Source organism: Brachypodium distachyon, chromosome 2, assembly GCF_000005505.3.
Source record: "Brachypodium distachyon strain Bd21 chromosome 2, Brachypodium_distachyon_v3.0, whole genome shotgun sequence".
NCBI lineage: Eukaryota > Viridiplantae > Streptophyta > Magnoliopsida > Poales > Poaceae > Brachypodium > Brachypodium distachyon.
In genome coordinates this window covers 43,144,076-43,280,117 of record NC_016132.3, presented here as the reverse complement: position 1 = coordinate 43,280,117, position 136,042 = coordinate 43,144,076, and the positions used below count along the sequence as shown (strand labels likewise).

Sequence of the window (136,042 nt, the reverse complement as noted above, 5' to 3'; positions counted from 1 at the left end):
GCATCGACCTCATGGACTAAAAGTAGTTTGTTCGTACCTCTGGTTGCAAGTCGCTGACGACTTCCTCAAACACCGACCCGTGATGGATTGGAGCCCCGCCGTAGTCGTCCGAGTCGTCGGAGTATTCCCAGTCGATCAACAGTTGCATAGGGTCGACGACGTCGTCCTTCTCTTGGCGGGTATTCGACCCCGTGACAATCTCGGACGGCGAAGACGTCACCGCACCTGCCGATGCTTTTTCCACCGCGGTCACGCCTTCCTTCTCCTCCGCTGCATCTACCACAACCACGGCCTCCTCCTCCTCCACTGGATCTGTCACGACGACAACTTCCTTCACAACCACGACAACGTCGTCTGCTCCGCGTGTTCGCTTCATCGCCGAAGGTGGTTGTGTGTCCGGGACGTTTTTGTTTCCGCTAGATTAGAAGGAGTCATGGGGCAAGTCGATGCGGATGATGCAGGTTTTATTCCATAACGGGCGTACGCCGTCCGAGTACGTCGACTACGTATACACGACGACACCAACGAATACATCCGCGTACAACCCCTTGTGGCCCGTATGGGCTTTCTATGGCCATACGCTGGGTTCTACATGGCGATAGTTACAAAATTGCCACGGCAGGCGAAGGGGTACGCGTCAATCCCACCCGTCCTTGTGTTTTCGCCTATCCAACGGCGGTCGTATCGAATGAGACGAGCAAACTCAATTGGACGTGTTTGCCTAATCTTCTTTTTTTCGAAAAGATTGCCTAAGAGCAACTCCAGCCGTCCCCCCATTTCGCATCCGGCGCAGTCGTTTTTTAGGCCGTTTGGGGGGGTGGCGCCGGCGGAATTAATTTTTTAGGGTTCCGCCGTGACCCAACCGCGCCCCCAATAAGAACTCCCCCAAAATTTGAAAATAGAAAAAATTTAACTAAACTCGGTGGAATTTAAATGAAGTAGGCGAAATTTAACTAAACTCGACGAAATTTAATTAAACATAAAGTTTTTTACATTATTCTAAAAAAAACCCGGCCGCGCTAGTCGCTGAAGTCGGCGAGGTAGGTGTCGAAGTCGGAGTCGATGGTGATCGGCTCCGCCTTCACCTCCGTCTTCGGCACATCCATCTTCTCCTTTGCCCTTGCCGCCGCCGCCTTCCTCTTGGCCTCCTGCCGGCTCCAGGCCTCGGCTTCGGCGTCCATCATGGCTCGTGTTGGCTGGCGCGCTCCGCCGCCAGTTTCCCCGAAAATTCTTCCGGGTTGCCGTCGAGGCGGAACTCGAGGGCCCGTCGCTCGTCTTCCGCCTTCGGCGTCCAGCCCGGCTGTCGCTCCCGAGAGGAGCCTGGCTCGTCCTTGATGAGGAGGCGAGGTGCCAGGAGGTGGAAGAGGAGGAGCCGGAGCCGGAGGACGCCGTGAGGTAGCGGTGGCGCCCTCCCCCTGGCCCTCTAGCCGCTGGTGGATACTCCGCGATGTGGGCCAGCACGGTGTCAGGGGTGCGGCCCGGCTCCGCCCACCAAAGGCGCCGGCCGACGGTGTTGTGACGGCCCGTCGATGGTGCGGCAGGCTCGCATCGCATCACCTGTTCCGCGTGCCGGCGCTCGAAGAACGCCTGCCACTCCGTGCCGGTGTGCCGGTTCCACCCCAGCAGGAGGCGCTGTGCTGGCGTCAGCTCGTGGAAGAATGCCTCCGTGATGGCGGCCTGCCTCCTCGGCCCTTGATGCACCGGCGGCGTCAGAATGCCGCCGATGCTCAGCTTTCAGTCGCCGGGAAGCCGAGTGCCCGACGGGCACGGGTAGCCGGCACGGGGGAGGGCGTCGGCTTCTGCCACCGTCAGCCAGCAGCGGCGCCACCCGTTCGCGTCGGTGCCGTCCATTCTGCAGGCGAGGGAGGGCGAGAGATGGCGAGGGAGGGAGATGGAGGACGAGAGAAACAATGGCGAGATGGGCGAACGCCGGAGATGCTTTTATAGGCAGGGAAGGCAAACTGGCGAGCGGTGTAAACACGGCGATAGTGCTTCGGGAATGCGCGGGGGCGCAGCCGAGTGGCAACCGGTGGGTCTTTACCCGGCGACCGCCATTAATCGCCTCGGGCGCCGAGAAGAAGCTGGTGGGAAACCGGTGAGGACGATTAATATCCGCTGACAAGGCGGGTCCGCCGCAAGAACGCGATGCGCCGGCACCCCCGCTCGCCTCCCCGTGGGCTGTGTGTGGCCTATGGGCGCCAGCTAACTTTTTGGACCGCACCGGATGAAAAAACAAATTGAAGAGACCGGCTGGGTCGGAATTTTCGCGCCGGCAACCCCAAGCCCGTTTAGGGGGACTTTAGTGGGCCCGGCTAGAGATGCTCTAATCGTCTTGAGCAGCATTTGTCTGTCGTGCGGTTTATGTTGGTCACCTCGTGGAGGCTTGACCTGACCGAGTTGCCTGTGTAGCTGGTAAGACTGATTAGTACCGTGATACTGCCTGCTTTGAGTTGACAAAAAGAACACGTCCGGGGAAAGAAAAAAATGGAGGTGCAGAGCTGAAAAAGAAGGACAACTAGAAATGGCCAACGCGAGCGTATCTCTCGCGGCAGCCACATGTATTGCAAGCAATCTTCACTCCAGTTGGTAAAATCGTGTAAGAAAACCCGGAATAAAATTGTGCAAGAAGTCTCGGACCAACTCAAGAGGGCACGTACAATTGGGTGATATCAACTTTTTTCATAGCGATGTTATTTAGAATAACTAGATGATACCCCGCACGTTGTTGCAGAAATTTTTAGTTAACATACATGAGCTTTGAGAAAAAATTTAGTTAGCATATAGAGTGAAAAGCAGCAAAAAAGAATATACAGTGAAAATGTATAATGGAATTGTATGATAGATTATAAATTCTCCGGTTAGTTGAGATAGCTCGAAGAAAAGTAGCATGCATGCATGTGCAAAAAATATGAGTTTCTTAGTAAATAGGTGTGAACAAATTAATTGTGTGATGATGTGACATGCTTGCATGCCGAGAGAAATCAAGTAGTGTGTTTCTCCTACTTAGATATAGAAGATTGCTGCTTTGGAAGAAAGAGAAATAAGAAAAACATGAGTTTTCTCTTAAATACGAGATTATCTTTTCACAAACATGATAAGTCAAAGATAATGCAAACTTGAAATTATACTACTCCCTCCGACCCATATTACTTGTCAAAATATTACATGTAACTAGATGCTTTTTAAACATAGATACATCCATATTGAGTAAATTTTAGACAAGTAATATGAGTTGGAGGGAGTAGCATTTTCTTAACATTTATTTAATTTATTTTATTTTATCTAAGCATTAATTGTAAAATATGGCTCTAATTTTTTTGTATTTTCTAAATGAGATGAAATATATAATAAAAACACAGTCTCATCAACCATTACACAGGCCCGTGGCTCAGCTCATACCGAAAAATGAGGGAGGTTGATCTAACTTTTTTTAATCTCCATTGTTTGATTACCCAACTTGCAATGATATCCACCCGCCGTCTTCTTCTCACATCTCTTTTAAAAAAGCAAATCCTCACCAGCAAGGTCATGGGTCTTTTCCTCCTCGCTGATGGGAAGGGGTAGGGAGCCCAATTTGCATTGCGTTGAGATAGTTAGGTCTCTTACAGTTATGGTTTGGTTCACCGGTAGCGGTGCTATGGTGGATTTGGGGACGCCATGTGGTAGAAGAATAATGTTTTCTTGACTCCTGATCCACCTCGCCAGCTAAGATCTTGTCGATGGTGTAGATAGGCCTGGCCCTAAGATTTCAGGGCCCGACACGACACTAGAACTTAGTGCTCTTAAGCATGAACATATTGTGAAATTTACTCATAAACTAGCCATTTGCATGCAGGTACTGGTAGGTCATTTTGGGCTTGATCATATAGACATTGGTCAAGCTCCATGATCTCCTAGCTCATGATTATTTTAAGCACCTGACATGCACTTTTTTATTATGTTGATTTAATTTTGCACCGAACTTGGGTACAATAAAATCTTGTGAAACACCTTACTAAGTATTGAGGTTCAGTGACATTTCAATGGTCATTGTCAACACCTTACTTTCGGTAGTACGTCATTTCTATTAAAATGGATATGATATTTGTTAACCTTACGATCAACTAGGAGAATATTGGAATTTGATCTCACCGGTACAATAAATCGACAGAAGAGAAGGATAAGAGCTTAGGATTGGTTTCGGTCCCTGATGCGCAGCGCCACACATAGAAGATACTCTGCCTTTTAAACGTGCTCGTGAGAATTGGACCCCCACATCCCAACAAACCCTACCGATCTAGGAATACGATGAAGCATCGGAAGGCCGCAGCCACCACCGACGAACTGGCGATGTACGGATAGCGCGGGCGCTGACCGGAGGGACGCCACCGTTGCATCGTCCACATGAACATCCTTCCATCTACTAACGAGTAACGGCAGAACTACGGGCATGGCGAGCCAGTTTAACTGCAACTGCGTTAGTTTCTCTAGGACTATAAGAGAAGCATATCTTAGAGAAGTCTTGTGCCAGAAGAGATACAGGGGACGTGAGATACATATATGCAAACAATACGGCAATAAGCAAAAGACAACCTCAACATCTGACCTAGGGCGTTATGCAATATGCAGATACATGCAGACAGACATGACACGGTGATAGCTGTAAAAAAGAACCATGGCACGGTGATAAGCAAGAAACATCTCGACAGTTTTGACCTGCCCGTTCATCTGCAGCCTCAGGCAGCTGAGGCGCTGAAGCATCTATACTTGTGGCATTTCCGGATGCATTTTGGTGAAATTTTCAAGTATGAAAAATCTTGAGAGCTAAAAAGGCTTGTACATCCACAATACAAGGCAAAGCAATGAAAACTTAACCCGTTCATCTGCACCATCGGGCCGCTGAGAACATCCTGAAGCATGCACTCTTGTGGCTGACTCAGATGTATTTTGCCGAAATTCATAAGCATCACTATCCAGATGGTCTGTTCTTCAACTTGCCCTGATGCTGAAGCAATCACTCCTGTAGCAGGCTGAGATGTATTTTCCTGGAATACAATAGTATCATGATCTTGGAGAGAAAGCTAAAAAGGTCTACTGTTCCAGAATACAGAACTTAACAAAATAGAGGCACTGCCACTTACTTCATGCTCTGGTTTAACGCAGGAGTAACAGTACAACATCAATTGCACGACTGCAAAGTGTGATCAAGCTTCCTACCTGTGAAAACAACGAAGTTATAGATGCAACTAATAGAAATAATTTTACTTGTACAGAAAGTTGTTATATACCTTGTAGGGGATATCCACGTGCCAATCCGCTTTGTAAAAAAATAATGAGCTGCCAGCAATTCCACAGATTACACACAAGGAAGAACCTATGCATACAAGAACGGTGGGGCTTCTTCTGACAGCCGCTAAGCGGAACCAATGTGCAAGGAAAGTGAATATGGCTCCAAATACTCCAACAGAGTTCTTAAAATGGCGAAAAACAGCTGCTAGGGCAATGATTGTTACCAGAATACCGAGTCCAATACATGCCCACTTCTTACTCCATATTCCTAGACGTCTCAAGAAGAAAACCATGTATATCAAATGTAACAGGCCAACACTGACTGACGCTACGAAGTTCCACTTCCTATGATCATTTTGTATACCCAGGTAGAATGCAAAAAAGATGTTCGCAACCAGAAATGAGGATGATGAAGCTGCCATTAACCATATAAGATGAGCACGCACACGTAGCAAATCTATAAAAATAACCCTGTAACAGAAAAGAGGAGAAACTGAAATTCAAGCATACTTCATATTTGAACTCGGCCCTCTAAGGTCAAAATGTTCAATGAATTACTAAAAGAGCTAAAACTAGATTAGTACAGTATTATATTATCACTGCTAAAATTATGACATGCTGCTTCTAGTAAAAAAATTATGACATGGAAACTAAATAGTACTGCCGGAAATTGATTGGGAAATTGTAATGATGTGTCCAAACTCAGTGATCAATATTGAAAGATGCCCACAGTGCCTCAAAGATTCGTGGTAAAAATTAAATCATCTAAAAACGACAAGTTCCCATGCAAGAATGAATCTGAAAGACATTAAATAGCCTTGTTTAAATAGGATTCATGCCTCCCTTTTTAATCAGTTTCAAATTGTGAATATTGATTTGGGGCTTAACAATAAGAAATTTCACCAATAGGTGATGACAGACATGATATAAACAGGAGTCTAAGCATGAGAGATGTTTATATGGTCGCGCATTAGTGAGTTTTCTCACCAGGGGCACAAAACATGGTGGGACAGTATCATGGTTTTGCATGACAGCTTAATGGGCTACTGATCGTGAGCAAACAGGGCTAAAAATATAAAAGCATTCAAAATGGGAGGAGAGGGTGGGATGATACTTACGGTGCCAAGCTTGCCAAAATGGACGCAAAGCATTCTACACATGATAGCTTTGTCTTCATTGAACTGAAATAATACACCACATTTGCTTTAATAATACATTTAACAAGTATGATAATTATAGCTCTACAAAGAGAGGCATGCATACCTGGACCTTCTCTTTTTGCATTTGGGTTCATTTGTTGGAGCAGATATTTCGGCCTTCCCAAATGAATGCAATAGAATGTTATTATTATCTTCATTTATCAGACTTTTATAACCTGGCATAGGTCTTTTCCACTGATAAGGATAAGCAGGGCAAGTTTTGGTAACATTAGATCCTAGCCAGTTGACAAAATCAGAGCCATCGAGCAACTGGGCATCAGATTTGAAAACCAACAAAGTGACAAGCAAAAAGATGAGATATCTACCAGTCCCTGCCATAGCCCATCCATTAGAACACTGTGAAGTACAAAGAAAAGGTTCGGTTAAGAAACAAAAAAGGTAGTGCAACTTGTAAAGATTTTTAGCATGATGTGGCAGCGGACACTGTTTGACGTGGTGCTAAATATCTTTTAACTATGCTTGCTTATCTGGATAAAAATATGTGCAAAAAGAATTTTCTACTACCTCTAATAAAGCAAGAACAGAAGAGTGAAAAAAATGTAATGCGGCAAAAGAAAATATGCAAGTGGAAACAACCTGTTTATACATTGGAGTTCCTCCATAGGTTCCTGAAATTTTGGGTCCACTTTCACAAATTAACTTATCAGCTTCCTCAATAACCTAAACCACAAAACCATTCGTAATTAGTCATACCACAAGTAATATATGTGAAAGACAATATATCCAACTCCTAGTGCTTTTCCTTGCAAGCATAAATTCATAAACAAAGCATGTAGCTGTTGCAGAAAAAAGGTGAGGCGTCGGTCGATCCTAGAAACGGCGGCAGCTAGCGAGGAGTTAGCGACCGGACGTCAAAAACTGTGTACTTCACAAGATAATATGGTAGGAGTAATAAAAACATTGAAAAGTCTACTTCCGCTCATAGATCATTATTGCAAAGCAATTTGATTAAATATCCTTCATATGTGATAGTGAGACTAAAATCACATATAATGTACTCCCTCTGTCCCAAAATTTACAAATCCACGTCACTTATTTCGGGATGGAGGGGGTATTTGGTTGGCCATTCAGTAACAAGTACGTCATTGGCTCAAAGAGTCAAGAGAGACTTACAATATCAATGTTCATCTCTTGATTACACAACTAAAACAAGAATGAAAATAATATTTCATACAAAACAGGCAATGCAAGCATTAAAAGGTTCAGGTGTTATTCCTAGAAAAAAGGGTTCAGGTGTTTCATTCTTCAATTCTGCTTCACATGATACATAAAGAGTAAATAAACATATTTGCTTAATTACCTGAATTTCTGATCGGATGGCTACACTGAGAAGCACATTTTCTTTCCTGAATTTTTGTGTGTTATTCAGCATATCACCTATCTGGCTTATCGCAGGCCCAATTTTCATATCTAGCCTCCTGTCAGACTCATCCACTACCGGGTACTTGATTGCCTCAAAAGAACCTCTTGATCTTTCAACCATCTGAATACGATCTTCCATATCACCTATCTCCACAAGGTGCCTCGGTGTAGAAACATGAATATGAGCTCTGTTATCAAAATCATTCGTTTGCTAAAACAGGCAAGCGCAAGAAAAAGAAAAAAATAAGTAAGATGGGCAATTCAAAATGATAGACAGCATAAACATGGAATCAACTAGATTTTGCCCTTTCATGTTCTTGAGGTGGTATGCACCATGTCCCAATACTGCGGTGATGCGGTATGGTCATTCCCATTTAGGGTCGAGTTTGCGCTGGAGTTTTGGGTCGACATTCTTTTTTCACACGAGATCTCCTTGGGAGAAGGCTCGTTCCCGCACTCTTGTGTTGTAGAAGCGTGCAGCGTTTTGCTTGTAGACTGCGTGGCTCATGAGGGCATTGTCACGAACTTCTTCCACAAGATTAATGGTCGTCTTGTGGTGCTCTTCATTTTCGATGAAGGCAATTGGAGTGGCTTCTTGGAGCCTTTCGACCCGAGGTGAGCGGAACTCGACCTCGGCGGGAAGAACTGCTTCGGCTCCATACACCAAAGAGAATGGTGTTCGGCGCCAAACCCGATCTGTCCTCGACTCCTGATTCCCCCACCGATCCCCTCGCTCTTCCTGATATGTTGTTGTTGCTGCTGTTTATGATGTATATTGCATGGATATGAATGTGGACATGGTTTTGCATCCACGGATATTTTTGTGTATGGATACTTGATTTGTCGATGGATATGGATATGGATTTGGTTGACCCGTCCAGACCCGCCCCATTGCCATCCTGACTCAAGCACGGCATCAAAAATGATGGGCCGTGGTCCGGCACGACACAGACAGATCTGGCATGGAACCATTCTAAAAAAAAACAAGGCCCGGCATGAACGAGCCCATCGCGGTCGTGCCCCAAGCCGCGGGAGCTAAAAGAGGAGACAAGGCGAGAGGCTGCCGCGCTCATCCATGCCGCCGACGTATGGATGGAGGCCCGCGTCTGGCAGTGCCACATGACCTCCTCGTCGAGGTTATCGCACGCGTCCCGTCCTTCCTACTCTTTCACCTTCGCTCCATCTCCCGCCGCCGGTGCTCCGTCCTCCGCGACCCGGCCTTCCTCCCGACCCGCCGGGTAAATCACTAGTCAGTAGTTTCATTTTATGCGTCATGAAATTTTGAGAATTGCTTCGTTTTTCGGTGAGAAATGTTTCAAGTTCTGAAATGTTCAGAAATTTCAAATGAATAATCTTAAATGTGTATATGCTCACACGGTATATTCTGAATTCTGAAATGTTCAGAAATCTTCTTTTGCAATGTTCATAATCTGTTTATGTAGAAATCTGCAATGTTCGGAAAAAGAAATTTGCAACGTTTATAATCTGTAACTTTCAGAAATGCAAATCTAAAATGAACAATCTCCGGTTGCATCCGTAATTTTCACTATCCAAAGTACTTTTAGATAAATAGGATTGCATGAACAATCTTCAACACAGTATTTTAAAAGCTTATATAATTAAATATTTTTTCATGTTCTATAAATTGGAATCCATGCGTGCGGGAGAAAATACTGGGCTAACTTTCGGATTTTTAAGTTTGCAAAGAATAAAAAAAGCCCGTCTAAAACTCAAGCCCAAGCTCATTTAGACCCACACAAATAAAACTTTTGGACCTTCCTGTACTAAGGCAGAAACACGAAACAAATCTAAAATAATAATTAAAAACAGGCCTGGCCACACAATCGGTGCAAATATCATAACCACCCAGGAAAAACAATGCCGAGTAAAAATAAAATGGAACACTGGCTGGCTATGGAACTCATCGATTGAGAAATCACATTTTCTCAGACGACTGAGCCCTGGGCATTCCGTTTCTTAAAATTTACACTAGGATTAAAGTACTTGACCATTGATCAACATATATACGGGTTGAAGAAGAAAACAGCCGGTGGTACAACTTAATTTAGCGCCTGAATTTATTTATGTAGTTGGAGAAGTTCGATGAGCGCATATCCTTTTTCCGGCTTCACGGAAACGAACCGGAAGTTATGTCGTGAAGCGCAGCCGCGACACCACCGGGAAAGGTCACGCGTGGACTGCATCATCCGTATCTCCACCTGAAATTCCAGCTCCCCGGAGTTGAGCTCCGACGCCATAGACCTGCGCAGCTCATCGGTAAGCATGACATCCGTGTGCGACATGGCCGCGTTCACCTCCACCCACCCGTGCCTGGCCATACAGAAGTTGGGCACGGATCCCCACCCGAGGATTGCGCTGCCATAAAACACCGTGACCCGGACCATCTTCCAGCAGTCCTGGGGCAAATCATGGACGTCGCTCTCTCCGCGCAAGGTAAGGTTGAAGGAGGGCGGATCACCGGGCTGTGCAATGGGTCCATCTGGCCGTCGACATCTGTCACCTTCACCACGAATTCGGGAGGCCGGGCGTCAGAAATGAAGAGCACAACAGCCACGAATACGGCACAGAACCCGATGCAGAAAAGTGCCGGGATAATATAACTTCGAAGTGTTTTCTGTCGCTCTTCTTCTTCGCCGACACGAACCAAGTCGCCGGTTACGCCGGTAGCAGGCACCATGAGGACGTACGTACAGGTTCTGGATACGTACGTACGATCGAATAGCTAGCGCTGTTGAGCCACCTCTGCGTGTGACCCCCCGGCCTACATATATGTGTGCGCCGGATTACGGGCGGTACGATATCTCTATTAATTACAACTCGTATACAATCACTTGACAGTTGACTCAGATATATACGACTATCTTTTTCTACACTAGTATGTGAATACTCGGTTTAGTTAGAAACGGATTCGATTTACCTAAAAAAAACGGATCCTATTGGTAGATGTTTGCACGTGTTTATGGATTCGGTGTACGTGATCTCCGGAGTTACTACCAGGTATGAATACAATACGAAATTAGTTCCCAGCCCGACTCCACATAGCTGTTCTTCCTAACCTATATATAATTGCAATACAGAGGACTTTGGCCACACGCCACCGATACGACTCATCGAGTTGCCTAGCCATGTACCCGTGGCCATGGATTCTGAACTTGCAGATCAGCAGCTGACTGAACACCGTTTGCGCACGATACTACTCTCAGTCGCCATAGCCGGCGGCGTTGCTGCCACGGTACTCGCGATCATCACCCTCGTTTCGGATCTCCGCTCCGACACCATGAACTTCTCAATGGATCCCATACTGCACCCGGGGATCGACAAAGTTATTGGTGGCCCGGCGACGGCCCCGGCGCCGGTCTTTAACCTGACGTTCCACGCCAAAAACCATCAAAAGCACAGGTACTGTGGCCAAGACACGGTCGGGAGGGTGGCGTACTCGAACGTCGTGATCGGCAAGGCGCCCATGGGCCAGTTCTGCGTGGAGCACAACGAGGAGAAGGTGCTGACGGCAACGGCATCGCCGGGGTGGCTGGCCCTGCCGAGCGCGTTCCAGCAGCAGATGGAGAGCGACCGGCGGGCCGGCGGAGTCGTCGAGATGGAGGTTGACGTGATGTTCCGCAACCAGGCTCAGGGCTCCGTGTGGGTGCACTGCCGTATGCCGTTAGACGCTAAACAAACCTCGCCCTGCAAATTGTACTCTTTAATGAAATTCAACCATTGGTTGGAGTCGGAGGACTAAAGGTGTTTTATTTTACTCCCAACGCACCATGGATCAAGCCACAACCAGAGGCGTACCGTGCGTAACTTAGAGGTGTACGTGCCGATCCTATTAGCTAAATTATGTAGTGTGACTAATTAATACTCACTTCGATCCATACAAGTGTCGTCCACTTAGTACAATATTTGTACTACTAAATTAGTACAAAATGAGCGACACTTTTTATGGATCGAGGAAGTATATTTGGATATTTGTTGTACATTTTGTTGGGTTTTAGAAGTATGCTAGAGGGAGTATGTACAGTCGACCGAGTTTTTTTTGAGTGACAAGACGGTCGATCCTCGTCATTCAATTAGAAGAATAGACATCTTTCGACCAAGTTAACCAGCCTTACGCAGTCAGTTTTTTTTTGTTCTCTTTTCATGAAACTGCCCTCACCTAGGCCTAAGACCTTTTTTTCCCTCAAGACCGTGGTTTTTTTACCGGGCCCATTACCTACCGCAAGGTTAATTTTTAATATGAATCCAAATCTATTATGATATCAAACCGACATTGTTATTTTGAAGGGAGCAGCGTTTTTACTCCCGAGCACTCTGCTCCAGAAATCAGGTCCCTCCGTGAACCAGCCTCAGACCGTTTGATTGTCCCAGCGTTGAGAAGAGGAAACGGAGGAAGACATCCCCGTTAGATTCGTACTGTTTGAATCATTGTTCCTTGTGAAAAGACTGTTGTACTACTAATCTGAGAATTGTTCTAGCCGATGCATCTTATAATTCCAACCAGATCTGAATCTATTCTCTCTCTGTATATATAGAATATGTGTGTATATATATATATATATCCATTCTCTTTCAAGATTATATGTTTTTTCTCTCTATCCTTTCTCTCTATGTATGTATCCGGTCTCTATTAATAATATGTGTTTTATCTCTCTCTCTATATATTTATATGTCCGTTCTCACTCAAAAAATATGTGCTTTTTCTCTTTATTCGATTTTTTTCTCTATATACATACAATTTCTCTTTCAAGAATTTGTAAATATTTTCTTTTATCTATACCAATATATTAAATTGGACTTGGTGGTGATGATACGGTCGTCGCCGTAGGTTAACTTCGTTAAATTACAACCAATATGCTACTGCCCGTTATTTTCTTTTTCTCCAGTTTTTTTCACGATTTCTCCTACTCCATCTTACAACCGATGCCACCACACCCGCATGCCGACCTAGACGGCACCATGAGTTGCCTACACAGAAAATAAAAATAAATAGTTTGTGATTTTGTTGACACGTAGTAACGTGCGGGCACACCTGCTAGTATTTAATAAAATTGCAGTAGATCATTGATCTATTGTTTCCCACAAAAAAACAATCTCGCTCAAGAATATGTGTTTTCTCTCTATATTCGATTTTGTTTTTCTCTATCTCTCTCTATACATACATTCTCTTTTAAAAGTACGTGTTTTCTCTCTCCATATATATACTACTTCCGTCCCGAAATAAGTGAAAGGGAATTTCTCTCCTAAGTAGTTTTGGTGGTGATGACAACGTGTTTTATTATCTTATCTTGTGCTAAGTATTTCAGGTTTTATAAACAACTCAACACAAGATGAATTGTGGACACCTAAAGAGGAAAGAAGCGTAGCAATGTTTAGCGGCATTTTCGGTTGTTTTGAGTCGCAGGACATCCGTACTATTAAGAGGGGATCCACAAGAGAAGGTAACGGGTGAATCAATTTCACGTACACATCTACACCAACTTGCACCCACTAAAAAGCCTACCCAAAAAGGTGTGAGTCAAAAACTGTTTTCAGATGGTGTTTCTGGCATTTCAGGATTCCAGGCGGCGGAAGTTTCGGGTGAACTTCCACCCGAACCTTCGGGTGCTCTTTATTAGTCCCGGAGGAATTTGCGGAACTTCCGGTGAATATCCGGAACACCGAAAGTTCCGGCTATTCAGTGGAAGTTCCGGCCTACCCCGACCTGTGCCTAACGGCTCGATTTTTGGGAACCCACTTATATACCCCTTAGTCCCCTACAAGCCATATAACCAAGCAACCAGCTAAGAACACCCCAACTCATCTCAAGAACACCTCAAGCTTAAATCTTCAAGATCTCCCTTTCTAGCCACTCATAACTCTTAATTCTTTGAGGATTGGAGGAGAAGATCTTGCTTTAGGGTTTCACCAAGTTAAAAAGTTGATTCTTCTTATTTTCTTTGTGGATTTCGTTTCTCTTGGGTTGTTGGGAACCCTAGACGGAAGCGGTCACCTCGAGCTCTCCCTTGGTGTGTGAGGAGCTTGAGGCTTGGATTGGGAGCTTGCTATTGAGTTGTAAAGTTTGTCCCGGTCAAGTTTGTAAGGGTTCGACGTTCGTCCTCAAGGAAGACATTAGTGGAACTCACCTCACCTTTGTGGTGTTGTCAGATTTCATCCCACCTTTGTGGTGTGGTGAGTTGGAGAATAGAGCGAGCCTTCATGGCGTCTCTAACTTTGTGGTAGAGTACTCATCCAAACGGAGACGTACACCGATCCCAATAGGTGAAACTCCGATGAAATCTTCGTCTCCACGTGTGGTATCATTTCCTATTCACCCCCGCTCTAGTCGATCATACCGATCTTTCAATAAGCGACGTGGATTTGTATAGATTCTTATGCAAATCCACTTCACTTATTTCGGACGGAGGGGTATATTCACATAGATCAACAACACATACAGCTCGTCGTGCACCATGAGACACAAACTCAAGATTAACTAGCAGCACGTACTCCACTGCTCGTACACTCCAGCAAGCTAGCATGTACTCACTCCTTCTCATGTTAAGTGACTCAAATTTGTCTAAATATGAATGTATCTATGTCTAAAAAATGTCTAAATACATAAATACATGTAATGAAAAGTCAGTTAATATGGAACGGAGAGAGTACAATGCAATTGTGATCCAGTCCAGCAAACTACAGTACTCAACTGCTAGGTCGTACAGTCCAGCAGTACATGCAAGTTGGGGAGAAACAGTGGCTGCTGTCCCTTCCTTCGTGTGATTTAGAGATCCACGTATCGCCCCGTGCACTTTACGTTTAAACACTGAGCTTCGCCGTTTGTGCGCTGTGAGTTGATCGACGGCTCCAGATTAGTGGAGCAAGACGCTCGGGAGCAGTTGAGACTTTCTCTATTTTGAAATATTATTCTCTTGACATATCAAAATTTTGTTGTTATATCACTGAAATTTCATTATCACATCACTATTTCATTACTATTTCAATCAATAACACTACGGTTGTATGTTGGTAAATTCAAGCTCAGAATTGAGATTTGGAATTGGGGTTCCTGAATTCTGTTGTTTGGATGTCCGTGGAATTCATAGTTGGAATTTGAGTCTTATTCATTGGTATTCAACTACAACCGAAAGAGACCTCTCTCAATACCGAGCCAGACGCAGTGCTCCTGCTAAACGCAGCCATGGTCATGGGAGGCTCCCTGCCGACCACCACCGCTACCCGCAGCCGCCTCGTCGCCGGCCATCTCCGCGGCCTGCAGCCACCGCGCTGCCGGACATCTTCGTGGCCCGTGGCCACTCCGCCACCGGACATCTCCGCGCCCTGCAGACCTCGTTGTCGGCCATCACCGACGCCCGCAACGCCGGCCATCTCCGCCTCCTGCACCCATCCCGTCGCTGGCCACCGCTCCGTTGATTTATTTCCTTTCTTCCCCAACTCCGGCGGGTCCTCTCCCACGGTGCTACCTGCGGCCACCCATGGGAGGTTCCCTGCTGTCGCCCATAGCTAACGCCACCATAGCACCTCTTTTTCCTCAACTCTGGTGACTCCTCCTCCGGCGAGACCTCTTCCATGCGGCGGTGCTACACCGCGGACAAGCGTTGTTGCGTCGATCTATTGGGACAAGGTGAGCAGTTTCAATGGGTGAATTGGTTGCTCTCTTGATTCCATTAGCAATACTTCGCACAACCAAACATCAAAATTGGTATTGGAACCCAATTCAATCTAGAGGCTAGCTGATTGGTATTTAGCTCAATTCAATTTCATGCCTTCCAATACATACATCCAGACGAAGCTTAAGATCTCAATATCACCATTATTTTCGTTCTTTGGTACGGAGTATATACTTCGACAACACCTTAGTTTATTTTTTTTTAGCTGGAGCGCATACGCCGTTACCGTGTCAGGTGTGACGGACGAAATGCCCGCACGAATCGACAGCATGCACGGGTAAGATGACAGCTAGCAACAGCGGGTACACAATCATCACGAGCCATCCGATGGGAGCTTTGCGCCGCCTTTGTGAGCGGACGGACAGGATCGCTCTCCCAAACCCCTCAAATTACGTACGGGGTCACGCCTCGACAAACCGTCGTCCTTCCTCCCTAAACCACCCGCACCACCCCAGAGAGAGAGGGGCACGCGGACATGGGACCCACCGCCCTCCACGTCGTCATCGCCGTCGCGGCCCTCCTCCTCGCCGCCGCCGCCTCCGCCGCGTCGTCCCAGGAGCCTCCGGCGACGCCGTGCGCGGCGGCCATCGTGGCCTTCTCGCCGTGCCTGGCGCACGTCGCGGTGGTGGCGCCGCCCGCCGTGGCCGCGCCCGCGCCCACCGGCGCCTGCTGCGCGGCGTTCCTGCGCGCCGTCTCGGCCGGGGACGGCGAAGGCGGCGGCGGGGAGGGATGCTTCTGCCACCTCGTCCGCGACCCGCTCCTCTTCGGCTTCCCCGTCGACGTCGGGCGCCTCGGCGCGCTCCTCCCCACCTGCGCCTCCGCCAACGCCTCCGCAGCCACCACCGTCGAGGCCGAGGCCCTCTTCGCCGACAAGTGCCGAGGTGACAAAGTCCGTCCTCCCTTCCTGCTGATATGCTCCCCATACATGTTCGTGTGATATGTATGCTTCGATCGATTCTCGTTCTCGCTATATATGCGCGTGTTCTTCGCTCTTGATTACCGCTCCACTTAAAAGTTACTTCACGATCCATCTCCATAGTTCCTGTGCTCGAAATCCTTGTGGAACCACATTTGTAATTAATAGTTGGTGGGAGATGCGGAGTATCGACGAGCTCTAGATGTTATTGGGATGTTATTATTTGTGCATTGAGAAGTTAATCAGTTAGTTTGCTCGTACCAATTCTGTTATTAATATAGTTCTCGTTTATTAGACAAGAATTTCATAAATATTGGGTGATCTTTGATAATTATTTATTTAAGGTGTCATTTCTTGGTGGTCTCTTTTAAGAAGTTCATGGAAGTAAAATGCTAGAAAAATCAGTGGCACAGGTGTTACTATTCTCTAATTCGAATTGCAAATTGAAGCAGAGCTCAAGTCACTGCCTGAGATGCATTTGTCACCTCCATCACCACCTCCTGCGCCAAAACTTTCTCCAGGTAAACATTTTTTCTGCTTGTCTAATGATTCGTTAATCTGTGTCCAGTAATCCCATTCAGAGGCACAAAAAGGAATTGGTACTTCGGCTCATGCGCCGTATGATTTCTCGCAAACTTAATTTGTTAAACTCTGCAATGTTCTATCCATTTCGTGTTGTATGAAGATAACTGCAGAAGTACAGATTCAAACTTAACTGTATCAGTTTAAAAAAAAAACTTAACTCTATGGTAAACCAAATAGTTTGGCTACTAGTTGCTGCATCGAGTCCCTCTGTTATGTTCAGTTGCACTGCTCTGCAACGTTGTAGCTTTCCAGTTTGTCAACCTGAGTAATCGCTGATCGATCATCCATTCAGGTCATTTGAACGCTGCAATGTCTTTTTGGAATCGTCAGTCATGTACTTCGTGTGCACTTGTTAATCTGCTGTGCATGTCTCTGCAGCTGCCGTCCCAGGACCAGCGTCGTCCCCGAAGGTGGAGGCGGCGCAATCGACGACGTCCACGCCACGTGATCGGTCAGGATCGGATGGCTTGTGTGCCTTCCGGGTTTCGCTCATGGCGTTGGTCTTCACAGCAGCAGTCTTGATCATGTTGCAGCTCTGGTAGACGCTTGCCCTCGCTCTCGACACACATACTTGTGCCTGCTCCGTGTTTCTTGATCGGCTCCTAATGTTGGCTATGGTGAAGTGTCATGTGATGCCGCGTGGCAGGCTTATAATCTCTGAAAACTCGTCCTTACTACTGGTGCAGTTTTTCGTATGCGTAGTCTGACAGTACAGGTAACTGCTGATTGGTGACATTCATGTACCGTTGCAAACATGGTAGGAACACGTACAATGCAGTTTTACACCCTATCCTTTCCGAGACACAAAACTGAAATGACCGGGATTTTATTTCACTAGAGTATATAGCTGCGCCATTGCACGGACGAACAAATTCAGCTAGTGATCATAAGAGAGTTGCACACTTGAGATTACTGGTGCATCTTTACATGCCATTCGGTGTCTGATCAATTTGAGTCAACTGGACGAACAAATTGTACGCGCGGCACATGACTACATAATCAGCGACAGACTGACAGTGCCCCTGCCACGATCGAGGAAGCGAGGACCAAAGTGGATACCCCTTGACACCGACTCCGGCGAGCGCTGGACGGGTTGAACGCGCGGTCTTGCGGGTACATCTGCCCGGGGGTGCCCGTTATGCCCATCACCGGCGCCGGCGGCCCGTACGTGTCACCCCACGGGTACTCGTACGGCTCAGCCGGCGGCGGTAGGTAATACTCTGGCTCCGACGGCGGCGGGTAGTAGTAGCCCGGCGTCGGCTCAGGCTCCGACGGCGGTGGGTAGCACCCTGGCGTCGGCTCAGGCTCCGACGGCGGCGGATAGTACTCTGGCGTCGGCTCAGGCTCAGACGGAGGCGGGTAGTACTCGCGTTCCGGCGGCGGCGGGTGGTCAGTCGGCAGAGCTGGTGGAAGCGGGTGCGGATCCACGTCGCAGAGGCACATGAAGCACTTGCACTTGTGGTCTGTTTCGACCCCCAATGACCGGGACACGACCATGCACATGGACACGAGGATTGTTATCTTGAGATGCAACATTTTGCTTGGCTTTCTCATACTGTGTTTTGGTTGCCAAGGATTAGCGGATACACGGATTAGATCTTTCACTAATCTGTAGGCCGATCCAACATTGCGGACGGTGTATATAAAGTGCGCAATCGAGTGGGGTCAGTTGGTGCATATTCTCAATATCCAAATAGGTGTTGGTATGCTGGTGCAACCTCTGCTAGTTTTTCTAGGGTGCGTGTGTTACATGCTCTGCTTCAGCAAGCAACACAGCCAAACCTAATGTGAGTGTTACTGTTTTATCTTCTTATGCTTAATTTAGTTTGTCAGCTATACCTAAGGACCCGTGAAGAGATGATTCTGAGAAAAAAGAAAAGATGAGCAGGTTCTAGAGAGCTTTTTATGCGCAGCAGACACGCGTCGTTGATTGCTTTTGGAGTAGAGACATCAGCAGAGAATGGATTGGGCAGAGCTGGAAAATAGGCTTTATCTTGGGCAAAAAAAGGACAACCTTCACTACAAATTGTCACCAGACGCACGCACAAAAGCTCAAGCTGTACAAATGCAACACCAGTTCGTAATGTCACACGGTCGCACAGAATGAGGATGTTCTCTATGTACACCTATCTAGAAAAAACTCGGAAAAAAAAAGTAGTACCAAAAGCCCCTCTTGTGTTCCTGCTCAACTAGAAACATATCCATCGTTTATTCCCCTCGATCTAACGGGTGTGCTCCGTGCATCGCAAAAGCTCGACATCCCCAACGACCCTTCAAACAATACTGTCCTCACATCGGCGATCATAGTGGTTTCTGAAGCCTGCCTGGGACACCCAGAGTCCCAGATGCATGAATTGCGACGCGTGCAGGAAAACGAGAGTGCTCAGCAGCCAGAGAAAGCCGTGCGGCTGAAGCACGCCGAGCTGCCGAACCCCTGGGGTCGCACGCGGGAGGAGGATCGTCGACGCTTCTGCCCGCTGCTCGGTGCGTTGAACCGCGACGAACCGGCGCCGGTGAAGAAGCTGCTGCTGCTGCTGCTGCTGCTGCTTGGTGGTGCCGCTGCCGCCGCCGCCGGCTGGGGCGAGGCGAAATCCTGCATCATACCGTCGAGCATGGATTGGAGTTCGCCAAGGGAATACACGGGCTCCTGCACCGAGTGAAAGCGGGGTTCGTTAATTGTCGAATCGAATTGACCAGTTTCAGGCATACAGAGCATGTGTTTGTGTTTCTGCGCATTCTTTTTCTATAATACTGTTTTTGCGCATTCGGGATGTTCTAAATTGAGTAGACAAGAAAAGGTGGCGGTGGTATGCCGCACAATGTCTTGAACAAAAATATCAGGATTGTTCCAGGTTATCGACGATTTTCTTCGGCATGGTTCCCGTGAATTATTTCCATACTGTCCCTAGATTTATTTATTTTTTGCGTAGAAAAAGGAACTATTTCCTCTGTTCTGCAGTTGGAACAGACTAGTACTATGTAACTGAAAAGGAAGAAATCTATATGTGCAACGGAAACTTTTGACGAAATAAATGTGCCATGAACATTAGTAAGATACCTCTCTCCCAACGGTGGCCATGAGCGAGAGCATCTCCTGGAGGAAATCGTGGAAACCCTGACCATACAAAAACGCATGTTCCGAGTTAGATGAACGCCCATGTGAGAAAATTCGAGGCCGAGTCATTACGAATTCGGTAATTACCTCGACCTCTTCTTGCCCGTCCTCAAGGGGGTCGTACACCCCGGCGTCGTAGAGCGCCCTCCTCTTCTCGTCCGACAACACTGCAGGGAAGAAGGAACGCTTACTCGTTAGCTAACGCGGGCACATACAAACGCATGCCAAAGAAGTTAAGAAGTTGAAGAGAGAATTGGGCGGCGGCGCTCCTTTACGTACCCTGGTACGCCTCGTGTATCTTCTGGAACCTGCCCTTGGCTTCCTCCGCGAGCGCCGGATCCGCGCGGCCATTGGCGATCTTGTCCGGGTGCCACCTCTGCGCGGCACGACACAAGAAGAGAAATTAACGTCATGCTCTGCTTCTCCCCACGCAAACCGAACCCAATTACGTAAGGAGTGCTCACCATGGCGAGGCGGTGGTAGGCGGCGCGTATCTCGGCGGCAGACGCGCCGGGGTGGACGCCGAGGACGGCGTAGTAGGACTGGTAGTGCGACTCCGCCGACTGCATCCTCCACCTCTTCCTCTGCCTCAATCAGGGACTATCCTTCAAGCTACACTACGCGCTGGCGATCGCGCGATCTGGCGCTGGTTTTAGAGCGTTCGTGCGTGCTACTGGTGCTTCGATGGCGACCTGAGACGGGAAGCAAGGAGGTATCCCAACGGAGGCGGCAGGAGTATATATAGAGAGAGATCAGAGGAGGAGGAGGAGGAGAAGAAGGGAGAAGCGTTGCGAAGGGGGAGGAGTTGAACTAGCCGGCTTGGGCTTGGGCTTGGGCGCGGCGGGAAAGAAAGGCGAGGGGAAAAATATCTCGCGTCGGGAACGTTCCAGGAGCGCCGGCCCTCGCCACATCATGCTTCCTTGCGTGCGTGGTTGTGGGCGGGGCCGAGATATTTTCGGGCTGCGTCCGGTTTCTGTGGCTGCCGGGGCCTGGCGGGCCCACTGGCCGGTGTTCGGCCGGCGAGATTTTGATCCGGTGGGACCCACGTGCAAGCGGGTCTAGCCTTCCGGATCCAAAACTCACGTTTCGTGGACCAGGTGTGCTCTGTTTTGACACGCGGGGTTTTTACTTTTTACCTGGTTTCCGGTGAAATATCTCCAGATCTTAGTGCTTTTGAGGTTCTCCTAGTTCAAAATTCTCAAATGAAATGTGAAGAACCCTAGTCTTTATTCTATTTTAGGTTGTTTGGTTCATGAGATTGGAATCCCCTCTTTTTCTAGTGTACCATAGTACTCCGGAGTATTTCTGCAGTGATTTGATCTGCAAAATGTCAGCGTAGAAGTGCTCTCGGATATCCGGTGTGACAAGTACAAGCGATCTTGTCCGGGAGGAATGCTTGTTAGTACTCCGTACTCAGATTTTGAACGCTCGGCATCCTGGTTTTGAGGTAGGGAAAGTTCATCGATGATGTTACGTATAATCTTGATCGGTCTAGTCGTACTGGGATGAGGGTTATGTTGCTGAACAAGATTCCAGAGCTTGTTTGGGAAAGGCTCAAGAATTTTGTAGTGCTACTGATTCTGTTCGATCAATACATGCCCTTTCAAAGAGATGATTATAGATATTTTTCATCGACTTCAATTTATGTACTGTAGAATAATCTTATGTTTTCTTTTAAGAATTCTTGTGCTATTAATGTGTGTACTTAGCAGTAGACCGTACCTGTATTCAAAACAAATACGAAGTAAAAGATTGAGTAAATTTCACAAAACCACACATCTCCAGTCACTTGTCTCACAGAACCACACTTGTTGCTAATTTGTCCGCTACGCCACAACCATTCGGGTAAAGTGTAACGGCGAGCCCAAAACAAACGAGTTTAGCAATTTTGATGGGATTCCCGACAAGTGGGACCCACCTGACAATCCGACCCGACCCGATAACAACTCTTTCTTCTTCCTCGGCCATCTTCCCAACCAGAAGCTCCCTCGTGCGGCGCCGCCGGCCTGCTGCCTGCGTCCGCCCTCGTGCGCTTCCCCTCCCGCCTGCTGCCTCCGCTCGCGGCCTCGCGCGCCCTGCCGCCTTCCTCCGCCCGCGCACGGTCCCGGCCGCCTGCTGCCCGCCGCCTGCCTTCGCCCGCGCGCGCCTTCGGCCGCCTGCTTCCTCACGCGGCCGCCCGCCTCCTCCGCCCGCGCGCCCCCGGCCGCCTGCCTGCCTCCGCCCGCGCGCGCCCCCGGCCGCCTCCTGCCTCGCGCGGCCCGTGGCCTGCCTGCGCCCGCGCGCGCGTCCTCGGCCGCCCGCCTGCCTCCGCCCGCGTGACACGGGCACCATATTTACAGGCGCCGGCGATGGTGTAGGCACGTCGGATGAAGGAGAGGCGGTGGGCGGCATGGTCGCCATGGCGGGGCTGGGAAGAAGATGATCGGGGGAAGAAAAAAGATAGTTAATGGGTTGGGTTGGATCAAATCGGACCCGAGTTTTCGCCTGACAGGTGGGCCTCACCTGTCGGGAATCTAGTCAAACTGCTAAACTCGTTTGTTTTGGTCTCGCTGTTACATTTTGCCCAAATGATTGTAACGTAACGGACGAATTAGCAACAAGTGTTGTGCTGTGAGACAAGTGATTGGAAAAATGTGGTGTTCTAAAATTTACTCTACAAGATTAAGGTTGGACACCGTGGTTCTCTTCAGTTTAGTGCAACGGTGGAGCGAAAAGGGAATACACAACCTCTCAGTCCTTTTACTACTTTTGGACGGAGTCACATGGACTGCTCAAGGCAACTTCGGTCTAGCCATATTTGGTTAGCTTGAGACGTGCCATATTTGGGTACTTGGGAACGTGCATTTTATTTTATTTTTCTGAAAGAGGTACGTGCCTTTTTTCAGTTGGGCAGGTGGTGAATTTGCGATGAAAGCCGGGGCCGGCAAGGAAAAGCGATACGTGCCTTTTTAATCGTGGTAACACGTGCTTGCTGCCGGCACCTTATGATATTTTTTGTAGTAATCCCGGAGAGCAGGAACGGTCTATTGGATGAACACGATTCCAGTTCCATTTCGTTTTCAAATTCCTTTCTCTGCGATGAGAAGGAGATGGAGACGGCAGTCTGCAGCAACGAATCACCTTTTACGAATCATCTGGGTTCTTCTTCTTAACCCTACCGATGGAGGTGAAGTTGTCCACGTACGACCAACGTATAAATATCATCATGGAGACGCCAAGCACGAAGTTAAGGGCCTACTAAGACGACGACACAACATCGCTGGCTGGATGGATGTTAATGTGCTTCTTCAAGCGGACGTGCCACGCGATGAGGAGATATTTATCTGACTTTCTTACGAAAACAAAGTTGGCGGGGCATTTTTCTTACGGAATCGACACGGTCATTTTGAACGACTCGCGCAGCTGGAGTGGAGTCACGGGGGAACACCCAAATTCGCTTTGCGTTTATCAACTGTCTTTTTTGTCCTTTATTTAGATGGTCGTCATCCGTGTCTAAATACGTGTGCACCAACGAAACGGCTAACAGCCTAGCCATTATTTATCGTGACATCTTTGCGTACTGCTCAGCGTTGATGTCGCATGGCCGGCTGGTTTGGATTATACAGGTGCGCGGATACGTGCCTAGAGGAGTGGCACATAGTACCAGAATGTTGTTGAAAAAAGAAACGCTATGCCATTCTTACATTTTCCTTTTGCTACTGAATCGAGACAACAATACCTCCCTGGCCAAGTCCTAACTCCTCCTACGGCAACAAAGCAATCCGGTTGAATGGCTAGGGATCCGTGGTAGTACAAAGTGCAATCCCTAATCCCTAGAGAAGGGCTAGGGGTCCGTGGAACACATAAGAGAAGGCGTCAAATGTCTCGGTGACTCCCATCCTATCTACCCCACCATGATAACAACCACCTGTCCCACTCTTTTTCTTATTCTTTCCCTCACCGTGATTAGCAGCAGCAATTTTATTTCCTCCTCCTCTCTCTGCAGCAGCACGTTGTCTCTTCCACCCATGCACAACCCCTTCTCTCTCTCTCTCGGTCAGGCATGGGCGCAGGCGCGGCCTGAGCTCGGAGCGCCGGCGCTGGTACATCATCGCGGAGGAGCTCGTGGGCCAGCCTTTGTTTCAGGCGGCAGCTGTTGGGAATATGCCCTAGAGGCAATCATGTATGATGTAATTCCCAATGTATTCATAAATATTATTAAGTTGTCCTTGTTTGAACATCTGATATGTATCATTGAATATGTGATTTGATTGTGAAACTATGTATTCATGTTGTTCATACTAAATTGTCCTTAGTCATTGAGGTTGTGCTGGACACATAACCTAGACTAATGTGAAAGTTGGCTGATGACTCGGTTCCACTTGTCATGGGCATGGTGATGTCATTCCAGCTTACACGGACTCGGCTAAAGAGTTTAGCGAGTCGGACTGACCCATATTGAGATGCAACGAGTAGGTCGTCATTTGCATGTCTCAATCAATGTAATCCTTAGACCTGAGGTTATCGTACAATCCGAGTTGTGGATCACCAACTTAGGTTCTGTCAAACGTTGTTCCGTAACAGGGCAGTTATAAAGGCAGAGTTCGGGTTGACTGAGAATCAAGCTGTGTGATGTGGATAACCAAGATGGGATTTTGCCCCTCCGACTGGAGAGATATTCTCTGGGCCCTCTCGAGTGATATGATTCGGGAAGCATGGCCATGCGCGACTTGGTTAACTGTTAACCGGGTCGATCGACTAAGAGTTAGTCGGATGAATCGTATATCACAGATCGAGAAGAGAGTTGAACTATTAAAGGGATGACGATTAATCGCCTATAGTTCGACAAGGTATATCGTGAGGCAAAAGGGACTAAGACGTATGTCACATTGGAAGGTACGTCGTCATGACTCGATGGTACTTGGGAGTCGGCACGTTCTGCTAGGAGCCGCTACCGATTGATCGATTGTGAGTCGGACTCCAATCGTGTCCAAGTCGCCATGAGCCTGTGGGGTCACACACTTAAGAGCGGGAGCAAGTATTTGGTCGGGTTGGACCCGAACTGGAATTGGGCTGACAATGCGAGTTGGACTCGCAGGGTGGATGGGCCACAAGGCTTGGAGCCCACTTCCACTCGATATATAAGCAGGGGCGTGGGATGCCTAAGGGGCACGGTTTTTTCCACTCTCATGCGTTGAGAACCCTAACCCGATTCAGTTCAACCGTCGCACCGGACCTAGCAGTCCGCCGCTGGAGCTCCTCCTCGCACGTGTGGATACCGGCAGAGGTGCTGTACGTTCAGCACTTCGACGATCACGGGATTGGATCGGCTGGATCGGATCGAGGGACTGCACTGCATCAAGGCGCCGCATCAATAATCCGCAACTGCGCGTCTAGTGGTAATCCTCGTGGCCTTCTACCTCGGCTAGATCTTGGGAGTTCGCGTAGGAAAAGTTTTTGTTTATCTCTACGCGCCCCTTCAGCAGCTTGCTGCAGCCGTGCACGAGCCCAGATGCAAGGATGAGGGGCCATGAAGGAGCTCAAGCGTGGTCTCGGCCTCCTCCGCCGCCGCCTCGGACCGCCGTGAGCTCGGCCTCAGCCCCTCCCCCCCCTCCGCGCGCCCGAGATTCCTTCAACCGTCTCGTGTCCTCCGCCCTCGTCCCCATCACAGATCTGCAGTTTTTTTTTTTTGTTATCTCCATTAATTAGGTAGCTATTGATGAGGCAAGGTGTTATTTTGATTTTGTTTCCTCATCACGGGTCGTGGACAGAGGCATGTTGTTGCTTTGGTTTTGATTCTCGTGGTTTTTATTTGAATCAAGAGTACACACTATGATTGAGGATTAGGATTGATGAGGTACTTAGGTATGTTTTTTCTATCTTTGATCCATCGATTGCTGATCCTTATGATTGAGATATTGAGGTACTTATGTACTTCTATGAGCTCATGTCATGGACACGGTCTTGATATGATGAGATACTTAAAAATTGTTGATTGAGGTACTTAGGTACTACCACGGGTACATGACGACGTACTAATTTTTGATAAATGTTTGTGTTGTGATTTTTTCTTAGTACATGGCGTACAATTATGTACACAGTATTTACACACGATGTACTAAATTTTAATAAATTGATAAATGACGAGGTATTTGTCATATGCCTTAATGTATCTGTCATGTACCTTCATGTATCCCGTCATAATCTGCCACGTACTACAAATTCATAAAATGCTTGTCATGTACCGGAATGTACTCACAAGCGAACCGGTAAAAAATTGGGAAGAATAATGGTAGCACGTCGCATGCAAAAAGATGTCAGCCTGTCACATGCAAAGTCAGAAAGAGAATGAGAAAAAGAAAGACACAAAAGAGAAAGAAACAAAGGGAAAAGCTGTCAAAACCACCTCTCTTTAAGACAATACACATTAAATGAACTCCACCTGTGCAAAATGAGTGGCCAGGATGTAGGGGTAGATTAGATAGCCCTGGTGCTACTGTCTCCGCGTTAAAAAGAAGGCTGCCTTATCAACCATTGTACATGTCCTTAAAAGATCAATGCTGAGCTGAATCTTCGTCGATTCTTTCTTTAAGAGTCTGTCTCTTCACAAAGAGTCATTTATCTTCTCTCCCATATTTCTTTTTACTCCATACAAGCCACGGGCGGAGGACCCAGCCCGCCCTACCTTGATTTTTGCCTCAGTTATGAATTGGGGAAGAATATGAAACGGGGATCTAAAGGGCAGAATCCGTTTGTGTGGTGATGGGAGGAGAAATAGTCGGGAGCTAGAGAATCGAAGGGGAGATCAACCTTGCGGTGGAGGCGCTCGAACGAGGAGGAAGATGAGCTAGAGAGGAGGAGAGGGTGTATAGCTTTTCTTTTTAAGAGAGGAGAGGAGAGGAGGCCCGGCACCGGTCTAAGGTTAAACGGGCCTGGCCCGACGCGACCCGGTGAAGCCCGACTCCTCCAGGCCTAGGCACGGCACTGTATAGCTGGGCCAACTACCCAAGGAGTAAATCAGAATAACATGAGTACTCATAATGTTTAAGAATACATGCACGAAAAAAGGACAAACTCATGTTAGATGTCGTAACTGTTGCATCAAGTTAAGAAATTATTAAATTGTTGTTACATGTACATTTGTTTGGTCCTTTAGAATTTGTATTTGCGTCCCTGTATAAAATAAATCTGCAAAATTTCACTAATTTAACTCTGATCATTAGAGGCAGCGATGGCGATGACTTGCCAATCTATGCATTTGGCCGGGGTCTGAGAAAGATGTTGTAGGAGGCAGTGATGACGGGTCAATTGTCGCCTACATCGGCGGCCAGTCTTCGACGACGACGCCCGTGTGAGGTGGTGTGTGTAGCATTCCAACGTGACTTTGCGCAATCGACGACGATATAGCCTGCAAAGGTTGGTTCTCTGAGAGACGCAACTTCTGCACTCTTAGTTATTTTGGCTATCTACTGTTGATGTCCATGTATGATTGCTCATTGATGTCTTAACTGTCGTACATTTACTCGTATTTCTTGCTTAATGAACGTTGTTAGGGAATTATATTACTTAATGACACTAGATATGATAGCCATGCCCACGTGGTGTACTATTGTTTTATGAGTTCTCATTTTGACAGACTCACATACTATATGTTTCAGGTTGTGTAGTTATTTCTCATAAGATAGCATATCTCTCGAAGTATGGAGAAAAGCATTGCTTATTAGCCAAATATCTAACAGATATTTTTAGATTGGTAAGAACCAAGATATCTTTGGAAACAAAATATAACTATAGTTCTACTCTTATAAAGATTTGAGTTGTTGATCGTCTGCTCAACCCACCGAAGAACTGTTTGCAAATCATTATAATTGTCATATATTCTATGTTATAGATATTTATATTTACGATCTTTAGATAATGGTTGTTTTGACATATAGTATAATGAAAATTAATATTTAACATAAATATCACTAGACGATATATCATAAGATGTACAAACCAAAAAAATTTGCATCCTAAAAAATCTGAAAAAAAAACAATAACCTCAAAACATATTAAATGTGACATATATATTAACTCATAGTGTTAGGATAAGAATTCGCCCTACCTCAAAATTTTTCCATCATCCGCCAATGATTGTTTTATGAGTTTTGATTTTGAGAGACTCACATACTATGTTTCAGATTGTGTAGTTCTTTCTCATAAGATAGCATATCTCTTGAAGTATGGAGATGGGTGTTGTTTATTAGCCAAATATCCACCTGGTATTTTCAGGTCGGTAAGTATGTTATAGATATTTATATTTACGATCCTTAGATAATGGTTGATTTGACATATAGTATGATGAAAATTAATATTTAACATACATATCACTAGGGCTTTGTTTGGATGTAGACATTGAGAGACTTGGCATTGCATTGGTTTCAATGCCAATATCACATGACATTGATATTGATATTGAATGTCAATATTATTGTTTGGATGTTTAGGCATTCGGATTCCAAACTTGATATTGAGATCGAATGCCAAACCGTGTTTGGATGGTCAAAGTGATGAATTGACACCGAAGTTATATGACAAAAGTATAGTTCTAACCATAATCTCAAACAAAATGTAGTAGTATTTCTGCATTTGCGCAATGTGACCTTGTGAGAAAACTAAATAACATCAAACAACTGAAGATTAGAAGCATACTATACAGTCTTACATACTCCAGTACGTAGTACAAAATTTGGAACAGGGGTAGAGGACAATATGCTCACATGCATGACTCTGATCATTGGCATGATGAAGGCTCCCCTGGATCAAGTAGCTCACTGTTGCTTCACTCAAACCGAGTCAAAACACATCGACTCAACCACATGGAATTTATGGACTTCGTTTGAGTTAAAAAACCATACAAAGAAAACAATGGACTGAAGAATCAAGAACCAACACCGGAGACAACATAACCAGAGCAAGATTAGACCATAGTTGGCCCCGATCGAACTCGATCTTCCTTGCCAACCAAAGCAAGATGAGACCAGTAACACAACAAAACGTTCATGTCTCACCATATAAAGAGATGAGTTCATATTTCAGGCTGACGCTTCTGCTGTCCAGGGAAGAGGGCCGCCGCCGCCGCTGTCCATGGAAGAGGGCGCCGTCCCCACTGCCGAACGACGAGTAACACAGCTCAGGGAAGAGGGGGCCCGCTGTTGTCCAGGGTGCAGATGCGCCGCCGCTGCGGAGAGATGGGAGGGGGGAGGGAAGGGATGGAGGGAGGGCGTTGCCGGTGCTCCAGTCGGTGTGCCACCGCCGGGGGCGGTTTGAGGCGAGCAGCCGCACCCGTGCACGCGGCCCTCTTCTTCGGGGAAAGGGGAGGGTGGAGGGATGGCAGCGAGACCGAGCCGGGAGGTCGCCGGCATCGTAGAAACTATTTGGAAGAGGAAGCGGACTCTGCAGCACGGCAACAAGATAGATGAGAAGGGAGGGCGAGGTCGTCAGAAGCGCTGCTGCAGCGGGGCGGGAGAAGACCGCCGGCGCGGAGGAGGAGGAGGAGGGACGGAGGGCGCCGCTATCAGGAGGGAGTACTGAGGAGGGGGAAAAGGAATAATATTTGCTATTGTTGCTTCCACCGAGGGTCGAACGCGGGTGTCCGTCGAACAACTCCGAGACTCCGAATGCCGAGCAATGTCGAGGCTTACCCCTTGGTTTTGGACCATCGCGATTCTCTACTTCTAGACGGAACACTCGATATCGAGCCAGAATGCCTTGAGGGAATACCGTAACCACCCAAACAGTCTGAATTGTGGTATTCGGTTCTTCCCCAATACCAATGTCTAATACCAGGCCTCAATGCATACATCCAAACACAGTGTAGACGATATATCATAAGATGTATCAACCAAAAAAATTTGCATCCTAAAAAATCTGAAAAAAAAACAAATTTATTAAAATATTTTTTGCAAACATAAAAATATTAAATCTGATATCACAGTGTTAGATAGTTAAAAATTTTTTTACCCTCCGCCAATGATACAACCGAATTTTAAATATGAGTTGGTAAGAGTCAGCTATTGCGGCGGCCGGCGGATACTTCTACTGTCGAATTTCGGTCACGTGTGCTCTGGCAGTTCCCTCTTTTTTTCCTGAAGAGCTGGCCAAAGTCGGGCCGGGCGGAATCGAATCTACCGAAGGCCAGAACCCAACCCTTCGCGATGGCCGCCTCCCTCGTAGCTGTCGTGCTCGTCCTCGCCGCAGTTGCGCCACGCCCTTCCTCCGGCAGCCACGTCGTCACCTTCACCCCTGCTCGCGGCGTCTCCCCGTCCTCCCTGGCCTGGGACCCTACGGCTCAGCACTTCGTCGTTGCCGGCGGAGGCGACGCCGTCCTATCAGTCTCCGACGCCGGCGTCACCGAATCAATCGCGTCCTCCGGCGCATCCGCGGTCGCCGTCGACGACCGCCGCCGACGCCTCCTCGTGGCGTCCGCGGGTTCCATCTCCGCCTTCGACCTCCGCTCCCCTCGCCCGCACCGCGTCCTCTTCTCCACCCCGCTCCCAGATCCGGCCGCGCCCGGCGGCGTCACCTTGGACTCGCACACGGGCTTCGCCTTCCTCACCGTGGGCGCCCGAATCTATAAGGTGTCCCCCGACGGCGACCTCGCCGCGCTGCCCGCTTCGCCCGCGTACGGCTCCGTGCCCCTTTCCTCCCTTACCGCGCACGTGAGCCGTGGGTTCCTGCTCGTGGCCCAGCCCAGCACGGGCCACCTCCTCCGCGTGGACATGGAGGACGGCACCGCGAGAACCGTGTCCGGGCCTTTTACGCCCCCCGCGCCGGGTGCCGTGGTCGTCCGGAGCGATGGGACGGTGGCCGTAGGTGGGGCCGCGACTCTGCGCCTTGTCGGAAGCAACGACGGGTGGGTGTCTTGCGCCGAGCACGACGTTGGGGAGCCAGACGACGCCGTTGCGGCTGTTGCTGTGGCTGTGAGGGAACGGAAGCGGGTTTATGCACTGGTGGAGGCGGAGGTGGAGGGGACGAGGCAATGGCGGATCGAGGAGGTGGCCTGGAAGAAGGAGGGGGAAGGGGAGATGGTGGCGGGGTTCATCTTGGTCGGCGCCGCCCTCGCCATCTTCATGTTCTGGAGGTTCCAGATGCGGCAGCTTGCTGGAAACATGAACAAGAAGATCAGATAGAAATACCACAATTCTTAGTCCATTTATGTACAGGTGAATTGCCGAGAAGATTTGCATAGTCTCACTAGTTATCCAGGCTAGCTCATTGAGAAGATTGGGCCATCCCGTATCAAAGAGGGTACCCACTTAAAGGTCAAGCTTTGAAGTACAGTTGTTAAATATTTTGCATGAGACCTTCTGATGAATATGGAAAGCACTTATCCATTTGTTGTGTTCTGGTACTATGCAAGACCCAAGATATTGGTACACGAAATACTTGAATTGTGATTTATTGTTCTATTATAGTTTAATTTTCCCTGCCATTCATGTGGGAGCAATCTGATGTAGACAAAATCAAGGAGAACTCAGCATTGATGTTTTCTGTATTTAACTGCAGCCTTATTGTTATAAGTTGATTTATTACTTTCTTTATATTTGTTTGACCATTCTTTTCTTTCTTTCCTCTGCTTTTAATTGTTGGACTCTTTGAGTTATTCTATGATAGTAGTTTATGCTGGTAACTTACACACAAGTCTAAGGGCTTATCCTTTTAACTGACACCAAGCCCCTTCTGTGTGTAGACCCAAACTTATTGTGATTTTGACATATTCCCTTGCATGGTACCAGTGCTTCTGGTTAGGTTTATCGTATAGTTGATATTTTTATTCTTGCTATCTTCTATCACAAATCCCAACAATTTTTCATCTAGTCGACGTTTTATTCTTGCTATTTCTTTTAGAACCAGTCACAACAATTCTTTTGCACCGTGTGGTTATGGTGCTTCTTTTAATGCACACTCATTTTTTCAGGCAGCTGCCATGAGTTAATTGCACTAAACACGGAGAAGGGTGGACAGCACCCTTCATCGTCTATGTCCATAAAACTTCATAGCCAAATGACTAAAACCATCTGTTTTAACTACTACTGCAATTGTTTGTTTTGAATTTACTAGGAATACGCCTCTATAACTTCGTTGTATTTATTATAAGGGTTTGTTTTAACCTCGACAGGGTTATGGCAGTGCCCATTTGGCTATTTCTCAGCAACCTTACCCTACACATCTAGTGGTGGCAGCAATGCTATGGTTGCACATGGTGAGTTTGCCCTTCAGTTCAGTAAATTTGTTGATTTAGCTATGATCACAATATGTTCCAGTCATATTTATAGATGTGCACCTTAACCATCTTCCTCCAAATGCTTTATGGTATATCTGAAACTGCTGTTCTTGGTGAAAAATCACTTTTGCTGTATTTGCGCAAGTTTCCAACTGTCGTACCTCTTGGGCAATGGTTGTTGGAGGAAACAAGTTTACTTTTGACCTAATTGTTGTGTCCTCAGTGCTTGTGGGTAATATATGTATTGGTCATGCAGAAGAATATAGTACGTAATTTAGAACTAGTGCTAGCTGACTAATGGAGAAAAATAGATATTCTAGTTTCATTCTATCCATGCTCACTTTCCCTGGACGGCCTTTGGTTGCAAGCATCTAAATTATGTTCACCTACTCCCTCCGTCCTGGAATAAGTGACACGAATTTGTATAAGAATCTATACAAATCCACGTCACTTATTTCAGGACGGAGGGAGTATTTGGTATATGTGCATAAAGGCACGAAAACCTGCTATAAAGCTGGAGAACTTAGCGTTTTATTATTTTCCAGAACTGAATATGGATAGAATTTACTAACGCACTTTTAGAGGACAGCTTAGATTTTGGCAAAAGGTGCCAACATCAATTTGGAGTTGCAAACATTATTCTCCTTTTTTTTTCTAGTCGATGTAGTCTAAAGGTGGTCAGGCATACCGATGTGAATGTGCTGCTGGTAGCTACACATACTCAATGGTAAAGCGATGAACCACAATGCAAGTTTTTATCATGTTCCGTACAAATTAGAGAATGTAGTGGTGAAATTGTAGGTCTAGGGATAGTGTCTTACTTAAGAAATGGCTGTGTACCGCCATCGATTGTTGGCTGATGTATAAAACTCACAAGTTTGACAGGCAGTATCTGATTGCTCACATAAATTAGATCGTTACCACGTGCGGTAGATATGCTTGGTGATATCTTGTTTCAAAATTCCACACTGTGCATTTACGCTTGATTTCTTTAGTCAGGGTTTGCCCCCATTTTGTTTGATTGTCAAATATTTTGCATTCCTCGGTCATGCCACTGGTGTTTGGATTGACAGCCTAGAGACCTGGAGATTGGCCGAGGCGGTGGGTGTTCGGGAGGGTTGGTCCGTGCAACTATCCCAAGATAATGACTGCAAATGAGTATATTGGGAGAAAAATCATGTTACATATACTACAAATCTTGATTTAGTACATAAGCAACTTGTAACATTGGAGCCCAGTAGAGGCTAAATTTGGTATGCACGATCAATCAACACAACAAAAACTCATTAGCTTGATACTCTGTTTATAGGATGTACCCGAAGGGTCCTGATACTCTGTTTATGCCATGGAGAAGACAGGATTGAACCACGGAGTAGATGATTTTGCAGGTATAAGTTGTGAGATATGCATCTGGAGAGTAACGTACTCTGCATTTCAATTGGGTTGGTAGTGATACACTTGGATCATGTATCTGTGAAATGTATCACGGAATTTATGAGTATATATAACTAACGGGAGTAAAATTGGCGATTATATATATTGTAACTTTACATCCATCACATTTTATTTTATTTTTGTGAAAAAAGAGCTTCATTCATTCATCAGCAAAAATACAGTCATGCTGAATACAGTTGGAAAAAAACGCCGGCACCTGGGACTCCCAGGCACACACCGGCTGAAGGCTAGAAGCATAATTAGCAGTTTGATGAGCTGCCATATCTGCCAAACGGCTTACATAACGAAATTCAAATGAGATAAAAACTCCACTTAGATCTTCAATTTGGTTCAGAATCGGAAGAACCTGTTCTTCTTCCGGGTCTTCCATAACTCTACACCCATCACATGACACATCCCCATAGTTACAATCAAACCTCTGCAGGGCTTAGCTACAAAGCCTGCGATGAAGCTTAAGGCCGTCAAGAGCAAGGAAATTTCTGTCGACTTAGTGGGAATAAAAAATCGTTTGCTTCAAAACTGTTGCAGAAATAGACTATTGTATCTTCTTCCAGCACACTAAAGCGTGCCAAAGCATCTCAAAGATTTTGTTTTGCAAGCAAGATAGAGGTTTAAGAAACTGAAATGTACGTTATGGGTACAATCAGATTGGTGGGAAGGAACGCCGGGCAGTAAGCTTTATATTGTTTTAATAAACTAGTGTTGTATTTCGGGCTTCGATGCTCAGTGTTACTGGTGGCAATTGATCCCAGTGATTTATAGTTAACCTTGATGTGAAGTGGTTATTTTCTGTGAGAAGTTATCAAAGAAAGCTATATACACCGGCGGCTAATTTGGATGCCCAATCTCTCTCAATTCTGACGCCATAGACCAAGTATGAAGAGTAAATTCAGTGTAACTGAAAGCGAAAGGGTATCCTTTTTTTACGTTTTGGAAAGTAAGATAGTCATATTGGACCAACCGGAAGTATTTCTAGTTGGTACGTATATGCGCGTGGGATTGCGGGTCACGTGATGTGAAACATGCCTTTAGAAAGCATACTAAAATATTGGACCACGCCGACCTCGTTGGTCTTTATGCTGCATACATCCCGTAATAATATGTCGGGCTATAAAAAATTATCAGACTCAGAGAAATACCAGGGTTTGCACAAATAATGGGGGACCTGGCTTTCATTATTGTGTGAGCAAACACTGTATTTTTAATATTATGTGGGGGCAAATGCATTGTATTTTTCTAATTCTTCTTTAATAATTTATACCCATCTGGATACATCCCTGGCAGAAAGGACCTCGAGAAATAACTGACCTTACAAATGCATCAAGAAATCTCATCAATTCAGTTTCTTCCGATCAAAGAAAATGGTGTGATTATTTCCCGGGCGTCTAATTTTTATGCAAAGGGCTTAAAATCTCACTCGACTTGCTACAACCATTGGATTCTGATTTGACGCCATCCAAACTCAACTCGTCCATCGCTCGTTTCAAATCTTCAACCATAAACCAGATCCAATTGTTTAACAATTAATTTATTTCTAACTAAAAATCAAAGAACTACGTATAGAAGAACTGATAAAGAAACAATTTAATTTCTTCTTTCGTGATTGTCGGCAAACGAAATGCTTGCTCTAACGCACTCATATACAATACATGCACTATTTATATGTAGGTGTCCGAAAACACCATTTGACACACGAGTTTCAATGAACACTATATCTCAAACAGGACGAAAATCACATTTCGGGATTTTAGAAAATCATAAAAAAAACTTTGGATGTACTCCCTCCGTTTCATAAAGATTGGCACGGATTTGAATTAGCTCAGTTCAAAACTGTGCCAATCATTGTTGAACGGTGGGAGTACGTAATGAGCGCCTCGATATGTCCGCGCTCCCGTTCCGTTCCGTAGGCATATGCTAGTTCGTATACCTCCCGAAACAACAGAGTCACGCGCAGTCCAGCAGCGTTACGGGCTACGGCAGCGGCCTGCACCGTCGGAGATGGCGAGGAAGGGGGCGACCACCATGGAGGTCCGTGGGGACGGGGTCGCCGTCATCACAATCTCCAACCCGCCCGTCAACGCCCTCTCCTTCGACGGTACTCGGTTCCGATCCCTCCCAACCAATCTCTTTGCGCGCACGCATGTCTCCTTTTTTGTTTCCTTTTTCCTGGCTGCGGCGGCGGATTTGGCCTGGCCAGGCCTGGATCACTGGCGGCCTGGCGCCCAATGAGCTGCTGAAATTTCTTGGGCCAAGCTTACATCATCTGTTGCGGCGCCAGGCGAGCTGTTTTCTAGGCATAATTTGGAGTGCGGTGGTGAATTGTTCGTTTCCTCCCAAGTTTATGGGATTTTCTAAAAATTGATCTCTGAAACGCGTCGCAGTGGTACCCGATTGGCGAATATTTCAGTGGAATGTGATCTAGATCCGCCTCTACTTTAGCTAGCTAGTGGTTCTGCCTGCTGAATATGGAACGGCTCACTACCACATCTCTTCGACTGTAATATGCTGGAGTGATCTCACTGGAGGAACGGCATCTGCCTCCTTTGCTGCGTTTAGTTGAGTAACCCTGTCAACAGCTCAACATACCAGCTTTAGCTGTTGCGACATGTATATTAAGATTGTTCAATTTGTCCTTGCTTCTTAGAGCAATCCAGCACGGTTCCACTTCCGCGTTCGTTGCTATGTTTAACCCACAAACCGATGATTCAGTCACTGTTTAAAAGTGTTGGTAGGTTGATCATGAATGAGCGGGTATAATAGGTCTTCTCTTCTTCTGTTCTGCAGTCTTAGCTAGCTTTCAGAGGAACTATCAAGAAGCTCTAAGGAGGAATGACGTCAAGGCAATTGTTCTCACTGGTATATATTACAACAACAAAACTCATCAATCATTCTATGCTAGTGCTGTGTTTAATGCTTTACACGATGTGCAGGAGCCGAAGGGAGGTTTTGTGGCGGTTTTGATATAAATGCTTTCGGAAATAAGCCAAGTAAGAACTAGGCAGTCGCTGATTATGCTCTTGCTTTTCTCTCTAACAGTGCTAAGTTTTGCGTGCCACCAGAAAACGAGAAGCCTGGCTCCCTTTCTATTGATTTTCTGACTGACATAGTTGAAGGTAACTTCTGACATTCTGGCTCTAAAACCACGTTTGTCTTCAACCAAACAATGTTCATCATGAAGTCCTTGTTGCTACCAGATGCTCACAAACCATCAGTGGCTGCTATAGATGGCATTGCTCTAGGTGGTGGCTTAGAGGTTGCAATGGTATGTCTAGGTTGTATTAGTCATATTATCTTTAAACCTTGTGGCCCTTTTTCTTCTAATATGTGGCAGTTCATTCAACATCGTAACATCTCTTGTGCAGGTGTGCCATGCCCGCATATCTACACCCTCAGCTCAATTAGGACTACCTGAACTTCAGCTTGGTATCATTCCTGGAATGGGAGGTACTTAACCTGATCTTTCATGTTATCCTATGTTTGTTTATGCTCTCCTATGTGTACTTCTTTGCCTTTTAGCCTAAACATGAGTACATTTTGATCTTCTGTTCCCCGACCTCTCTCTTGTAATTACAATCTTGGTAACCCTTTCGTTTTATACAAAATCATCAGGTAGGGGCCTCCCCTTCCGTTTTGCTAAAGAAAGGGTAATTGACCCATTGTGGATAAAGTATAACTTTAGCAGTGTAACCTTTTAAAATTAGCAGCTTCAGCTAGGCCTGACTCTCAACATATTATAGTCAATGGATACAATCTGCAGACTGCAGTATCAATAAAATGGCACCTGATTTGCTATCACAAGTTTGGAAATCTTTTGAAAACTCCTGTTCTCGCTATTTCTCTTGCAGCTAATTGTAGATTGGTTTTAAAGTAAAATGAAAATAAAAAGCAGCAAATTTTCCCCACAATTATTATAGATTGTTTGAATTTAAAATTCTGAAACAGAGAAAATATTTTCTGATTTTTCTGAAAAAATAAGTTATGTCAAATGGCATCCTCTGTCATGTGTGTTTCTCTGCGTATAGCGCATGCAGCTATATTTTATTTCCTTTTTTTTGTGTATGTTGATTCAAAATTATTTACTTGCTGCAGGAACTCAACGGTTGCCTCGCCTTGTTGGCATGTCAAAAGCACTTGAGATGATGTTGGTATGGATGACTTGCACACCACAAGTTGGAGTGGACACACAGTTTCTATTCTCTTTGTTATGCGAGAAAATATGAGAGGGTTCTGACCATGATTTGCAATTGATGTCTTTTGTTAATAGATGTCAAAGTCCATAAAAGGAGTGGAGGCACATAAACTCGGTTTAGTCGATGCCATTGTTTCAGCTAATGAGTTAGTCAACACGGCCTGTTCTTGGGCTCTGGAAATCGCTGAACACAAAAGGCCATGGTTCAAGAGTCTCCATAGAACTGATAAGCTTCCGGATCTTCAGGAAGCAAAGGAAATTCTTAAAATTTCCCGAGTTAAGGCCCAAAAGCAGGCTGCTAATCTTCAACATCCCTTAGTTTGCATCGATGTTATTGAAGCGGGAGTACTTTCTGGCCCTCGTGCTGGCCTCATGAAGGTAAATATCTAGTTAGCTAACCTTTGGAGCATACTCCATAATCTATATCACATGCACAAGTTATTCTCAAGTGCTTTACCATTTTTGACAATTGGCAGGAAGTGGTTTCTGGAAAAATGCTTGAGCAGTCTCAAACAAGCAAAAGCTTAAGACATGTCTTTTTCGCTCAACGTGCCACTTCAAAGGTTTGTATAACTAGGATGTTGTGAAAGTATTGGCTCGCATACTTGTTTTTCTATTTTATCTCAGAAGTAGGTGTTTGTGCTGTATTTCCATAATTACTCAAGTAAGCTCATTTGGATCCCTTGATTATAATGTGCAAAAGCTTTTCCAGATGTAGGACTATAAATGGAACCTAGGATTTTCTTGTAAGCAATAGGTTTAGTCATCTGCATTCAATTATCTGACCATCTCAAGCTCTAGCAGATTCCAGAGGTTACCAACTTGGGTTTGACACCAAGGAGAATTCTAAAGGCAGCAATTGTTGGGGGAGGTCTAATGGGATCTGGAATCGCAACTGCATTAGTATTGAACAACATGTTTGTAATCTTGAAAGAAGTAAATGAGAAGTTCTTAGATGCTGGTATCAACAGAGTTAAAGGTGGAATTTTCTTTTGGCTTGTATCAGCAGATTGAGGTTGTCTTTGATATTTGTCATAATTCTTTTCCTCTTCAGCCAATTTGCAGAGTTTTGTCAAAAGGGGGCGAATGACTAAAGATGATTATGAAAAGAAGCTGTCGCTGCTCTCTGGTGTCCTTGACTATGAACAATTTAGAGATGCAGATGTGGTCATTGAGGTAGATCCAATATTTACATGGACTTCTTGCTCTTACTTATATAATAGGGAATATATCACTGAAAACTAATCAACTGCTCATTCATATTGCTCCCCAGTAATAAGCTACAGAGACAAACAACCAATGCGACTCAAGGCAGCTCGTTCACTTTAGGAGCTAAGAAAATCCCAGATAATCATCAAAAAGGAAAAAAAAACTACGAAGTCATCATAAATTGGGAGAAAAAGAGAAGGATTGACATCGCTTATTTGTGGTCGAGCCAGATTACAGCACTTCAGATTATTCATAGATAATGTAGATGTATAATAAATGCTGAAGGATTTCCCAATGATAGGCATTAGCATTAGACTTCTTTTATAACTATTTAATTGTATTATGATATTGAGGCACACAACCATGTGGATCAACTAGTTTGAGATCACCTCTGTAGTTACAAAGTTGGCTTCGGAATAATCTCTTAAAATGGTCCTCCCAGCATCAGAATATTCAATTAAGAACATTTTTCCTCTGATACAAAATGTTTTTCTTAGCTTAGGGCCAAAGAGGCAATGATTTTAAAAGTAGCTTGACAAAACTCTTGATGATATATTGTTGAAGTTAGATATATCTTTTTACGATCTTCAAAGTACAGATATATCTTCTTATGATCTTCAAAGTACTGCATTCTCATTGAGTATTGGCTTAGGGACAATCACTTATAATTTTCATTACAGTTTTTGAATCAAGCAGTTTAACTTGAACTAAAGTATGTCCTTCAATGAAGGAGAACACGTCATGCTCTTAACACTTGTTGATTAAATGTTGCAGGCAGTTATTGAGGATATATTGCTGAAGCAGAAAATATTTTCTGACCTTGAAAGGTACTGTCATTCTAATTGCATTATTGCCACGAATACGTCAACAATAGACTTGCAGTTGATTGGCCAAAAGACATCCTGTCAGGACCGAATTATTGGTGCGCACTTCTTCAGGTAATATCTTGTGCACTTGATGTTTAATTTTCATTAATCAACATAAGTATCTAACTGCTATATATTCCAGTCCAGCTCATGTCATGCCACTACTGGAAATAGTTCGTACCCAGCACACTTCCTCTCAAGTTATCGTGGACTTGCTAGATCTGGCAAAGAAGATACGCAAAACACCGATTGTTGTTGGGAACTGCACTGGCTTTGCTGTCAATAGGATGTTCTTTCCTTATGGCCAGGTGGCTGGTTTGCTTGTTGATTATGGTTTGGATGTGTATCGCATAGATCATGTCATAACACAGTTCGGAATGCCAATGGGACCTTTTCGGTACGGATAAAACTGATATTGTGAGCTTCACTGAATGAGTCATAGTTCCTCTACTCACTTGAGCAGCAGGCTTTGGCTTGTGGTGACTTTTCCTGATGCCATAGGGACCTATGGACCTTAGCAGGAGTATATTCTCATTAACTTTTTATTTTTCCTGTACAGATTAGCTGACCTTGTTGGTTTTGGTGTTGCCGTTGCCACTAGAAAGCAATATTACCAAAGTTTTCCTGAGCGATGTTATAAATCAATGCTTACTGATATTATGCTCAAGGACAAGAGGACAGGTTCTTTCATATCGAAAATACATTCACTTTAATTTTCTTCATGCTAAGTGAATACTCCCTCCGTCCCATATTAAGTGACTCAAATTTGTCTAAATATGGACGTATCTCTATACTAAAATACGTCTGGATACATGTAATATTTCGGCACTTAATATGGGACGGAGGGAGTATGATTTTTTTTAGTTTGGTCCCGAAAGCTGCATTTCATGGTTACATATACTTTGTGGAATGCTGGACAGGTGAATCTTCTGGTAGGGGCTATTATCTATACGATGATAAGCGAAAGGCTTCTCCAGATCCTGATATCCAGAAGTACGTTGAGAAATCAAGAAACATGGCAGGTGTTGCGAAAGATCCTAAGGTCATACTGTCTATCTATTACAACTGTCTACTTCTGCTTCTGAGAAGGATATGGGACTAAATTATTCATGTTTTCTATATGCCCCTCATTTATCCAGTTTCATAGATGTATCTGGGTTCTGAGAGCACCTTTTTATTTCTCTAGCATGTGTGTTACCTTCTTTTCTGCATGTTCTGCAAACATATCGTTTGATTTTGTTGTATCTTTTCTCTGCCATTTTACATGCATAATAGTACTTATTACATTGACATGCTCTGACAGATGTTCTCTTTGTACTCAGGTGATGAAACTAACAGACAGTGACATCGTAGAAATGGTCTTCTTTCCTGTGGTGAATGAGGCCTGCCGTGTGCTTGATGAGGGAATTGCTCTAAAAGCGTCTGATCTTGATGTAGCATCCATCATGGGAATGGGCTTCCCTTCTTACAGGTTCAACATCTTATCATGATTCTGTATCATTCCTATTATCTTCTTTGAACTCTTAACATTATTCTTAGCTGGGCAATCTTCTGTACAACCACTCTTCTACACCAGGGGTGGTGTGATGTTTTGGGCCGACTCGCTTGGCGCAGAATACGTGTTCAAAAGACTGGAGGCCTGGTCAAAGGATTATGGAGAGTTCTTCAGACCGTGCGAATATTTAGCTGCAAGAGCTCGTCAGGGAGCATCTTTGGTAATATCTCTAGAGCATGATGACGACCTCTTTCAACTTGTTGATACAGCTTCTGTGTTATCAGATGGCACATTTCCTTGTACTACTAATTTTACGCTGATGGCATCACCTGATTGTGCATTCCCTGAAACTGCTGCAGATTGCCACTGCTGATGGTGCAAAATCACGGCTGTAGGTCTGTTAGCTCTTCATTTATGAAACCATTTCTTGGTGACGAGTTCTGCCTTTTGAGTTCTCGCTAATCTGAGATGAAAGACCTGGTAGGACTTGATTGTCGTTACAAATACAATTCTGAAGATGTACAACTGCACATCAAATAAGGCGGAGGTGCATGGGACCTCGTCAGGAGTTTCTCTATGGAAGGTGTCGTGTCAGTCATGTTGAAAATTCGGACTAGATATTTGGTGTTATAATGTAACAGCAACATGTACAAGTCTGAAAATGGTGGATAATAATATGCTTCATTATCCTTGCCTATTTTGAAAATAAGTTCAAACACTTGTACTTCACTGAATTCTGAAAAGCTGGCTTTGGCTTTGTTCCAGTTGAAAGAAGTCGTCCCAAGGCGTTATTCACACTAGTCAGGGTCTCAGGGCTAATAAAGTAATAAGATGGAGAAAACCGACAGATGTGTAACAATGCAAACCTGAAGCTCATGGTCACCTTGAGCTCACGTTAGCAGTAAAAACCGCCGCCGCCGTCCCGGATCAATTTACAGCCGCCGCTGCTGCCCTGAAACAGTTCCAGCGGCTGCAATATGGGCATGTCGTGTACTACATGAGTAGACCTCTCTCAGGTGTTCAAACTGATGTGTTCAGAGACCCAGTTTAAGTAAGTATTTGTTCTTATTTTCCTTTCCAATTGGGAAACAAATTATGGTGTCTATGTTTCGTTGTTCTGTGACATCGCATGAGCTTCTTGCTATGCCAGTAACGCCCCTGTGGTAGCATGGATGTGATCTGCACCTAACGTCCTAGTCGCGGGATGGAACATTGAGATGTATCCCAATTAATTAGCTTGTATCAGAGGAGTGATTGATAGCGTTCTTGATAGTCAATGAATTTTAGAGGGCAACTGGTGTACTTAGGGTGCGTTTGGTTCACCTCAATTCATGACCTATCAATTCTTGATCATTTTTTTTACCCGAAATTCTTGATCATTTGTATACATTCGAAATGAAATTGACATTGTTAAGGTGTCAACAAATGTCTTGTGATCAAAGGAGCATTCGAAAGTGTGTCCAATGTTTGGTTCTTAGCTAAGCTTTGCCAAACCTTAGGAAAAATAAGTTGGCAAGTGTTTGGTTGCAACCTCAGCCGCAACATGCCATTTTTGGTTCTAGAACCTAGGTGACTAGGTATCATCAATTATCATTTAACATTTTTGGTACTCTACATGTGGTGTCATGATCTTTCTCTTTGCATTGCAGGCTGACACAGAGGCGATCCCAAGCTCTGTAGTTCCAAGCGTCACAATGTTGGCAGTGAGGGTGAATTTGGGTGTCCTCGAGCGAGTCCCAAGTGTTGTTCAACTTCCTCAGATGCTTTCCTATTTAGTGATGGTGAAGTTGCACGCTCAGGAATCCATCTACGGTGGAAAACTAGAAAATCATTTCTGCATTGAATACATTGTGATTCGTCGATTCGGAACTTCCAAGTGCGGTTCATATATAAGACTTTACTACGACGCGTCCTTCTCAAGTAACATAGAGATAGTTATCCTCTCGTGCCCGCAACTAGTCCCTTCCTTTTGCCCCTTGCTTCTCTTAATTCACACCTTCTCCCACCCACCATGTTTACCATCCATCATCTCCTTTCTTCCGCTTCTCCTTAGATCTGCCGCCGCCACTGGGTATGTCGTGGCGCTACCTAACCCTTGTGAGGCGCGTTTCTAAACCCTACAAGGTGCCCAATACCCGTTTGGTCGACCCGCGGAAGCTTGCCGCCACCGGTCACCTTGCCAATCAGCGACTCCCCTCCCCGCCACTTCGATCCTTACTCCCTGCAGAGGTTTTCTTTCTCTCCTTTCTCCTTCTCCCCCACCTATCTGTTGTAAGTCCATCCCACAAACTTCTGATCAAGAGTTTATTTTTAAAAGAGGGCAAGAATAATGCATGCCACTTCACAACATGGCAATTGTGGGAGGGAATGTCACTCAAAAGAGAAAATTTGAGAAAGCACCGCTAGACACACCACGTTGCCATGTGTTTAAGGCGGCGCGTGTCAAGTTTTGCTCAAAAAGAGCGTGAAGACCAAACAGGATCGAGTGATTTGTTTCGTTGACTAGCTACATCGCCACCAATTGACCAAACATCTAGTAGCAAAAAGCTCTTTAATTTTTATGCTTGGGCTCTTACATTAGTTGGTTCTTGTTGGTAAATTAATGCGTATAAACACTAGACTAGATAAGCATCAACTTATTACGAATCAGTGCGTGGCGAAGTGTACAAGATAAGCACCTTATCTATCCTACATATGTAAGGAAGTATATAAGGGTGACCGAGAGGAAATTCAATTCTATTTCCTGTATTCTTATTTTATAGTAGTAGTTCCAAATTGTATTTCGTCATGGATAGAAAGAATAGACCAGATAGGAGTGCATATCTTTATAGCCAACCTAAAATGATAATCCAGCATTAAATATCGACGATTTATAGCACCATAAATTCGTGCATCCTTTACATGAAAAGATATACTCGAGTTGCGTTCGATTACGCCACTAATAAATAAGACCCCCCCAAGAACTACGTTTACTCGCACCCTCCAAAGTCCAATCTCGTTCACCCCCGTGTACGTACGTGCCATGGCTAACCTGTTGAGCAAAGTTTCAGGTGCCATGGCCGCCTGCGCCCGGCGCGTCTCGCGCGCCACGCGGCGGCTCCTGCGCTCACGGAGCATCCGCAAGGGCAAGAAGGAAGTCAAGACGAGCGGCGCCGACGGTGAAGCCGTGTGGCACCGGTCGATACTGCTGGGGCAGCGCTGCGAGCCGCTCAACTTCTCCGGCGCCATCCACTACGATGCCCAAGGGCGTCGGCTCTCGCAGCCCCGCGGCGGCACGGCGAGCGCGAAGCAGCAGCTGCAGGCGGCCACGATGCTCATCTGCCTGTCGGCGGACGTCGTGGACGAGGCCATCACGGATGGAGAGAGGAACTGAAGAAGATGAAGACGGGTGCTGTGCTGTGGATGACTAGAGCGCGAATTTCGCGCCCTAGTCACGCCTTACAAATAACCCCACTTATATACTCGAGTCTGCAGTGAATCATTTCCTTTCATCATCGTACTATCAATTAATCCCAGCGAGCGATCTTCGCGACCTGGCCATGCTGCCACTAGATTTAGATTCGCCTAGTGAGCAGGCCAACCTTAATGCTATTCACATTCGAAATTAACAATTTTTCAGATCGTTAATCTCCATCTTTTGCTTTTGCACCTCGTACGTTTCTGCACGATGATTTTGCTGGGTTTTCTTAGCCAGGTTTTACAAGTTTCAGCAGCCAAACAACTGCATTTCATGTTCATGGAACCTATATAGATGCCATTTCTCCGGTTAGAGACCAAGGGGACACAAACTACAGGTGTAGCCGTGCAGGATATGAGGTCCTGGACCTTTGCTGGTGCAACGGCATATTCAGAAGAAGAGCACACAAACAGTGAAACAGAGATGCTATAAAACACTGATACCCTAAGTTCACATTCAGCAACCAAAAAGGACACCGGCAATGGCTCTACAACGCGCCATCATTATGGTACTCCCTCCGTCCCAGTATAGTATTGCTCTGATCCTAAATTCTTAGACTCAAATTTGCCCAAATATGAATGTATCTATTCTTAAAAGTGTCTAGATACATGTAATATTTCGACAACAATTTAGGATCGGAGGGAGTAGTAGGCTTTATATTTGAGTCCCGCTGTCCATGTTTAGCAGGCATGTAACTTGTTTTGACCCTTGAGTGCCTAAACTATCCTCATTTTTCTATTCCAATCGTTGCCATCCCATCCCACATGCATCTTTAATTAAATAACCGTTCCCGAGGCGTGGAGGCTGCATGGAGGTGCTCCGTCTAGGACATCTGTCAATGGTATTTTCGTCCGAAACTCAGATGTCCAGTGCTGCCTTGGTACGGGCGAAAAATCTAACACGCCTGGAATAACAGGACAGGGAGGGAGTAATACACTGCCAACAGGCACCTAAACTTTTGGATCTTCAAGATCTCCTTGCACTGATTGAAAGTATCCATCTTCGAAAGTATCCTTGTCCTGGTTTCTTCGATGTGTTGCTTCTGGAGCTAGTTTCAAGATGGCACCACACCTATCTTATTGTTTCCATTGTGTTTTTCAAACTCTATTGAAGGAGTATTTTCAAGGACTCGTGTAAAACTCCTTGTTTTTACTGATAAATGTGTGCGGTGTTACTGCTTAAATTGTGCTATGTCTGCTATCGATCCTTGTGGCAGATAGCTAGACTGTGTGTTGAACTAGACCCGACGGTTAGGCACTCACGTTACCCAAGTACAACAAGTGTCTATGGAGTCATAGTTTTGAGTAATAAACTCTTCTTTTCAGTATTAGGTCAATGTTTCCTTGTTAGTGATGTCTTGACTGTGGAGGCTTCATTGCATGACATAAGTCTCGTGGCTTTATCTTGGCCCTGGTGATTGAGAAGGTATGTGGCATGCAATACTGATGGGAAGCTATGCGAGTTAGACACCCAACTTCTCGGCAGCACCCACTACAACAGCCATGACATCTACTCATGCAGCCTCAGGACAAGATGAAGCATGCTGCCCAGATCCTATGTCAGTAGTCATCATACGTCCTCGATGAGACAATCACAACGTCCAAGAGAATGAAGGTTTGTGATGCTTCGAAGTTAGTTAATGCTTCTGAATTGTGGTCCGTCATCCAGAATTGTTATTCCTTGAAAAATATGAGTTTGGTTGGAAGGCGGGTTCAACCGTTAAATGCAATGTTTTCAAATGAAATGTGGACACTGCTATTTCCAAAGTGATAAAACTTCGTTTTGAGACATAGCGCATGAACAACACGGCGCTATTAATAGAGTTGGCACGCGAGAGGGGAGAGGAACGTGGGATTTTCCCATACAAGACGGTATCTAATTGATGTCCTAGGTCAAGAATCCTAGGATGGAGGAGAAATAAGTGATAGAGTGAAGCTGCGGAGATGGACCCTCGCGAAAGAGGATGGAGGTGGTGAGGTTGAAAGCAAAGGAAGACAAGACAAGAAGAGTGAGGGAGGAGCATTGTGATAGACAACTACACATGTGAACGTCAAGCACTTTTGAAAAAAGCCAGTTTAGAGCCTGCAATATATCATTTCCTATTCCGTACTTGATCAAATTCCCTACGATCTTCGAGATCCCAACTTATCTGATGTTGCCACTTGATATTTTTTATTTTGCAAAAAACATATTGATATTAATAATAAAGGAGAAAAGTAGAAATCAATCGGATATAAATAGAATAGGAATAAGATTGTTGCTATCTCCATCTTTGGCAAAAACTATGCACAAGCCTAAATTGCCTCGAAGGGGGTTTAAACATTGCATAGAAACTCACTTGCAGTGTCGAGACAAAGGGTTCACCATTCACAAATCAGCCAAGGATGCCCCCTAAACTTGGGTGCATGGCATGCAATCTTGAGTTGGCGATCAATCACATTGGACACATAGACTTAGATCAAAGCCTGCCTCAGGTGGAGACGAAAAAGGTTCGACCCGTCCGTCGACGTGGCATCTCATGGGTGAGTCCCACTTGTTGGAAATACTGTCAAACACTCCTAATTACCGAATTTGGGTTATCATGGCTACTGAAGATACCCACTTATCAGAGAGAACTGGTCACCAGAAGAAAATAGGTCTCAGCCGGTGGCACCCAGAAGAGGTAATGCCAACTGGTTATGGTACACGAATTAACGGGAGACAATTGTATTTTACCCATTTTCCCTGGTGTACGGTTCATGCTCTTGGGTCTGAATATCACATGTCAGGAACCTGAGGAACTCCTGAACATGCACCGAAAACGTAGGGGGGTCAACTGAAGTTGAGGAGCGAATTAGCTGCCATTCATGCACCCACACATGCGACTGCTCCTGTTATACTAACTCCAGGTGCAGGACTGTGGTCCCTTGCCAAACCTGCAGGTGCCGCTAACGCGATCTACACCCATCACCATTACCAACCACGTGTCCACTGCTTTGCTTAATCCTCCTGCCAACCAGAATTAATCCCTCTACCATCCATCCATGTTTCAACTTTTTTATCTCCCATCCTTCTCTCTCCCTCCCTCCCTCCCCACCCCCCCTAAATCTTCTCAGGGTACTTTAATTGATGAGGTACTAAGATTGAGAAGGTACTTCGTACTTTTGATTGTACTCGTAGTGTAGATAAGTATTGACAAGGTACTTAAATTCATAAGATACATAAAATTGATCATATATTGCCGTCTACTCTAATGTACTCGACATGTATCCAGATGTATTTACTATGTACTGGGATGTACAACCAAACGAGGTAATATGTATTGAGACGATGTACTACTTTCATTATCATGGATCATGGTGTACTCAATTTGATGTGACTTCGTGTACATTTCACATATCCTGTACTATCTATGTAGATAACAAATATGTTTATGTACCATCGTTTGGTGTACATGTACATGGCGTACTACAATATGTACAAACGAATAAAATCAGTACAAAAGAAACAAGCTGCCCTCTATAATTTATGTACAAAAGAAATAAAAATATATTATAAAAAAGTGTGAGAAAAAATGAGTGGAAAGAAACAAGTGAGAAAGGAAAGCAAAGGAGAGGGAAGTTGTCAGGTGTCACATCCAAAAAATGACTGACAGAAGTAATACTTTCACTGTTAGTTATCTCTCCAATATAAAACAAAGCAACTAATGCAGTGTCTGACTTAAAATGTGTGGCTACAATCATGCGGATAGCCTCAGCTTTAGTGGTCCCTTGACCTTTGCTGGGTTCACACCAAATACAGTCAAGAGCTCACAAATTAATGCCATAAACACTGGCATCCAAAGAGTTTACAATCAGCACAGAAAAGACACCAACAATGCGGCAGCAAGGTAGTATCATGATTCTTGCCTTCTTGGAAAAACTCCGCACAGTTTTTGTTCTAACAATAAGCTGATATTGCAGTGGTTCTTGACTCCATAGCCTAATATTCAGGATGTATATTCATGATCTAAACCCTGTCCTCCATATTAATGGGCAATCATAACTCAGGATTTCAGAAAGAGGACCTCTTTTTACGAGAATCAGTACAGTGCAACGATTGACAGACTAGTGAAGTTTCACGAGTCAACTAAATACATCTGCAGTTAACCACTTCCATCGAGTTGGCCATGCGATAGGAGGTGTGCCATGTATTGCTGGAAAAAAAAAGAGGTAAAAGGTGATACAAAACTTACGAAACTAAGCTGGGAAAATAATCCAAGACAAGGAGCATGGTTGTTTTCTGATGCATATTTGCAAGTATTAAGAAACTTACAGCATGGTAAGCATATGGTGGTTTGCCTTGCCGGTCAAAGTGCTTTGCCATGACCGAGAATTCTATTGGACCCCAGTCGTCTATTTCAAAACAATTACCTAATGCAGCCTTGTAAAGCTGCAAACCACCAAAAGAAATCAGATATCACTTCCTAAAGCGAGGAGTTGACATGGTAAACAAAATGACACTGTATTCACATCAGCTTACTGCTAGGATTAAACAAAAGATGCCATAGATTAAGTGATTAACCAAAAAATATCTTTGCAGTGTCCATACCTTCGCAGTGTCAGTTAGTAGTTCAGTACCAGAAGGATAGGAGGCATAGTACTGATCAGCCCTCGAAATGCCAGCCCTTGTCCTGCAATAAGCTCGGAGAGACGCAAATATTGGCAGCCCAGAACAAGAAGTGACAAGATTTTGAATTTTGAAGTATGTAAAGAAGAGTAATTCAGCATTGACATACGTATTGCTTGTGTAAGCATAGGTCACGAGGGTAGTGAATGAATAGAATGCAGCATAAGACACCAGGCGCCTGAATTTCTGGATCTTTAAGATCTCCTTGCACTGATAGAAAATATCCATCTCACAGCAGCTTGACCTAATGTTAGGAAAAAGATAAGTCAGATGGAAACAATCAGCACTGATGCAGCCATCAGCAAAAAGTTTAACCATCTTCCATTTGCTTGTTACACATTACAAATTTCTACTCACTCCGATCCATAATAAGTGTCGGGGACTTAGTACAAAGTTGGTAGGTGATTGCTGATGCCAATAACACAGCCAGCTATCACAGAAGCGAACTAGAAAATCCAAGAACATTTGCGTCCACATAGGCTAGACAGATGAAACAAGGAAAGAACAATGCAAGTTTAGCTAGATTCTTCGAGATTGCAGTAACATACTGCAGCCGCATGACAAAATAATACATATCAACCATGCAACAAAGGGAGATCATCTGTGATTGCCAATAAACAGAAGTACCACATGCAGAGAGCTTGTACAGTACTGTAGTGGTGGAAACAGTTATTTTTCCTAATTTCCATATTTCTACCAATAACAGAGGGGCAAAATATAGCGCCTGATCTGACCATTATGCCATCTCGTCTGCTCTTACTTGGTCCGGCTCAGCCCAATATTTTCTTTTTGTTCATTTCTCATAAGACTGACACCTAAACATGGCAAGTGTTGGAACTATCCCACAACAGCTAAGACCTTCCCACCTTTACCCTAAAACTTGGAACTTTGGAAGAAATCTTAACTAATAAAAAGGCCGTGTTTGGTTGCTAGGGAACCAATGACCTAGAGGAATCAATCCACCAAGGGATTGGGTCGATCCCCTCTCATAGCCCAATTCCAAGGAGCTTGAATCCCTTCCTAACGCTCAATCCCCTCTATTAAAAAGTTTGTTTGGATTAAACCAGGATTGTTTGGATTGGAAATGATTCACGTAATAAATGTGACATCATGGATGATTGGATGCGTTTCTTTTTACAGCAGAATCATTTCAAATAATGAGTTACACTATGCAGCAGATTTCTCTATTTAAATTAGGCATACTTGTAAACATTTTTCTATTTTCATACAAGCAGTTATTTCTTTAAAATAAACATTTCTTACAAAAAGTGAATTTCCTGTAGAAGCAGTTCAGTGCAGAAATGGGCATACATAAAAAAGTGTTCTTCCTACTTTTGTAATTGTCAGAGAAGTTGCTTCTCCATCCCAAGTTCACTCAAAATAGAAGTGATTATTTAAAGCCGGAAATTTCCCCATCCCAGCCCAAACTAAACATGCAAAACAGACATTCCCAGAACCTCCCCAGCCAGGCTGATCCATGTGGATTGGGCTGCGAACCTAGCTGGGATTGGGTAACCAAACAAGGCATTAGGGTGGAAGGCTGGACGCTGGAGAGTCAGACAAGTTCAAGCTAATCAAAATAACTGCAGACATATAGCCATATAGGATTGTGGATCCTCATTCCACCACTAACCTACAGCTCAAAATCATCAAATTCTTACAGAAAGCCCAAGACTACAAAATAGCAGAGGCTAGGGTTCTTGAGTTCTCCTCGCTAATTTTGGAAGCCAAATCGGCTCAGTCAAGACTCAAGAACTAAAAAGAACCAATAGTGGACTTCCTAATCTGCAGCCTGCCACTGAGATAAACATGGATGTTTTTGTTGCATATGATTGGGAAACCCAGAAACGTAGTACTAAATCAAACAATTAACAAACTGAAACTTGCAAGTCAAAATTTAAACCTCTCAACTGAAAATTTCAAAGATTAAATTGCAATCCCCAATCAAACAAGGAGCACTTTCAAATAAGAAGTGTTATTGTCATTGCACTGTCGAGGTGGCGACGATCAGTAGTTCACACCAAGTTGCGCAAGGCAAAGAGCAGAAGCTGTCACAACCAATTTCAGGGGTGAATCCAGGTGTGTAGGTGTGGACTATGTTGCGTGGATAGACGATTGGGTGGGGGCGGGGGCGTGGATACAATGGTACCATAAGATCTACTATAGTACTACAATCTAACATAGTAGATGTTTTCGGCCACAATGGTATAAGAAGTTCGATTGGTTGGAATATAGTGTGGACAAGGATAGGGCTAATTGTTTCTATTGTTATCTTTCTAAACATGACTGGATGGTAAATTTGGTATGTTCTGTTGCTTCTAGACGGTATTAAAGATTTTTTATCGGCATGTTTCAAAGTTCTGCTTCTATTTAAATATGTTCTATTTAGATTGTAGAAACGATTATGTTTAGGCTAATATAAATTATTAATGTGTATAGAACTATGGAAGAAAGGTGCTCTTCTAAGCCTAAGCATTTTTATACATATCGTGTCATTCTTCCATATCTTATTATCTAGATACTCTATTCTCATCCTATCCCTCTCAACCATTGGCCCATATGTAATAGGTTCTCTCCTTTTCCTTTTCCTAGAGTCAACAACCACAGCCATCATCGAGATAAGCATATGCGATGCAGCCGCATAAATCAACATCTTTGTCCTGTTATCCATCTACAATTCAAGGTTCACAAAATAATCTCAACTTGACATGCACTTCAGGAAACAATACAAGCAATTCTACCATGAAAATTTATTAAAGAGAGATTTATCAATACCACAAACCTCAGCTTTGCAAACTCAGAAATCCCCTTCCTTTGTGTCCTGCATGGAGATACATAGAGTGAGATTGACAGAAATAAAATCGCAGCAATTGACATGAACACAGAGGGAAAGAGAGAGCCAGAGGGAGAGGGAAATCGGCAGAGGGAGAGAGAGAGAGAGAGAGATGGGCACGGGGGGAGGGAGATGGTGGCGGGCCGGGAGAGGGAGATGGGCGCCGGGGGAGGGACACGGTGGAGGCCGGAAGGGAGAGGGAGATGGGGGCGGCCGGAAGGGAGAGGGAGATGGACGCGAGGGAGGAGATGGGGGCGGCCGGATCTGAGAGGGGGATGGGCGCGAGGGAGAAGGAGGTGGGGTGGCGGACGGATTTGAGAAAGAAGGACAGGGAGACGCCGATAGTACCTGAGGATCGCGAGCTCGCCTCCTGCCGCCGCCGCCGTCGCCAGCTCGCCGCCAGAGGGTGGAGTGGAGGTCGCGAGAGAAATGAATCGGGTGAGGAGGTGAAAAGAGAGCGAAAAAGAGGGGGAAAACGTTTCGGCCGCGCGCTCACCGGCGCCTGGCTCGCCTCATCCGGCCAATGTTGCCAACAGTTGTACTAATGTTCAGTTTACACCAACAACAATAATGGTTGCTACTTGTGCTTCCATCGATTGCAAATCTACTAATGGAATTAGCACTGTCTATTTGTGCGTAGGTATATACACAATGGAAATTCTTCTCATGCTGCAAGCAAAGAGAAAGGGGATAGTAAGAAAGGAAAACATGGGACTGTGCTCTCATACCTGATTGTCACCAAGAGTTGGTAGCCTTGAGAAGGAGAAATAGGATGGAATCACAGCAGGGTAAAAAAAGCTGAGATCAACTAGCTTCAACAAAACACGAACAAGACATTGAATCTGCAAAATTTCAATAGATCAAGTATCAAATCAAGTAGCCAACCACTGGATCTGCAGGCCGTAGTAGTTAACCACCAGTATTCATCCCATCCGGAGATCGATTTCTGTTTTTTCTCCTCCATAGGAAACCCTAGGCACGAGGAAAATGGGGGGAATGAGAAAAGAAGAGGGAAACGGGAGAGGAGTCGCGGGAGAGTGAAAAGAAGAGGGGGAGAAGCGAGGGAGACGGTGATTTCACACTCCGGCACGCGGGTCTGGAGCGGAGAGATTCTCGGGCCTCCGATTTTCTAGACCACTCAGGCAGGTTTATCAGGCTTAAAAATCTCAGGCTAGCAACCAAACAAACCTCAAGCCAGTCACAGACAGGTGGTCAGGCCAGGCATTTTGGGTCAGGGTAGCAACCTAACAGGCCCTAGGTTCTGTGGCGCGCCTTCCTGGATCTTGGTTAACCGTGAGATAGGTGTGAACAGTAGTGGGTTTGGCTATGTTTTGCGACTAAAATGCACACGCATCCCTTGACTTGAGGATCACGTGATCTTTGGTCCTCGAACTTAAATTTTGGGCGTGTTTTCAGGAAGAGTGAAATGCATCTATGGCCCTCTAACTTGGTGGCAGAGCCGGATTTAGTCCTTGAAGTTGCAAAATGCCCGTTTAGGTCCTTATACTTGCATATAGGGTTCATATACGGTCCTTTGTACGGTTCCATACCGTACCTGACACTTCGGGCCTACATGTCAGCACAGCACCAGGGGATGAGTAGGCGGACCGTTCTTTTTTGCAAAAAAAAACCCATATTTCCATCTTTTATTCCTCCCATGGTCCATTCCTTTTCCAGCTGGCCCCAATGCGGGAGCCCACGGAGGACAAGTGGACAACCTCACCATCGTGCAGCGTCGGCACCGACGTGCTACTCCACCCCGTCAAGTCATTGCGCACGTGCAAAGCAAAAGGAGGACCACGTACGAGAGGCATAAAAGATGGAAACAAGGAGCAGGGGAAGGAAGGCAAGCGGAAAAATTACAGACGCGAGGTTGTTTTCCGCAAAAATCAGCACTGCGCCAAGTCACTCAGGCATCCTAACATGCGGGCCTGAAGTATCAAATACGGTACGCACCGTACAAAGGACCGTATATGAACCATATATGCAAGTATAAGGATCTAAACGGGCATTTAACAACTTCAAGGACTAAATCGGGCTGCGCCACCAAGTTAGAGGACTGCGGATGCATTTCACTCTTTCAGGAACTAAAGTACCACTAATACTAGCAGAGTGTCCGTGCGTTGTTATGGAATAATTTTTCTCGTGCGGGAGATCCGTTTCATGTGGAACTCAGGAGGATGGGATCTTACACTCATGTCGTGCGAGAGATCGAGAGGAGAGGGCTTGCGTTGAGGATGGACGAAGACGGATGGCTTTAGGACCTGGGGTATTGGGGGCATATTGGACGTAATTTCGATGAGATGACGTATCGACGCCCGTACCATCACCACCAACTCCAATTAAATATATTGGTATATATACGGTCCTTTTATACCTCTACACGCGCACGAAGAGGTATCTTCTAATCTGGACCGTCAATTAACCCACGGCTTAGATCTGCCTGCGTTTTTCTTTCTCTGACACCTAGGTCCCGCCTATCTTGTCGTCTTCCTCCTTTAGAAAGCGAGGCCAATCTTCCACATGCCCGTGCCGCCGCCAACCCGCGTCCCTGGCCGCTCGCTGCCGCCCGCGGCCAACCTCGCGCCCGCGCTCCCTCTGGCCCTAGCTCGAGCTCGTCGGACTCCATGGCGGCCGCCCACCTGCGCCACTGGCCTCCCGCGCCTTTGGCCGCACCTAGCTTCTTAGCTGGTTGCCCATATCCATGCTATCCATCCAACCAAATGAGAGCTATCCAAGGAAAAGAGGGATATCCCTATCCTATCCACCCATATCCAGTCAACCAAACGCATCCTAAGAGGGGGATTGCAGAGGCGGGCGGCGCCACAGCGGCCGTCTCCTTCTCCTGCTCCTGCACCATCGGCGCGGACCATAGCACTCAAAGCCTCAAATCGTAGAGGAGGCGGTGTGCGGCGGCTGCAACACGAGGCGAGGGATCCGACTAGCCAAGGTAAGGGCAGACGGAGGCTGGCCGATGACGGCCTCCAAGATTTTTTTCTTTTGAACTAACCATATATACACATATGATCCCGACATAAGACAAACATGTTTGTCAAGCAACCTTGCACAAATTGCCCGCAAGAAGTAAAATTGCAATTCCATCCTTAGAGAAACTTGTGCCTCGCCAAACCGTCATCCACCCACGTCCTCTGCTGCCATCGCAGCAGAAAAAGGGATGAACAGCCGCCATACCCAGATCTGGGAGAGCACCTTCGCGTACAAGAATGCTTTCCGAGCTGATGAATCGGACCGCCGCAAGCAACGAGAGCGACACTTTGTGGCATGTCGGCCAGGGATCTTCCCCGTGATCACCAGAACTCGAAGATGTTAGCTTCATCCAACGCAGTCGAAGAAGAGGAATGCCATCACCTGCCATCATCCACGCGCCTAAGTGCGAGACATCAAACACAACTACAACAGCCGACAAGACCGCCACCCGCGAGAGTGCCGACCGCAGACCACCAGACACGAATCTCACCGGATGGAGAGATCGGCGAGACGATTGGGCCACATGCCCCTCGACGCCACCGGTTGAAGCGACGTCGAGATGGAGGAAGAGCAGAGGCAAATTATTCCTACGCGGCGTCGTCTCCTCCATAGAAGCAACGTACCAAGAAACACTAGGCCAACCCTATACAGGCCGGAGACGAAGCACCGGGGGTCCCGCCCCCTACCGTCGCTTGAGCGGCAGACGGAGGAGGCAGGGACCGGCGGCTTGGCCGGTGTAATTGGGGGCAGATGAAATTGCCGCCGGATCCCTTTCTCTCGCTGAGAGAAGTTCCTGGAAGCGAAGCCGTAAAAGATTAGAAAGGCCGTTGAGTTCGATCTGTTAGGAACTTAAGTGGGCCAAGAAAATGGCGCACTAGAAGCCGCAAGGAACTGTCGGGTGGCCTGAGTATTTTGCTGGCCTCCCCTCAATTATTTTTTGTTGGCTTCTTACAAGATGCAACATTAATATCAGGAATTTGCAACTTACCCTGGTTCCACATTCCTAACGTGAGAATTGCACATTCATTTCTTTGCCCAACCATGATCTTCGAAATGTTGAGCTAGTCTATAAAGAAGACACATATCAAAAATGAGAATAAAATGATTTGATGCTACAAATATGTCGCACCAATGGCACCCGGGGTACCACCGCTGCATGACGCGTGGGCCATCTCGCTTGCTCCCCGGAAGGATCGCACCCCGGGCAGCGCGGAGCTGCCCGGCAAGTCACTAGCCCGACTGCGGGGGTTGCCTTGTAGGGCAGCAAGAGAAATCCCGCCTGAGCGCTTTCCGGGAAGTTTACTTGCCGGGAAGGGTGTTTCCGGGTGCAGGTGTCCGTTACAAGAGCAGGAGCGAGCGGGAGCCACAGCGGCGCCACGTGGCCGCTCGGTGGGCACGCTGTGCGCAGGGTTCGTCAGGACAAGGAGTGAAGCACACGCCAGCATTAAATGCTCCGACTGAAAGGGGATTCCCCGTCCATTCAGCCTACAGTGACTGGGCTGGGGTAAATTCTAGGCGCCTAGGCCCCTAGTTGCAGGGCTACTCGACCTGCATGCAAGCCAGCGCACCGAGAAGGAACTGCCCTAGCTCTTTACTCGCCATTTGTCACCCATGCACCATGGCACCTGTGGTATCCCCTTCGGTATAAATGGAGGACCCCGCCAACGGTCAAAGGGTTCGCTTCGGTTCGGTTCGTTCGGTTCCTGACTAGTTTTAGTCAGAAATAGCGAGTAGCCCTTAGTAGAAAAGGAGAGAACGCCCGGGAACTCCCCCGGCAACCTGTAAACCATTGTTCATCGGCTAATAAAAGCACATAAGCAGAACGTAGAGTTTTACACCACAGGGTGGCCCAAACCTGGGTAAAAAAGTGTTCTTGTGTTCATTTTGCCCTTACGCCTCGCATTGGCCTTGCCGGCGATCTCCGGAGCGATCTTCGTCACCCACTGCCGAACCAAAAAAGGGGGTGCCAGCGCATCTCCGGTGTCTGAGCCCTGTGCTATGACAAAATATTATGTTGGGAGTTCCCTTACAAAAATTCTGGCATGAACCATAGACGAATCTGAACAACACCAATGAAAAAACATGAAAGCAAAAGACAAAAAAACTATGTGCAAACTTAATCCTATGAAATGTGTAAATTACTCTTAGTTTTGCACTTTCTTTTTTTTGCATCTGCGATTTTCACAACGTTCAAATCCATACAAATATTGAGAAATGAAAAAAGTGAAACACCATGTGTTGCCGCAATTGTTTTTGGGACTCTTTAGCTTCGGAAAAGCTCATGTTACGCATCAGGAGCCACCAATGAAAATAGTGCAGGGAAGGAAAAGATAGAAAAACGTATTTTATTTTTTTAATATTAAAAAATGTGCGAGTTACCTCAAATTACGAACACTACACTTACACATTACTGTATGTGCAATCGTGGTTATTACCGCATATAATATTTGTGGCACCCAAATTTTCAGGTTTACATTTTTTGAACTAGTTCTGTGTAATTTTAGAAGGGGAGCCTTGGTGCAGCGGTACAGCTGTTGCCTTGTGACCATGAGGTCACGGGTTCGAGTCCTGGAAACAGCCTCTTGCAGAAATGCAGGGAAAGGCTGCGTACAAAAGACCCAAAGTGGTCGGACCCTTTCCCGGACCCTGCGCAAGCGGGAGCTACATGCACCGGGCTGCCCTTTTAACTCCGCCTATGTTGCCTCAACATAGCCGGTCCCAAGCCCGAGTAAAGGAGGAGGGTTGTGATAGGCTTGGCGAGCCAACGTAAAAAACCCAGCCACTCTTATGGAGATGAAACCCAAAAGAATTTCGTTGGGGCGTAACCCTCTTAGCGACGCGCCATACCGGAACCCGGGTGTGGTGTCAAATGGGCAAGGGCCGGGCCGTCACCCCCTAGGTGGCGCGCCGTATCTTGATCTGGATACGGTGACAAGTGAGCAAGGATCGGGTCGTCGCATCCTTAGTGGCGCGCTACATCGACGCCCGGATGTAGTGGAAAATGAGCAAGGGTCTTCGCATTTGACTCGACGAGTGCGAAGGGTAAGGAAGCTAGCCGAGCCTAGGAGGATCCGCTTAGGTAGCTGGAACGTAGGGTCCTTGACAGGTAAGCTTCGGGAGCTAGTTGATGCAGCGGTGAGGAGAGGTGTGGATATCCTTTGCGTCCAAGAAACCAAATGGAGGGGACAGAAGGCGAAGGAGGTGGAGGATACTGGCTTCAAGCTATGGTACACGGGGACGGCTACAAACAAAAATGGGGTAGGCATCTTGATCAACAAGAGCCTCAAGTCTGGAGTGGTAAACGTCAAGAGGTGTGGGGACCGGATTATCCTGGTTAAGCTGGTATTTGGGGACTTAGTTCTCAATGTTATCAGTGCATATGCCCCGCAAGTAGGCCACAATGAGAACACCAAGAGGGAGTTCCGGGAACGCCTCGAGGACTTGGTTAGGAGTGTACCGAGTGGCGAGAAGCTCTTCATAGGAGGAGACCTCAATGGCCACGTGGGTACATCTAACACAGGTTTTGAGGGGGTGCATGGCGGCTTTGGCTATGGCATTAGGAACCAAGAAGGAGAAGATGTCTTAAGCTTTGCTCTAGCCTACGACATGATCGTAGCTAACACCCTCTTTAAAAAGAGAGAATCACATCTAGTGACTTTTAGTAGTGGTCAACACTGTAGCCAGATTGATTTCATCCTCTCGAGAAGAGAAGACAGAGGTGCGTGCCTAGATTGCAAGGTGATACCTGGGGAGAGTGTTGTCCATCAGCATAAGCTTGTGGTGGCTGATTTCCGCTTTCGGATTCGTGTCCAGCGGGATAAGCGTGCCAAAGTCGCTAGAACAAAGTGGTGGAAGCTCAATGGGGAGGTTGCTCAGGCGTTTAAGGAGAGGGTTATTAAGGAGGGCCCTTGGGAGGAAGAGGGTGATGCGGACAGTATGTGGATGAAGATGGCGACTTGCATTCGTAAGGTGGCCTCAGAGGAGTTTGGAGTGTCAAGGGGAAGTAGAAGAGAAGTTAAAGACACCTGGTGGTGGAATGATGATGTCCAAAAGGCTATTAAAGAGAAGAAGGATTGTTTCCGACGCCTATACTTGAATAGGAGTGCAGACAACATAGAGAAGTACAGGATGGCGAAGAAGGCCGCAAAGCGAGCTGTGAGTGAAGCACGGGGTCGGGCGTATGAGGACCTCTACCAACGTTTAGACACGAAGGAAGGCGAAAGGGACATCTATAAGATGGCCAAGATTCGAGAGAGGAAGACGAGGGATGTTGACCAAGTCAAATGCATCAAGGACGGAGCCGGCCAACTCCTGGTGAAGGACGAGGCGATCAAGCATAGATGGCGGGAGTACTTCGACAAGCTATTCAATGGGGAGACAGAGAGCTCTACCATTGAACTCGACGACTCCTTTGATGATACCAGTAGGCGTTTTGTGCGGCGAATACAAGAGTCTGAGGTCAAGGAAGCTTTAAAAAGGATGAAAGGAGGAAAGGCAATGGGCCCTGATTGCATCCCCATTGAGGTGTGGAGAGACCTCGGAGACATAGCGATAGTATGGCTAACTAAGCTTTTCAACCTCATTTTTCGGGCAAACAAGATGCCAGAAGAATGGAGACGGAGTATATTAGTACCAATCTTCAAGAACAAGGGGGATGTTCAAAGTTGTACTAATTACCGTGGAATTAAGCTGATGAGCCATACAATGAAGCTATGGGAGAGAGTCATTGAGCACCGCTTAAGACGAATGACAAGCGTGACCAAAAATCAGTTTGGTTTCATGCCTGGGAGGTCGACCGTGGAAGCCATTTTCTTGGTACGACAGCTTATGGAGAGATACAAGGAGCAAAAGAAGGACCTGCATATGGTGTTCATTGACTTGGAGAAGGCCTACGATAAGATACCGCGAAATGTCATGTGGTGGGCCTTAGAGAAACACAAAGTCCCAGCAAAGTACATTACCCTCATCAAGGACATGTACGATAATGTTGTGACAAGTGTTCGAACAAGTGATGGCGACACTGATGACTTCCCGATTAAAATAGGACTGCACCAGGGGTCAGCTTTGAGCCCTTATCTTTTTGATTTGGTGATGGATGAGGTCACAAGGGATATACAAGGAGATATCCCATGGTGTATGCTCTTTGCGGATGATGTGGTGCTAGTCGATGATAGTCGGACGGGGGTCAATAGGAAGTTAGAGCTTTGGAGACAAACCTTGGAATCCAAAGGTTTTAGACTTAGTAGAACTAAAACCGAGTACATGAAGTGCGGTTTCAGTACTACTACGCCCGAGGAGGAGGAGGAGGAGGTTAGCCTTGATGGGCAGGTAGTGCCTCAGAAGGACACCTTTCGATATTTGGGGTCGATGCTGCAAAAGGATGGGGACATCGATGAAGATGTGAACCATCGAATCAAAGCCGGATGGATGAAGTGGCGCCAAGCTTCTGGCATTCTTTGTGACAAAAGAGTGCCACAAAAGCTAAAAGGCAAGTTCTATAGGACGGCGATTCGACCCGCAATATTGTATGGCGCTGAGTGTTGGCCGACTAAAAGGCGACATGTTCAACAGTTAGGTGTGGCGGAGATGCGCATGTTGAGGTGGATGTGTGGCCACACAAGGAGGGACCGCGTCCGGAATGATGATATTCGAGACAGAGTTGGGGTAGCACCGATTGCAGAGAAGCTTGTTCAGCATCGTTTAAGATGGTTTGGGCATATCCAGCGCAGGCCTCTAGATGCTCCAGTGCATAGCGGACGGCTAAAGCGTACTGGAAATGTCAAGAGAGGTCGGGGTAGACCAAACTTGACATGGGAGGAGTCCGTAAAGAGAGATCTGAAGGGCTGGAATATCACCAAAGAACTAGCTATGAACAGGGCTGCATGGAAGTTTGCTATCCATGTGCCAGAACCATGAGTTGGTTGCGAGTTTTTATGGGTTTCACCTCTAGCCTACCCCAACTTGTTTGGGACTAAAGGCTTTGTTGTTGTTGTTGTTGTTGTTCTGTGTAATTTTAGAAAACCGAATAACTCGGCCCTCGGGTATCGTTTTCTCCATAGCTCCAAAAATTTATTATTCCTTTTTCCAGGCCCGTGTTTCTTTTTTTTGGAAGGGGGGCCCGTTTTTTTTCTTAATTGACCAGCTGAACATTACAGAGCCCCTGCAACGGCCGAGCAAATTTAAAAAAAGAAGAACACTAGCAGCCTGCTTTTCTTTAGAATCATCTGTAATTTTATTCAAATTCAACATCCTTACAGTTACAATGATTTGGATAAAAACCCAAAAAATTAAAAAGTAACTCTTATAACTAAGAATTACATTGAAGTCTTTCAAATAAATCTTCTTCATGGTATCAATCATCGCCACACGAAGTACTGTCAAGGCTTCGGTAAAGATACTGCAATCAGACTGGAACAACGACATCGCTACTCGAACACCTGCACCAACTTAACTATCTTTGAAGGTTTGAGAAAGCCCCTGAGTCGCTCATCAAAAAAGATGAGAAGCCATGAGCATTGAACGTATTTGGGCCGGGGATGACCCCCTAAAGGGTACAGGTCATCGAACCACACAATCTTCATCAGAACACCAAAGAAGAACTCCAAAGCCACAAAAAATAATGCCAATAAAAGCACTACGACACGCTAACAAAAACTTATCAGATTTGTGTGAACAGATCTGCAAGTACACGAACCCAAATCTCACAAGATCGGACATACCAAACATGCGGACGGGCAAACTCTTCGGTTCCGTGGCATCACTCGCAAAGGTGCCACTGCAGAAGAGGAAGAACCAGATTACCTTTATTCTCAACGACGCCGCATTCTCCACCATAGCTTCGCCTGTGAGGAACACATAATTTATAAAACTGAAGTCTTCTTGAAACATATAGAAAAATCTGATGTTCCCAGAACCTAGCAGCGCCGAGACAGCGTCAGAGACGAGGGAAACAGCAAATTCTCACGAAAGCCAACACAGACCCCCCAGGCGACAGCCCATGAAGCTCCCTAGCTCCCCGGCCCTTTCAGGACAAGATTATTATTCTATAAAAAAAAGTAGTACAGAACAAGATTTGACCACACAAAAAACGTCAAATCCCCTCATAATCATAGTCTCGGATTATAGCATGTGGACGATGTAAGCAACCACGATGGTTGTTCCTCAAAAAAAAATAGTGAAGCACGGATATGGGGCAGAGGCGGAAATAGGAGTGAATGGTGATGGTGAGATGACTTTTTTTTTGCTTCACCAGATTAGAAATCCCCCTAATCTTTGTATATTTAACTGACGCCGGCGCGGCCATCCTGCTGAGGAGGCTCGACATCAGCATCAAGAAGCGCGGCAGAACCTCGGAGCAACAAACCAGAAGTTTATGTGTCTCCTTTTCGCCCACACAATGCAGAAAGTTGCACACTAATGTACCCAAAGCAGATAAGGTAGCCATGCCCACCGAAACAGACAAATTGAAGACGGTGTATAATTAACAGAGCCATGCATCATCATATCTCACCACGTACGCCAAGAATGGACAGAGTATCAACGTGACATGGTGTCCTTATCTGGGATAACTCAACTGCATATATGGACTAGTACCAGTTCTTAATTTGCACTACCACTACTACGGAGACGACCTTCAGGAAACTATATGTAAAAAAGACTCTACTCAAAAATCTTCAGGGCTGAAATCTCGATCGCCGGCCGATTTATCTCTCGACGGTAACGGAGACGTTGCCGCCGGCGACGGTGTTGTTGTTGACGACGGTGGGCAGCTCGACGTTCTTCTCCTTCTTGGGGGTGGACTTGTAGTAGCACCCGTACAGGATCAACTGGACCAGGCCGAAGATAGCACCGAGGCCATTGGGTATCTGCACGTATTGTATGTAAAGTTAGATCTGTGCATGCAGTTGTTCTAAGGGTAAACTGGAAGTTAATTTGAGATGCGCGTGTCGTGTGTATATATATACTGACCGTGACGTAGAGGTCGAACTTGATGAGCGCATAGGCCGTCCAGCAGCACCCGTTGAGGAAATTAACCACCGACAGGGGTAAGGGCATGTACTCCACGCTCTTGGTCTTGATCACTTTTCCCTGCACACCAACACGCATACACAATCAGTTAATTCTTTCATTCTTCGTCAAGAACGACAACAATTAATATTGCGAAAGCATAGACAAGCAATTAACATGTTGGTTGTCGTACGTGATAGAGTTGGCGAAATCACAAAATGCAAAGCACTAGACCTAACTAGGCAACGCACATACGTTTGTGATGAAGCTGCTGGATCACAGGCCTTTTCCGTTCCGGACCCGTCACTCAACAGCCAGGAGCACGAGAGTTTGGCCGGAGCAACAGAAAGTTGGGTTTCGCTAACCCATTGCGCAACAACTACCAACAATGCGGAAATGCAACTACGACAGGTAGGGATGCATGTAGCAATATGATCTATTGGGTGTAGAAGAAATTTTTTGACCCGAACATATACAAAAGGGCGGGCAACATGTTAAATCTAAAAGGTTGCATTTGAACAATTTTACAATTTGGTCGAATCTATTACAGATGGATTTTGTTCCAATTAACGGTGGCTTCCACATCCATTCTCGATCTCTTCAAGATGAAGCAACAGTAAAAGCATACTCGAAATTTAATCCAGACCAACTATTAACCGCAGATATATGGAAGGAACACGTCAGTCACAGTCACAGGTGGTTCCACCAAATCTTTGCAGAACCCAGCTGTAAACTTTGGACATGTGGGCCAGATCCACGCAGATTAACTAGGCAAATAATTACCATGCAGTCCTGATCCGACCAAACGCCGGCGAGATACTAACAGCTAGCGCCGCCAAGAGAGCCGGATCGAGTAAAAGCGGATCAAGGACGGGTATATATACGTACCATGACGGTGAGCGGGGAGGCGTACATAATGGCACCGAAGATGACGCAGAGGATGCCGACGATCATGGAGCGCTTCTCGTGGGTGTGGGCACCCAGGAGCACGCCACAAATGACGGCCGCCATGAACACCGCCTCAACGCCGAGCATGGCCATCAGCCTCAACTGCACACGCGCGCATATAGTTAGGCAGCAGATCTAAATTAAACTCGAGAACGTACGCGTATGGATGGATCATATCGGGTAGAAATGAACTTAACGTACGCGCTTCTTGTTGGAGGAGTACATGAAGTAGATGACGAGGTAGGTGCCCTCGATGACGAGCCCGATCCCGTTGATGGTGACGACGAGGATGCTGTTGGGGTGCACGATGGGGATGCCATAGAACACCCACAGCATGCAGTTGAGCAGCGTCGCCACGTACGGATCCACCTTGAACTCCTCCACATCCTTTGCCTTGATGATCCGCCAAAACGTCGGCCTGCAGAGAAACGAAAACCAATTAAGCCACTAGTCAGTCAGTCAGATCCAAACCCTAATTAGCTAAACCACCTTCCGTGAATATATAGAGACCACAGGGCGGCGGCGGCTTACAGAGGGGAGAGAAAGAGCCCGAAGGAGATGATATTGCCGATGATGCCGACGACATTGCGGGCGAAGTCGGCGGAAACCATATTGGAACAGAGCTCGGGGGATCGGAACGAGAGTGCTTGGGAATTAGTCGGAGATTGGTTATGATTTGGGCGATCGGAACGGGGGAGAGAGACCCGTGCTTATATAGGCGTGTGGGGACTTCGACTTGCCCAAGTAATCCGGTTTCGTTAAGGGGTTAAACGGTTGGATTCAGAGAGCTGGTCTTCCTATGGAGTGATCTTATCCAAATCCTTCTATATCTGGGTCGCCTCATCATCTCATCACCAGTAAATAAAAAAGGCATTTGAGTTTGCGATATGTACGTGTGTTTTACGGTCACTTTTGCTTGGAGAAAAATTAATCGAGGATAATCGTAATTCCTGTCCATCTTTGTGCAAGAAATCAACTGTTCTAGCTCAAAGCATATAAACTGGATGAAGATACCCGAGTTCAATTTCTTTCTTTAATTAGAAAAATTAACTCACCCACCTGGTTAATAAAAAAAATTAAGTAGGCTTTGATGGTTTGGATCCAAATCTTTTCTCATTTTCTTTTGCACATATATAGGATCCCAATCTTTTCCAAACAGCCCTATTTTTCAAGACGGCGCGTTCTAGGCGTCTCGATAGGATCCGCCGGCCTTCCAACCATCCGATCCATTTTTCTGGGCTATCCAATTCTTGTAGCAAAACCATTTCACACGCAGCATTTTGTTTGTATATTTGCAACATCGACAATTCATAACTAATTCCAACGAGGTGCAGCAGGTGTGTGGCACCGGCAACGGTTCGTCGAGCTACCTGCAGAAGCACGTAGCCGCGGAATGATGTTGCGAGCGGCAGGGTGGTCAAAATCGTAACCATAAAAAAAATTACTTCTGTACAAAAATACAACGATATATTTTCACCTAAATTGTATTTTAGTAAAATAATTATTGAGTCAAATAAAATGAAATAGACCTGTATAGTGAGACGGAGGGAGTACATCACAAACAAAGATAAAGTAAACATGCATGCTCTAGCTTAGACTCCTTTTTGAAGTTTTAGAAGACGAATGACTTGTCAGATCTCATAGTCACCTCTACATCAAACTTGCTAAGAAACTTCTATTTCCACTAGTTTTCTGCCGGACGTCATTCCTTTTTAGTCTTCGCAAGAAAAAAATTCCGCCTTTGCATTTTCATTCCATACAATATGGCCATCCTTGTGTTCCTAATTTTCTCTAAGTTCCTTTTTTCAACTAAAATGGACGGGAAAGGTCCCACCCTGTTTTCATATAGCTAATTTATACAAATTTCCTACTCAGGCTCCGTTTGGCATTGCGGTGGATTATCATAATCCTGTTTTTTATTACCTCTTTTTCACTATTTTCGTGTTTGGATAACCAATTTTTTCCTATTTTTGTGCGTATTTTTCCACAACAGATTATAAAATAAGTTCAGTGTAGCACAATTCAGCAATGCCAAACTAAGTCCCAACATGCTCATGTGTGTAAATATGAGGACCGAGACTGTGTGTAAATGTAAGGAGCGGGAGTTGAACACTCAGTGATATACTAGTCTCATTAAATAAAATGCATTATTATTATTATTGAGCTTGCGATATGTACTTGTGTTTTCCGGTCACTTTTGCTTGAAGAACAATTAATCACCGATGATTGTAATTCCTGTTCATCTTTGTTTCCTTTGTGCAACAGCACGCTCAGGCGCTCACGCCATAACCAGGGCCCAGGGGACGTAGTCAGTCCAAAAAATGGACTGTCCGTAGCTTTTTTTTTTTGCTTTTTCTCTACTCTTGTTTTTATAGAATTTTGAAAAAAAAAATGGACCAAGTCTTAGTTTGGCATTGCCTAACTGTGCTGCGTTGTACTTATTTTATAACCTGCTGCTGAAAAATATACACGAAAGCAGGAAAAAATTGGTTAGCCAAACACGAAATAGCCAAAAGCCAGCTGGATATGCTGGATTATCTTAATCTCCATCTCAATGCCGAACGCAACCTAAATCAAGAATCTTGGGGGGGGGGGGGGAGGGGGGGTTAATAGGTGGCGGCGTCAAGACCAGCGTGCCCATCAGCAGTAACACGTCGACTTCTCCCTCGACGTGCGGTGGTGGCGATGAGATCCCTGCTGGCCATCCCTCTTGGTGGCGTCCGGGAAGCAACTGGAGCTCATCCATGCAGCAGAGGTAACAAGGGTCCTACGGTAGGTTCCCTGCACGCGGATTATTGAAGGAGAAGCGTGATAGAGATGAGAAAGGGGAGAGCTCAGTTGGGGGAAGGTTGAGAAAGTAGAGATAAAGCTCTTGGTCGATCCCACGAAGTAAATGGCTGGAGGAAAAGAATCGGGAAGGAGAACCGTTGACAAGTTACACTGCAATCGAGTGGTCCACGCGGGGTGGACAATCACTGAGGAGGTTTCCCGTTGTGCACGTAAAAGCATACAAACTGGATGAAAATAGCTGCCTAGTTCGACTTTTGTCTTTTAAGTGCAAACTCACCCACCCACAAAATAAAAATTGTTTAAGTGTGCTTTCACGGTTTGTGTCTGAATTAAACTATTTTTGAACACCCATAATTTTAACGGATTTGCTAGGGAATAGTCGCCTAAGAAATTTGTTTTCTCAGTCGATGTCAGAAAATAATCTTGCTAAGCACGTGAATGACCGAATTAAATCCGCAACACGTAGCTGGTTTGTGGCCAGTCGGTCTGTTCCACAGGTTGATGGTTCGAGCCTCCTCCTGGCCGTTTTTTTGTTTCTTTTTTCTTTTTCTATTTTGGTTTCTCCTCCTGGCCGTTTTTTTGTTGTTTTTTGTTTCTTTTTTTCCTTTTCTATTTTGGTTTCTATTTATAACTCGTTTTGTTTTGTTTTAATTTTTATTTCTCTTATTTTTTGTTTTCAACTTTATATATGTGCACAACGTAAAATAACATTATAGGATAATTTGTACATTTATTTTATTCGAATGTGCAATTGTATATTGCACATTCGGATGGCTAATTGCACGTGAAATTTTGTGTGCAAATTTGGATTTTGAAATTTACAATTGGATATTGCACCTTCGGATAGCTAAAATCGCACACATGTTTTTTGTGTACAAATTTGGATTTTGAAATGTACAATTGGATATTGCACCTTCGGACGGCTAAATTTGCATGTGAAATTTTGTGTGCAAATTTGGATTTTGAAATGTGAAATTTGATATTGCACCTTCAGACAGCTAAACTTGCACATGTTTGGATTTTAAAAATTGCACGTGAAATATTAGGTGCAATTTTAAAAATTGCAAGTGAAATTTTATGGGCAACTAAAAATTGCACGTGAAATTTTATATGCAAATTTCTATTTTATATGCAAATTTAACTCTCTCTCTCTCTCTCTCACACACACACACACAAACACAGACACATGCAGCCATGAGCCATCGATTTCTCAGTCGACTTAGACGTAGGCACTCCCTAATTTTAATACTCTCTCCGACCCATATTACTTGTCGAAATACTACATGTATCTTGACGTTTTTTAAACATAGATACCTCCATATTTGGGCAATTTTGGGACAAGTACTATGTGTCGAGGAGTATGTTCTTTCAGAAAGTTACAAACAAAGAAAGATGAAGTAAACATGCATGCCTTAGACTCCTTTCGGAAGCCTTATAAGACGAATGAAAGACCTGTGGGAGCTCATAGTCGCCTCACCTCTACATCAAACTTGGTGAGAAAAATTCCATTTCCGCTAGTGTTCTGTCATACGCCATTTTATTTCCTTTTCCGCCTTCTGGATGCCCCGATCCATGAACGCGGGGGTGGTCTTCGCCTTTCTTTCGTAGTAAGAAAGCAAAAGGGTATCACCAATGTGGTGTGGTTGATTGGGGGTTCGATTTATGAGGTTGTATATATGCGTGTGAATGCGCACAGCTTGCATGGTGCATGGGGAGCTAGCAGCGGTCGAACAGGAACGCAACTACGCGAGGCTGTTTGAGGGCCGATCTTGTTCTCTTCTGTTTGCGCTAATGCTAGAACAGAAGAGCGTGTGATCTATGGGGAGGAGCTTTCTCCAGGCTAAGGAGAGTACATTTCCTTTCTCATCCTTGCTAAGTTTCATCCTCTAATGATTTGATTTGAAATCGAGGTATGGTAAGATTGGGTCAGAATTGTTGTTGTTAGACACTCTGCCTAGATGGCAATTTTCTTTGCACGAACTGGTTGTTGTCCTTTTCTCCGATCAATTTCTTTTCGACCAGTTGGTTGTTTTTCCTTTTCTCCGTGTCCATGATAAGTTGATTGATTGGTACTCCCTCTGTTCCTAATTAATTGGCGCCAGCTGTTTTGCAAAAAAAAAACCTGTAAATTTTTGAAATAAACATGCAGTCCACATCTTCAATTAAACGTGGATTGCACGTTGATTTCGAAAAACAATAGGGGTTTTTCGCAAAAAGTTCCGATAAAACGTGAACTGCAGGTTTATTTCGGAAATTTACAGGGGTTTCTATGCAAAACAGCCGGCGCCAATTAATTAAGAACGGAGGGAGTATATTTTTTTTGGAAATAGGTGTTAGAGCAATCAGGTGGTAAGGATATTTCTCCATGTATTCATGAGTTATTTTTATTGTCCTTGAACCATATGTATCAACAAGTACGTTAACTTGTTCATATAGACTATGTATTGAGTATTGTACGCCGATGCTTGCTCTAATGGTCCCTAGTCGATAATGTTATATATGGGGACACATATCGGTTGATGTCTATATATGTTTTAGAAGTCATGAGAAATGAGAAGTTAACCCAACAGTATGAACTTTCAGAATTCAAGGACTAAATTGAACCGTCATCACAATTAAATGACTAATGGTACATCTTACTCAAAGAAAACAAAACCATGCCGAGAGAGTAAAGGGGTACATGCAAACTTAAATTCTCTGGAGGGAAGGAAAATTATCTTATGAAATTACTTTGATGCAATCATATCATCGAAAGACTTATTACATAAAGGAATCATAATGTACTCCCTCTAAGTGCAGAAATATTACATATATCTAGACGTTTTGGGTACATATACATTCATATTTGGACAAATTTGAGTCACTTTCAGATTCTAATAAACCGAAGTGCTCCAAAATTATTCAAAAAGTTTAAGATCACAACACGTTACTTAGAGCGGAGAGCCGTTCTCTCTGCTGCTCTACGAGCTGATTTCTCAACTTACATCACGAACTTGCGGTTCTAGCGATATAATTCCCTGTGGACGAAGGACATGTCTAATGATCAGTTGTGAGTAAACACAAGCTATCATCCAATGCAATCGGCATTGTTGTGAATGCCGTTACATAAAGCGCATACAACTTGCATGAAGAGTCCATGCCGCAGACATTTGTTTTCTTGAACAGGAAGGCAATAAAAAAAAATCGCATTCTAATTTTCAGCTAGTATTAGGATACTCAGATGTTTCAGTTCCAGGAAATGACAACATTGCTAAGCTACAAAATTCTGGACAACATAGGCATGTGAAACAAACAGGGTCGAGGAGATGAATATTGTCCTGAACAGTTCTCCAAATCACAATTCTCCTGTTTTCCTTGTTCCTGTCCCATCATTTTGTACAGTGCCTAAAAGTTTTTGGAATATATGTTTCCTCAATCTGGTAGTCTTGCTGCATCTCTTGACATAGCTACACAGGCCTGACCCAAATTTTCAAACAAGCCATTACAATTTTCAGCTCTTCTCTGCCTGATGTGTCCTTGGCTTCTTGGAAGGCGGTGTCATGAAAAGCTTTCTAACAGATGTAACGGGATCATCCTCCTGAAATTTTAGAAACAAACTGTGAGGACACGATTCAAAAGAAACAAAACATGATTCAACAAAAGAACGCTACCTCATTGAGAAGGCTGATCTGAGCCTCTACTTGCGTATCTCCATCAGTTTTTTTGTCCCGAGCAAGTAACCCCAAAAGAGTCAGCCTCCATCCAGGCAAGGCTTTACCGTCATCAGGGGATATCCAAGGGCAGAATGTCCGGTGCTGCTTGATAGGATCAAACTCATTCATTTCGTCATACAAGCCTTGCTTTCCTGTTATGGATAAATGAGGACAGTGACTAAGAAACATCATGAGTATGCAGTCTTGAAGCTAAATTCTTATAAAATAGCAATAAATAAATAATTTAACCTCCGCAAGAGGGGCCAAAAACTAGACACTTGCCTTAGATCAGTATGTGTTAACTGTCAAGCAGCTATTCCTGCAAAAGCAGTCAATATGCTAATTGTTGTTAGAAGTTCCCTACTCTAGCAACAAGGTAGTCCTACCTGTTTCCCCTACACTTTTCGTTCCCTTCAACTTTCTAGTTAAGTACTACCTTGTTCCTAAATATAAGACATTTTGGTACGCTATTTTGACCTACCAAAGCGTCCATATTTACAACACTGGTGCGACATGTAGGCTCGATTAGCCGAGCAGGCTGCATTTGGACCTAACTGGACACTCAAGCCAAGATTACCGACTAGTCCGTTGCATTTTGCAAGTTCATGGGATAAATTGTTCCCCAGCGGCAAGTTTATGTATGTCCGGTGCAATTAACTCTTTTCTATTCCCCTAACTTCCTTAAGTCGTACTACCTTCGTTCCTAATATAAGATGTTCTAGCTTTGCTTTAAATTTGACCAGATTTATAGAAAAATGTACTACTCCTATTTACAATATCAAATAACAGAATAAGTATATTATGAAGATATATCATTACAGATTTAACAGAAGTACAAAACTAATTTGGAGTAGTACATATTGGTAGATTTTTCTATAAACTCGGTCAAACTTTAAGATGTTTGACTCAGGAGAAAGCTAGAACATCTTATATTTAGGAACAGAGGGACTAACAGCAAAACAAAATACTTAGCAGCCAGACTATCATTACTTATGTTAAAGTTCAAGCAAAAGAAACATAAATGAATTCCTTACCTGATGGATGTACACCTTTTCCCATGTTGATAGACGATTTTGTCATTGCTGCAACCTGAACTGGCTTGGAATTGTTTGTATGTGTCTGTACCGAGTTCTGGTCATTAGAAGGTTCTTCTCTTGTATCCTGAACAGATGAAAACGTATATGATCTGTGTTGATCAAGATTTGAGTTTGTGCTTGTTAGACTTCTGCTTGTGGCAACACCTCTTTCTGGTTCTTTGTTGAGAATTTCTTCCATATTTGTATCCTTACTTGTATCTGAATATGAACAACCTTGTTTGTGCTCAGTGCTCACTCCCATGTTTGCAATGTCCTTTTCAGTACTGTCACCTTCGTGATCATGCTGTGCCCCTTCAGCGGATGTATCAACATCGCTGGAGGTTGTGTTGATGCCCTCCAACACATGAGGCTCATCCATGCTTCTTTTGCGTTTCATGGCCGCTGAAGCAACAGGAACCATGTGGCTGTCACTTCCAGATAAAAATGATTTTCCACAGGAGTTCAAGTCAGCCTTCAAGTGTCGACTGACAACAGGAAATGAAACTCTTGGTCGAAAACTCTGTCTAGTCGGCGGAGGACCACCAGCAATGGTGAAATTAAAACCAACATTTGCAGACTTTGAAGGTTCTACTCCACTGATTAGGTTGGCATGCCCATTATTTTGCTCATTTTGTGTATTAGAATCTGATACAAGCTTAAAAAGTTGAAGAGGCCGCTCTATAAGCGAAAAACGCCACAAGGCAACACAGGCTCCACAAAATTGACAATCTAAAACAACCGATGATGGATCATAATGTTGATCTCCCTGATTAGCATCTGCAATTGCTGGAGAACCATCAACTTCCTTACGTGAGTAAATTACAATCCGATCTTCCAGTGTGTTATTTATTTGCTCTGGTTGGGCCAGTATGGAGGTAGAGTTTGCATCTGAGTGAAATTTGGTTCCACAATCAACAGCATAGTGAAGTAGACGTGGTTCCCATCCACATAAACTTATTATCTTCAGTGCCTGCTAGCCAGTTATGCATTAAGTTCAGCCGCAGATATTTAATGATTAATATGCACAGCAAAAATGTGAACTGAAAAGATGAAATCTTTAACAGCAATCCAACTGTGCAAGAAATCAAAGCAAATCAATTTGAACCACCTAGCTAAGCTCAGGGATATAGTGCCAACAGAGACCAGGCAAATCAGATTGTAACAAGAAAAAATTAAGTTACTAAACCATGTATGCAGTTGGAACCTAAATGTTTGTTGCAGTTGATTTTATCAAGTCTACGTAAAGGGTTTCTAATATTACATGACAATACTTCTCGCTATAGACTTTCATCAACAAATGTATATCAAGTTTGGATAACAGCATGAGTACTACTTTACATGTTACAAAAAGATCCAGAAAATAGGAGGGACATGGATCATTTTTTTAGAAAGATATGGATATTTTTTCAGTGCATTGTGCAACTAGAGACTACTCCCTCCGTTCCATATTTATTTTCTCAAATTTGCCACAAAATGGAGGTATCTATTCCTAAAGTGTGTCTAGATACATGTAATATTTCGAAGAATTATGGAACAGAGGGAGTATCTATGAACCGTTGATTATGCTACCCAGTGAAGGCAATAAAGGTGTAGCCTAAGCAGAATGTATTTGGTAACATAGATGTCACCTAGACTAGATATAAGACATTAATCACGTAAGAAAAGAATCACAAACAAGGAAATTGCTGAAGAACAATCAGTCGAAGAAATGGACATGGCAAAGATAAATACAAGAGCAAAGCAAACACCAGAAAGGGATTAGCAGGAATAATTATGCATAGCCTGACCTGATAATATATCTCAGCATCTTGAAAAGTGCCATCTAGATCCTTAATGGTATAATCTTCAGTAAGCGTAAATCCCCCTTTAAGGACAACAGATGAAGAGAACGGTTCCAATAGAAATTGCTCTAGCTGTGGATTTTTCTTCTTCATGCTATCAAGAGAAGAGCAAGAAATTCTTGGAAGTGCTGAAAGCCGTAGCAGAGAGGAGAAGGACTCATAGTAATTCTCCACTAAAACAGGAGGAGGTGTGGGTGGGAATAAGGCCAGTGATTCATCACATATGTTGTCAATCCATGGGCAGAGTAGTTTATGTCCAGTGTCCAGCTTCAAGCTGAAAACAGCAGCAGCCTTTTCAACTGCAGGAATGAAACATTGCAATGTAAAAAAGAGAGCATAAATAGGGCTTTCAAATCAAGGAAGTCAGCAATGCCTGTAAGCAATCTCTAGCAGGCAGAAATGTAACTCAAACTATATTCATGCAATAAACCAACATTGCTTGAATCTTAAAGTATTAAATTGCTAGCATTAAGTCCACATAGAAGTGTATGTGTACATTTAATTTAATTGTTTCTAATGAGAGAAGAAAGAGAGAATGGCCTTATACAGTCATAGCTTGAGATGAAGTCCACAGGTAAAACAAAATAATAATGCATGCACCTTGCTGTGGTGTCCATGAGGAAGGAGAGGAGAACAGGAGCCGTGCCCCACATGCCTCGCATGTTATAATGTCCGGCTCAACATTAGTCCACCCTCTCCTAGCGCAGTTAACAGGGCTAACAACCTGAAAAGGTAACTCGCTATCAGCCATCAACGGAAAAGTAAGAGATGCTTCAGCTGAAGCTCAGCCAACAACAAAGAGTACCCTTTGGTTCTCAAACCAAATGAAGGCAAAACCATTAGTGAACTGAGTGCTTCCATAAATTGGCAGACAACAGTAGCGTAGGCACCCCAAAAAGTCAATTTATAAAAGTGTAAAACATAATAAAACCTTCAGTCACATTTCTAACTGGTCTATCAAAAGGAATCACAGCAAACATCCATTTCTTCTAAAAGTTTCCACTCGTTAACTATCCTTAGATTGGATACTAAACCATCCATCTCTTCTAATCACGAGCAAGAAATTTCCTAAAGCAGTGGCCAGCTACAATTCTCATGTCACCAATCGACCAACCAATACAGATAATGTAACGGCGAGCGACATGAAGGGTGAAATTGGGTGTACCTTGGGCTTTGCGAACCACGTCATGGCCTTAAATGACGCGAGCCTCCGTATAAGGTCGCGTCGGTCCCACGGGCGGCACGGTGGCGGCGGAGACATCGCCGACATGGCCGTCATCTGCGGCGGGATTCGTGACCCTCGCGCCACCCCAAACCTCCCCCCGGCATCCGCCGCCCTCCACGAGCTGCCATACCGGATCAGATCAAACCCGCTTCAGAAGCATACAAGGAGGCACATGCGAGAGAAGAGGCCGGGAACCTGGAGCTAACCTGGGGCTCGGAGTGGACGAGGAGGAGGGTTTGGAGCTCGCGCTGGGGTTAGGCTTGGGCTTGGGGAAGTGGTAGAGCTTGTCCATGGCCTTCTTGAGGCGCCGCTCGGAGTCGGCGCCGATGTCCCCTCCGCCGTCGCTGCCGCCACCAGCGGCCATCAGGGTGGCGCGAGGAGAGGGATCGGTGGAGATGGCGACGGCGATGCGTGCGCGGCTGGAGGCCGCCGCAGCTGGGGCTACTCCGGGGCGTCGAGACTTTTTTATTTTCTTGGGCTCGTCCACCTCGCCAGGCTGCTGGGCCTAAATGGTTTCGTTGGACAAAAACCCGACGTTACCGGGCTGGCATACTATCATTCAGCGTACAAGCCTTGACAGAATCACAGAAGGGAAGGACCGAGAAGAAACCCTAGCAGCAGCCGGAAAGAGTCGCCTTCGTCACGGATAGTCTATTTGTATTTTTCGCTCTACAAGGTTTTTTGTGTCTTTAATTTAATGGCCTAGTCCACCCTCTCCTTTCGGCTCCATCCAGTTTTCGTGTGACTATTGTTGTCTACTCTATTAAATTTGTAAATCGTTCTGCTTGTAATTTCATAATTTTGTCCTTTCTCCTCATCGATTATACGATGATTCGATGGTTCCACAGCTGTATTGCCATGGGCATTTTTCCGTCAATGATATTTCAACAAATAATATTCATTATCATTGAAGCTTTTCCAATGATTTGCACTATGTTCATTGAATAAATAAAGCACATGAGTGTTCAAAAAACAAGACACAAGGGAGTGTCTTTCTAGAAGAAAAAAACAGAAGGTAGGGTTTCCATGAAAAGACAGAAGATAGTTTGCTAAAGATAGGAGAAATGGTTTGCTGAGAAAACAAAAGAAGGGTTCTTAGAAAAACAGAACTGAGTGACTTGGAACAATTTGCAAGCGATCTTCTATAAAATAAAGTATACATCTTTATAGAAAATATCTATTTCTTGAAGATGTTCATGTGGTTCTCGGCAATGCCCCCATTGTTATGGACTTGTGTTTTGAGAGAAAATGTATGTGTTGGTGATTGCGTCGGCTAACAAGGACGCGGGGGCACAATTTACCCAGGTTCGGAGTCCTCGTGGAGGTAATACCCCTACTCCTGCTCGTACAAGTTTGCCATGGAGGCTATGGTGCGCAGATTAGATCTGGCATGTGTGTATGAGAACTGTCTTCATTGATCCTCCCCGGTGCCCCTCCTAGTCCTTTATATAGGAGGCTAGGTGCGCAGAGTCCGGGTAGGTTATAAGTTGGAACGAACTGTAAGTCGGTTTCCTTTTCTTGCGCCGCAGTCCAAGGTACTTGGGCTTCATCGATCGTAGTGGATCATCGAGTGGGCTCCCAGTCGGGCCGCACCAGGTATGCCAACTGTGGGGACCCGATAGGTCATACCCACGTCAGTTCACTTTTTCAAATAAAATGTATAATATTTACAAAAAAAATGTCACCTTTATGGATAAAAATTGTCCATCATGAAAACTATACTAAATTTAATAAAAATGCAACAAAGAGGAAGAAAACAACAAGTAAATTAGAAAAATCAGAGAAAAACTAAAACTTACACTATTGGCTTGGCCCATGTGCAGTGACCTAACATATAGACGGAATTTCCCGATCCCTATAAATGAAAAGGATGATGCCTTCTTCCTACACATTACCAAGGAATAGATGCATGAGTTTACTATCCCAAGTGACCCCAAAAATTAGGCCATTCCTTTTACCGTGGCGATAAACCAGCCTATGTGATCGGAAATCCCGTCGATTAGGACCTGTGAGATAAGTCATTGGACAACCAAGGAAAGTAAATTCCTTATCCCACCTCATTGAAGATGCATTACTCACGTGAACCGCATGGTATGCTGTTTAACTTAATGGATGTTTGTATAACATAGATGTTGTCCTACGGAGTATTCTCGAAAGAACACACATATATGCGCCCTGACTGTTTGTCGTGGTTTATGAGATTGGGTGGTCTCTAAAAAGTTTATAACAGAATAGTCTCACCTTAATAGTTGAGAGACTTGAATGCCAACATATAAAGGGTGCTGGCTCCCTATCCATTAGCAAGAAACTAAGGATAACCCCATGCGCGCTCCTCCACCGCCACCCGCTCGCGCGTTGTGAATTGAGTTCAATCTAGTCGGTGCAGCTCAGGTGCGGGTCCGGACTCATTATTATCTTTTTGCCGGTTGAAATTTGTTACGGGCGCGTAAAAGATGCGATATTTGTGGAGTCGGTTTTGGATTAAATTGAATCGACTCAACCCGTGTGGCTATATAATGAGATTACTCTGTCCTGCAAAACAACTCGCCAGAAGAGTAGGCATCCGGAACCTCGAAATTCGAGATCCTTCCTGGGAGACGGTCGATAGGGTTTTTGGGAAGCGGTCCTACGTGACTGCTCGTTTTGCTTTGTCCTTGCTCTGCCGTCTTCTTCGTCATCGATGGCTGACAACTAGAACGTTGATCCTCCGGTGCAAACCACCGCTAACGCTAAGGCACGGGCTCCTACTACAACGCAAATAGTTGCGCAAGGCTTATTTCTGACATCAACAACAGTAGGTCATCCACGAACTTCAACAATACGTGTTAGTTACTGCCAAGGCATAGGTTGACACCAGCACTGCTGCTCATGCCTTTGTTGTGGCTGTTGCCGCAGTTGGTGTCAACATTGACATTGCTGGTCTTATCATCGATTACAACAACCATACTGCCAACGAAGGAGAACTCGCGGTATTACGAATGTCATAGATTAAGAAAAACTTTAGAGGGTCATATTATATATAAATGAATTTGTCGTAACTATTCAACTCAACGCCATTGGACATGTATTTAGACATGTTGCTTCACAAAGGTCCAACATTAGGGTTTAAAGGGGTTTTATTAAAAAATATGTTTTGATTCGTAGTCATTTTCATAATAAATGATTAATGTAATAACGAACTTAATAATGCTTAACTACATATTAATAAACCTAGGTCCTTCAAGAGTTGCTCCTTTTCCTGATTCTGAACGTCATCTTGTTGAGCTTGCTGAAAGGACAACGGCAATGATGACTGGCTCATTCCAGGCATTCGTGACCACTTGGTTAAAACCGATCATCATCTTAATCCAGAATTTTCAAAATTGAAACAGCTAGGTTTCAACAAAGCAGAGACAGCATTGATCCCAATCCATGTTCAAAAGAAGCTCTCGAATTTGCTCAGAGCGAGACCGAGTAAGATTTTGGTCTTGGAGGTGGATCTCTTTTGGCTCGGAGTCATGCAGGGTACTACTACTGAACCAATTGATTCTTCTTCTATTGACGTTTCATTTGTTTGTCTCGTGTACGGTAAAATCGAAATCCCGTGTGACTAGGCGTCTGTCATCCTGTTACTTTATGTCCGTGTTGTTGATTTCTTACCATGGCCATATAAGTTCAGTGCACATTGAGAAAAGTTTTGACATTTGGATGGATTCATTGTCGCAGCTGAGCTGTCGTGCAACATAATGCGCTCTTAAACCAAGATTTTCGCTTGGCGATCGCTTGGGAATCATGTCATTAATCAGGTGGCCGCAGGCCGCTCATGATGCCCAAATCCATGCATCGCCCATCAAAATTCAATTGATTGAGTCCCAAATAACTGTGGATTCATGCCCCCCGTAATAATCGCTCCTGCTCGTCCTGACGTGACGATCGACCCCAGCACATTTTCACCTCCCAGACTGGTCTGGCAGCCCCACCTGTCATAATCGCCTCCCGACCGTTGCGGCCGACGTTCACACCCGACCGTTGCAGCCCGGTGATCCCCTTCCCCTCCCTCGCCGAGATTTCAAACCCACGGCCGCGCATCCGCCGTCCATCTCCGGACGCCCCGATCCGACGGCCACCCCGTCCCCCGCATCTCGTTGCCCCCAGCTCCCTCACCACTGTTTTGCGACTTTACAAGAAACTGAAACTGATGAACGCCTCTCTCCGCCTCTTCCCAAATCCAGAAACCACAAACCCCGTCCAGCCCAAAATCCCGGGAAATTTCGAGATCTTGTTCCGATTCGCCGGCGTTAGTGCATCTGTGTTCGGCGATTTCGTCGATCTAGTGCGCTGACCCGAGGAATTTTGGAGAAACTGTGCGATTATCCTGCGTTCTTTGGGTTCTTTGAGGGGGATCAGAGTTGATGCTGGAGCTGAGCTTGTGATCACATCCCCCCTGAGAAAATGCCGGTCTCCACGCGGTCTCAGGCCAGCGCGATCCGCGGCGGCGATGGTGGCGCTCGGCCGTCGGCGGCGCGGGTGCCGGCGTCGGCCCCAGGTCACGACGGCCCGGCGCGGCGGGGGCACCTCGCGAACCCGCACCACGGGCTCAAGGAGAAGATGCACGCGCTCACGCTCTTCTACGAGCAGCACAAGCAGCAGCTCGCCTCGTCGCAGGGCGCCGCCGCCGTCCGCCGCAGCCGCAGCATCCAGCATGCCATCGTCGAGGGGGGCAAGGACGAGAACGGCAGGGATGCCGGCGAGGAGGAGGAGGCTGCCAAGCGCTACGGCGACGCCTTTGCTCCGGTCCCCGAGGCGGCGGTGCTGAGGGAAAACATGGCGCCTCCGGAGGCGCGAGCACCTTCTTCCAGGAACGACAACGTCGTCGTCTTCTCGCGGCCAGCGGAGCACAAGGAGAAGGAGAACGTGGCCCACCCAGTCAACGCCATGTCCTGCCCCGTCAAGAAGTTGGAGCCGGCGCTCCCGCCGTCGTCGGCGAGGAAGCTCTCACTGGGAGGTGGCATGGGCGGCAAGCTGAAGGCTGTAGGAGAAATCGGGCCCGGCAATGCCGACGCCACGGGGAGCCGTATCCTGGTGTTCGTCCGGCTGCGGCCGATGTCGAGAAAGGAAAAGGAGGCCGGGTCCAAGAGCTGCGTCAAGATCCTGAACAAGAAGGACGTGGATCTCACGGACTTGGCCTCCGAGAACGACTACCTCCGCCTGAAGCGGGGGCGCGGCCACCACCATTTCTGCTTTGATGCATCCTTCCCCGACTCCACGACGCAGGCCGAAGTCTACAGCACCTCGTAAGATGAGCAGTACCATTCATGGCTATACACAGGCGTTGTACTCAAATTTTTTTTATAAGCACATATTTCAGACAATCATTTAATTATATTGACATGGAAAAAATGGAAAGTGTAGAGCTTTGAGCTTTTCAACTTGGAAGTGATAAACCTGCTGAGAACTGTGCAAGTTGATATGACTAAATTAGACAATAGCAACTGCATTTCATGACAAGTTTGCCAAATTGGTTATAGTGGTGGTAGTATTGTGAAATGTTAGGGAGAAGTAATCGTAGGTCTGTGAAATTGGTTATATCAAGTAACAACTTCTTGACTCCCTCCTTTTCGAAAAAAAATAGGACAAATTAGTGGTAGTATATGAAAATTCATCATAATGGTATTTCCCGATTGCAATTTAGCTTCCCTGGCATTTAGTTATATTGATGAGAAAAAAAACGGTAAATGTAGAGCTTTGAGCTTTTCCACTTGGAAGTGATAAACCTGCTGAGAACTACACAAGTTGATATGGCTAAATTAGACAATAGCACCTCATTTCATGACAAGTTTGTCAAATTGGTTATAGAGGTGGTAGTATTGTGAAATGTTAGGGAAAAATAATGGTAGGTCTGTGAAATTGGTTATATCAAGTAACAACTTCTTGACAATTAGGGCAAATTAGTGGTAGTCATATGAAAATTCATCATAATGGTAATTTCCGATTGCAATTTAGCTTCCCTGGCATTTAACATGAGCAAAATCCTTCATCATGGTACTGCAGGACAGCAGATCTCGTTGAAGGTGTTCTGCAAGGTAGGAACGGGACAGTGTTCTGCTATGGAGCAACAGGGGCTGGGAAAACTTATACAATGCTCGGGACGATGGAAAACCCAGGTGTAATGGTGCTCGCAATCAAGGATTTGTTCTCTAAGGTGAGGCAGAGGAGCTATGACGGCAGCCACTCAATTCAGCTGTCGTACCTCGAGGTCTACAATGAGACGGTGAGGGATTTACTGTCTCCTGGAAGACCCCTCCTCCTAAGAGAGGATAAGCAGGTATTTGAGCTTCACTATGTTTCAACTATTGAAGCAAGTTTTGTTGGGAAAAATACTTTTCGCTTTGTGACATCAAGTTAAAATTTGTTTCATAATACAGTATATTATGTTCCTAAATGACTCTATTCTGAATATTCTGAATCTATGTGTTATGTACACACGCCATAATATATGTTATGTACGCACTTAGTAATATATGTACAATTTATAGGCCTTCTTTGTTGTGAGTATTCTAACAGAAGAATGCATTACTCATTCCAGGGAATTGTTGCCGCTGGTCTTACACAATATAGGGCATACTCCACAGATGAAGTAATAAGCTCTTCTGAGGCACTATACTTTTTTTACTTCTTAATCAAAATGATACATTCTTAACGAATATATTTGTTTATAACAGGTTATGAAATTACTTCAACAAGGTAACCAGAATAGGACAACTGAACCAACTCGAATGAATGAGACCTCATCACGCTCTCATGCAATACTACAGGTTAATATGCAACATACGCTTTCACCCTCCAAACAACACAACTCTATACACTGGATATATATGAACCATTGAAAATTTTGCAGGTTGTTGTTGAATATAGATACCTGGATGGAGCTAATATTGTAGCACGAGTCGGAAAGCTCTCGCTCATTGATCTTGCTGGATCAGAGAGAGCTCTAGCAACCGATCAACGCACGCAGAGGTCGCTGGAAGGAGCAAACATAAATCGCTCTCTCCTTGCACTCAGCAGTTGCATCAATGCTCTTGTGGAGGGGAAGAGGCACATACCATACCGCAATTCCAAGCTGACACAGCTCCTGAAGGATTCACTCGGGGGGGCATGCAACACTGTCATGATTGCAAACATCAGCCCCTCTAATCTTTCCTTTGGTGAGACACAGAACACTCTTCACTGGGCTGACCGTGCCAAGGAGATAAAAACCAAGGTCTGGAAATATGGTTTTCTAAACCTTAATCTTGCAACATGTATATATTCTACTGAGTAGAACTGATGGTAAAAAGTGAAATAACCTTATGATGTTTTAGGCAATGACCGCTGGGAATGAGGAGAGCTATAAGGCACCAGATGCGGATGCTGACCAGTCTAAGCTAGTACTGGAGCTCCAGAAGGAGAATAGCGAGCTGAGGCAGCAGGTGGCGAAGCAGCAACAGAAGCTACTGACCGTGCAGGCTCAGTCCCTTGCTTCCAACGCCTCACCGCAACAATCTGTTGCCCCCTCGCCTCCCATTACCATGCCATGCTCAACCCAAAGGAAGGCAAAGCGATCTATATTGGATGGGAGCTGTTTCAGCACACCAAATCACAAAAGGCCAGTTGACAATGCACAGGTTCGAGATCTGCAGAGGAAAGTGAAGTCCCTGGAGGCTGAGATTGAGAAGATGAAGAAAGAACACTTTCTGCAGCTCAAGCAGAAGGACGAGTTCATCCGTGGTTTGATCAACAGAAAGAATTCAAATGACCCTGAAGCAGCAACAACTGAAAGAAGAGTTATCATGAGGACCTCCCTACGAAAGGTGCAGAAAGATACAGCAGCTGCAGGCGAGCTGAAGAGCCCAAGCCACCGGTTCAAATCACCTACTCCAACTGCTAAGAAGCGTACCTTCTGGGACTTCGGAGGTGAGAGCCCTTCAGTTCTTGCTGTCAATGGAAGGAAAACTCGGAGCCATGTGGCTGCTGATACACCACCGAGGGCCCCTTCGATGCTACTTCAGGTACAGTCCTTTAGTTCATATCACTGTTGCATATGAGACGAATGGTGCAGGCCATCATATAAATTTTGATTCTGCTCCTTTTGGGGCCTGACCCTGCATCCCACTTTTTATTTCAGCCGGGATTCACACGTCAAAGAGCCTAAAACGGAGACTTAGGACGCTCAGGAGTTGACAGCTACACCCGATAGAGATGTTCATATCTTGCTTTTGTCAGCTATGGCAATGGGAGTTTTTGTTGAAATCCCTGTATTCTGTTGATTGAATTCAGTTTAACATATATAGTTTTCTTGGTGTTAATTTACAATATTAGAACTTTAAAATATTTTTTTCAGGACAGAGGACATGAGCTGATTTTTTTTATAGTAAAGACACAAGCTTTCCTTACTGTTATTTCTATTACTGAAGCAAAAACAGTGGCAGTTCTATGCATATTTTTGTAAAAGTTGAAAGTCTCATAAGGGGAACTTGAGCAATCTTGTAAAAGTTGAAAGTCTCGTAAGTGCATATTCTGTTCACATACATCGATTTTGTCTCATGTGCATTTCAGTGTAAACTTTCTAGAAATGGAACATAACATTAGGAAATAACATCCTAGATTTTTAAGAACAGAAGTACCATCCATAATCAAGCCAGCTAAATTTCCATGCATATCTGACTTGTTGAGTTACATCAGTTTGCTGAAGACAGAGTTCGACATTTTTCATGCATCTCTGATTTGTTGAGTTACGTCAGTTCGTTGAAGACAGAGTTCGCCTCCTCTTCAGCCACATTCTCTTGGTTGGTGCACTACCTTGATGCATGGTCTCCATCAGAAATTCCTGCCTCCGCGACAGTGATTCGCCACTGCTTTCTCCTTGCACATACAGTGGATTTGTAAACACCCGATACGAAGGTTCGGCATCTGCAGGGCATTTGCCTTGGGCTCCCACTGCAACATCTGCAGTGTTGGAAGGTCCAGCCTCTCCTGCTGAATTAAACCTTGTGTCAGATTCCATATCTTCGCAGCTACTTCCACTGCAGCTCCCACTGCCACTAGAGTAGCTGCTGGTTGTTCTATCCTCCGAAGAAGAGGTGTTGCTGAGTGTATTAAAGATTGTAATGCTTTCTCTCTGTGCGCCGTGAAATGAATGACTCTTGTGTTTTCCGTTGTAAAGTGGCAAAATGGAAGAGCGTTGCCTCAAGCCCAGGACATCTCTGCCAAGGCTGTAAGATGTGTATAGCTTCCTCTCAACACCTTCCTTGGCTTTCACCATTTCACCCAGCTGTTCCAGAATTTCGTTTGAAGAGGCATCTTCGACCGCCTTCTGCTCTAGCTCTGAGATAATCTTGCCTAAGATTCTTCTCTTGCTGTGTAGAGAACGCTGCAGTTCAGAAGGTAGAGAGGTCAGAGAAGATTTCAGTGGAGAAGTCACCCTAAACAATGCACCAATGCACATACCCTCTTTTCCAGGAACTTCTGCAACCCATTATGTTGAAGCTTTTTCTTCCTCCAGAAGATGCAGCAAAACCGAACAATTACCGATTGTATCACTATGACAATGAGTTGGAAGAAGAACAACAAAAGGGCATGGTTGTGGTCACCTAATGGAAATAGACTATTCAGTCAGTAATCATGCATTTTTAGTCAAACATTAGTGACAGAAGAAGAAAAATGACAACTTGAATTTCACCTGGATCACCATGGACAAACTTGGGTTTTGATTTTCTGCAGGTCCAGGCAATCTTTTGCCCTTGCAAAACAAAGATGTGAAGTGAAGCCCTCAGCAAGATATTACAGCTTTAGGACGGGCAACCAATTAGTACTCAAGAAAAGAAACATACTTTTCGTGTAGCATTGGATGGTGCTGCCAATTCCTGTGCCAAGAGATTTAAGGGCTTCAAATCTTAGTTCATGTCAGGAATAATTTTTAGCAGTTTCCTTTTTATTGTTTCTTTATTCTGTGGGATTGAAGCATATTAACTTTTTAATTGAGGACTCAGGAGCTAAAAAAGACGTACTTCCAGCAGATAGAGCAGTGAGAAGAATAGTCTCATCAAGTGTAAAATAGTTCAGGTCACTGCTGGACAGCAAATCTGCTAATTCTCCTAACAAGGAAATGAACACCATATAATAATTAACTTAAAATGCTACTTTGGAGGGGGAAAATGACACACTCATGTAAACAAAGAAGCAAACCAGGATACTTTTCAGTCCAATAGGTTGTCCCTGTTGCTGGAGCTAACAAAGTAAACAAGATGCTTGATGGCTTCATTGCCGATACATAGGTATAATCACCAATTGTTTGGCTTGATTTTGCCTCCATTATGGTCTGGCTGATGTACACTGAAAACCCTGAGCAGTCAAGTACTGGGCTTGCATGGATCACTGAGTTTGGTGATGTTCTTTGAAGAAACTTTCTGATGTCACCATCCGGAGAGACTGAATACAAGGTCCCATCTAGCGATCCAATTGATATCCAACCTGTTACAACATTTGAACAAAGCAGCATGACGACGATATATTACAAATTATCACGCAAATAGGTGTTCGATAAAAAATATGAATGCTCAAGAGAATGCAGGTAAACAATACAGCTACTGGCCCATCAAAATTAAGCAGCTGTAAATTTGAAGTAATTATTGAAGGAACAAACATGTTCCAATTCCAAATTAATGATGTTGGAAATAACTTTTTTCCTTTACCATTGGAATCAACGGCTGGCAAGACTTTCTCGTTACTAAGTGGACCAACACTCTGCTGCCATGAAATGTGTCCTGTGAGGACATCAAAACCCATCACAATTGACTTTCTTGGAAGGACAACGTATAGGCGCCCATTATTTCCTGGTGCAATTGTCATCACTTTGTCAATCGAGCTCAAGTCTTGGATCCATCTGTACTTACGGCTATGAATGTACATTGAATAGAGCTGGCCTTCGTTATTTGATATCTGTTTAGTCATGCAGTTAAAATGGTACGGTAAAAAGAAAAGGTGAAAACATTGTGAATGCAGTGAAGTGAGGCCTTACATAAAGAGTCCCCTCACACTGATCAACAACCGGGGCTGAATTGAAGTAGCAGCCTGAGATGTTTCCCTTGCAGCCTATACGGTAACCGAAGCGATCGAGCACAGGCCCGGCGCTCCATAGTAGCTGCCCATTACGCAACGAGAAGGAGAAAAGGCCACGGTTCATAATGGTGAGGAAAAGAGATGAATAGCTGCTGGCAGTCGATAAACCGATGAGCTCCTCGGACCTCCCCGGTGTTGAAGTGTAACTGAAAAATACTTCTGTTGCTGGGTCACCAGTGCGTAAATTTCGCGGAGTTATCTTTATGACCTTATCTTCTGCCACCAAATATATCTGCACAATTGATACCACCTCACTAACTCTGAATCTCTGATAATTAAGGCACGCCGGTGTACAAGAATGTAACGGCAATGTATTTCATATAGTTAAGCATGGATTTTATACAGATTACAAATAGATCACCATAAAAAATATGTAGCCAGCTAGGGTTGCAAGTTGCGACAACCCGAGAGAAATCAAACTCCTGAATTGTTGAAATCCCCCCCAAAAAAATTTAAAAGAGCTGTAAATAAAGAGAGTGTCTGTATTTTGGGACGGAGGGAGTAGAATATTTGGCACAGCTTAAAAAGCACTACCTTCTCCCTCTCGGTAATCGGAGCGACGTCTTGTTTACAATTGTATCCGAGGGGAACGATCCACGCGATGGATCCGTTTGGCTCGAACGCGAGGAGGTTCTTCCCGGAGCAAGCGACGATGCGGCCGCCGTGTCCGATGAGCGGAGGCGAGAGGGCACGACCAACTCCCGGTGGCATCTGAGCTGCTCACAAACAAAGCCGTTCATGGTTCATATCCAGTCAGGCAGGCAGGCACAGCCGTGGACAAATTTCTCGTAGCAGGACATGCAGAGTTGCAGACAGAGGGGGCAAGGAACCAAGCAATAGGGAATCAGAAGGACGCTGATGGCTTGGTCGTGCGTACCATTTTCAGCAGCGATTGCCTTGAGCCTCTGCAACGCCGGCGGCGCCGCAGAGCGCGCGGCGCCGATGAGGGAACAGAGTAGCAGGCACAGGCATCGAAGCGGCGTCGCCATCGCCCGTGGCTGCGCTCGCGGTTCCAGGAGAGAAGAGTTTTGAGTAACCGCCTGCGTCAGTGATGGGAAGAATTTGGGGGTGATCATCAATCCATCAGCATGCTCCCGAACCGTGCGATGAGTTTGACGTGAACCCTGCGATGAGAGCAAATACACCGCGGTTTAGGACTCCTCGTCTCCTCTAGTTAACGGTCCATAGGAGTAACTGCTTCCGAATCCGACCACGTCCTCCTCCTATCTTGCGCAGGAAAAAATGGTTACATTTCCGCGAACTAATATTCTTGAGGTAAAAGATTCATGAATTGAAGGCGGATTTGACGTTTTTTTATTGTTCATACGAAGCAAGACAAAGCAGCAAAGCGAATGAAGCCAACATTCAGTGTAGTCTAAGCTTTCAGAGACAATGTGGGAAACAGGCCACAGGTTTTTTGTTTGTTTGTTTTATACTCACTCCGATCCTAAATTGTTGTCGAAATATTACATGTATCTAGACGCTTTTTAAGAATAGATACATCCATATTTGGACAAATTTGAGTCAATAATTTAGCATCAGAGGAGGAAACATGCCATGATGGTTGATTGTAGGAAGCATTAGGAAGTAAGAGAACAGGCACTGTACTTATGGTTGATCGATTTAATTTAAGTGAAATGCCTGCTTGTAGTTGTAGCCTTGTAGATCGAGGCGAAACTGTGGCAAGCAGAGATCATAGGAAGCAAATCTAACTGCCTATACAGTATACTAGCAGGGTAAGACATATACTTCTGTCCCAAAGTAAGTGTCGCAATTTTTTTTTCCAAAATGAGCGGATCTACACAATGAAACGTGTTTAGACAAAATTGTGACACTTATTTGGAATGGAGGGAGTAGAAAGCAAATGGAGTACGGAGTACATCTGAGTTCTTACACTTTGCTTCTAATCAGAATAGATGCTACCTACAACAGTCTCTAAGTCCCCTCAAATCATCCATAGGGAAACACAAAAAACTAACGCGCATGATCTACCCAAAAACAGCAAGAGAACTTACATAAGGGACATCTTCATCTTCGGAGGGGTTTACATGGCGGCATCTGGAGTCAAATTTATTATTTATCTATTGGAATTAGCTTCGAAGCTTTCCAGACAGGGACGAACCGTCTCCTCATAAACGATAACCTTGACCTTGAAGGTACCTTTTCACGTTCATCTACGCTGTCTCGCTATCTGAAACAACATCCTCCACTGGTAAGGGATTTTGTTTGATGTACCAATTGCTTTGGCTGACACTTTTGTGTGAATGAACAAGGCCTAGGCCCATGATTTCGCATTCGTCTGCACTATCTGCACTGTGTGAAACGACATTTTTCATAGATGTTGCATTTTGCTTGATAGGACAATGACTTCTGCTGATACTTCTCTGTGAATCAACAAAGCCCAGACCCATGGTTTGCCTCACGGGGACTGGAGCTGATAATGGCAGTTCATTGGGTTTCCTCTCATCATGAGAACAATTCGGTCGCTTATAGTTATATCCCTTGTCACTGGTCCTTTCAATCTCAGCCAACTCAGATTTCAATGACAGCCTCTTAGTGAACTTGGCTTCTTTCGACCTTGATTGCATTCTTTATTTGGTACTGAGTGGGTATTTGGAAGTACAGTTTCGGTACGAAAATTTTGCTGAATCACATTAGTATCTCCAATACAACTTTTACTCAAAACAACATCTGAGGACCTTTTCTGCATATTGTTTTAACCTGACAGTGAAGGAAGATAATCTGTTGCCATATTTTCCCTCTGATCACTGCTCTTGTTTTCAAGCTTTACCAATTTGAGAGGCATCTTCTGACACAGTGACCTTATGTTCGCTATATTTCCTTCTTATGACTTGTACACACTATATAATGATCCATCAATACTCTTTGTCATACTCTTAGCTAAAATATCATCAGAAGATTGTGTGACATGATCTTTAGTATAGGATATTGATACTGGAAGATGATTAGGTAACTTATCTTCCACAATGCCGCTGCTCCTTTGCTTAGGATCCTCTGATGTAACAGGAAGTCCATGCCCATGTAACTGCAAGTTCTTTCTATTTGCATGGTATCCTTCCTTTGAAATCAATCCATTATCTGCACCGACAGACATGTTTTCAGCAGTAACATTCTGTTTGACAGGAAAATCAGACAAGCATATAGTAGGAACAGTGGATCTTGCAGTTGATGGTAAGAGGCCTGCCACCGCATCCTGCTTACGAGTAGTAGGGTTCGCTTCAGATCCTCCACATTTTAGTGATAATTTTTTACCCAATAACCGCATCTTCTTTCGACTCCCTTCACAATCTTTATTAGAAGCTTCTGGCAAAGATTATACGTTCTGTATTTCTTCCTTTGCTTGTTCTGTGCCTAAAAAGATCATGATGCACGGTAACTCAAGTAAGCATCTAAAGAAAAATCTTATACTGTCAACAAAAACACATCAAAAATGAAGATCAGAATTTTCAATGCTTGTTTACCACAACTGAAACATCTAAAGAGTTCCAACTACTTGTGTCAACTGCCGCGGGATTAGCATACTTCTCAGTCCATGATCGAGCGTTTATGTAAAAAACTTGTCTGTTGTATTTGTACTCTTGACTCTATCGCAGAAAACAATGACATGGTTGAATTATGAAGTAAAAGTTTGTGCCTATTATTTTACCTGCCTGCTATTGCCATACAAATGTACTTCTATTCCCTTCCAAAAAGAAATACTGTGCTTACTATTTCAGTCATCAGCCCATCGTCAGGGTTTGGTTCACTTAGCAGCAAACCAATGCTTGTCAAAACAGTGGAAATGTTGAGTGACGGTTGCCAGGCACCCTGCAAAGTGGTACTCCCTCCGTCCCATATTAACTGTCTCAAATTTGTTCAATTATGGATGTATCTACACCTAAAAAACGTTTAGATACATGTAATATTTCGACACTTAATATGGGACGGAGGGAGTATTCATTATCCAGAGAAAAAATTGTATTTTAGGACTATCTTTATGTGCAAGATAATTCATCTAGTCATAAAATATTTCATATAAATTACCTTTGGAGGTAAATTTAGAATATCAAGGCAAATGCGTCCTCCATTGTCGATATTGGGATGATATATTGGAGTAACAAAAGTGACATTAGGCGGTTGAAAAGGATATCAGTATCTCAGCAAAAGCATGACTGTCAGAACATGTAAACTATAAAGGGAAGGGAGTTGGTTTCCATATTAATCAAAACAAACCTTTCAGGAATTTGAATCTTCAGAATGAAAACTCCTTTTGAATAAACTGTTCCCTCTGTCCCCTCAATTCCTTCATTTAGTGAGTAGGGAAGCCGCATCAAATTGAGGGGAACTAATTTGGTATGGCAAATCTAGCTATGGAGTAAATAGTAAGAATGATGAGAACATACTGGTGTCAATGCTCGATAAAGATGACATGGCACTTTCATGTTCAGACAGATTAAGAGAGACCCCAGCAGGTGGATCGCTAAGCAGAAGTTCAATCTCCTTCTGCATCCTTAGATTCAGCCTTGCAGCTTGAGCCGTCAAATTATTTGTTGCAACTCTAGCATGGACAAAAGGCACATGACCTTCAAATACCAGCATACCTTTGGCACAGCCCAAGCACATCAAGAGAAAAACAAAAGTGCAGATTATTTTGCACAATACTTGTAATTCATACTACCATAAAATGTAATCTCACCTATTATTTAGTTGAACTAGGATAGCATGGTATAAATTTGCACAGAGTAGTGAACAGTAATAGTGGCTTATTAATTTTGTTCCGGAAAAGTTATGAACCTGTTATTCTTGCACTTCTCGTGTCAGGTGAGATCAAGACATCGTAGGTAACAAATAACAATTTTGCAGGATTTCTGGAGAGGATGCAGAAGAGCTGCATCCTATTCATTACGGCTTTGTTTGGTTGCTAACTTACTACTCTCTCTGATCCATATTAATTGTCTCAAATTTGTCCAAATATGGATGTAATATTTCAACAATTAATATGGATCGGAGGGAGTAAGAAAAAAACGGGGCACCAAAATCCCCTGCCGAGGATTTTCAGGAACACATGGGATCCCGTTCCACCATGGGGGAGATCTCCCGAACCAAGAAATATTCTTGCCACTAATTTCAAAACAAGGGAGAGGGGAAGAAATCCAGGGCACGAAAATTATCAGGAAAAATCAGAAAAAAAATCATATCAGAAAATGGATATCCATCACAAGTAGTTTGGAAAATCATACATATATAGCAGGTATCGATCCAATCCCAGCCTAGCTCTAAAAGGGGAAAAATATCAGGAAAAGTTGAAACAAATCATATCAGATTACCGTTGCAGATAATTGAAACCATCAGTCAGGTGACATAAGAAGACCCACACTGTTTTACTCCGTATTGGCAAAACCACCAAACGACGTATCAATACTAGCTGACTATTTTACCGATTGAGGAGAAAGAGAGCAGTATATGGCATGATCATCAAAAGTTTGAGAAACAGTTATTTTAGAGAATAGTTCATATATCAGTCCAAAACACATGCAAATAACTGAATATACGGCAGTGACTTTCTGGTTAGAAAAGAAAACTATGTAAAACTGTGATAAGATGATGGTTGCTAAGAGCATTATAAATCTAGATAATTCACACAGTAGTCATTTCACTTGTACCAACACATAAATAAATAAGTACTCGATTTTAGCAATGGAAACACCATCTTATTGTTGTTTTATCCTGTAGTACCATTTTAAAAGTTATGCTCCTCCATAACTTATTTTAATTTGTTTTCAGTTGATCTATTACCGATGCACACATAATTTAGCCTCTAATACATCTACTGCATACCTGTTGAGTTTGATATCAAGGACGCTGCATAGGAAATTTCTGGTGCCAGATCTGGTGAAGCAAAAGAGGAACATAAATGGAAATTTATGACACGACACAATCAACGGAAGCAAAAGAAAAAAACATAAACCTAATTCTCGAACACACAGGGATTAGGGATAATATAAGTAAAGAGAGGATGGCCTGACTATGTAGAGCAAATAGTTTATGCGAGGAAAATGATGCTACTCGTGTACGAAATTAAAACAATGTGAGGTCTTCAAACAAGTGCACTGCTTGCCTCTATGCCTTCCACAAAAAAATATACATCAATAATTTGCCGTTTAGCTCAAGCCCCAAATGTTTATATCTAAAATTCTACATACATGAATTAGCATCTGGGGAGCGGATGGCAGGGAAGGGAGGAGGAGAATGGAGGCCTCTGAGAGTTGCCGAACGGGCACGCCGAGGAACTGGCAGAAGGAATGCAGGAGACACTAAGGTCACGAGGCGAAGAAGAATGAGGTCACAAGGATCCCCAACTCCCATATTCACAAGTCAAAATCAACCTAGCCTTCACAGTCACCAGCGCATCGAAAGGAGCAACAATGACACAACATGATGGTGACCAGTAGACATCATCAAACCGTGGAGTGCAGGCCGCCGCCTCTTAGAGCATCACCAACAGACTATTCAAATGACCCCCAATAGTTATATTTGGGGGTTTTCAGCAAAAATGCAGAACACCCATCCAACTCCTACCCGGTCCCCAAATCCCCATCGGGAGCCCCCAGGTTCGTCCGTCGGATTGGGAGTCCCTATCGCTGCTGCGCCAACGGAATCGGTCCTCTTCCCGCTCCTCCCGCCAAGGTACGTTCCTCCCTTCTCTTTCCCTTCTCCCTGCACGACGAGTGAAGAGGCGAGCGGCAGGTGCGGTGGCGCTGTCGATCCACGCGAGGCAGAGGGCGGGCGGGGGCAGGGGGATGTGTGCCAGCGCGGCCGGGGGCGGGCGGGATGGGCGGCGGATGCCCTTCCTTCTCCTTGACGGCAGGTGCGGGATTACATCTAACAGATGGTGGCCCGGCAAGATGAGCTCCAGCGGCTGGTAGATCACGGTGGCGGCGCCTCCTGGATCCTCTTCTCTTTCCTCCTCGTTGCTTTGCGCGTGACAGCGGGTTCCCGCTCTTCTTCTTCTTGTTCTGACAGCGGGTTCCCGCTCTTTCTCTCTCTTTTTTTACAGCGGGCCGGGCTCCAGCAGATACTGGCCTTTTCCAGTGGACAAAAACCACCGTGGAAACAATCCTCCCCCAGCGAAAAGGAAAGGAGGAGGGAGCGAAATTGTTGGAGCGGGGCGGAGGCCGGAGGGGAAGGAGTCCCGCCGCACGGCCGCAGCCTCCCGAGTACGTCTCGCGGCTCGCGGCACCACCTCCTCGGCTCCTCCAGTAGCAGCGGTCGACTTCTCTTCCCCGAGCCAAGTTGCGTCGAGAACTTCCCTTGTGCGCTGCTGCCACCTCCACCGACCCCGACTCCTCCTCCTCTAACGACGAGCGAGGGGATTCTCTCCGGTCAGTTCCCGCCCCTTTCTCCTCGCCCTCCTCCGACAGGATTCTCTCCAGTCAGCCCCTGGCCCTGCCTCCTCCCCCTGCATTAGCCGGATCCAGTGTGTCAATGCATTAAAAACGAGCCCTACATAGTCTCAGGCAGCGGCGACTCCTCGTTATCTCTCTCCCCGACGGCCCGACTTAGCCCCCTGCTCTCTGGCTCTCTCTATTGCATCCAATCTCCTCCCTCCCCCGGCCTCCCCTCTAGCTCCCTCTCTATCTTTCTCCCGCGTGTAGGCGAACGGAGGCGGCGCAGAGGCAGCGGGGCTGTGGCCAGCAGTGGCGGCGCCCGTGCAGCAGCGCGCGTGTGCAGAGATGGCGGCTCGCTCGTCGGGACGCCCCGTTGGCGTGTGCGGCGGCGGCGGATGGAGTTGTACTTCTGATACCCTGTGGGTGTTCGAAGGAATGCCTCGCCGGGGTGCATTTCTGAGAACTTTGTGCCACCGGCCCGCAGGTTCGCTTCGCTCCCTCTTTCGGTCTTTCCAGTCCCGTATCTCCTCCTCTTATCACAAAAAAGAAAAGGAAATAGAAAATCTCCTCTCCCCCGTGCACTCTGCAGCCCCGCACCCGCGCGAACAGGGGAGAATGGCTGCTCCACGCGCTGCCGCCGGCTGGACCTCCCCGCGGACCCCGCCGTCTACTCCTCCGCCATCCTACTGCTAGCTCCCGATCTCCTTCCGCGATCCCGTCCCTGTACGGCTGTACCTCCTCCTCCAGCGACCCAGCCGCCGGACCTCCTCCCGTGACCACGCCGCTGACGACAACCCGACTCCACCGCGGAGCAGTAGCCGCCGCCGTCCCCCGATTTCTCCCGGAAAGCACATCCGTCTCCATACACGCGCCTCCCCCCTACCCTTTGCCCCAGGACGCTGCAGCCCGCAGGCAAGGTGAGTTTCCTCTCCCACCCTCTATATCTCAATTTTCTTCCAATCCACCCCTGTTAGAACCGCATTTTTTCGGATGACAGAGGTTTGAATCACAAGTATGTCTGCTCAAATTAGGAATGTTTTTAGCACAAGCACTGAATTTTTTCACAATTTCAGTCTTTAGGTATGGGTAGCTGGAAATATATATGGTTGGAGTCATATATGCTTACTGCTACAAATTGCCTTCTTCTTGTATGCTTTCTTATTAGAAACTTTTGGCGTAGAAATTGCTTGATGCAGAACAAAAGCTCGAGTTCAGGTAGGCGGCGCTACTTATTGAATTTCGTGTTCTAAATTCTGAATCATTGATTTCTCAATTCAGTCAACAAATTATTGCCTGATTCTGTTGATAAATTGAATTATTGATTGATTGACATATTGGTATTGCATTATTGCCCTGTGGTAGTGTGGTGATAGATAAATTGATTCCTTAGTGTGTAAATATGTAGGATTGTTGAGACCGTGAAAATGATATAAAAAATGATGATATGACTTATGAGATCTTATTAGCAATTTGGGTTTTTTCTTTTGGCAAATTTTTATATGCAGTGTTAATTTTTTTATTGTGCGTTCAAATCTGGCTCCAAATTGGTCAAATCCTGGGTCTGCCACCCTGGACCTCCTCCTTTGCCTTGACTGCTCCTTCGGGCACGATTTTTCTAGGGTTTTGATATTGCTTTGATCCTGTTCTCCAATCCAAACTACTGAACAAGCATTGGTATTGATTGGAACAAATTGTTAGAAAAGCATGATTGAGGAAACTTGGGATCCAGAAGCAACTTTTCGGACATTAGAAAAGCAGAACAACACTTCTTTATGTATGTCCATTTCAGCACCGAACTGCTCCTAGCAGAAAATAGCCGTTTGTTAGAAATAATTATTTAAAGAAATAACTGCTTGTATGAAAATAGAAAAATCTTTACAAGTATGCTTAATTCAAATAGAGAAATCTGCTAAATAATGTTATTCATATTTTAAATGATTCTGCTGTAAAAAACACATTCATGAATCATGACGTCACATCTACTGCCTGAATCATTTCCAATCCATAGAACCCTGATTTTATCCAAACAAACTTTCTAGTAGAGGAGTGTAGAAAGGGATTCAACCTCCTTGGGGATGGGTGATGAGAGGGCGATCAACCCAATCCCTTGATGAATTGATTCTACTAAGGATTGGTTCCCTAGCAATCAAACAATGCCTAAGTGTGCTTTTTTTTTTACCAAGTGCCTAAGTGTGCTTAGAGAATGGCCCAGCCCCATGCTTGTTGCCTGTCAATCTCATTCCTCCCGACATGAGAAAAGTGTCTGCTAAAAAAAGACACGAGACGAGAGAAGCAGGGAACCAGAGACGCGGCAAGCCTAACCCTAAACGCGGCATGAAAGCCCAGGCGCCTGGCCTCCTCGGCCCCTCCTCTGATCCCATCCCTGCACAGCTCTGGGCTCTCCGCGGTGCTGCCGGTCCCTGCATCTTCTCCGGCACCACTCCGCTCACCGGTGCTCGCTGCCTAAGCGCTTGCTCTCTCTCTCTCTCACCGTCTCCTGTCAGATTGTTCTAATAAGTAATCAGTACTAAACTTGTAGCTATGCTTTTGCGTACATGTCATGAAGTCACGGAGGTCACACTCTATTATTATTTTGGTTGTAGGCTTGTCTCTATGCTTGTGTGTGTCCTGCTATCCTATTTAGATCACTGAAATGTAAAAACTGGCTATGCTGTTATGGGTAATTTCTATTGCTCTACTCATGCTTGCTTATCGATGTGAGTATTATTTCTTATAAAATCAATAATATGTTCAAATATGCTTGATGATCAATCTCAAGATATTAAGTCATCAGATATGTAAACGAAGCTAAAATACTGTCACCTCATTGTTTCTAATTCGTGTCAACTTTGGTTTTTACCAAAACAGTGTTATATACGAAAACTGAACTGTATTTTGATTCCATGTGTGTCCTGCTATCCTATTTAGATCACTGAAAAGTAAAAACTGGCTATGCTGTTATGTGTAATTTCTATTGCTCTACTCATGCTTGCTTATCGATGTGAGTATTATTTCTTAAAATCAATAAGATGTTAAAATATGCTTGATGATCAATCTCAAGATATTAAGTATCAGACATGCACACAAAGCTAAAATGTTGTCACCTCATTGTTTCTAATTCGTGTCAACTTTGGTTTTTACCGAAACAGTGTTAGATACCAAAACTGAACTGTATTTTGATTCCATGCCGTATTTGCTGAAATTTAACCAAATGCGCAGGCTTACTTTCAGCGATTCTGCCAGCCAAGAGCACACAAGCCTGAGGAGGAACCAGAGAGAAGCGGACTGAATCCAATAGCCGCTGTCCAATGACAACGACGCTTGTGGCCTACGGCTGCTTGACGGCACTGCCGTTCTCAGTCAGTCACTGCGTCCGTGTTGTGCCTCCTTCACGTGTCTCCCTCACTTCCTCAAAGCCCAGGGCATTGGCAACAGGGTAAGCTCCATACTAGCCTCTTCTCGTGTCAGATTCAGCTCAGGGATGACTAAGCTAATAAGCTTGTGTGCTCTCTCTGCAGGCTGAGGGTTTCATACCATCGTAGGCGACTACATGTTTCTGCATGCTCCAGTGAGGTTGATGCGGATGCCACGGAGTTGCCAGCAGTGAGCTCCCTCCCTCTCTGTTTTTATCTTTTCATACTGTTGGGGATATACTACTTTGGATTTTGCCTGCCTTTTGTGCTTATGGACTCGTGGTGGTTAGTGAAAATTAGATTTTATTTTAGTAGTAGTAGCAATAAGGGATTTTGCAAATATGGATTCGATTTTTCAACCAACAACAATTTGACCTAGCTACTGCCTAAAATATATTATAATTGCTTAAGATTTGGGACTTTAAATACAAATTGCTGATATATTTGCTTGATAACATAGATATAAATGTGTATCTGCTGTCGATTCACAAGTGTATAATACTACCTTGGGAAGCCACTACTTTGATGGACGATGTTGCTAGATTCAATTACCAGAATATTGTGTGGTTTGCCTGCATTTTTTATTTAGTTCAATCTCTTTTTCCAAGAAAGATCACTGGTTGAATATAGTTGTGCAATCGTATTCCAGTTCATATCGAAATAGTAAACATGTCATACATGTTGTCCCCTTTCTCATTCTCTCAGCCTGTATTTTAAAGCATTTTAAAGGACTGATTATGCAAGCTCCCACATAACACTGAAACAGCTATGTGGACTTCAAAACTAACACAAACCATAGCTTATGAATTGGTAGACTTAAGGCTTAATGATATAAATTATCATTTTTCTTAAATGTAATATAAGCCATTATAGGACTGTATGGAAACACACACACGCACACTTATGAGAATAACTGAGCAGAAATAACTCAGTTTTTGTTATCTATGGTGGTTATGTCATTTTGAAATGGTGATAATCTGGACATAATATTATTTTAGTATTTTAACGCCATTCACATATCATTAGAATTCAAGCATCGTACTGCAGATCAATTGGTAGGCTACAATTCTTTAACTGCAGTTCCTATGTAAAATTGCAGGAAGCCACTTTTGATTTAAAGCTTCCTAGAAGAAGCTTGCTTGTTCAGTTTACATGTAATAAATGTGATGCAAGGACCAATCGTTTGATAAACCGGGTAGCCTATGAAAGAGGAACAGTTTTTCTTCAGGTAAGTTGTTTAGTGTATTTATTTATTTGCAGCATTCAGTCAGCAGCTTTGCTCATATTATTGTATTGCATTCTCTTTTTGAATATGACACAAGACCATAGTGCTATGCTCATTTATTTTCTGAGATATGCTGTACATTATTTTCTAACATGCACTGTACTGCACAACAGTGCGCAGGATGCCAGGTGTATCACAAGTTTGTTGACAATCTTGGTCTAATTGTTGAGTATGACCTACGAGAAGAAAATGGGATGAACACTTGTACTGAGGACTGATGTGTAATTAGAAGCAATCTAGGTATGGCTAGTTTCCGCTAGAAATATTTGGTTTTGAGTCTTGACAGCATTGATTATTTGGATATTGTGGGCTGCTTATACTGAAAAGTATTTGTACATTGAAATCGCAACTGTTACTTTTCATAACTGAACTTGTATGCACTCATGAAGTATCACAATTCACAACACCAGACTAGCTTATTGTTCCAAAAATGATCTCTTATTATAGCAAAACGATACATTTTTGTTGGAGGCACTAATCTTTCGATATCACACTGTGTATACACATCATTCTTTGCTTTCATCTTGCTGATTTTGATTGTCTGGGACATCACTTTTCGTCAATTTCTCTTCCTCTTGTTCTTCCTCCTTGGCCACCTGGCCAGCATTTTCTGCTTTGCCGTCCTTGGTACCATCCCTCTTTCTCTTGAGAAACTGGATAAGACCTTCAAGTGCGATGTCAGTCTCCTCATTCCTCATGAGCACTTCTGCAACCTCTGCTGGAGTCACCATGACCTCCTTGATCAACTCTTCTATCTCTGGGTACGTGGCGTGGTGATCTATGGAGTGGTAATTGGAGGCGAGGATTCTAAATGACTCCGGGCAGCAGTACCCCATGTGGATGTGCATGTCCATCCGGCCAGGGCGCAGAAGCGCAGGGTCGAGCCTCTCCTTGTAGTTTGTCGTGAAGATGATTATTCTCTCCTCCCCACTTGTTGACCAAAGCCCGTCGACAAAGTTGAGTAGCCCAGATAGTGTCACCTGTTGGACATGGTGGTATCCAGATACACATCAGAATGGAAAGAAAGCAGAGGAACTAAGAAATGCAGGGGATGATGATACATTCCAAATGTCTTTCTAACCTTGTCCTCTGAAGGGTTGGATTTGGTGCCCTCCTGACCTTCCTCCCGTTGTTGCAGCTCGACAGTGCAGTCGATGTCCTCAATGACAAGGATTGACCGGTTGGTCATCCCGATGAGCAACCTCCTCAGGGTGGAGTTCCAGTTGACCTCAGTCAGCTCGAGATCATACACATCAAACTTGAGGTAATTGGCCATTGCTGCAATCATGCTGGACTTGCCGGTCCCAGGCGGGCCGTACAGCAGGTACCCTCGTTTCCATGCCTTGCCGATCTTCTTGTAGTACTCTTTCCTCTTGACAAACCGCTCGAGATCATCCATGACCGACTGCTTCATCTTGTGATCCATGGCAAGCGTGCTGAAGGTGGACGGGTGGTGGAGATCGATGGCGAACCATGACTCGCCTTCGTTCATGTAGATCTTGAGCGTCCTGTCCTGCTCCTTGATCTTCTTGGCCATGGCCAGGATGTGAGGAAGGTAGGAGTTGAGGGCTTTCTCCTTGTGCTTCCTGTGGAAGCTCATCTCGAAGGACCGGACCTCGAGCTTGAAATTGCCGCTGCGGCCATTGCCGTTGCCGTTGCTGCTGCTGGCGCTGGAGTTGTCCCGGCAGACGAGGCGCCACTTGAACTCGGTGCCCTCGTGGACGTCCGCCATCTCCTCGCCTTCCTCCATGCTGAACATCATGCTCTTGGTCTCGTCGACGCGGCTGACCCGGAGGCGCTGCATGTCGGTGTTGATCCGCGTTGCCAGGTACGCCCGTGCGGCGTCGTAGAGCTGGTTGTTGGCCCAGCCCTCTGTCTCCTCTATGATGATGGTGTGCTGGGAGGACATGTGGGAGCGGAGGTAGCCCATGCCGGAGAAGAGCAGGTTGCGCACCTCGTAGGGTACCAGCTCGTTGACGACGCCCCGCACCAGCATCGCTGACGCCGCCAGGGACGCCGCCGTGGTGATGGCCTTCTTGTACGACTCCATGGCCTTGTCGTAGGACGCCATGGCCGCCAGTTGCCGGCGGCTGTACTGTAAGGCAAAGCTTCTCCCGCCTGGCTCACCGCACCCCCTCTGCTTTCTTTTCTTTTTTGGTCTCTCGCTTTAATTTGCTTCACCACCAAGTGTTGAGAGATTTCAACTTCCAAGTGAATTGTCCTGGTCGGTGTTGAATGGGCGTTTAGCTGGCGCATGGTTATATAGGCGGCCAGCTGGGTTGTCGTGCAAGTGGTTGGTGATTGATGAGTCAGTCAAGCTGAAAAAATATTGGGTCAGATTGGTGCGTTGTCCAGAAAGGAAGAGTTGGCCAAAGTAGAAAAATGGCATCACGCTACTCGGTGGGGTTTTTGTAAAGGTACGGGCCATGTTCCTTTGGTGGCCGTGCAAAACAAACGCCGGAAATGGCTCTAGCTAGTTGGGTTTGAAAGCTCGACGCACAACCGACTTACGGGAGTCTGGCTGGAAACCCACTCTGGGAACTTCTTTATAATGTTCTTTATGCATATTGATTTTTCTTTGAAAGACGCCTGATTAATTTCTTTTTCTTTTGACGGAAATGATTAATCCTTTTTGTTATGTTAGAACTCCTGATTTATGTTAAACTGCGATATAATGACCATCTTTTTGATGTCTGTTTTTTCATATTGTAAAGTAGCTTGCCAAGTTTTTTCAGAGACTTGACGGCCAAGCTGGTCTGTCGTGATGGAGAATTAGCCACTTGTTAGAGAGTTGTCGGCAGTTGGCTGCATAGGAAATTGCAGCTCTCCCAAACCGTCTATGAGTTTCCTTTGGGTCTTCTTTGTCTCTGTCACGTTTCCACAGTCTGCGTTCTCCTACGTACGTACTACGTGATTCCATCTGCTGACGAAGAATGGTTGACGTCCGAGTAGGATATTGGTTGTCGTGCGGAAGAAGGAAGGGAATTTCGATAATATAGTTCAAAGATTTCCATCGTAAGTTCAATTATTGATTCGATTCCGGACACGAATTATTAATGTACTCGAATCGATATGTTTAGTGCAAGCATTAGGTCATGAAGCTAAGCTAGCAGACGTTTGTTGGTCAGAGTAATTAAAAGCACTAGGAAGTTTGATCGCGTGGTTCTTTTCTTTTCTTTAAACCGTAGGGGGAGGCAACATGCATGGATGCCACTTTTGGCGCGAATCGCACGATCCAAGCGGCGGGCAGCGTGGTGACTCGATGATGACTTGACGTGTCACCGGTGGTGTGGTCTAGCTGGTGAGAGAGAAGAAAGCGAGAGACGACGAGTTCAATCAGCTTGGCTCGACGATGGACGGTCGATTGGACGGGAATTGAATTGGCACTTTCCACTGAATTGCCACAGAAATGGCATCTGACGGGTCATTCTGTACGGGAGTAATAGCTAGTGTGCGCTGCCTAGCAAGCACCGTGCAAAGAGAGCTTTGCCCAAACAGGATGTTGCATGCGAATGCGATCGATATACCACCGAAGTCTGAAAGTGAAAGCCCTCATATGGACCTTGTGCTCTCCACGTCCATCGGGCCGAAGCCGTTCTTTACTACGGAGTACTTTATTTTCTTCGGTTTCTTGGTAGTACAGTAGAAAAGGCCTCCACTTCACGGTGTAAAAAACAGAGAGAAGAGGGTTCCCTAAAAAAACAGAGAGGAGAGCATCTAGCCACATTTTTTTTCCAGAACAACGGTCTTCGCATTATTGATCTACGAAGGAAAAAATATAATAATCAGTGGAATGAAAATGAACAAAAAAAAAAATCCTCGACAAAGCTAGAGACTTTGGATGTGATATGGACCGCAAACGGGCGTACATACATGCATGTGTGGCCGTACGTGATGCGTCGCTTTTGTTTGCACATGTTTTCTTTATTTCTTGTCGTGCCAAAAGGTTGGGATCGAGAGCATGTGCCGAAAGAGTTTGTAGAAAGGATGCAATCAGGTACATGGCTCGTGGGCGGCTCAAACCTAGCCGGCCGCGCGCCTACCTGTTCTGTTTCTTTTTTATCATCAATTTGCTGCTACTACTTGAGTTTAGTCTGCATACAGTTTGCCTGAATATGCACTCTCTCCGTGCCATATTAGTCTTTTTCTTTTCTAGTACAGTGTCCGTGCGTTACCACTCTCTCTGAGTTCTTTTCATTTTCACATTATACATTAAAAACAGTCCAGTCGTTTATTGTTGCGGATGGGTGCCGTCAAGGAGTACGACCCATGCCGGTGGTGTGCTCTATGATGCCGGTCGCGTCCGGCGACGTGAGATGGGGAGCACATCCACGTGTGCATCTCGTCTGGCGCTCCAGCGGGTACGTGGAATCCAGCAGGCGAGGGGAGAGTAGACGCGAGGACCCAAAAAAACGCTTTGGGTCTGCACTCTGCAGCAGGCGAGGGGCGGGTAGATGCCAAGGAAAAAAAACGCTTCGATGGACGACGTATTCGGACTGCGGGTTGATTCTTAAAGAACATAAGGGGTAAACTGCAAATATGTCCGACGGACGACGACCAAGTAAACGTTCCTCCCTTTATTAGAGCTACCGCCGCTCGCGCGCCTCGCTTCCCGTGCGCGCCGTTGCCGCTCTCCCCTGATCTGCCCTTGACAGCACGTGCCGCTGCTGCTCCCGCCCACGCGCGCCGTCGCCGTTCCTCCTGTGCACGCCCGCGCATCACCGCCGTGTCCGCGTGGGAGCCCGTGGGGTCTGGGCAGATCGCCGCTGGCCTCGATTCTGATGAGAATGGAGTCAACGAGGGACCTGGTGGGGCGGGATAGTCGCGGGAGGAAGTCGCCCATGGCGGACGGCTACCGTCAGCGCCGAAACAGAGGCGAGAAGAACCGGGGGACCGGGGGACTTGGAACTGTGGCGGCGGTCTGCAGGCGGTAGTAGGGAAAGAGGAGCCTGTTGCACATTGAGCGGAGGAGGAGATTTGGCAGCGACAGAGGGAAGCAGGGGTGGAGTGGCGGGCAGAGAGGAAGGCAGGAGGAGGGTGAGGGGATACAAGAGAGAGCCGGCGGCCACGGTAGGAGGAGGAGGAGTGGAGGCAGGGCAAAATCCATTCGTAATGTGGACTGCAAGTTGATTCTTGATAAACAACGACGAAGGAAGCACTCTTTTTTTATTATTAGGTGTAGATTTTTTTCTTATAAAAGACTCATTTGGTGACGGTGGTCCGTCACACGTTTAGGTTCATCGCTTTTTGTTGATTTGGCACAAATGAGAACATATATGGATTATAAGATCTAAAATAATAGTACAACATTCTCTTTAATCATGTAGTGCACATATTTTTTTAATCCGTAGCAATGCACAAACGTTGCGCTAGTTTTTGTTAAAGCCGTTTGATAATTGCGACGAATGGTCGTACATACATGCTTCATGTCATGCGAGCCTTTTGTACAGAATTAATGAAACGTGACGTGTCAAAACTAAGCTGGCTTGGACGGATCGGAAAGTTCGTACGAGTCTTTCTCTGTCGTCTTTTTTTTTTATGATAGCGAGAGGAGCCTCGGAAGCAATTTTTGCATGCCAGCCATCTTGGACCATGGCGCGTACCACACGGGTGACACGGCGTAGCACTACTGCACTAGCTAGCTTTTCTCCGTCGTCCACGATTTCCTTATTCTCTAAGGCAATTAGGTACGCAGTACTAGGCCCTAAGGTTCTGCTGCTACTTTTATGCGTCTAAATGACTGAATGGAAGTACTTTGCGTAACATACCCAAATTACAGACAACCAGTGAATTGAATGCATGGAACGGTCGATTCGCACAAAAGTTGGAATGTTAGAAAAATGATACTCGAGCAGCTTGAGCTATTGGTGTTGGCTCCTCTTCGCCACTCACGGAACAGGCAAAGGAACACAACATAGCAGGGGGACATGGAAAACCGCGTCCTAAAACCCCGGTCCGGGGGCAACCCAGTCTCACGATCCGTTATAAGCCCAATTAATCTGTCCGACTGCTGAAGAAAGGAAGAAGTTGCCAAACAGTAATTGGGCTTATCCCAAGGGCGGTTGTAGATAGCACTTGGGCTGGCCCGGACAGAACGGAGGGTCGACGGGCGAGCGATTGCTTGTCCCGGCGCCGGCAGCAGCGAGCGAGCCGCGCCCCAGAGAAAACCGAGTTCGAACTGACGTCGTACTCCGAAACCCGGACGGAGTGACGGACATGCCGTTTCCTGTGCTTCGCTCGCACGCTACGTCCTGCCCTCCGCAAGCCGATATAAAGCGAGTAATGGCAGCGCGTATCTCACATCTAGTTCTTTGATCCCCACAACCTCGTTCCCCGGCCGTCGAGCTCCTCCGATCCCTGCAAGTTTCTTCCTTCGCTTCCTCCTTTCACCGTCCGGCGATCTCTTTGCAGGACAGATCGAGGAAGAGAGATCATGCTGATCGTGCGGCTGAGGCTGCGGCGCGGGTGGACGGCGGAGGAGGACGCGCGGCTGGAGAAGCTGGCCACGGAGAACCGGTTCCGGCACTGGCACCGGGTGGCGCGTCAGATGCCCGGCCGCTCCCACAAGCTCTGCCGCGACAGGTGGCGCGACCACCTCGCCCGCGACCTCTACAGCCGCGCCTTCACCGCCGCCGACGACGCCGAGCTCGCCCGCCAGCACCGCCGCCACGGAGGCCGCTGGAAGGACATCAGCCGCCATGTCCACGCGCGAACGACGCGCGTCCTCAAGCGCCGCTGGAAGGAGCTGCTCCGCAAGAAGAACGGCGCCGAGAAGATGGAGGCCTCTACTTCCCCGACTTTGCAGCACCCGCTCGCCGACGTTCTTGCTGCGGGTTTGAGTTCCTGCAGCCTGGGCGGCGGCCCGGCCGGGGATCCCAGGCTCGGTAGCCTCGCGTTGGGGTTCGCGTGCATGGCCGTCTGATCACCGATCAGGAGATTAGTTAAGCATATGGTGGATACTACCTAGCTGATTTAGTAGATGTTCCAGTAATTTCTGATCATATGTAGGAGTAGTTTATGTCATTATGTGTAGGCTGTAGTAGCAACATTGATTGTTAGATCTTGATTTCAAATTCTCTTGTAATCATATGTCAACTGAATCAAGAACGTAGTTGGATTATTTTGATTATCTTGTGACGTCTTTTCCCATGAATGAAATGTGTTGTCGCATCTTTGCTGTTCGATCTCCAATGTTTAGCGTGAGTTATTTGCGTGATTGTCTTCAAATTCAGCAAGATATTTTTTTTTGACAGCAATTCAGCAAGATGTTTTTTGCGGAAGGTGATTTTGCGAAGTGTACCGATCATATTTTAGGCCAGCAGCGTTTCGCTTCGCTCTTGTTGCTCTGGAATATTCTCGGATCCCAACTGCCAACAACTTCCATGTCCCACCGTGCAAGGCTGAAAAGAAAAACCGAAAGAAAAGAATAGTCTTCTTCTCTGCGCCTTTGGTCGCACCAACAGAATTTTTTTTTGCAGTCATCTCTCACCTTCGGTTCATCTCGAATCGCGATCCCGAGTCCCGAACCCGAACCCAAAACCCCCCGCAGAGGCCGGAGGATCCCGCGCCGTGATGGGGGAGGCGGACGCGAGCACCGGCGGCGGCGGCGGCGGCGGAGATCCGCAGAGGCTGAAGCGGATCGCGGCGGGGGCGTACGACTACGAGAACGACGCGCGGTGGGCGGGCTACTGGTCCAACGTCCTCGTGCCGCCCCACCTCGCCTCCCGCCCTGACGTCGTCGACCACTTCAAGCGCAAGTTCTACCAGCGATACATCGTAAGTACCCCCGGACGCCGACCGCCTCAGGTCTTTTGGAATGGGTGGATATGTCTCGTGTTGCAGCTAGTTTGATCTGTTTTGACTTGGCTATTCGTGCTGGTACTGGGATGATGTTATGCGTGGCCAAAGGGTTGATGGCTTGAAAGTTGAATTTGATGCCCCAAGAGTCCAATTGGCTGTTAAGGTTAGTGTTGCGCCGCTAGCATCGTAATACCAAATTGGGTTTTATGGGGTGGCATGATATCGACACCGTCATGCTCAGTGTCACATTTTACACCATAGCGCAGTTGCCAAAGTTAATGTTCCACATTTTGTAAATTCGGTGTGCCTATACTTTTTGTATCACATTATTTTGTCTTCATGACGAATTAAGAATGTTTCATCCAATGGTAGAATGAAGCTCAAACATCACGTGTCAAACTGTGGTGGTGTAAAGGAAGATCTGTAACTTTCAGGCCAAATTAATATGTGGGAGACTAATATGTACCGAATGCAAAATAATAACCAATTTCAATTTCTTTTCTGGTTTACCCTTCATTTGTACACCAATGCTAGTTTGCTCCTGCTTTATTAAAAGGAATAGTTTATTAGTTACCTCACATTTATATTTTCTTTTGATAAAATAACTGAGAAGCAGTCTTTTTCCTTAATATACAAGAAGCACATGGTCTTCACTTTTAGGATGTACAGTGCTTCCACTGATTTCTTCCACAGCGTAAACCTCCTTATGGCCAATAGCCAACTCTAGTGTTGCGCACGTTGCTTAATTGTATATCTCTGTCCACTTCAGGTTGAATTATAATGTCGTAACGATATGAGTCGAAACACAAGAACTGTAACTGGTTAATTGTGTGTGTTGAGTGCTTTACCTTCCCTTCTCCATACTCTGTTCTTTTCACGTTTTCTCACTGCTACTGTCGTGGATATTAGTACGATGCATCAAAGCAGTATCAGATGCATCGCAGCCAGTCGGAAGGGAAGATGTACAATTGGTGTGTGGATGCTGTACAGCGAAGAGACCAATGAGATTTATCTAAGAAGTCCGCTAGAGGAGAGTCCAGGAGGGAGACTATTAGAATTAGGAAGGATTCAAATGATGTAGGCCTCACTCCTAGTATCTTGGCAGCTTCTTCTTGCGGGTGTACTGCTGCTACTCCTGCTTCGTCAATATCTGTCAGTGTTGCAATCCTGCTGCACCGCAGCTGCTCTTTCTTCTTGTTGCTCATCCTCCAATGCTTCTCTTGGTGTTTCAAGCATTGCTGCTATGTCTGCCAGAGATTCTAAAGTTTCTGCTCTGAGGTTGCCCTTCTTTCTTTCTCTACAATGATCTCGAATATGCTCATCTAGAATCCGTCAAAGATTGGTTGAAGGGGAGGCCTTGAACTGTTCCATGAAAGAGTCGTCACTGAAAGCTATGGTGATCGGCTCTAATACCAGCTGTTGTGAACCCTGATATACAATGGGATAACTGCCATGCTGAAGATAGCCAGACGGCATTGGCTGTGACGGATTGATTAGAAATAGCTACATAGGTTTAGTGAGAGAATAACTAGCAGATAATAGATTGATTCCTTCTTGCTTGATTCCCTAAAGGCTTACATGACTGACACATATATACTACCTCCTAACTTGACACCCAAGGATTTGTACTTTAACTAGGAAACCTTATAACATAAGTATCTGAAACAGTACCTTCATAATCTCCATGTAATGTTGTCCTAATTCTATCTTTAAGTCAACTTTCTTAATTCCTCCAGCCAGAATTGTCTCTCCTCTTGGCGAACTCCTCCACCGAGTCTCCTTGACTATTGCATGCAGATTGTCCAGAACAGCAACACCACCATTTGGGGGTTGCGCAATTAGGGTGGCGAAGATCTGACAGTTTGTTTTACTTTTACAAATGATTAATTGCTATTTTATCTTGCTATTCAACTTTCTTTTTTTTCCTTTCCGAAAGAATTTAGCACTGCCAATTTGTTTTGTTAAAGAAGGTCTGAATTACTCATCTTGGACAGTGAAAAGTGGTGTATCCTTGGTTAGGATCCCATTTTCTTCTTATTATTTTTTGCTCGGTTTTCTCCAATTGATCTGGTAATATGTTTCAGTTAATAGCATCGTTATTGCATCTAATCACTCAGTCTAATTATATTTTTTCTTATAACCTTACAAAATATTTGCTACTTGCAATTGGCCTTTTCAAGTCTAGAGTTATATCCAAGTAAAATAATCAGGGTATGGCACTGGTAAAAATTGTTAACTTCCCTTCTTTACATTTCAGGATCCTGATTTGGTGGTTGAGCCAATGTCTTCCACAGGTTCGACCCAGTCCAACAGATCAGCAGCAAGGTCTTCATCTACGCCATCCAGTGAGAATATCAGAGCTCGTGACTCAGGTATGGGAACTCTGGTGCTTAATGTTTCTCATCTGGAGGAAGTGTAAAGATTTTTGGCAGAAGGGCTCTGAGAATTACTTGTTACCACTTATGTCTTGTATATATTCTGTGTTCTCAGAAGTGTTGTTTCCCTGCTCTTTTAGAGCTTATCAGCTTTGTAGTGAGCCAGCGGTCAGCAAAAATTGGTTCTTTTTGTGAAAATTACTCTGGTGCTTAATAGACTACCCCCTCCGATCCTAAATTCTTGTCGTTGTTTTAGTCGACAAGAATTTAGGATTGGAGGGAGTACTTAGGAATGGCAATTTGAACTGAACAAAAAGTACTGTCATTATGTTCCCTCTCATGCCACATCAGTTTGAATCCTGAAGATTCCTGGTTGTTTTTATGTAGGATCTGCTGCAACCCAACCACCATCAACAGAAAGGACAGGAAGTTCTTTACGGTTCGATGGACGAACTATACATTTCTCTATCAATGCTTGGGTATGGGATAACTTGGCCTCTTTAGTATAGAAAAGCATATCCATAACCTACTCGGTGTGATAATAAGTTGTGTTCCATTATGGTCTAATGCTCTATTCACATTTTTCACTTCTTTCTCCGATTATAGTTTTTGTAATTAAGGCTCTGGTCTGTTCTTTTATATATCCTCAGAACATTTGTTCATCAGGACAACAATTGGCAGGCCATCTAGCCCCCCTCCCTATTTTCATCTTATTATCTCTTAATTTATGTTGTTACATGACATAGTCAAATATTGTATTGTGACCTGGGGTTTTGCAGGTATTAGTTGTCGCTGGTCTTGGAATACTTCCAATTCTACCGAAAGATATCGCAAGCAAAGCATATAGACTTTCATTGCTAGGAACAATATGCTCATCAGCATATTCTTTGTACTGCACTTACGGGGTAAGTTTCTGCTTCTGAATGATTGGATAAATCACATTTCTTCTTGCAGTTTTCTTTGTGTCAATGTTCCACTATTTCTCATCTCTCCCTTCTGCCTGCAGAAACCAAGAGCATGGAACATGCCTGCAATTCAGCCTTGGTTGCAATCTATAATTGTAGCCAAGGACTTCGTTCATTTGATGTTCTCTCTTATGATGTTCACATCTAATGTGCACTTTCGAAGTAAGCTATAGTTCTCTTGCTTCTTGTCTTGCTTCTAATCTATGTTCCATCCTTAGCAGTTCCATATTTTGTTTGTTCAGTTGCTCTACTGCCTGTGCTTTGCTGGGCAGTCGATCATGTTGCAAGATTCCTTAGGCGTAATTTTGCACGCTCCTCTTTCTACAGGTAAGAAAATTCAAGCTTTGTTCTTTGTTTTATTATTCTCATGTGCATGTTACTTAACTGTTTGATGTCAATGCCTGTGGTTACTGGTTTATTATTAATCTCTTGTTTAGAAGGTACTTAGAGGAGCCTTGTTTGTGGGTGGAGACGAACAACACTACAGTCAGCCTCCTTTGTTCAAATGCTGAAATTGCCCTGGGCTTCCTTATGATCGTATCACTTTTCTCGTATGTGCATGCACTTCTTGCTGACATATTTAGAGGATTTTTGTATCTGAACTTACATCAGATTTCATGTGTCCTTTCTCATACAGGTGGAAGCGTAACATAATTCAGACATTCATGTACTTCCATGTGAGTTATCCTGCTCTGAAGTCTGAACAAGCAGTTTTTCTCATCTTTCCATTTTGTTTTCTGCTTTCATTAGTTTGAGAATATGAGGCCAACTAAGGTTGAATTTTGCATGTTGTTGGCTTCATTAACATCCCATATGTCACTACGAAGCACTGGGATGTGTGACTTGGAAACTAGTTTTTCAAATGTTTCAGCTTTTTCCCCTGCTTAGCTTCCTTTTAACATTTCAAATTTGATATCTTCCAAACAATCATACACATGGATATTAATTGATTGGTTCTCTCGAACCAAACTTATTTGGTTCAACTAGTGCTTTCGCAACTCCATTACCTATATAACTTTTCTGTGCACATCTATTTTTTTTACAGCTGTTGAAGTTGATGTACCATGCTCCCGTAACATCAGGCTATCACCAGAGTGTGTGGGCAAGAATTGGCCGGGCTGTAAACCCGCACATTGATCGTTATGCGCCGTTCCTCAATACACCCATTTCAGCTGCCCAAAGATGGTGGCTGAGGTAGAAGACATGGATCGTGCCATTCCCATGTATCCCTTCTACTGAATATCTGCTACAGTGGGTTTCACCCTCCATTTTTAAGACCATACACGTCACTTACATATTGTTCTATTGTTTTCACATCCCCATTTCACTTCTCACAGAGCTAGTCAAGGGATGACCGATAACACAGGACAAATGTCTTTGCAAGCAGTAGGTCTTGAGCAAACTGTCCATTTCTTGACTGATAGTCTGATAGAGTTAAAATGATAGCAGCACATAATTCTTGAGGATACTTATACATAAACAATGAAAGACCGCTTCCTGATATTTTCCATTATGTATAAAATGGTCGCAATACAATCGTGTTGCTGGTTAGCAGAAGTTCTTTTGTTACGATGATGGTTGACGTTGTTTGGTGCTCTCTCTCGTTTTGCCCCATGCTGCCTGGCTGTCGCACTCTTTGGCGAAATATCTTGTACACTGTTGGGCTGTTTATTTGCAGTAAATAATGAAACAAGTTCGTTTCTGTGGAGTGGCATTTTTGGTCAACTAAATGGATAGATGGTTCTCAATTTGTTACACCTTCTGATGTCATGCTCGACTGTTGAACTGTGGTACTGGTTTGTGGAGCAGTTTATAGCGACCTCCATGAACGAAAATCTGACTGTTCTTTTTTCTTAGGGAAGACAGGAACAGAGATAACACTAACCATTAGAACGGTGAACTGTCATTAGACGTTTCAAAAATCAACGTTTCTGTGCAGTAAGGATCTTTTGGTCACCCAGTTGTTAATTAGGGGCGCTGTTTAGTGAGAGCCGCTGCGCCGGCGCCCGGCGGCGGCACCCCCCTGTGCCCCAGCAGGCGAATCGGACAGCTCGATTCCGACAGTCTCACTGTCCCGAACAGCTTCGTCTTTCCCATGCTGCCTCCTTCTCTTTAAAATTCTGAAGAAACACAACTCTAAACCTAGAAATGGAGAGCTTTTAACTCCAAATTAAGAGCTTTTAAATTCCAACTACGGAGAAGGAAGGTTTCAACACAAAAAGCATCATCTTCCAAGCAAAGTTTTGCCAACTTTCAACCAACGATTCCCTAACTCTCAACCTCATTCTGTCATTCATCACAAAATTCAACTTCAACTCAAGGAAGGCCAACTTTCAACTTGAATAGTATCACTTTCAGCTTTGATTCACAAACAAAAATATAGAAAACAAATCAGAATGCCAATTTTCAACTTCTCAATTGTACCGCTTTCTTGGGCACCAACGGTGCGGTCACCGGTGAGTGACGCGATGACGCATTAGGTGGACCGCATGGCTGCCAGATGGAGGATCATGGCATCACGAGCGACCTAGCATGTTGCACTCTTTGTAGAATCAAGGTATTCAAAATGACCTAACAGGTCGAGCCTGAATCTAGTTCGGCCTCGTCCGCCCGGCCCTCTTTCGCGGTGCTTCCCCTCTATCTCTCCTCGTCCTATTCCCGGAAGTTGGATCAAAGGGATGAACTTCTCCCATGAGGTGGGATGAGTGGCAGGCGAAGAATCATCTAGGGGCAGAGGCGACGGGGCTTTGAGGGCATACGATTTCTCTACATGAGGAATAGGAGAAACAAGAGATTGAGAGCAAGCTAAGAGGTTCTAGCGCTACCGTGTGACCAGTCACATATCCGACCAAAAGTGGCAAGAGATAACATCCGACCAAAACGTCACACCTATCTCGCCATCCCCATCCAATCACACCCTCCTCGCCGTCACCCCTCACGCGCCTCTGACGTCGCACCCTGCATAACTAATCGATGCCCATTGTCAACCTTGCCACTGCCCTATTGACCGTCGATAGCTAGCCCGTGCCCACGAGGCCAGGACCAACTTCGCTATCGCCCCAATGACCGGAGCCGCATAGGCAAGGAGCACCGTTGATGACTAGCCGGCGACGAGGACGAGGTTGTTTAACGCTAGGTTATGTAACCAAACAAGTTTTCAAGTTTCCATTTTCCAATTGTCACTTCATTGGGTTGCTTCGCAAGACCCAAACGCTTGTTCTCCGGAGCAACCTATAGTGACGAGAAATCGAAATTAGGAGCCATTCAATCCAGCCAACCAAACCTTCTTTTTTTCTCTCTCGAGTCTTGAGCAACCCAACGAATTGCCATGGCGAGGCTAGCTGGGCCATGCGAGCTATAGCCCACCCAGGACCCTATAAGTCTACGACTACCACCGTACCCTACCTGTAGCCGTCGCCGTGCCGTAACTCGGCGTCACCGCCGACGCGTCGATCCCGTCCCAACCTCACCAAACACCCCCGCCTCTCACTCGCGTCGCCGCCATCGCCGTCACCATTCTTCCTCGTCGGGACAATTTGTCCTGCTGTCTCCACCCCGTCCGCAGTCGCTCTTTGGCCATTCCGTTTTGAGGTATGAGGTTGTTTTCCTCCAGCGATTAGTTCGTTAAATTCCACTGGCCTTCTTCAATTTCGTGCGGCTGCTTGCGCCGTAGCGGCGGCGGCGGTCACCGGAGTAGAACTCGCACCAGTTCAGTGCTTCCCCTCGATTGGTTTTCGATTGGGGAACGTGGATTTTGGATGTTGGGCTGGATGAGTTGGATTTGGGGGGAGAAGATGAGGAGGGAGTTAGAGGATAATGATGTACACCCTTTTACCGTCTGTTACAGATCGTATCCTGTTGCAGGGGAGCAACAGTAAGGATCTCAGAGTAGCACCCAGTCTCCCTCTTCATTTTATTTCTGTTCCCTTCCAAAACCTAATTGAACTGCTAAGTGCTAACTTCCAATTCTTTCATGAGTAATTAGATGTTTGGTGATCTCAGCTCATGAGTAATCAGATGCCAAACCATGCATGCTAGAGGTTTGGGCTAAAACTCCGTGATTCTTTATTGTGAAACGAACATAGTATAATCTGGTCTTCTTGACTCCTTTTGTTGTATCAAATCAGGGGGCGCAACACAAGATGGTGCATCTAAGATTTACTGGGGCGTCTGTTAATGGTCAGAGCAAATCACGGGAGACTATAGGTGACGTAATACATGGAAAGGTGTGATTTGTGTGTTACAAGTTTATTTTGCTTTAGAATCTATATACATGATCAACTTATGTATATCTAGATTTCATTTCCATGCACAATGTTTTCTGTTTTTGTACGGTTATGGTGTAATTTATTTCTGTAGAACTTTACATGATATGCGGATCACTGTATACATCGTGGATTGTGGGAGTTGGGTGGAGGAGCAGTGAAAAGTGTTTTTAGTTCACTGGGAAGCATAATACTTGTGAGCAATTCTAGTGAGCATTGAAGCTGCACACATGTTAATCAATCTCAGAAAACTGTTTTGAGATGAGGTCTCAAAATTGGAGACGGACATAAAATCTGTTAATCAACTTCCAACAAATTTATTTCACATCTTACCACACCCCAAATTTTGAAAGGCATATTTTTCACGCTTTCAGAAATTGTGCATTGAGGTTTCAATTTTTTAAGATGAGCTTATAACATATTAGATCACCTTTCGGAAAAACATGACGAACTTCAAGAAAGTGGGTGGATGCACTTTTAACAAATTTCAAGATGAGTTTTATTTATTTATTAAACGAGCTGTTGAAACTTTGTTAATCGATGTATGACGAAATTACTTCACATATTTCCAACCCCAAATTTTGAAGAGCTTCTTTTCAGTGGTTGACAGCACAGGAATGGAAAGAACCATAACTATCAGCTATTCTGAACAAGCTTTCAAAAAATATGGATTGAGGCTTTCATTTTTAGATGAACTTCGAGAAAATAGGTTCAACTTTCACAAAATTGATGAATTTCAAGTATTTTTTGACGAGTTTCAAAAATTTTATGTACCGAGTTTCAAAAGTTTGCTAATCAAGTTTCAACAAATTTCATTCACATCTTTCGACACAACAAATTTAAAAGGCTTCTTGCTTTTGTCTGACACATAAATAAAAAGAACTGCAGCTATCAACTATTTTCTGAACAAGCTTTCGGAAAATGTGTAATGGGCTTACAGAAAAAATAAATCAGAAAACATAAGATGTTTCCACGGTAGCTGGTTGCAGTTTTTTGAATCTGTTAATGCTACATGGCTTTTTCTGCAATTTTAATCCATATGCACATTTTTTTTGTCATTGGTGACTGAATGCTGGTGACCATTATATAAACATTGCTTTTCTTTACAATAAGCTCTTGTTGTTTTTAAAAGAAAAGTTGTCCCCTCCTTGTAGGCAATCACTACAAAGTTATCTCTTCCAAAGATCCGAGCTATCATTAAGAAGCTAAATCCAAGGCAGAGGGACTTGGTCCGGGCTCGCGGATTTGGGACAATGCTGGATATTAAATGCTCTCAGTTGCCAAGGGATTTGGTAGTCCGCCTAGCAATCTGGTTTGATTGTGACAGTCGAACTGTAAATGTTCCTAATGTTGGCAGCTTCGAGATAAATCCTTTCACAGTCCACCAGATTCTTGGTATACCATTGGGTGGTAAGTTAATCGACAAGGTAGCGACAAATGAGGCCAGAGGGGCCATTGCTGAAGACACTGGAATACGCTCTAGTGGGCCTAGCATTTCACACTTGAGTACTATATTGTCTGATGACCTCACCGATGAAAAGTTCCTTAGAATCTTCATGCTACTTTTATTGTCAACCTTCCTGTGTCCAACCAGCCACCCCTGTGCAAGCCCAGACTACTACAATGGCATTGTTGACACTGATGATATCGCCAACCATGACTGGTGCAGCTTTGCATTGGACTGGTTGGTCGAGAAGATCAGACAATTTCAGATCTCACTGTCGAAGCCAACCGTGGAAGGTAAAGAGCAGTCTATCTCTCTTGGGGGATGCTTGCTGATTCCGCTGGTGAGTTATTATTGCTTATCTCTGTTTTCGCTCTCTTTCTGTTTCCCAGATTTCTTTTTGCGCATTCTTTAATATTGTTCAAAGTATTATCATTTTTAACAAAGGTGGATCTTTCTTGCTGATGTATGCTTTTTATAACTGGCATGGTGTAGGCGACGTTCTTTGACTATCTCGATCTAAAAGGAACAAAGGTTCGCAACTGCATCCCACGGTTACCAGCTTGGGATGATAATGCCATCAACGCATTTGACAACATAAATTTTGCACAACTAAAGGTCAGATAAAACTCTCTATATGTTTTTTTTTCCTTCTGTTTCCACGTTGCCCATAATCTTTTTGACGACATGCTTCTCAAAATTTATGCCCTTTTTTACTCACCTCGCTCCTTTTGGTTTTCCCGTTTTCAGTTCAAAGACATAAGCAAAACATGTTTCATGCAAAAGCCATCTTGTATTCCGTCATGTCAGAGTTTGCCAAATGGAGTGGCTCAGTTCATTGACACACTTGTCCAGTCTGATGATGATGTGAGTATTTGGAGTATCTACTTTTTTTTCTAACAATGAGTCTCTCTCCAATACTGAAGATCTTTTTATTTCTCCCATAAATTCTTCTTTATCGCCCACATTCTTTTTACATATCCTTTTTGTTTATATATTTTCTGCATCATCACATGTTTTTTGATGCTGGTTTACATGTCTCAGTTCAGGGCAAAGATGAAGGAGATGTGCACTGAATTTTACAAGACATCGTTGGATGCATGCTTCAATGCACTAGAGCCTGTCCTTGCAAAGCAAATGTGCACAATGGTTGAAACTGTTTGTAACCAGGTCAACAAAAGAGCCTCGTCATCTTCGACACCATCAGTCAATGAATTCACAAACCAGGAATGTAATTCACAAAGGTGCACAGTGCTGAATGATGTACCCACCAGACCCCTCCAAACAGTATTGGATACAGAGTTTCACAATCCTTTAATGGGTTCAGCACTGGGTATGGTAGAGAGCAGTGGTGGTGGTGATATCTGTCATGGCGACTTACTAGATGGAGACGTGGTAAATGGCCTGCTGCAATTACACCGCCAGGGAGGACCTGTCATTGGTATGGGTGATACATGTTTTGGTGCCCTCGTTGCTGACCAAGCTGTCTCTGCCATGTCAAGCGAACATCGACCACATAGCCCAGCTAACAAAGGAAATATGATCATCAATGCTTCTCAGAAGGCAGGGCAAGTCAAGAGTCTGGTTGGGGACACAACTTTAGAAGGGGCTGAGTTTGTTCAACATGGTCAGCAAAGTCAGCTGGCTGCCTATGCAAAGGAAGTGACAGAAAGGAGAAAGTGTACGTCATCATCGCCTAGAGGTGTGGATTCAGCCACAATGCAAGATTCTGGGATGGAGGATTTGTTGTCAGCTGGTACCAAAGCTGGACAACCAGAAAGCAGTCCAAATGTTAAACAGGTGAGCATGGCTGAGAAGTCAATGTCAGCTGACAGAAGGGACAACCATGGTGATCTTAACATGGGTATTACTGATGAGCACATTGCTCCAATTGCTACCACACAACGTTCCAGGATTTCCAAGAGGCACATTGACCTTGTTTGTGCTGACTCTGAATCTGGATCCCGCACCCCCCTGAAAATTCAGAAAAACAGAAGTTCAGTTTGCGGAGACAAATAGAAATGCCAGGATGATCATGATATTGCAAAACAAGTCCTAGACCTCTAGTATGCACCAAGGTTCTGCGTCGATATGGGCCATATGAAGAACCCCTCCAAACTCAGGAATCCCAGGCTCATGCCAATTGGCAGGAAGAAATACAAAGACAGTCTAGCGTAGGTGTTTTATATTAGTCGATATAGTTAGTGGGCTCAACTCCAATATAAGACAGGCTCTGAATTGTCTCCAGTATAAGAAAATTACCTCTCCATCTGGTTTGAATTCTCTGTTATTCAACGGGGGCAAGCCAAACTAAATGTGGAGCCACATGCCCAAGGTTTTTCTTTCATGATGGAAATACAAAGCAGAGAAGATATAGCGCGTACATAAAGCAATAACCACTTCACCAGGTAGTTGCTATTTCAGCTGTGGCCAAACGCTCATTGCTCCCAACTGATGCATGTTCGCGAGGGTTGTAACATCAATAAAGCACATCTGTTTTCCTTTAATCTCATGTGCATTGTTATTGCTAGAGTTTCTTTTCGGTAAGACGGTAAGGTGTATTCTAGAGTTATGACCGCGCTTTGCCTCGGGGAAATATTATCGATATGTTTTGAATCGTAAGTAGACTTGTTATTTGATCATCAGATCATGATAGTACATATGTCATGGTTACGAATACATTTCACCTGAGCCCTTCCAATCCGGTTCACAAGCCCTCCCCGGCGACAGCCGAGGCAACCCGGCAGCAGGCCAACGTCGGGCTCGGGTGGTGGCAGTGACGCCGTGTGGGGGCAAGCGGGGCGCAGCAGGCGGCAGAGACGATGAGGCGCTTGCAGGGGCAGGACGTCGACAGGGAATCTGGAGCTGGTGCGGCGAGTGCTGTCGACGGCTGGCAGGGGCATTTTTGCTGGTTGTCTCGCAAAACTGGAGCTCCGCCCGCGACTCGATCGTCCAGTTCGGCCAGCGCGCGAAGGACCGTCTCTCACAGCTGCTGGTCCTTGTCCTGAATTCCTGACTTGGAAAACATACAAGCAGCGCTGAGGTCCACGTCGACAGAATTAAGCAGTGAAACGTAATTTGGACCAGAAGTGTTCCAGCCTAATGGATCGCCGATGTGATTTCCTCTATTTAAACTACACTGGCTTAAGAACGAAAGTACGGCCCCAGTTTCTAAATATAAGATATTATACCTTTGCCCGACTAAGTTTATAGAAAAAATTTACTAATATCTCAATATTAGATAAGTCTACCGTGAAAATATGTATCATGACGAGTTTAGATAAAATTAATTTAGAGTTATAGATGTTCATAGATTAACTTGGTCAAATTTTTTTTTTGAAAGGTCCAGCAAAAGCTGGCTTTATGATGTATTAGCAGGTAGAGATAATTACAGGGTTTGTCCTAAGGCAAGAAGGAGAAAAACAGCGAAGTGAAAAAGGTGGAGAAACGAAAAAGGAAGGAAAAATCATGGGGGCTCCCAGAGGAGCTTCCTGGGCGCCTTGGGCCCGCAAAAGCCCATTCCCGAGCTTCATCCTTGATGAAGATGGCGATCTGGCGCATGTCGATGACCTTGTCATGGAAAATTCTCGAGTTTCGTTCTCGCCAGATGGAGTGACACTCCATGAAGAGGTGGAAGGAGGTTTCCAGGTTGCGGCGACAAAGCGGACAAAAGTAGCAGTTTGGCCAACCCCGCCGCTGAAGCCGATCGTCGCACCAAAGGCGGTCCTGAAACATGAGCCAAGTGAAGAACTTGTGTTTCGGAGGCGCCCACACGCACCAAACGGCCTGGGGAAGAGACGAGAGCGTGGATCCAATAAAGTGTAGCCTGTAGGCAGAGCTAGATGAGTACGAGCTGTCTATGGTAAGGATCCAACGAATGGAAGAATCTCGGGCTGGAGATGAATCGCGTGAAGTTCCCGCCATGCAGGGATGAACTCAAGAAGGACACCAGGAGACAGATCGTGGCGCAAGTCGCAAACCCAACGATGATCAGTGATATCTTGGGCGACCGAAATATTCTTGCGGCGGGAGATGGCATGCAGACGTGGGAAGGCAAACCGAAGCGGTCGCCCACCAAGCCAGTTGGAGTGCCAGAAGCTGGCGGTGGCGCCGTTACCAACGGTGATGCGAGTAGCGGCAGCAAACAGGTCGCGGTCCGCGTCGTCACAAGGGGTGGCCTGCCGACCCACGGCCGGTCCGGCGTGCACCACTCGAGCCAGATCCAGCGAAGACGGAGAGCCCGACCAAAAGCATCGAGGTTGACAATGCCCAGCCCGCCGTGTTCAAGAGGAGAGCAGACCAGAGACCAACTAACCTTGCATTTTCCGCCCGCGATCTGGTCCTCGTCGATGCCCCAAAGGAAGCGGCGACGGATTTTGTTGAGCGTGGTGATGAAGTTCCTGGGAAGCTTTAGCGCGGTCATGGCAAACACCAGGAGGGCGCTAAGCACAGAGTTGGTGAGCGTGCGTTGTCCACCCGTGCTGATCCATCTACCCCGCCACCCAGCCAAACGGGCACGAGCACGGTCTAGGATGTGCTACAAGTGAGCGCTCTTAATCTGTCCGAGAGAGAGGGGAAGGCCCAGGTAGCGAAGAGGGAAGTCAACCCAGCTTCCCTGAAAAGGGAGGGGAACGTCGTCGAGGTCGGTGTCGTTGCAACGAATCGTGGCCACCTCACACTTTCCGGGGTTGATGCGCAGACCCGTGGCAAGTCCAAAATCACGGAGCAAATTCAGCAGGAAGAGCATGTCGGCACGCACCGGATTCAAGAAAATGATGACATTGTCGGCATAGAGGCTGCCGCGTGGAGTAGCTTCCCGCAGGGGTAGTGGGGAAAGGCCGCCGAGCTCAGTGCTGTGGAGAAGGAGGCGCTGCAGCGGATCTATGGCGAGGATGAAAAGGAGCAGTGATAGCGGGTCTCCCTGAAGCAGGCCACGACAGTGGGGGATTGAGTTGCCAACGGTGCCATTAAGAAGAACGGAGGAAGACGCAGTGGAGAGGAGCAGCGCAATCTAGTCACGCCATCGAGCCGGGAACCCTGGACGTTGGAGGAGCTCTAGGAGATATTCCCACGACACAAAATCAAAGGCTTTGGCAAAATCTAACTTCATCAGCAAGGCGGGCTTTTTCTGACGATGGAGGGCGCGCGCCGCGTTCCTAACGAACAGGAAGTTGTCGTGTATGCAGCGGGACTTGAGAAAGGCGCTCTGCGAAGGGGAGATGAGCCCCCCCATGAGAGGGGACAGGCGGCGGGCGAGGACCTTGGAGAAGAGCTTGGCGAACGAGTGTATAAGGCTAATCGGCCGCAGGTCGTGGATGATGTTGATTTGGGATTTCTTGGGCAGCAAGAAAATGAAGGCGGAGTTGAGCGCGGAGAAGTTTCCGCTGGCGAGACGATGAAGGTGGTTGAAGGCAGCGAGAATGTCGAGCCTAATAATCAGCCAGCAGGAGCGATAGAAGACGCCGGTGAAACCGTCTGGTCCAGGCGCTTTTTCGGCAGGCGAGTCCTGAATGGCATCCCAAATATCATCCAAGGAGAAAGGGAGGTCGAGGCCGGCCGGCGGGAGAACCGGTAGGTTCAGCTCCGGCCAGGCAAGCACATGGGAGCACGGAGAGGATGAACCGAGAACAACAGTAAAATGTTGGAGGAGAGCCTGTGCCTTGTCATCGTGCGCCACATGCACGCCTGAGTCAGTGACGATCTGGTGGAGAATTTTTTTTTCGACGCCTAGAGTTTGCCTTGACGTGGAAGAACCTAGTGTTAGCATCGCCCTCTTTGAGCCAGACCTGGCGGGAGGACTGCCGACGACGGGAGCGCTCGATCGCGGCGAGTCTGAGGATCCTAGCTTTGAGGGCGTGACGAAGCTGAAATTCAAAGGTAGAGAGGAGCCGACCTTCCTGGGCGATGTCGAGTCGCAGCACAATTTCCAGAGCAAGGTGAAGCTGAAAACGGGAGTCGCTAAAAATTCCTTTGCTCCAGCGGCGGAGGCCACGAGTGGCGCGGCCGAACTTGACGTGAAGAAGACGGAGAGGGTTGACAGAGAGCAACTCCTGGTTCCAGGCCCCAACCACAGTATCGAAAAAACCCGGGTATCTAGGCCAAACATTCTCAAAACGAAAACGAGCTTTGCGCGGCGGCAAGCGGAATCCGGCCAGGAGAAGAGAGCAGTGGTTGGAGTGCGACATTGACAAAGCATGAACGGCACATGGAAAAAAAGCGTGTCCCAAGCGGAGTTGCAGAAGAAACGATCAAGCTTGACGAGCGTAGGCTGTTGCTGTTCATTGGACCAGGAGAAATTGCGATTCGCGCACCTTAATTCGAAGAGCTCGGCCTGATCGATGGCAGCACGAAATTGGCCCATGAGGCGATGACAGAGGTTGAGATTGCTCTTATCACTGGCTTCGTAGATGAGGTTGAAGTCGCCTGTAATGAGCTAGGGTTCGCCAAGGAGAGGAGAGATGGAGGCCATCTCTTGAAGGAAAGCAGGCTTGCGAGCATCTTCCGCGGGGCCATAGACGTTGGTGAGGAGAAACGCAAGACCAGAATTGACGATGGTGACGACGACAGTAATAGAGAAGGAGAGAATCCGGGGGTTGGAGATGGCAACCATGTCGGAGTTCCAGAAAACAGAGCTACACCCCCTATCGTGTCGTCGGCCGGTAGGCACATAAAGGATTGACGGGGGGGGGGGGGGGGCACCGGCAATCTCGCAGGCCAGCGCGGTGTCGAGCACGGACAGCTTAGTTTCCTGGACACAGAGAATGCCGGCCTTGGCAGCAGAGGCCAGCTCGCAGACGGCAACGCGACGAGCAGGATTATTTAGACCACGTACGTTCCAGCAGACAATCGGGCAGAAGGCTTCAATCATTTAAAACACAATAATAATTGTAAGAAGCGTTGATGAACAACATAGTCGCAAGTACACCTGCCGATCATACATGGGGCAGAGACGATCAACAACCAATAGCCGCAAACAGATCGTCGTCCGAGAACTAAATTGCGAGCCCTGACAAAACTACCACAAACACAGAACCGGAATAGGGCCGGCCGCCGCTTAACTGAACTGAAAAAACGTAACATGGGGAACTAAGTCGCCTGCGAGGCGGCACTGGTGGTGGAGGCCTGACCAGCAGCGCGGTGGAGCGCGTCGCGGTCGATCCTGGTAAGAACGGCGAGGCCATCCACATCGACAGTGGAGAGGGGCTCCTTGAAGCGCTGGAGCAGAGCAGCGGCGGCGGTGTCGGGGCGCGGGTCGTCGGCGTCAATCACGGCGAGCTCCTTGGCGAGGCGGATCGTGGCGCGCTGGGCCACCGGTGTGGAGGAAGGTTTCCCCGCCTGATGAGCGCTGTGGCGCGGGGTAGCCGCGGACAACTCCTTGGCTGGCTGTGGGCGCGGCGGTGGCGAAGCACCAAGCAGGGAGGAGGGAGGCACGGCGAAGAGGGCGCGGATCACCCCGTCGGTGGCCGCAACATCGTCAGGGGCGGCGAGGTCGGGGACGATCATGTCGGTGGAGGCGTGGATGGGCGCGTCGTTGGTTGCAGGAGCGCGTCCGCCACCGGCAGGAGATGGGAGCCTGAGAGGGGAGGGGCTAAAAGTCCCAGCAGAACCCAGGCCGGGCTTCTCCGACACCGGCGCCACGTCCGAGCTCGTCGGGAAGGAGAGCGGAGAGGCCACCACCTTGGTGCAGTAAGTGTCGAACTCGGCGGCCATCGGATCCATGCCGCGCAAGGGCCAGCACAGGTCCTCGAACTGCTCTGATGCCATCAGCTCCGCCAACAGGTCCTCGCTGGAGGCGGACGAGGAGCCAGTCGGTGAAGCGGGGGCAACCGGCATTGGCGTGACCTCCACGGGCGCCGGCGGCGGAGGCGGGGGCGTGATCACCGCAGGAGCAAACATGCGCGGGGGGAGGGGGCCGGTCGCGGGCAGAGGTGGTGGGGGCGGCAGTGACAACAGAGGCGCCTGGACAGAAGCCGTCGGCGGCGGGGGGGGGGGGTTGACGATGGTTGATCGGAGTGCGGCTCCGGTGATGCGAGCCTTGGAGGCCGCGAGGGGCGGGAGCAGCGGCCGGGGCGCCATGGCCGCGTTGCAGCACCGAGTCGCGCCATGACCGGCGCTCGCGGTCGGCGTCGTCGCCGTCATCATCGCGGCGTGCAGCGGAGGGACCGCTGCGGCAGGTGTCGAGGAGGCGTCAGCGAACGCTCGCACGGGACTCCTCCCCGTCCGGCGTGTTGTCGTACCACAAGTACGGCTGGAGCGCAGGGTACGGAGGCGATTCCACTGAGCTTGAGGAGGGGCGGCCCTCGACGTCCGTCCAATCCTCGACCAAATCAATGTGGATCAGGGCATTGAAGTGAGTACCTTCAGGAGGAGGGGCGATCTGGCGACGTGGCGGGGAGTAGCCGTCCATCTCCTCGACGCGTTTGGCGCCCTCGGGGAAGACGGTGAAGGTTTGCTGGCTGGGGATACGATCCAAGCTCCAGCACCACACCCAGCAGCTGAAGAGCCTGGTGTTGTCGCGGGCGTGGGTGCGACTGTCGAGGCGGTCGACGATGATGTCCTTGCCGAGGACGGATAGAGGAAGTTAGAACATCTTATATTTCCAAATAGAGGAAGTAGAAAATGAACTCATAAATGACAACTGTTCTGCATTCTTTTTGTTAATATGGATCCCTTTGTTACAAGAGCAGCTAAACCTTATTTGGCCACGGCAGGGACATCTACTAATGGTCATTATGGAGAAATCTTTTGCAAGAGAGATAGGTCAGTTGTGTTTATATATGAAAAATCGATTTTCTATGTTTATACTCCACTATTTTCCCACTTCAAACAGTGGCGGATCCAAGTTTTCAAAATTGGATGAAAAAAACAGTGTATTTCAACATTGGGTGGGGCAATACACTACAATTCTATTATTTTTCCTATTTTTTTTACATTTTTTACTTATGATAAAATGATTTCCAAATTTAGTGGGTGGGGCAAACCCCACCCAATGAGCCGCTGACTTCAAATATAATATCTGTTCAAAAATATATATACTCCCTCCGTCCCGAAATAAGTGACGTGGATGACGTGGATATGTATCAGAATCTAAACAAATCCACGTCACTTATTTCGGTACGGAGGGAATATATGAAAAAGCGTGACTAAATTTTTTTACCACGATGAAAAGAAAAAAACATTGCACTTATTTTCTATTTAACGTACATTTACTATCACAATGAAAGAGTAGTATAGTCCAATCTAAAATTTTTGCCTTCAAAGTTCATTCGAAAAAAAAGTTAACAGCGTGGCTCCACTACTCGTCGCACTGGCTTGTCGGTGCCATCATTGTGGACGAAAATGAAGTATACCTTGCTGTTGTCAGTGCCATCATTGTCCACGAAAATGAAGCATACCATGTTTGAATTATCGATATAGATGCTCAGTGCCATGGTTGGTTCTCATCCGCAGCATGTCACAAATAGTCCCTCCGATTCATAGCAAGTGTCTTGGATTTAATATAAAATTGTACTAAATCCAAAACACTTACTTCATATTATAGTAGATCGGAAGGATCTTGAATTTAGTATAAAATTGTACTAAATTTAAAACACTTACTCCATATTATAGTAGATCGGAAGGATTATAATAGAAGCATTCTTTAACAAAATGATCACCCTAAGGTCTGTTTGGTATTAGAGTTTTTGAGTTTTTTTAGAGTATTATCCACTTTGGAGGGGATTATCACTAGTTTCCCCAACAAAGCACTCCATTTTTTACCAAATTAAAACACTTTTCAAACTAGCGATTTTTAGAAAAACACTAGACCTAAGTGCCAGTGGGAACAAATGCCCACAAATGATCAGTGGGTTGTTGTCGCGTGTCTCCAAATCGGTCAGTGAACCCACTGATCGATGTTCATCGTCGTTGCCCTGCCGCGCCCGCATTACCAAAGGCCATTTTATATCTTATACAAGTAGAGCCTATAATTAGAGATAGCAACGAGGGGGAAGAATGCCCCGGCCTCGTCACCAAAGTCCAAAACGAGACCCCAAAAAGGGTGAGACATGGTCAGATCTGGCGGTGGCGCCTCCTCACGCCACGCAACATGCAGAGCCATCGCCTCGCCCCCGAAGACCGCGTCCAAGAAGGGAGCAGAAGCGCACGCGCCCACGCGCCCATCCAGGGCCAGGGCCAGGCGGTTGCTCCTGCGGCGGCGACCCGCCGCGCTCAGCGCTCGACATCCATGTCCCTCCCCCCCGAGAGCGGCACGCCCCCGCCCCCGCCCTCGGGCGCCGGCGGGGGGCGGTCGCGGCTCCGGGACGAGCAGCTCCGGCAGCTCCGCGAGCTCTTCCTCCGCTTCGACCTCGACGGCGACGGCAGCCTCACCAAGCTCGAGCTCGTCGCGCTCCTCCGCTCGCTCGGCCTCCGCCCCGCGGCGGGGGACGAGATCCACGCCCTCGTCGCCACCATGGACGCCGACGGCAACGGCACCGTCGAGTTCGACGAGCTCACGTCCTCCCTCGCCCAGCTGCTCCTCGGGCCGTGCCGCCCCTCCGTCGCCGTCGACCACGAGCAGCTCGCCGAGGCCTTCCGCGCCTTCGACCGCGACGGCAACGGATACATCTCCGCCGCCGAGCTCGCGCGCTCCATGGCGCAGATGGGCCACCCGATCTGCTACGCCGAGCTCACCGACATGATGCGCGAGGCCGACACCGACGGCGACGGATCCATCAGCTTCGAGGAGTTCACCGCCATAATGGCCAAGTCCGCCGTCGACTTCCTCGGCCTCGCCGCCTTGTGATTATTCCTCCCCCTAAATCCCCTCCGCCGGTTAGAGCCTCGTCGAATTTTTCGGTTTTACCCTTCGTTCGGCTCGTCTAATACATACATGAATCGAATTGGTTGCATCATACGATGTGTTAGTGTAAATATGGTCGATCTAATCAATGTTGTAGTAGTGCACGTTTGATTTCGAATTTTTATACGGAGTAGTACATCCAGAAAACAAGAGGATGGGACTTTCTGGCAAAATAGACAAACAGATGTATTGCTCATTGTTCAACCAACTTAAATATAAATGGGCTGTTCAAAAATATACGAAAGCAGGTACGTAGGAAAAATATGGCTTTGCGTCACATGAAAGAATGAACGCCGAGACGATATATAATATATCAAATAAAATGACTCAGAAAATAAATCCTTACCAAAACATTTGTGGGAATATATGGAAACAATTAAACATCTTAAACTGGTTCCAAGCAACTGCTATCTAGGAGTAGGATGCATGAAGTCGACACTGCATCTTTGACAGGAGACAGATTTGTACTAGCAGACTGCAATGAGAGAATTGTGCAAATGCTACCATGCATTTTGTCTGCACCAGGAGTGAGAGCCTTGTGGGAGTCTTGCGCTGGCTGTTTTGCACCACCCACTCACCCCGCAACCTCTTGCTGCTCGACAATGCCATCCTCCTCGAGCTGACGCAGGGCGCATGTTGGCACGTATGCAGGCTCATGGCGAAGCTCACTCGGCATGTCGTATACATGCGCATTAAGCGCCAGGACAAACCACCTTGCCAAAAATCAAGGTTGCCTTTGCCATCCTCGAGCGGGGTTAGCACACTGGCATGACCGTGAAAGGCGCATGAGGAGCCCCTTCGTGGCGAGGTAACTACCTACAACCATATGGCGCCATGGCCGAGGGCCTATTCATGCAGTCATGCCCCATCTACCGATGGCAGCAAGGCAACGCCCACTCAAACACCGCTGCCAACTATGACGGCGTGACGCATTCATATATTGCTCCATACATGTGGCTTTAGGGTGGCTCATTATATGGAGAATGTGCTCGTGTGGTCATGGTGGTAAACGGGGAAGTGTTGACATGTTCCAAGTGTGGCTAAAGGTTGATAGAAAATTGTAAAATTATCAATCCCATGGGAACTATTGCTTGCGATTATTGATCCACTGGATTTTTCCTAATCTTAGCGCACCGCACGGATTGAGATCAGGTGTCATGGGACGCCGACACGTGGAGCCGGACCCCACACCTCGCGATTCCCATGACACCTGCCATACCGCATCGGAGCTGCTTTCGCGACACATTTAACGCCAGGCATGACACTTTTGTCCACCCTTGACGTCACGGATGACGCTTCTGTGACGCACTTGACATCAGGCAGGACGCGTTTTCCACATAGATTTTCCCAATATAAAAACAACAGTATGTGGGCATCGCTTCTTTAGGGTTTTGGACTACATCAGCCATTGTAGCCGCCGCCGCCGCCATGGCTGCCAGCCGCTCTCCAACACATCCGCCGCCGGCGAAATCGCCAACAACATATAACCCCACCTACATAAACTGCATCAGCCGGGACATCCTTCGTGAGATCTTCCTTCGCCTCCCGTCCCTCGGGACACTCGTCCGGGCGGCCTGCACCTGCCGCGCCTGGCGTGACGCGGTGGTCTCCTCCCCTAAATTCCGCTGCCAATTCCGCAACCTCCACCCTGCGCCCCTCCTCGGCCTCTTCATCGAGGTCCCAAATCCACCCCGATCTCGTATCCTGCCTGCCACCCCCATTTTCTTCCCAGCAGTTTTTCGTGACCGCGACTTGGTTACCGTCGTCCGCGGCGGCGACTTCCAACTCACCTCCATCCAAGAGCGCTCTGAGGTATCCTTGCCCGGGACCATCATGATCGATTCCCGCCATGGCTACGTCCTCCTCATTCATTGTGTTGACAGATTACTCACCGTGTTCAACCCCCTGCTGCGGTGGAGCAAAACTTTTGGTCTCTATGAGGAAACTATCCGCCATGTCCAGCTTGCCAACCCTCAATTGGTCTGCTCCGATGAGGACCCCATGTCGTTCCGTGTGGTTTTTCTTGGCCATGACAACTCTAGGGTGCGGGCTACAGTGTTCTCCTCCAAGACCTTGGAGTGGTCCATTCTTCCATGGGTGGAGGTCCCAACAATGCCACCAAATGGATCTCAAGATCGGTGGATTGAGATTGAAGGTTGCACGCAAGCAAATAGATTTCTATACTGGGTTTACACGCACAATCAAATTCACTTCCAAGACGGGTGGTTTACGATGGCTCTAGACACAACAACAATGGAGTTCGCTTTTGCTGAGCTCCCTCCCATCCTCAACGAAGAGTGTTGGAGTTTTCATTTGCATCTAGGTGAAATGAAGGATACCTCGCCTTGTATTGTTTATGTCAGTGACTTCAATGTTGGTGTCTTGCTGTGTGCAACAGAAGGTGATGGTGCACAGAGTTGGTATATAGACAAGGTGTCTGAATTGCACACACAGATTACAGAGCTCCTTGGTGATGCCCCACTGGTAGAGGTGGATGTTGTGGAGGTCACGAGTGGCTTTGCTTACTTGGCGGTAGATATGGGTGATGAAACTCTGGATTTTCGTTGGCTGCTGTCTCTCTGCTTAGAAACAATGGAGTTGGATAAGCAGTTTCGGGTGGCGTTCATTGGTGCTGTTTACCCCTACATCATGGCATGGCCTCCTGCTAACTATGGGACCTTTGCGCAGTGTGATGACGCGTGAAAATGCATTTCTGGACATTGGGAACTACTTTCTTTTGAAGCAGCATCCATCACTCTTGAAAAATCCATTCGAGCTCGATGATATTTAAGATTCAAAGACATGCACCAATGTTGTGCTTTAACCTTTTCACTATTTACCTTCTCTTAGTATTTCTTAGTGCTGGTGTTAGAACTTTGAACCTGGCTTGTTCCTAGGCTGTCTATGTTACACATTTAGTTGTTGGGAACTTGCTGATATTTACTGCATTTGCTTTCTTATTATTGAATTTGTGCTGTTTTTTACTATATACTACGAAGCATGGTTTTAATTACAGGAAATCTAAAGTGGGGCGTGTGTGGTACAGTGTGTCCATTTGCTGCTACAAATGCTCCCTACAATGTGCCCAGGTTGCTCTCATGCTGGTGCTATAGTACGTCTCTCAACATGATTTGGTACAACCCCTTCCCCCCCTCTCTCCCTCAGATTCACCCATATGTATCTTCTGAAAACAAGATTTTTGATGACACTCCCTCTGTTCTGAAAAGAAAGGCGTTCAAAATTGTCAACCGAATTCTGAAAAACAATGTGCGAGCCTCTTTTCTCACCCGACCTGCCCAAAACGTCCCTCCTTTCCAGCACCCACCCGTCCAATCCATTTACTCCTCCTGCACGCAGATTCCATCTCTTACAAATATAATTCAATTCTCTCCTCCTTCCCACCGACAACTCAGCGTTCTCCAACTTTGCATGGAATTCAACTATCATGCCTGCTGCATCGCGTCCGTGACCGGCGAGTACAATCCGAGTGCATCCACGCCTGCTGAAAACATGCACGGAGTTGACGCATCCGGCAAGCAGGAGCTAGGTCGTGGCCAGCGAAGCCGACCATTCCCATCCTATGGCTAGTATGCTCCGCATTCCGCATGAGTGCATGACTGATCTCGAGCCAGACATCGTGTTTCCTCGTCCGACGAGCTCAAACCGTGGCATTCTATGGTTGATGACGAGAACTGCACAACCGGCATTCTTGAAGGTCCCGTGGCCGGTGAGTGCGACCCTTGCGATGCCCCTGCATGCCTGATGCCAACAACACCATTCCCATGGCCGACTTGTTCTTGTGAGCCTAAGCTTTAGCCAGACCTGTAGTGCATGCTTCTCTGATGCTTCTATAGGAAAAGCGTCACAGGAGTAGTGGGCCCGGCCTATTAAGCGCACCACCGCTGACGCTTTCTTCTTAAGAAGAGTCCGAAATATATGGGCCCGCCTGAGAAGTCTGGCACATGGTTCTCTGACGTTTCTTATTATAAAACGTCAGAGGCGTTGTTGTCTCCTCTAACGTTTCTAGTCCTTAGAAGTATCAGAAATATGGTTGTTTCCAATTTGAATATGGTTTGACCCACGCGTCCTTTTGGCCTCCATCGGTTCGTGTTCCTATGCAAACTGATCTATCTATATATTCCCATGCGATCAGTCATGTACCCATCCTGTACCAAAGATATGGCTACGTGATCTATTGAGTCCTACCAGAACACCTCCATTTATAGGAGGATAAAAGTGAGTTCAAAGGAGAAAGCCATAATTCTCATTAGAGGAGAACCGGATGCACCCCATTGGAAGAATAATATATTCGTGCCGAGAGGAGGACACAGCGGTCTCGTGTGAACCATGGTCGTAAAGGCTGGTGCCGGTCTCCACCACCTTGTCGAACTCCGACTCCACCACCGGTGGCCGCAAATGCTCCGACTACTGATCCACCCCAGGAAATTTCATCTACACCGTATGGACTCCGACTCCACCGCCGGAAGTTCGGTGTCCAACACTTGTTCCAATCCCTCATGATTCGCACCAAGTGACGGTTGATTTTTTTTTTTGACTGGGAAAGAATACGAGAAACTCCTACCGTGGTATATATTAATAAAGCGAAACAATTACATATTTACAGAAAATAATAGGCCCCTGGAGGTTCAAATAATCTCAATCAAAGAAGAAATAACACTAGAAAGGGACTGAGGGGCCCTAAAACCCAAAAGAAGTAGGTCAGCTTTAGCCTAGGCTCTTTAGGCCTAGAAAGAGATTGTCTCCCCCTCAAAAATGTTTTTGTTGCGAATTTCTCCAGATATTCCAAGCACCCACTGCAAAAACTTCAACTGAATTGTCTTCTAACACAGGGAAGAGCTTTGAAAACAGAAAGATTATTTGGCCAGGTGATATTCAGATGCTGCTAACATCTGATGCTGAAGGGGCAACAGAAGAATAGGTGTTCCAATGTTTCCTCCACAGACGTAAGATACGGTTGCAATCAGAGCCAACATTAAAATATCTTCGTTTCAGCATATTCCTGGTGTTCAATCTGTGACGGTGGAATCTCTCCGAGGCTTGATCTGATCACGCACGAAACGCACAGAGGTCTTAACGGAGAAGATCAAGGAGTTGGAGAAATCCATGCCGAGCGAAAGATGATTGATCGATTAGGTTTATTTTAGTCTTTATAATATCATCATGTTTAAATTAATTTCATGTTGACCACATTATTCCAGCCTTATGAATGTTAAATATAGAGACATCTCTAACGTCTATAGGAGCACATCAGAGAAGTGGTATATCAACTCGATGCGTTGCTCTTTGTGAGCGTCAGATAGTGTAGTGTCAACATCTTTGTAGTCCCCTAAGAAGGAAATGCCAGAGGAGTTATTGCAACCTGCACCTTCCGAGGACTCTTAGATTTAGAAGCATCAGAATCTGAAAGCGTTACTTTTTTTTTGACACGATCTGAAAGCGTTACTTCTCTCCCGAGCGCGATCTCGGACCGGCAAATACAAGGAGCGTTAGTGATGGCATTCGTCTTACGCATTTTTGCCGTGCGTAAGTGGTGAACTTGAAATAGTGACGAGTTTTCAAATATATAGTACCAAACTTTGACCAATAATTAGACAAATAGTAATATATAGTACCAAACTTTGACCAATAATGTAAAGGGTAAATTGGTAATAAATATGGAAGAGATATACTCCCCCGATCCATAAAAAGAACAAAGGATGCCTGCAAAATACTCTCTCTTTTCAAATATATAATACCAAACTTTGACCAATAATTAGACAAATAGTAATATATTTGACTAATAATTAGGCAAAATAGTACTTCCTCTCTTCCAAAATATAGCACGCATAACTTTTGTTGACTGTTTGTAAAATTTGACCAACTTTATAAAAAAAATGATCTTTTGTGATGCCAAATTGTCGCAGCACGGGGCTTTTGACACCGGGGGTGTGCGGGCACCCCTTTTAGGTTCGGCAGAGGGCGACGGGGATCGCTCTGGTGATCGCCGGCGGGGCCGATGCGCAGCCTGCAAAACACACTACAGACACATGCACGCACATTTTACCCAGGTTCGGGCCACCCGGAGGTGTAAAACCCTACGTCCTGCTTGTCTGAGCTTGTATTATCAAAAGAAAAGATTGGGTGTTTACAAGTTGCCTGGGGAAGGGTCCCCGGGTGCTCTCTTTTTGGATAAGTGCTGCTTACTACTCTGAGCTACTGCTAGTACAGAACTATGAGTCGGTCGAACCCTTTGACCGTGGACGGGGCTCCTCCTTTTATAACCAAGGGGATGCCACAGGTGTCACGGTGCATGGATTACAAGTGGCGAGCAGGGAGCTTGGGCAGCTCCTCCTTGGTGCGCTGTCATACATGCAAGAACACTACCCTTGTAGCTAGGGGTCTAGGGCCTGAAAATTAGCCCTAGGCAGCCACTGTTTGCCTGACTAGACGGATAACCCCCCTCCTATCGGCTCATTAAATGCGTCTTGCGCTACACTCCTCGTCCTGGCGACCCTGCACACTGGGCGCCTGCCGCGCGCCCACGTGGCGCTGCTGCTCTATTTGCTCGGCCCCGCCTTCGCAGCAGGATCCTACGCCCGGGAACGCCTCCTCCCGGCAAGTTAACTCTCGGGAAGCGCCCAGGCGAGATTATTCCCCGAAGCCCCGCTAGCCCTGCCGGGCTTGTAGTTTGACGGGCAGTTTGCACGTTGCCACTCGGGGTGCGATCCTCCCAGCAACCAAGTGATGCGACCCACGTGTTGTGCAGTGGTGGTACCCCGGGTTCCACTGGTGCAACAGTAGCCCCCGGGCGTGGGCCGGCAACACATGTTGCCAGGCGAACCCTTCCCTGGCCGGTTTCCGGGCTACGCCCCAACCGACGTGTGGGTCCCGATTCATCTCGGGCCCGTGTCTCTTCATCTTCCAGTGACCCCGCCGTTACGGGCGAAAGGGTGGGTGCGAGATTTCCGCCGTAACCTCCCCCTTAAACAAGGAAGTTAAGGCCACTTACCGCATTATCCCCACGATCTGTAGTTATCCCAACACACCTGTAGGGTACGGCTGCGACCGTTACCGAGCAGCGGGGTGCTATAAGGCCCCACTGCTGCGCCGAGGGGTGAATACTTTGCCCCTCAGCCTTTCTCCTCTGTCCTCCGACTTCCTGCGCGCACGAGCCTTGCTAGTTCTCGCCCACGCTCCCCATGGCGCCCCCCACCACCAGGAAGGGAAAGGAAGGGAAGGCCCCAAAGAAACCAACAGCCAACAAGAGCGAGGCGGCCACCAAGGTCGCCGCGAACAAAGAGCAGAAGAAGCGGGCGATGAGGGCCACGCTCGCCTTCTACCGGCCCGGCTACAACGGCGAGGCGCTGGCCAAGATCCGGCACGCCGTTGCCTTCGGGTTCAACGAGCATGGGGAGACCCTGATCTTCCTCACCGGCGCCGACCACCAGGAAAACAACTTCCGTGTGTTCGGGCGCTTCATCCTCGCAGGATTGGTGCCGCCGTTCTCCCTGTTCCTCCATGCGCTCATGGAGTCGTACCAATTGCGGGTGGCGCAGCTCCACCCCTCCTCCCTCTATCTTCTCGCCACCTTCCAGTTCCTCTGTGAAGCGTTCGTCGGAGTAATGCCGTCGGTGGTGTTGTTCCGGCACTACTTCTACCCCCGCATCGATAACGCGAACGCGATGTCGTCGGGGGTAGTGTTCCGCGCCCGCGACCGGATGAAGTCCGAGTTCATCGTCCAGTCGGAAAAGAAGATCGAGAAGGAATGGCGGGGCGACTGGTGCTGGGTCCGAGTGGAAGACCTCGAGGAATTCATCTACTCGCCCACCGAGCTGCCGCAACCCAACGACGGCTGGCAGGACCGGTACCACCGCGATGCTGATCTTCTCCCCATCGTGGAGAAGATCAAGGCCTTGCGGCTTGCGGGGCTCACCGACATTGATGTGGCGCGCACCTTCATCAGCCGGCGCGTCGCACCGCTCCAACTGTGCTCCCGCCCCACGTGGATGTACACGGGATCCGGGGACAGGACACGCCTCCACCGTGAGGGCGTGGACTGGGAATCTCTCTAGGTGTGGGTGAAGGGGATCTCCGGCGAGGACGTCCCCGCCATGGGGTTTCCGTCGGGGGTTATCTCCCTCCACGCCGGCGTTCTGGAGCTGACCGACATCATCGCCTCCTTCCCGCCCTGCAACGAGTGGGGGCTGATGGACGATTCCCCCACTCGGACCCCGCGTGCTTCCCCGCCGGCACCTCGCGGGAAGCAGGTGCTTGAGGAGAGCGGGGGCGAGTCGGAGGTCAGCCGGCCCTCCCTTCCGTCCTCCTCCGACGAGGTGGGCCAGCCGGCCGCGACCCAGGTAGTCGTCCCCGAGGACGACGAGGAGGGGGACGAGGATGACGACGACGCGCCCCTGATCATGCGCAGATCGAGGGCGCGTGCAGCAGCCGCCGCTGCCTCCACGGCGGCTACGGCGGCTGTCGCACCAGTGGCACCCGGGGTACCACCGTTGCACGATGCGTGGGCCTCGTCGCCGAGTTCCCGGGAGGATATAACCTCGGGCGGCAGCTACAAGCAGCCCGGCAAGCTACCAGCCTTGAAGAGCTAGCGGGGCTCGGGGAATATTTCCGCCCAGACACCTCTCGGGAAGTCACTTGCCGGATGAGGGTTCCCGGGCGCAGTCCCGCCTGGGCACCTCCCGGGAAGTCACTTGCCGGGAGGAGGGGTTCCCGGGTGCAGGCTCCCACCGCGAGGGTGGGGCCGAGCGGGCAGAGCAGCGACGCCATGTGGGCGCGCGTTGGGCACCCAGTGTGCAGTCTCGCCAGGGCGAGGAGTGAGCCGCACGGCGCACTCAATAAGCCGACAGGAGGGGCGTTATCCATCTTGTCGGACAAACAGTAGCTGTCCAGTCCTATTCTCTTAGGCCTTAGACCCCTAGCAGCGGGGTTGGCGCTCATGCATGCATGCCAGCGCACCGAGGAGGAGTTGCTCGAGCTCCTTGCTCGCCACTTGTAAACCATGCACCGTGGCACCTATGGTATCCTCTTGGCTATAAAAGGACCCCCGCCAACGGTCAAAGGGTTCGGTTCGGTTCGGTCCAGCCAATTCAGTTGGTTCTCTAGGTTCTTCCCTTTAGATCTTTGGTTCATACGCAGAGCCAACTAGTAGTGCACACAGGCAGTAGCCCGAAGCAGAAGGAAGCTCTTAGCTAAAAAGAGATTACCCCGGGGGCTTCCCCCGGCAACTTGTAATCAGCTGTTTTTTCAGTAATACAAGCTCAGACAAGCAGGACGTAGGGTTTTACACCTCTGGGTGGCCCGAACCTTGGTAAAAACGTGCGTGCATGTGCTTGCATTGAATCCCACAGGTCACGTACGCCATCGGCCACGCCGGTGATCGCCGGAGCGATCACCGTCGCCGTTGCCGAACCTAAAAAGGGGTGTCTGCACGCCCCCGGTGTCAAAGCCCCGTGCTACGACATCTGGCGCGCCAGGTAGGGGGCGTGTGAGGAGAGCTCGCCGGTGACTGCCAGTGGCAGTGTCTACATCGACGTCGGCCTCGTCTTCTTTGCCGACAGAGCCGGCCACCATGCCCCCCAAGCGGGTTGGTGACCCCCGGATTGACCCGCGTGAGGCCCCAGCGGCACACACGCGGTCGCATGACGCACAACCCGCGTCACGGGTTCAGGAGAACCCTGAACCCTCGCGAGTGCAGCAGCCGCAGCTGGCTCCACCTCAAAGGCCATGGGAAAAACTGGGTCGAAGAACTCCAGCCCGTGCTGTGGTCGATCAGGACCACACCTAGTCGGGCAACGGGCGAAACCCCTTTCGCCCTTGTCTACAGGGCAGAAGCGGTGCTGCCCCTCGAGCTCAAGCACGGATCTCCCTGAGTGCGTGCGTACGGCAACTCCGGCCAACAGGAGCAAAGGGTCGACGATCTGAACTTCATCGAAGAGCTTCGATGCCGGGCTGCTGTGCGAGCCGCGCGCTACCAGCAGGGACTCCGTCGTTATCA

The 136,042-nt window shown here is 46.3% G+C and overlaps 19 protein-coding genes across 30 annotated transcripts; 11 read left to right on the top strand and 8 right to left on the bottom strand.

Moving 5' to 3' along the window:
• The first annotated feature begins 16,012 nt into the window (after positions 1–16,012).
• On the top strand, positions 16,013–17,848 carry LOC100835628. The gene is made up of 3 exons (XM_003566812.3): positions 16,013–16,419; positions 16,907–16,975; positions 17,418–17,848. The coding sequence occupies exons 1-3, from the start codon at positions 16,014–16,016 to the stop codon at positions 17,579–17,581; spliced, it is 639 nt and encodes a 212-aa protein (XP_003566860.1). The 5' UTR covers position 16,013; the 3' UTR covers positions 17,582–17,848.
• A 1-nt stretch (position 17,849) lies between these two features.
• Positions 17,850–18,647, bottom strand: LOC104583296 (leucine-rich repeat extensin-like protein 1). The gene has a single exon (XM_014898912.2). The coding sequence runs from the start codon at positions 18,591–18,593 to the stop codon at positions 18,039–18,041; it is 555 nt and encodes a 184-aa protein (XP_014754398.1). The 5' UTR covers positions 18,594–18,647; the 3' UTR covers positions 17,850–18,038.
• Positions 18,648–19,007: 360 nt separating this feature from the next.
• Positions 19,008–20,963, bottom strand: LOC100843054 (dnaJ homolog subfamily B member 3). The gene is made up of 5 exons (XM_003569275.4): positions 20,619–20,963; positions 20,434–20,530; positions 20,242–20,321; positions 20,098–20,154; positions 19,008–19,686 (listed from the first exon to the last, which is right to left on the bottom strand). Exons 1-5 carry the CDS (start codon positions 20,721–20,723, stop codon positions 19,423–19,425), a joined length of 603 nt encoding a protein of 200 aa, XP_003569323.1. The 5' UTR covers positions 20,724–20,963; the 3' UTR covers positions 19,008–19,422.
• A 9,267-nt stretch (positions 20,964–30,230) lies between these two features.
• On the top strand, positions 30,231–33,962 carry LOC100842752. Of its 5 annotated transcripts, none has more exons than XR_730821.3 (3): positions 30,231–31,340; positions 32,297–32,380; positions 33,711–33,962. XR_730821.3 is itself a non-coding variant. In XM_003569274.4 (2 exons), the coding sequence occupies exon 1, from the start codon at positions 30,333–30,335 to the stop codon at positions 31,305–31,307; it is 975 nt and encodes a 324-aa protein (XP_003569322.1). In that variant the 5' UTR covers positions 30,231–30,332; the 3' UTR covers positions 31,308–31,340; positions 32,297–33,962. The 5 variants fall into 5 exon arrangements, 1 of the variants encoding a protein (XP_003569322.1); XR_730820.3 differs by having other exon boundaries at positions 33,475–33,962; XR_002963906.1 differs by having other exon boundaries at positions 30,233–31,439.
• Positions 33,963–35,763: 1,801 nt separating this feature from the next.
• LOC100842445 (glyoxysomal fatty acid beta-oxidation multifunctional protein MFP-a) lies at positions 35,764–42,389 on the top strand. The gene is made up of 18 exons (XM_003569273.4): positions 35,764–35,951; positions 36,641–36,712; positions 36,787–36,843; positions 36,916–36,969; positions 37,051–37,118; positions 37,219–37,300; positions 37,946–38,001; positions 38,121–38,423; positions 38,522–38,608; positions 38,850–39,024; positions 39,100–39,221; positions 40,029–40,192; positions 40,263–40,517; positions 40,680–40,801; positions 41,041–41,162; positions 41,443–41,591; positions 41,697–41,835; positions 41,975–42,389. Exons 1-18 carry the CDS (start codon positions 35,768–35,770, stop codon positions 42,008–42,010), a joined length of 2,247 nt encoding a protein of 748 aa, XP_003569321.1. The 5' UTR covers positions 35,764–35,767; the 3' UTR covers positions 42,011–42,389.
• A 2,207-nt stretch (positions 42,390–44,596) lies between these two features.
• Positions 44,597–45,076, top strand: LOC112271110. The gene has a single exon (XM_024460108.1). It carries the CDS (start codon positions 44,638–44,640, stop codon positions 44,986–44,988), a length of 351 nt encoding a protein of 116 aa, XP_024315876.1. The 5' UTR covers positions 44,597–44,637; the 3' UTR covers positions 44,989–45,076.
• Positions 45,077–48,682: 3,606 nt separating this feature from the next.
• On the bottom strand, positions 48,683–53,058 carry LOC100842136. The gene is made up of 6 exons (XM_003569272.4): positions 52,901–53,058; positions 52,502–52,540; positions 49,829–49,963; positions 49,642–49,723; positions 49,366–49,482; positions 48,683–49,246 (listed from the first exon to the last, which is right to left on the bottom strand). Exons 3-6 carry the CDS (start codon positions 49,945–49,947, stop codon positions 49,196–49,198), a joined length of 369 nt encoding a protein of 122 aa, XP_003569320.1. The 5' UTR covers positions 49,948–49,963; positions 52,502–52,540; positions 52,901–53,058; the 3' UTR covers positions 48,683–49,195.
• Positions 53,059–58,333: 5,275 nt separating this feature from the next.
• Positions 58,334–60,199, top strand: LOC112270755 (the record flags this gene model as incomplete). Its single annotated transcript, XM_024458846.1, has 1 exon — positions 58,334–60,199. A coding segment is annotated over exon 1 (1,866 nt), but the record flags the coding sequence as incomplete, so codon positions are not given.
• A 2,784-nt stretch (positions 60,200–62,983) lies between these two features.
• LOC100841840 (bidirectional sugar transporter SWEET6a) lies at positions 62,984–65,188 on the bottom strand. Its single transcript, XM_003569271.3, has 5 exons — positions 65,027–65,188; positions 64,697–64,913; positions 64,436–64,597; positions 63,509–63,628; positions 62,984–63,405 (listed from the first exon to the last, which is right to left on the bottom strand). Exons 1-5 carry the CDS (start codon positions 65,104–65,106, stop codon positions 63,244–63,246), a joined length of 741 nt encoding a protein of 246 aa, XP_003569319.1. The 5' UTR covers positions 65,107–65,188; the 3' UTR covers positions 62,984–63,243.
• Positions 65,189–70,453: 5,265 nt separating this feature from the next.
• On the bottom strand, positions 70,454–75,588 carry LOC100835013. 2 transcript variants are annotated; one of them, XM_010233700.3, is made up of 7 exons: positions 75,326–75,584; positions 75,060–75,240; positions 74,495–74,618; positions 73,841–74,193; positions 72,012–73,023; positions 70,936–71,129; positions 70,454–70,862 (listed from the first exon to the last, which is right to left on the bottom strand). In XM_010233700.3, exons 1-7 carry the CDS (start codon positions 75,481–75,483, stop codon positions 70,776–70,778), a joined length of 2,109 nt encoding a protein of 702 aa, XP_010232002.1. In that variant the 5' UTR covers positions 75,484–75,584; the 3' UTR covers positions 70,454–70,775. The 2 variants fall into 2 exon arrangements, with proteins under 2 accessions (XP_010232002.1, XP_010232001.1); XM_010233699.3 differs by lacking the exon at positions 70,454–70,862 and adding an exon at positions 71,260–71,296 and having other exon boundaries at positions 70,995–71,129; positions 75,326–75,588.
• A 3,613-nt stretch (positions 75,589–79,201) lies between these two features.
• On the top strand, positions 79,202–83,536 carry LOC100834705 (kinesin-like protein KIN-8A). Its single transcript, XM_010233698.3, has 7 exons — positions 79,202–80,392; positions 81,150–81,423; positions 81,685–81,735; positions 81,821–81,913; positions 81,997–82,359; positions 82,460–83,146; positions 83,263–83,536. Exons 1-7 carry the CDS (start codon positions 79,551–79,553, stop codon positions 83,287–83,289), a joined length of 2,337 nt encoding a protein of 778 aa, XP_010232000.1. The 5' UTR covers positions 79,202–79,550; the 3' UTR covers positions 83,290–83,536.
• Positions 83,537–83,757: 221 nt separating this feature from the next.
• LOC100834401 (protein GAMETE EXPRESSED 3) lies at positions 83,758–92,658 on the bottom strand. Its single transcript, XM_010235147.3, has 17 exons — positions 92,459–92,658; positions 92,094–92,144; positions 90,659–90,813; positions 90,489–90,558; positions 89,985–90,153; positions 89,738–89,860; positions 88,271–89,627; positions 87,133–87,379; positions 86,790–86,971; positions 86,155–86,487; positions 85,829–86,075; positions 85,323–85,607; positions 85,145–85,231; positions 84,968–85,000; positions 84,817–84,876; positions 84,585–84,727; positions 83,758–84,507 (listed from the first exon to the last, which is right to left on the bottom strand). Exons 8-17 carry the CDS (start codon positions 87,329–87,331, stop codon positions 83,875–83,877), a joined length of 2,202 nt encoding a protein of 733 aa, XP_010233449.2. The 5' UTR covers positions 87,332–87,379; positions 88,271–89,627; positions 89,738–89,860; positions 89,985–90,153; positions 90,489–90,558; positions 90,659–90,813; positions 92,094–92,144; positions 92,459–92,658; the 3' UTR covers positions 83,758–83,874.
• A 143-nt stretch (positions 92,659–92,801) lies between these two features.
• On the top strand, positions 92,802–98,750 carry LOC100841531 (uncharacterized protein C24H6.02c). Of its 3 annotated transcripts, XM_003569270.4 has the most exons (6): positions 92,802–92,942; positions 93,313–93,637; positions 96,863–97,079; positions 97,162–97,246; positions 98,156–98,284; positions 98,455–98,566. In XM_003569270.4, the coding sequence occupies exons 3-6, from the start codon at positions 96,952–96,954 to the stop codon at positions 98,557–98,559; spliced, it is 447 nt and encodes a 148-aa protein (XP_003569318.1). In that variant the 5' UTR covers positions 92,802–92,942; positions 93,313–93,637; positions 96,863–96,951; the 3' UTR covers positions 98,560–98,566. The 3 variants fall into 3 exon arrangements, with proteins under 3 accessions (XP_003569318.1, XP_024314260.1, XP_010231998.1); XM_024458492.1 differs by lacking the exon at positions 93,313–93,637 and having other exon boundaries at positions 92,813–92,942; positions 98,455–98,750; XM_010233696.3 differs by lacking the exons at positions 92,802–92,942; positions 93,313–93,637 and adding an exon at positions 94,180–94,560 and having other exon boundaries at positions 98,455–98,750.
• LOC100840525 (AAA-ATPase At3g50940) lies at positions 98,659–100,580 on the bottom strand. Its single transcript, XM_003569266.4, has 2 exons — positions 99,423–100,580; positions 98,659–99,321 (listed from the first exon to the last, which is right to left on the bottom strand). The coding sequence occupies exons 1-2, from the start codon at positions 100,410–100,412 to the stop codon at positions 98,848–98,850; spliced, it is 1,464 nt and encodes a 487-aa protein (XP_003569314.1). The 5' UTR covers positions 100,413–100,580; the 3' UTR covers positions 98,659–98,847.
• Positions 100,581–104,638: 4,058 nt separating this feature from the next.
• LOC112270633 (transcription factor MYB73-like) lies at positions 104,639–105,618 on the top strand. The gene is made up of 2 exons (XM_024458491.1): positions 104,639–105,281; positions 105,595–105,618. The coding sequence occupies exon 1, from the start codon at positions 104,775–104,777 to the stop codon at positions 105,261–105,263; it is 489 nt and encodes a 162-aa protein (XP_024314259.1). The 5' UTR covers positions 104,639–104,774; the 3' UTR covers positions 105,264–105,281; positions 105,595–105,618.
• A 129-nt stretch (positions 105,619–105,747) lies between these two features.
• Positions 105,748–111,056, top strand: LOC100841225. 2 transcript variants are annotated; one of them, XM_010233695.3, is made up of 9 exons: positions 105,748–106,117; positions 108,399–108,513; positions 108,904–108,995; positions 109,296–109,421; positions 109,523–109,643; positions 109,724–109,808; positions 109,922–110,032; positions 110,119–110,158; positions 110,527–111,056. In XM_010233695.3, exons 1-9 carry the CDS (start codon positions 105,914–105,916, stop codon positions 110,677–110,679), a joined length of 1,047 nt encoding a protein of 348 aa, XP_010231997.1. In that variant the 5' UTR covers positions 105,748–105,913; the 3' UTR covers positions 110,680–111,056. The 2 variants fall into 2 exon arrangements, with proteins under 2 accessions (XP_010231997.1, XP_003569317.1); XM_003569269.4 differs by having other exon boundaries at positions 105,750–106,117; positions 109,919–110,032.
• Positions 111,057–112,686: 1,630 nt separating this feature from the next.
• LOC100833484 lies at positions 112,687–117,720 on the top strand. 4 transcript variants are annotated; one of them, XM_010233694.3, is made up of 7 exons: positions 112,687–113,072; positions 113,467–113,521; positions 113,609–113,707; positions 114,901–115,533; positions 115,686–115,808; positions 115,941–116,057; positions 116,235–117,720. In XM_010233694.3, the coding sequence occupies exons 2-7, from the start codon at positions 113,513–113,515 to the stop codon at positions 117,207–117,209; spliced, it is 1,956 nt and encodes a 651-aa protein (XP_010231996.1). In that variant the 5' UTR covers positions 112,687–113,072; positions 113,467–113,512; the 3' UTR covers positions 117,210–117,720. The 4 variants fall into 4 exon arrangements, with proteins under 4 accessions (XP_010231996.1, XP_024315402.1, XP_014755250.1 ...); XM_014899764.2 differs by lacking the exon at positions 112,687–113,072 and adding an exon at positions 113,085–113,355; XM_014899765.2 differs by lacking the exon at positions 112,687–113,072 and adding an exon at positions 113,085–113,369.
• A 4,556-nt stretch (positions 117,721–122,276) lies between these two features.
• LOC104583294 (proline-rich receptor-like protein kinase PERK2) lies at positions 122,277–123,266 on the bottom strand. The gene has a single exon (XM_010235146.1). It carries the CDS (start codon positions 123,264–123,266, stop codon positions 122,277–122,279), a length of 990 nt encoding a protein of 329 aa, XP_010233448.1.
• A 1,877-nt stretch (positions 123,267–125,143) lies between these two features.
• On the top strand, positions 125,144–126,259 carry LOC100833169 (probable calcium-binding protein CML12). The gene has a single exon (XM_003566807.4). It carries the CDS (start codon positions 125,278–125,280, stop codon positions 125,971–125,973), a length of 696 nt encoding a protein of 231 aa, XP_003566855.1. The 5' UTR covers positions 125,144–125,277; the 3' UTR covers positions 125,974–126,259.
• The last annotated feature ends 9,783 nt before the right edge of the window (positions 126,260–136,042 follow it).

What these genes read in the sequence shown, in the direction of transcription:
- LOC100835628 (XM_003566812.3), top strand. Translation starts at nt 16,014, where the DNA reads ATGGGACCCACCGCCCTCCACGTCGTCATCGCCGTCGCGGCCCTCCTC. An exon ending in CTTCGCCGACAAGTGCCGAG is followed by an intron (nt 16,420 to 16,906) that starts GTGACAAAGTCC and finishes AAATTGAAGCAG; the next exon opens with AGCTCAAGTCACTGCCTGAG. An exon ending in TGCGCCAAAACTTTCTCCAG is followed by an intron (nt 16,976 to 17,417) that starts GTAAACATTTTT and finishes ATGTCTCTGCAG; the next exon opens with CTGCCGTCCCAGGACCAGCG.
- LOC104583296 (XM_014898912.2), bottom strand. Translation starts at nt 18,593, where the DNA reads ATGAGAAAGCCAAGCAAAATGTTGCATCTCAAGATAACAATCCTCGTG.
- LOC100843054 (XM_003569275.4), bottom strand. Translation starts at nt 20,723, where the DNA reads ATGCAGTCGGCGGAGTCGCACTACCAGTCCTACTACGCCGTCCTCGGC. An exon ending in CCTACCACCGCCTCGCCATG is followed by an intron (nt 20,531 to 20,618) that starts GTGAGCACTCCT and finishes CGTGCCGCGCAG; the next exon opens with AGGTGGCACCCGGACAAGAT. An exon ending in TGGCCACCGTTGGGAGAGAG is followed by an intron (nt 19,687 to 20,097) that starts GTATCTTACTAA and finishes CACTCGGTGCAG; the next exon opens with GAGCCCGTGTATTCCCTTGG.
- LOC100842752 (XM_003569274.4), top strand. Translation starts at nt 30,333, where the DNA reads ATGGCCGCCTCCCTCGTAGCTGTCGTGCTCGTCCTCGCCGCAGTTGCG.
- LOC100842445 (XM_003569273.4), top strand. Translation starts at nt 35,768, where the DNA reads ATGCTAGTTCGTATACCTCCCGAAACAACAGAGTCACGCGCAGTCCAG. An exon ending in GTGGCTTAGAGGTTGCAATG is followed by an intron (nt 37,119 to 37,218) that starts GTATGTCTAGGT and finishes TCTCTTGTGCAG; the next exon opens with GTGTGCCATGCCCGCATATC. An exon ending in ATGCCAATGGGACCTTTTCG is followed by an intron (nt 40,518 to 40,679) that starts GTACGGATAAAA and finishes TTTCCTGTACAG; the next exon opens with ATTAGCTGACCTTGTTGGTT.
- LOC112271110 (XM_024460108.1), top strand. Translation starts at nt 44,638, where the DNA reads ATGGCTAACCTGTTGAGCAAAGTTTCAGGTGCCATGGCCGCCTGCGCC.
- LOC100842136 (XM_003569272.4), bottom strand. Translation starts at nt 49,947, where the DNA reads ATGGATATTTTCTATCAGTGCAAGGAGATCTTAAAGATCCAGAAATTC. An exon ending in TATGCTTACACAAGCAATAC is followed by an intron (nt 49,724 to 49,828) that starts GTATGTCAATGC and finishes AGCTTATTGCAG; the next exon opens with GACAAGGGCTGGCATTTCGA. An exon ending in CACCATATGCTTACCATGCT is followed by an intron (nt 49,247 to 49,365) that starts GTAAGTTTCTTA and finishes TTTTTTTTCCAG; the next exon opens with CAATACATGGCACACCTCCT.
- LOC100841840 (XM_003569271.3), bottom strand. Translation starts at nt 65,106, where the DNA reads ATGGTTTCCGCCGACTTCGCCCGCAATGTCGTCGGCATCATCGGCAAT. An exon ending in GGGCTCTTTCTCTCCCCTCT is followed by an intron (nt 64,914 to 65,026) that starts GTAAGCCGCCGC and finishes GTTTCTCTGCAG; the next exon opens with GCCGACGTTTTGGCGGATCA. An exon ending in ACTCCTCCAACAAGAAGCGC is followed by an intron (nt 64,598 to 64,696) that starts GTACGTTAAGTT and finishes GCGCGTGTGCAG; the next exon opens with TTGAGGCTGATGGCCATGCT.
- LOC100835013 (XM_010233700.3), bottom strand. Translation starts at nt 75,483, where the DNA reads ATGGCCGCTGGTGGCGGCAGCGACGGCGGAGGGGACATCGGCGCCGAC. An exon ending in TCGTCCACTCCGAGCCCCAG is followed by an intron (nt 75,241 to 75,325) that starts GTTAGCTCCAGG and finishes CCGGTATGGCAG; the next exon opens with CTCGTGGAGGGCGGCGGATG. An exon ending in ATGCTGAGATATATTATCAG is followed by an intron (nt 73,024 to 73,840) that starts GTCAGGCTATGC and finishes ACTGGCTAGCAG; the next exon opens with GCACTGAAGATAATAAGTTT.
- LOC100834705 (XM_010233698.3), top strand. Translation starts at nt 79,551, where the DNA reads ATGCCGGTCTCCACGCGGTCTCAGGCCAGCGCGATCCGCGGCGGCGAT. An exon ending in GCCGAAGTCTACAGCACCTC is followed by an intron (nt 80,393 to 81,149) that starts GTAAGATGAGCA and finishes ATGGTACTGCAG; the next exon opens with GACAGCAGATCTCGTTGAAG. An exon ending in CCCCTTCGATGCTACTTCAG is followed by an intron (nt 83,147 to 83,262) that starts GTACAGTCCTTT and finishes TTTTTATTTCAG; the next exon opens with CCGGGATTCACACGTCAAAG.
- LOC100834401 (XM_010235147.3), bottom strand. Translation starts at nt 87,331, where the DNA reads ATGATCACCCCCAAATTCTTCCCATCACTGACGCAGGCGGTTACTCAA. An exon ending in GGCAATCGCTGCTGAAAATG is followed by an intron (nt 86,972 to 87,132) that starts GTACGCACGACC and finishes GTTTGTGAGCAG; the next exon opens with CTCAGATGCCACCGGGAGTT. An exon ending in TTGGACTGAAAAGTATCCTG is followed by an intron (nt 85,232 to 85,322) that starts GTTTGCTTCTTT and finishes TTTCCTTGTTAG; the next exon opens with GAGAATTAGCAGATTTGCTG.
- LOC100841531 (XM_024458492.1), top strand. Translation starts at nt 96,952, where the DNA reads ATGACAACGACGCTTGTGGCCTACGGCTGCTTGACGGCACTGCCGTTC. An exon ending in CCCAGGGCATTGGCAACAGG is followed by an intron (nt 97,080 to 97,161) that starts GTAAGCTCCATA and finishes CTCTCTCTGCAG; the next exon opens with GCTGAGGGTTTCATACCATC. An exon ending in ATGCCACGGAGTTGCCAGCA is followed by an intron (nt 97,247 to 98,155) that starts GTGAGCTCCCTC and finishes GTAAAATTGCAG; the next exon opens with GAAGCCACTTTTGATTTAAA.
- LOC100840525 (XM_003569266.4), bottom strand. Translation starts at nt 100,412, where the DNA reads ATGGCGTCCTACGACAAGGCCATGGAGTCGTACAAGAAGGCCATCACC. An exon ending in CCAACCCTTCAGAGGACAAG is followed by an intron (nt 99,322 to 99,422) that starts GTTAGAAAGACA and finishes CATGTCCAACAG; the next exon opens with GTGACACTATCTGGGCTACT.
- LOC112270633 (XM_024458491.1), top strand. Translation starts at nt 104,775, where the DNA reads ATGCTGATCGTGCGGCTGAGGCTGCGGCGCGGGTGGACGGCGGAGGAG.
- LOC100841225 (XM_003569269.4), top strand. Translation starts at nt 105,914, where the DNA reads ATGGGGGAGGCGGACGCGAGCACCGGCGGCGGCGGCGGCGGCGGAGAT. An exon ending in ATCTAATGTGCACTTTCGAA is followed by an intron (nt 109,644 to 109,723) that starts GTAAGCTATAGT and finishes TTGTTTGTTCAG; the next exon opens with TTGCTCTACTGCCTGTGCTT. An exon ending in GCACGCTCCTCTTTCTACAG is followed by an intron (nt 109,809 to 109,918) that starts GTAAGAAAATTC and finishes TCTCTTGTTTAG; the next exon opens with AAGGTACTTAGAGGAGCCTT.
- LOC100833484 (XM_010233694.3), top strand. An exon ending in GTGACGTAATACATGGAAAG is followed by an intron (nt 113,708 to 114,900) that starts GTGTGATTTGTG and finishes CCCTCCTTGTAG; the next exon opens with GCAATCACTACAAAGTTATC. An exon ending in GATGCTTGCTGATTCCGCTG is followed by an intron (nt 115,534 to 115,685) that starts GTGAGTTATTAT and finishes GGCATGGTGTAG; the next exon opens with GCGACGTTCTTTGACTATCT.
- LOC104583294 (XM_010235146.1), bottom strand. Translation starts at nt 123,266, where the DNA reads ATGGCGCCCCGGCCGCTGCTCCCGCCCCTCGCGGCCTCCAAGGCTCGC.
- LOC100833169 (XM_003566807.4), top strand. Translation starts at nt 125,278, where the DNA reads ATGCAGAGCCATCGCCTCGCCCCCGAAGACCGCGTCCAAGAAGGGAGC.